This window comes from Chamaea fasciata, unplaced genomic scaffold (assembly GCF_029207755.1).
Source record: "Chamaea fasciata isolate MVZ Bird 193981 ecotype frontalis unplaced genomic scaffold, bChaFas1.0.hap1 SCAF_2, whole genome shotgun sequence".
Classification (NCBI taxonomy): domain Eukaryota; kingdom Metazoa; phylum Chordata; class Aves; order Passeriformes; family Sylviidae; genus Chamaea; species Chamaea fasciata.
Genome location: NW_027094087.1, coordinates 2,250,543 through 2,394,721, shown reverse-complemented (window position 1 = coordinate 2,394,721; position 144,179 = coordinate 2,250,543). Strand labels below are relative to the sequence as shown.

The following is a 144,179-nucleotide window of genomic DNA, read 5'->3' as shown; positions in this document are numbered from 1 at the left end:
AATCAGACACTCACAGGAGCTCACAGACCTCCTTGGGAGCTCTCAGCTCTCCTTGGGAGCTCTCAGCTCTCCTTGGGAGCTCTCAGCTCTCTGTGGTGTCATTTCCTGAATCACCAGACCCCTGCTCGTCTTTCCCCCTCACAGCCTCTTCCCAAAACCCGGATCTGCTCTGCCGACGGGTTGAATGTGGAGTCTTGTGGTGCATGGAGCACACAGAAAGTGTCCTCACACCTCCCCTGCCCTACAAATATGAACGGGTTTGGCTGCCTGGGGGTCCTTCCCAGCTTTTGGAATCATGAGGTGCTTTTCCTAGACCGAATGTTCCTACTGACACTGTTTCTGCAGCTCCTAGATGTTGTAAGAAGCCATGAGTCCAGCTTCTTGTGCCGCCCTGATTTAAGCCAGATAACATTTCCACTCACTTATGAGTTGGAATGACTTAAAGTTTTGTTTTCAGAGAGGGCGGTTCGTGGTTTTTTCCTTCTTGTTTTAAATATGGGTTGGGTCATCAAAAAACCCCCCCACACTCTCACTGAATGAAATTACTTGTGATTTAGGAAGAAGTGAACACACACAAGGAAAGACACACATCTGGAAAATACAGGAAATGCAATTCAAGTGCTCTGAGTAGGTGGTTCAAGTTTCTTTTCCCAGGTAATTATTCTCTTGCTCCCCTTCTGCTCACAGACGTTTGTTAACTGCAGCTTCAATGTCAAGCACTTCATAGACTTAGAACAGAAACAGAAGACTTTTCAGCCCGTAAAAATTGCAAACCTTCAATTTGCTCTGTATGCTGAGAAAGGATCTCTGCTTTCATTACAAAGGAAGGCAATTCTACCTGGTTTGCCTGAAAACAAATTTATGTCTTCTGGTGCTGTGAGTTACACGGAGCCCAGTTTGAACAATCTGTCTCCTAAGAGTTTTCAATTTGCCAGCTTTTCACAGCATTTTCATTGCCTTTGAATTTCTGCATCCTTAAGAAATTTCCCAAATCCTTTACAAATTTCACTTGGAATAGCTGCGCTACTGCAGAGAGAGTGGATACATGTGCATACCTTTGGCAATTTGCAGTGTAAATCGCCATTTTTCAGTAAATGCAAGTGCATTTTTGTACCACTGAAAATATCTGCAGTCGGATTTTCAGCCTCTGCATTTCCTGAAATACTGTGGATTAGTGATATCTCACCCTACAGAGCTCCCAGCTCCCAAGGCATGCATCGGGAAGACTCATGTTTGCCTTAAGCTTGAGTTAAATATTTCAGTTCACTCTTAAAAATGTCAAGTAATTAGAAAGTAATCCCAGAAATCAATCTGCACTTGAAAATAATTCAACAGCTGAGGTGTGGCACAGGCAAAATTCTGTACCATGGAGCTTTGTTCTGCCTCGTGACCTGAACCCTGAGCCTCAAACATATCCTAGAGCTGGATTGTGTGAATTTTATCCAGGCCCCTGCAAAGGGAGCTTGTCCCTGTTAAGGATGCCTTTCAAGCTTTCTCACAGTCACAATTCTTAAGATATGGTGATAACCCAGGGGTGAATTTTTGCCTTTGCTGGTTCATCTTGCATCGAGCACCAACAGAAAATGGGGTCCTCCACCCGATTCTGCTTCCCCCACAAATGTATCCCTAAATCTTCCCTTCCCAAAGGCAGGGATCTCTTTCCCCTTTTCAGCAGCCTGAGGATAGAAATCTCTGCCATTCCTTTGCCATTGGCAGGGAGTTGGCTCAGGAATTAGGCTGGAATTTGGCATTGCTCCCCTTTCCCCTCTGGGACCAAGCTGAATTGAGTTCCCGTGCTTCTGCAGGGAAGAGGGAAATCAAGAAGGGATTTTCTCTCAGTGTGCCAGATAAACATCAGACAGGGACTTCCAGTCTCAGCATCTGGCCTTCCCAAAAGGTCAAAAACCTTCCATAAGATAAAAAAGCCCAAAACCATCACTCTCAGCAGTGCCTTCCCTGAGTGCCAGCCAGAGTCACAAGTTTCACAAGCAAAGGGAAGAGACAGCTCAAGAATCCACCACAGTCTCAAATCCACATTCATCCTGAAGCCCCAGCTTCTCATTTCTTATCAGCCTCCTGGTTTCTGAATTTGAAGTCTTTTCAATCACAACAAACAACGTGACCCTAAATAATTCACTAGCAAGAACGAAGCTGCCTGAAAACAACAACATACCTGCAATTTCTTTGACACCTTGTCTCAAAACCATCATGTCTATTAGCAATAGCTGTATTTCAAGAGTTTTTATCCCTTTTTTTTTTTTTGTGGCTTCCTGAAGTTGCCATTGATTGAAATTCAAAGCCTAAACCAATGGTGGATATAACCATGCAGGATTCTTAGGATGTCATGGGAATGGGTTTTCTCTAAGCAATTTTTTTTAGGAGCTCACAGAACCCCAACAGCTCAACATCTGCTGGTCCTGCAGCTCCACAGAGGAAGTACCAACCTTATGCCAACAAAAATATCACTGCTGAATCAAATACCTGGTTTAATGTAATTCAATTCACCCCACCAAGAAACAGCAGAGCTCTGCATCTAAAATTATTTTCTTATGGTGAACAGGAGATTCTCAATGTATTTCATGCACATTTCACTCACCAGAATATTCACAGGCGGGTCAATTTTTAACTCACAGCTTCCTAAAAGAAAGTGGAGAACACTGTAATTGGTATTTGCTTTAGCACTCATGAATGACAGAACACACCCAATCTTCATTCCTAATATTTGGGAAACACCTTTGCAGATTCAGCCTGGATCTGTGCATTGGAAGCTTTGTATTGAAAATCCTGCATTTCTTGCTGTTTTAACACTGACCTCTGATTGTATATAAATGCAAGCATTAAAAAAAAAAATAAATTGAGAAATCTGAAAAATAAAAGCAGAAGTGTAATAACTTTTAAAAATAAATTATTGAAATTGTATTACCTTTCTCAAAATCAAATCTTATTGAATGTCTGTAAAAATAGCTGTGTTTAAAGCTGACTGTGCTGGCTGAGATATTCCTGAATGCAGAGCTGTTCTCCTGAAGACTCAATCTGATCCAATTCATGGCCACACAGAGGCCAACACTTGAAACCCCACTCACTTCACAGGGACTAGAACTCAACTTTGCTAAAATGTCCATGTGATCCCTTAAACTTTTTATACAAATATTTTTCCAGAAATTCCTTTTCACATTCAGCAGCAAGTGCCATAAGTTGTGCAAAAGCAATTAACTAGAATTTTAAGACTGATTTTTTAAATTTATTTTTTTATTTTACCTTTTCAGTGAAGGTAAGGTGCCAGATCAATTTTATCTGTCTTTCAACTCTGCTCGCCGTGCACTTGCACATTTTTCTTTTGGTTTGCTAACATCTGGAAACGAGCTGCAGGAGGCTGTTCTCCCCACATGAAGCAGCAGAAATTTCTTTCCCAGCCAAAGAATCTCCAGCCACTGCTGGTGGCACCTCGGAATCTGCTGCTCAGCCTGTGCATCTCCACAGGCAAGGGCTGACTGATGTCACCCTGGGAGAGCCGCACTTGTTGATGCCTTGGGAAGGCTGAGCTGAAACAGAGACTGCACAGAGCTAGAGAATAAAGCAGGTATTTACTGAAATTCCCCCAGGATCCACCTTGGGCAGGACAGGGCCTGACCAGGGCTACACCCAAGGTGGATCCAAAATGGTCATAACATCGCTGAGCGGTCACGAGGTCTCACACTTTTATAAGTTTTGGTCCATTTGCATATTGGGGTTTAATTGTCCAATTCCAGCTTCAGGTTGTCAGGTCCCATCCTTCTTGTTCCTCCTTTCAGCCCATCCTTGTTTGTGCTTTTGGGCTGAAAGTTGTCCTTGGTGTTCAGCAGGAAAAGGATTTGTTTTGTCTCCCTGCTCTGTGAAGAGCTGACTGGCGCTGAATGTGAGGCTCAGAGCTGCACCCCTGGGCAGCACAGAATGTGAAAAACAGGAAAGCTCAAACTTAGGGCATCATTGTCTTGCAGCAGCTCCTTATTCCCACCCTGACCTGCAGTCAGCCTTGTCCCCGTCCCACCAGGTGAGTTTGCCTGTCAACAACAAACTCGAGCTGGGCTTTTCCCAGCCCAGCTTTTCATCATCTGTCCCAGCCTCCCTTTAATTCCAGCTGCATCAGTAGTGGCCATTAAAAAATGTCACTTTGTGCTCCCTGGCTCTCTGCCAAGGACAGCTCCTGCTTTCTACCCTCAGCACAGATGATATTAAAGGTGCACTCTCTCATGACTCCCGTGAAAGCAATCCCTGCTGGAAACCCCCAGTTTCCTCAGAGCTGCCAACAACCCATAATGGGAGGCACGCTGAGAGAGGGAATACACAAAAACAAAGGGGCAGCCACTGCCAGCAATTAAAACACCACGGGGTGGGCATGGCTGGCAGGCCAAAATAAAGGCTGGCAGGCCAAAACAAAGGCTGGCTGCCACCGTGGTGCGGCCAGGCCTGGAAAGTGCCATCCCAGAGCACGGCTTGTTTCCCTCTGTGCTTTATCTTCTGAATGGAAACCACTGTGTCTCCATCTCTCATTTTAAGAATGGGAGAAAATTGCCCCTTCCGTGGCAGACCTACTGATCTAATTGCCATTTATAAGAGAGCCAAGAGACAGCCACTGATGCAGCATTAAGACATCCTGAATGTGTTCCTTCCCATAGCCAGCCAGGAAAGAACAACAGAAACAAAAAGTGCCAGCGAGATCATTTAATTTGCATCCCTGCTTATTGACATTTCCATAGCAACTTCATTAGGAAGTCATTCATTTTCATTCTCCTGCTTCTTTTGTTCACAAATTCCTGCTTCAGTCCTCTTTCCAGTGGTGGCAATTTGCAAGAAAGGGGTTTTTTTTTTTGGTACATGTCAAAGAAGCCACTCAGGAACAGACTGACAAGGTCTGGGGATCTACACTTTTCACTTAAAAAAAAAAAAAAATAGAAAATAAGGAATGTGTTTGGTTTACCTTGAGGGAGTATTATGCAGATCATGATTCATGGAGGCATTCAAACACATGCTTCATTCCATCCAAGGCAGGGCTTTAACTCACTTGACTTTTACCTGAATAGGCATCAACATGAGCCAAAAAACATTCTTGAATCAGGGCCTTAAAACATCTGTCAATCATCACTTACTCTACAGCTCTATGAAGTATTAATGCACCCAGGCCAACACAATAAATAAATGAAGCCAATAATGTACAAACTGTTAGGGGCAACTAAAGTAACTCAAAACATATGGGTTTCCTCATGATCATAAAGTCACTCTTGGTTTTTGTGCAGTGTACATACATCAAGGCCTTTCCTCTCTCCTGTTATTTGAGCATCTTGGTAATCATCCCACCTGAAAACGTCACATAAAATCCACAAGCCTTTTTTAAGCCCCTTGGGCTAAAGTCAACATTTGATCTTGGAAAGGAAATCTAAATCATCTTCTCTGGAAAGTCTTTCACTTGGATTTATAATTTTTTTTTTTTCATCATTGTTCCAGAGAGCTAAAAAGGTATAATGGAATCACTGAAAATTTCCTATAAAAAAGAAATCATAAGGACAGCTCTGCAGGGAAATAAACAGCAATGCAACCAATGAAGTTTCACTCTTTGAATTTCTCCTACAATCTAAGGTGAGGAAAGCCAAATTCTTTCCCCCAAATGATTTCGCTGGGAACAGACTCAAATTAACAGATGGCAAAAGCCAATCTCATTGCAGGATGAAACAGATAGAAGCACAAGTCCAGTACGGGAAGGATAAGGAGAAAACACAAATGAAGATATTGAAATGCCCCTGCCAACCACCTCCTGCATGCAGCCCGGAGAAATATATGCAGATACATATTTTAAATATAAACCAACAGACACCATTTTATAGCAAAGTCCCGTTTTCAGTCTGTCTGGCACATTTGAACATTGGCTCTCAAACCAGCTAAAAGGGAAAAGGAAATGTAAGACATCTATTGACCTAACACAGCATGAGGATACAGGATATTGTGACAGTTGTTGCTTTTGAGATATGCAATCAAGTAAAAAAATGTATTCAGGTGACTGCTATAAATGTGGAGTTTGGTGCTTACCTGTTTTTCCACACCTTGTGCTTTCTCAAGTAGAGCACTTAAACAGGATGAGTTCTTAACCTAAACCACCACAGTGCTGTAAATCAGAGACTTCTGAGGAGCTGCAGTCAGGTTTCTCCTGAATCAGAGATGGCTCCAAACTGGAGGATTCAAATCCAAACCCAAACAACATATTCACACTAAATAAAATCCCTCTACTTATACACAACCACTTAATTCCTCTTTCCTTTAGGTGCCGCTCCTACGAGAAAACCTTAGGAAAAGAGATTTCTCCCACTCCTAAGACGCACAGCACATGTTGCTTTGTACTGACTGTGTGAACATGGCACTGCTGAGCCCTTTCAAAGAGCACACGCTAACACCTGAGGATTTCTTGGAGCACAGCTTAACAGCTGACACACAGAAAACTCAGGAACACCGTTCCAGCAGTGTTCCCCACCTCCTCCACTTTCTCTGAAATGCTACTGTTAAAAGATTGCTTTAATATCTCTGCTTTGATTTATTTACACTCTCCCATCCCTCATAACTGCCTTGTTATGATTCATTCTGGCTTCCCAACATTTCATCACTCGCATCAGCTCAGGGTGCAGCTGTATTTCAAGCAGAGATTTGCACAGAGGGCACCAAATTTCTCAGCACCAGAATGGAGGATGTGTCCCACTCGCACATTCCACTCGTGCTGCAAGGTCATCCCGAGCAGGGGGGTTTGCATCTCTGACAAAGAGGGGGAAGAAATTAAAAATCCAGGCTGCCCTGGGACAAGGCCACTTGTTTTCTCCACTGTGACAGAGGCTGACATTTATGTGATGTCAGTATAAACTGCGTGACATTATTCTGTGACACACCACGGCACCCGGCAAGAATTTATGTCCTCGTCTGACATAATCTATGGGCACGGTTTTAAGATCAGAAAAATAGACACTGCTGATCCTTGTTCGGATGGGATGCCTCTGGAGAAGGCATTTTCCTGCCTTGTATCGCTTTTATCACTAATTATGACAGTTGCTGTTCAAAGGGCAGCTTGCATTCAGAAAAATCGTCACAGTCGTACCTCTGATACCACGTTTTGGTCGTTATCAACGAATGAAAGCTGATCTTTCTGTGGAAATCATTACCCTGGAAGAACAAGGAGAAAACAAAAAGATGTAAGATCAAATGAAAATTGAAAAGAGTTAATTTTGTCTCCAAGGAAGTGAAGGTGAATAAAGGCTTCCAAGAACAGCTTTTTATGTGGGTTTCAGAACTTTCTGTTGCACAACAGGAAAAAATGGCCAAACAAACAATTAAAAATCCACTTGGAATAAATAAAACTTTAGCTGTTATGAAATTAAAACTTCCTTATGAAAATTTTAAGCCTTAATAAAGCTACATACTATAAAAACAGTAAGAAAATATTGAAGAAAAGAAGCACTGTAGAAATATAAAAAAAAATCTTCAAGCTTACTGGTTTTAGCCATTCTCGTGCGGAAATAAAAAGATCTACCTTAGTTAAATTTTCTGCAAAATGTTCTGCTTTTCACAAGATTTCATTTCCTAGTAGAAGGCACTTCAAATAAAAAATTTTTAAGCACTGCTTGGAATTTGTAGGGTTTGACAAACAGCATTTGTCTTCTACTTCGGGTTTCTGTGTCATCAAGAGCCACCATGACACAGATGAGCAATAAAATAAACAGTGTTACTTCAGAATTGATCTTGGTTTTATAAAGATTTACAGATTGTTAGTAGTTTTCCAACAAATCCATCTTTCACAGAGAAGTTGGAAATGCTGAGACTTCTAAGTGGTGCCAGCTGCTTTGAAAAATACACTTTGTGAACCTTTAAATTTAAAGGCTAATAAAATACAGATCCTGGGAGAGGGAGAGCAGGCAGGGAGCTTCTGCCCTCTCTTAGCATGGATTATGGCAAAAAAAAAGTGTTGGGACGGGTCTCACAGAAGTGGGAAAGAGGAAAAAAAAGGGCAGACAAACCATTGGGACAGTGTTGGCTCAAAATCCTCGAGTGACAACCCGAAGGGACACGGTGGCATTTCCCTGTGAGCTTGGTGCAGGATGGTGCCCTGCTGAGCAGGATGATCATTAATTAATTACTTCAAAATTGAAGGAAAAATGATTAGTGAAGCCTATTGCAATTTTTTTTTTAAAAAAAAAAAAGAGGGTAATGGATAGGGAAAGAAAAGCTGCAACAAATTCTTTTATGGTGGTGATAATTCACAACCAGAATGAATTCCCAAAATCCAGGAGCAGATTTTTTCATTGTTAGAAATTTTCCCATTTGAACTTGATAATTTTTTGATCTGAAAATACTCTAATTTAAACAAGATTCATTGAAGCCATAAGACAGTTGATTTGTGAAACAACCAAACGAAAACAAGTAACGACACATTCTTAATGAGCTAAATTAGTATTTTCTTTTTACTTTGCCTTTCTTTCTTCCTGGACCTGGAGAACCCACGCCCTGGCCCATGTGTTTTCCCCAAGAGCACACTGTACCAAAGGTAAAACCTCCCAAATTCAATAATGTTGGGAAGAAAAGCTGAGTATTTATTTTGATTTTTCTGGCTCCTGCTCGTGTGTTCTCCACACTCAGGACCGGGAGGCAGCGCAGTCCATAGCACAGTGATGAGGTGATCCTTTATGTCATCCTGAGTGACAAGAATTTCTGTCCTGCAGGTTGGACCTTTTGATCTCACCACAGCTCTGTGTAAACCTCAGGACTTCCTTCACACAGACAAAATCAGAAAACCAAAATAAACCCCAGACCCATCTCTATTTTGTTTCCAGTGAACTCTATCTGTTTAAAGAAGAGATGACTGTTTTCCCAGAAAATAATAAATATTCTGCTTGGAATTTATTTACTTTTAGGTGATATTGGCAGGGAGATTTTGCCCTTCAACCGAAATTTCCATATGAAACATTGGAAAAATTAAAAGAGTTCTTTACCTTAACCTTACTTCCCCCTTGAAGTGAAGAAATGTGTCTGTAAAGACACATTCTCAGTAAAAACCTGAGTTAAGTGCTGGAAAGGCACCAAAATTACCCAAATACCCTCTCTTTAGATGTCTGTGCTCCTCAGACTCTTCAAGCTGTTTCCTTCTGTGTTTCCTGGCACGCCAAGGCAGAAATTAAATTGCCTCTCTTCCACTTGGAAAGCAAAAACCCACCAAGTTTTTATTTTAATAGAAACCTTGTCCCTGCTCTGCCCAAACTTCAATGAGACGCCCTGTGACACACGATCCAGCCGTGTTTAAACGCAACAGGGCAGGATGGCCCACGCCAGACCCTGAACTCACCACTGAGCCTCCAAAGGGAACCTGATTCCCTTTGTCCCTGGGTGCCACGGAGAGCTGATGTCATGGAATGCCTCTGAGGAGGAGTAACACCATCAGCGCTGTTTATTTAATTAGTAACGAGGGTAAAACCCTCCTAATGCAGCTCGATCAAGGGTCAGCTCGAGGGGTCTTGATCCGAGTATGGGCAGCCTTCAGTGGCTGAGGCTTAATAATAATCTCTAGACTTCAATTTCCTACTAATAAAGGGTAATATAATGTAGGGTAAGCCCTCTTATTTGTTCAGATCTTTTTAACCACTGAGGAGCTAATATGCAACAACTGAACAAACAGTGGCCACACAGGTTTCATTTTGAGAAGCACAGATGACCTCTGATGAAAGAAATGATCAGTCAAGCTCGGAGGCAAGGATGGAAAGCCAGCTAGAAGATGCATTCCTTTTTTTTTTTTTTTTCGTGCACCAAAAGAGGAGTTACTTTTAAATAATCATTTATGGTATCAAGTGAAAGTGCCTGGAGATAACTGTGTAATTATTACACTGCAAAAATATGACGGCTTTCAATGAATTTGTGCTCTAGGTTCTGATGAGCATTGCAAGTGCATTTTACTAACTAGAGTCTGTAAATATCCCTGCAGCTGTTTCACTTCATTTGTGATGCAGTTGCTGAAGTCGGAGCATTGTCACCGTACAATTTTAATACCACCGAAGCTCACTGTGCTGTTTACTGCCGCACACACTACCCCAGCTATCTGCTGAAGTTCAACCTGCCTCAGGAAACCCCTGCCTATGCACCTCAAACACAGAAGATCTTTCCCACTACGGAAAAGCATGACTAAAACATGACTTTGCCCCTTTAAAAAAAAAGAAAATTCCAAAGTCTAGATACTGCAGGAGCCTCCAGACGTCAGGGCCAATTTCAGCACAAATGCAAGACAGCACGGACATGCCCAACATGCCCACTTGATGGAGGCGGGAAATAATTCCCTTTAATCCAGGATTTTTAGGAACGTGTTACAATTTTTTTTTTTTCTTCTTGAAATTGTGGGGGTTTGTTTCCAGTATGCCCCCAGGGGTCTGAGTTTAGTTTGAAGTTCTTTGCCTGCCCACCATTCTCTGGATGCCACCTGCCCCACCTCTGCTCTTGATTTGGCACGTTCTAATTTACCTGGGTGGTTGCTCTGAGAGCACCTCCCTCAGGGACGACCCTGAGTTCCCACTTCAGAATTTTAATCCACTGAGTGATCGATGCTGAGAGTCAGATTTATGTCCCTCTAAATGTATTAGCTATGAAATAACCATTGTTATATTATCAGGAAAGAGGTGCAATAAAACCACTGCTATTATGTTTTTTATGCCTCTCTGACCAAAACTAATTTGAAAACTAAGTTGTTAAAATCAAATATTGAAAATACTTGTAAATACGCTGCAGTATTTTATCTGTGTGATTGTTTTTTACCTGAAAGAAAGAGAAGCAAATTAAAGAATATGGTCTCCAGTGAACAGGAAATGTAAATCCTATTAATGCTTATAGGAATTACACCTACACATTTAAAGGGCAGTATAGAAGACCTTTAAATTGATTACCTAGCAAATGGCAATAAAATGAGAATAACTTTTTTTTTTTTTCCCAAGCACTACACGACTCTATTTCAAACTCCACATTTCATGGATTTTACAGCCCCGGAAGCAGAGTTTGTAAAGGTCATAAAAAATGTGAACAATATAGAACAATGGAAAACAGCACAAAAGCTTAGTGTTTACCAAAATAATAATAATAATAATAATCACTAAGCACTATGGTTAATTCAACATCAATAAAATAGGTGACAATATGGTTGTAATCACCAGGCAGGGGCACTGTACTGGATAAAGAAGGAGGTTCTGGTGGTAGTAAAGTTACTTAAAAGGCCAAAGAAATTAAATAGCAGCAAGGCTCTGGAGCATGTCTGGGAAACCTGCACTGGGCCACTTTGAAAAGTCCAATATTGGCGTAAACAGCAAAAATCCTGCAGCATGTGAGAGTGAGGGAGAAGGGCACAAAGGCGTGAAACGATATCAAATCTCTTATTTAACAAAAACGTCATCTGAAGGAATCTGATGAAATTCAGTGACTCTGACAACCTCATGCTCAATTTTTCCTGCAAACATTCTCTAATGGTGCAAAATTCTCAGTATTTTTTTCTCATCCTCCCCTTGCAGCAACGTAAGAAAGATTATTTAAGATACTGGCAGGAAAAAATGCCTTGCCAGAAATGTTTGCTTCCAACAAATCCTGACACAGTGAGAATTTAGATTATTTCCGATAAGGTTACTGGGGAGGTGTTCGAGGGTGCATATTCTCTTCAAACCTTTTGATAGCGCAGCAGTTTGCTTTCTGTTCCTCCATTCCCCAAAAGTTTTTGGTTGTCAGCACCACCCTTCCCTCATCCCAACTCTCCTCTTTCACATCTTCTATTCCTCCATGCCGTGGATTTCTGCTCCTCATTCTGACTGGTTTCTACAAAGGCATTATCAATATTTTTTTCCTCTCATCTTCAGATTGACACAATTTCTGGTAAGTGACCTGTAGTTGGATTCCCACCCTCCAGTCCCCCACTGATGGCAAGCAGAAAACTTTCCCCAGACAGATCCTCAGCCACCAATGATAATAATCATAAAAAGAATATAAAGAATAAAACTGTAACATCATCTCCCATCCTTCCAGAGCTCCTGAGCCCTTTCTGCTTCATTTTTCACTGTCATTGGCCTGGCACAGACAGAGACTTGCTAGATTGGAAGAGGTTGCATTGCAAATTAATAATGGACTAACTTAAGTAATTAGCTAAGGACTGATTGCATCCTCTGCCCTCAAATGCTGTAATCAGCCTTCAAAAGCAGGCACAGTCAAACAACATCAAATCATAGTATTACTTGGGAAAAGAAAAAAAAAATCTCAAATAAAATAACCCAGCTAAAAGCCCCAGGCACTCTTTTCTCAATCTTGGTTAATAAAATAAGCTACAAAATTATTCCTTGACGAAAAAGCAAATTCTATGATCACATATAAAATGGGAGAATTACTATTTGCTTGCAACACAATACAGGATGTTTCTTACATGTAATATTTGTACATAAAAATATCATTATCGTTGAGTTGTGCAGGTCAAAGAGACGCCCAGGTTAAAAGGTCCTGTGCAATCTGGACTGCAAACCTCTGCTCTTCAAATTGTTGACTTTCTGCAACGCCAAATGAAATAAACATGAAGTCTTTATCCTGTATTGCTTGCACAATCAGATCATTAGATAATTAAAACAACAAAAGACACGCAGAAATATTGGCTATAGATGTAAATCAATTACTCCAGAAGCAATTACTTTGGATCTAAATTAGCCAGGGTTGTATGGGAGATATATAATATTTAATTTGCTGTATGACTCTGGCACGAATCCAGTCAGCAGCAGCAGCAAACAAAAGTCACCACTTCTCATTCAAGGTAAAGAACAACCCAATCACTCTCTGCTGGTGGCTCCAGCTCTTAGTGCAAAGATGTAATTAGTGCTGCAACAAGTTACGGCACGGGAAGAAAACTGTCCCGTCACAATTGGACTCAGAATGAAAAGAGCTGACCAGAAGGCAGAATGAGAGCTGGGATCACAAACCCTTCCAGGAGAGGACAAAGTAAGGAAGGGAAGATTTCTTTCACAAGTGTTTCCTCTAATTTGAAAAGCTCCACCAATTTGCTCATGGCAAATTTCACTGCAACATTCATGTCTCCTTTTTTTCCCAGTCTGAGCAAGTGCTACCTTCCTCTCACCTTTCTGGGATCTGCTGCCTGGCCCCCAAACACCTCAGGTCCTGCCCTGCTCAGGGAAAACCTCAGGGGCAGCTTGGATTAGGGATGCTCAGGTTCAGTACCTGGTGAGGTGCTTTGGGCAGTTTTTTTTCTTGTGAAGGAGGGCTTTACACAGGCTGTGCTCTGGAATTTTCAGAGGAAAGATTCGCATTTTCACCTGTTTACAAAAAAGAAAATTAAAATTTTAGTCCACAGCTATACAAAAATGTCTTTCCCTTCTCAGCCAGTCACCCGGATTTGGCTCTGGCTCACAGCCTGAGAGCACCAGGGAAAATCTTCACCACCATGTTCAAGTTCACTTTTCCTGGGCAGAACAGCATAATTATTGTTTTTTGTTCTCCAAAAGCCAAAAGTCCCTTGAAAAGAGCTGCAGCTCTAAGAGCTCTGAAGTTTGGTTGATGTTACTCCTGCCCCAGGAAAAGAAATCTCTGTAAGTGACTGCTGAGAACACAATCCTTAGCTTCATCTGACCATTATCAGGGCAGGTAAAATACATTCACATTAGTTGTAGGACATGAAGAATCTCTCAGACGTCTCAAAGCGCTTCAAAAAGCTGCCTAATTTCGGATAAATTAATTTTTGTGTCAGGCCAGTGCAAATCCAAAGTCACAGTCAAGCCTTTTCTTTCTGGTGGAAAGCCCAGTGGCGGCAATATGAAATTTCATTTTAATTCCCCTTCAGAGTGAGAGGAGGTGAGGAAAAGGGAAGAGTTGGGGTCTTTGGTCAGAGGGAAATAAGGTAATAAAATCCTACAAAAGGAGAAGGGTAATAGCTGCAGCTCATCAAAAAGAAAACTGCCCAAAATACCATAAGTAGTTCTAAGAAAACCTCAAATCCCCCTTAAGAACTTAAAATAGGACAAAAGTGGGGCTTGGTGCTGTTCGGAATATCTTTGTGCTGCTAAATCAACTCTCTTTCACTGCACATCTAATCTGCCCCTCTATAAACAAACATTTTGGGTGAGCAAAGTTCAAGGACAGGGTAGGGATGCAGGAAGGTTCAGTTTTGGCAGCTGATCTCTCCCAACCAGGAATTTCAAGACTGGCTTTGGAGAGCTAGTCCCTTTTAACACACTAAATGAAATAAACGATTAATCGGGGGGACAGAAGCTTTTGTCATGCCTGTGCCTCAGCCCCCAGCACCTCCTGATCGGGGAGTCTGAGCACAAAGCCCCCATCCCTGATCCTGTGCAACTACTGGGAAATAAAATTACCAAGCTAAGAATGTGAGAGAAAGAGCAATTAATTTTTTTCCCCCTTTTTTTTAAATCAAGGACTGTTTTGCCTCGGGGGCTTGGAGGGATAGGCAACCAGGCTTTTCAAGCTTCTGCAGACGACGCTTTGGAAAAAAATATCTGTAACAGACATCCTCGTCCTTTACAGATTGTGCTCTGCCCTTTTTCCTTTCCCTTATGGCACACGTGTGGGGGGAGATTTGTTAGATTTTAAACTCGTCACAAATGTAGTCGCTAACCATTTGCCCCAGCGTTCAGATGCTCTCGTGATTGCTTTCTCCAGTAATTACTCAGTGGGAATGTCAGAGCAAGCTCCGTAAGTTACAGCTAATCACTCTTAAGTGCTGGAAGCGGGACTGTATTTGTGCAAAGAAACAGCAATCAAATACGGTAAGCAGATGGCTGCTCCTTGTCCTGTTACCACACTGAGCACAACAGATTAAGCCATGATGGATTTATCAGCACTGATGGATGCATTAACACCATAAGCTTTTATGGAATAAATAGCTCCTGACATCTCGTCATAACTTCTGATGCCCCAGTTTTTCAAAATCTGGGTTGGTTTGGTTTTGGTGCTTTTTTGTGGCTTTTCTTTTTCTTTTTTAATGAAATCATAGATATTTCCAACAAAGCCTGTGGGTTTTTCTATGTTCTCCTTGAAAGCTGCATCTCAGCACCTTATATTATGAAAGACACGAATAAAACCTCGGAAACAGCTGAGGAAATCCATAGCATTTCTCTGAAGCATAAATTCAATATTCTACAAGCTTTGTGACAATCAATTCTTGTAATTGATAAGTGCCAGCATTTTAAACTGATGAAAGCATTAGCTCATTTGCCATATCTCGAGAATAACATGTAATATTATGCAAACAGCACTAAAACAAACCTAAGTATCCAAACCCTTTTTCTTTCTGATTTATAGGCTGACCTGTAGGCTGAGGGAATGCACTTGAAGGCTTAACTGCTGTTTTGCAATCCTAGCAGAAAACGTACCCTCAAGATTTTTCAAAAGCCCTCATCTTGTGAGATGAAGGAGGGATTAAAAAAAAAAAAAAAAAAAAAAAGGCAATTTTCGAGGAATGTGGGTGTCAGCTGCCCAGGCTGCTGCCAGTAAATGAGCAGTGAAATGTTTCATGGGTGCACGGGTGCACTGACACAGCAGGCACTTCAAACCAGGCCCTGAGCAGCCACTGCCACCCCACAAAGGCTGCAGCAGGCATTCATTTCCAGCCCTGCTGCCTCCAGAAACGCAGAGTGCTGGCTGCTTAAACTGCAGTCCAACTGCTAACAAACCCACGTGCTTCCCGGGGGCTGTAGGCACTTCGGGGCTCCTATTCAGGGGCTCACAGGAGTAGAAAACAGGCAGGAAAGCCCTTCAGTGTCATCAGTCAGAAGAAGCTGCCCACGTGTGTGCGCACTGCTGCGCCTTGTCCATCCCTCCCTTGGTGTACTTGAGCTCCTGTACAGGTCATCAGCCACTGGTTTGCTAATTGCTCGTCTGCAGTCTGGGTTTTAATCACCTGATCCATCAGAAGCCCTTCTCCCCCTGCCTATATTCATCTTGTCAGTCAGTGACATTTTTTGTAATGAAAGCAGCAGATCTATTGATAGCATCCCTCAACAGGGTGGAAGGCATCCTGCATTAGCTTTGTCTTCTAAACCAGCCCGTTCTATTACAATTGACCTTCTCCTCTTGATTACCACACAAATCATAGTCCTCTCCCCACTCCTCCCCCTGCTTCCCTTCCCTCCCACCCCCCAGCGTCTCAGATTATTTCTCCCGTAGCCCTTCAATTGCCTGACTGCAGCTGGTAATTGGATTCATGTTTGGAGCACAGCTTTCTATGTACAAGTCTGGAATAATTCAAGTAGGACCCTGGCCTAGGGCTGAGGCCATATGTTAAATTCAGATTTGAGCCTGTAAAATCTGGACTACCCTAACAGAGGTATAATCCACTTAGCAGCACAAAATCCTGTCCTGTTTGGAACCTGCACTTACCCTCTTCTCTGAAAGTGAAATTTCATTCCACTACTCTTTCAAGGTATTCAGGGCGAGGCAGTTTTATTGTGGCGACTTGGTGAAGTGTAAAAGTGATGTTACTTTGGCAGCTGTCTTGACTCACTCTAGGAAACAATTTGAGCAGTTTTCGTGATAACGCAATAATTAAGCACCATAAAACAATAATAACCCAACCTGACAGCGTTCTTTGTGCATACAGCAAACCACGGTGTCTCCAGAGTCTGAAACTCACCGCTGGGACCCAGCTCAGTGTAACCAAACTGTTACACTGAGAACCTTAAGTGCAGTTAGTGGTGTCAGCTTTCCTGCCACACATTTTGTATGATTTCAGCATCAATTTACTCACCTAAAGTTAAATAATAGGGAAATGAAATGCAGTCAGGTTCATCCTGCTGCAGCTCTGAGGGTGTGCAGTTTCTCCCGTTGTGTCTCCCAGCCCCTCCGAGAATCAGCCCTAGATTTTGTATTGACTACTAATTAAGCTTACAAAATGCAACTTACCAGCAATATTTAAGGCTCCTGAAACCTTACAAAAAGAAAAAATTGCCATAATCTCCCCTTTCACTGTTCCCATCAAGAGAAGGAAGTCGCTGTGGTTCTGTCCATGGTGTCAATTTCCTGCAACCCAGTTCTTCAAAACACCAGAGATTTCCTAATCTCTTCCTAATCAAGAGTTTAGAAATTAGGCTCGGGTGCTATTACATCCTCTCCATTAAAGTGTTTTCCTCTGAAATCAGTTCACGACTTGAGTTACTCAGTGTATTCCAGTTTTAGAGCGGGCTTCCACCTTTACACCTCTGGTTTTGCTGCCGGGGGAGCAGAGAGCGTTGAAAGCTCCTGTGCTGCCTCCCAGGTGTGTGGCTGCTCAAGGGGACACCAAAGGTGCCTTCACAGACTGTCAGTCAATGAAACAAACAGCCTGAAACAACTCATTTCGACCTCCACGTCTTCCTGAATATCAGAAAAGAAAGATGCCATCTTAAGAAAATATTTCAAAGTTTTGACATTTGACTGAGGGGTCATCTCATACCAACAGAGCAGCTTTTGATTTTCTGGTGATAAAGCACCTGCCTGTGCCATGGAGGATCTGGGTTAAGCTTCCAGCTGGTCTGGATTCAGAGCAAACTGGGAGCACAGGGGCCTCTGACATCCCTGGGAAACGTGTTCTTCCTGTCCTGCCAAAATCAGCTTCACTGCTCCATTCACTGTACAAAATACTCTCCCGTATTTTGCACTGTATTTACCACGTGCACCCTCTGCAATCCCTGGTGAGCTGCATGGAGTTCAAAGCAGCACCTTGAAACTCCGCTATGGAAAATTTAACTCTCCTTTGTTCCCTTTTCACTCCATGTCCGTTTCCAGGCCAAAATGAACTAAATTTTCTGGCTGAAAATATCACCCAAAGTGACAGATTCCTGCAACAACATTCCTCTGGACAACTTTTCCATTTCCAAATGGCTCTTCTCCAGGGAAGGGTGGCTCTGGAGCAGCACACCACCTCAGGAATCAGCCCAAATTAGCCAAAGTGCCACCAGAATAAGAGGAAAAATTAGTTAAAATTTTCTTCTCCTTCCCTCCTCCAAGGCTCCTGCATAAATTTCATCAATGCCACCTCTTCCATCACTAAAGCTCTGAAATTCAGGTTGGAAACGTTCACCTGAGCCCTTTGGCTCATGTTATCTATTTGCATCAGGAAAGAGAAATTAAACTATTTACTAAGCTTACAGAACTCAACTTATCAACAAACCTTAAGATTCCTGAAACTTAAAAAAAAAAAAATAAATAAATTGCCATAATCTCCACTTCCAGTGTTCCCATCATGAGAAGCAAGTAGCTGTTGGCTCCATCCATGGTGTCAGCTTTCTACAGCCCATCTCTTCAAAACACCAAATATTTCCTAATAATTTCTGAACTGCTGATTTCTGACTCTTTTTTTTTTCCCCCCTTCTTTACCTCTGGGACTTCATAACTAAAATCTATCTCTGAGGTTGAAATGCTGCTGATGGCCTGATTTCTTCAATTCTACAAACAGGAGTCAGCACTAAGGAGAATTTATCTTTTCACCTACATCTATCCCACAAATAAAACAGGCTCTCTTCTGCACCACCAGATTGAAAGTGTACTGAAACGAATTGAATCCATTGCTGACAGCACCAACACCCTTTGTGGCGGATCTTTACTTTCACTTTTTGTGGTGTCATTTACTTTCCCTAAAACTGCAGTTCCTAAAAGTTAGCAGTGAAGTAAAAACCCCATCTTCCTCTTTCTCGTTTTCACTTACCACTCACCCTGGGAATTCCTGCCTCTACCTCACCCTGTAGGCCTGAAAATGTTACACAAGTGAGCCTTAAAGCCATTAAAATAACAGGAAACAAACCTTTTTCTTCCCTTCCCTCAACTGTTATATAGCTTTAAACTCTTGGCAAGCTGAAATTCCCTCCAAATGAGGATGAAAAAGGCCCTTTCTGGCCATGCAGTGCTGGAGAGCCTCTTCACAGGCGCTGATCAACCTTCACCTCGCAGCAGGAGGTTGGAAAGGTCTGAAAAGGGACCAAAGAGCTCCTTCAGACTGCAGGGCGCGATTCACCTTCTCATTACAGGTAAAGTCACTTGGCCAGACATTTCCGTCAGGTTTTTGGACTGAAAGAGCTGAGATTCATTTCAGTGGGGAAGAAAAAACCCCCAAACAAACATAAAACCCAAACAAACAAGACAAAGCAAAACAAACAAAAAAAACCTCACCCGTGTAAAAGAACAAATTGACTTGTGACAGATTACTTCTCCCTTGGTGGTCATGCAAGCAATTGAAAAATAAAGAATACAGGTGCTACCATCTGTATGATCTTAGTTTATGAGATTTGCCTTAAATTTACATCACAGTGTCTCTGCTAATGTAACTAAACCATAATTGTGTCTGTGAGAAACAAAAAATATCAATGCACTTATCGAAAGTGCCTCACTGCACTTATCTCAGTCAACATTTATTCTGTGAAATGTAATCAGGATGTTAAATGTTTCTGGGAGGTTTGAGATGCCATATTTTGCCATCTGTTCTAATCATTTTTGAATAATTTGGCAGATCTTGCCTTTGTTGCTGAACTACAGAAGATTTCACCAGTCTGAATTGCACTTAAAAAGAAAAAAACCCACCAACAGCACAAAGAAAGAGATGGTATTTAGTTTAAAACGTCAACATTAAAGGGTTACATACCAGTAGGATGCAAGCAGAGGTCCCAAACATGCTGGAGAGAGATAACGTAGAGGTAAGTCTTCACAATTCTCTGTGGGGTGACATAAATGTGAGGAAAAAATAGCAGACAAAGACAGGTACTGCCATTATATTGTGCAGTATATTCTTCATTTCAGGGTTTATTTTCCTTGAAGAATTCTAAATGAATTTTTTTAGTTGCTCACCTCTCGATCAGAGCGTCTGAGGCCCTCAAAAGGAGAGAATCATCATTGCCCTTTTTTAGATACGGGGAAACAAGACAGGAGGCAATAAATGACTTCCCTGAGGTCCCACAGGACATCTGAGGGAAAGCTGAATGCAGCGCCCAGGGCTCTCCAGATCCAGACTGGAATGTCCGGAGTTATCATGGGATCTTTATTTGGAACAGTCACTACAAATGGAGCTGCAGTGTTCTAGGACATGGACAAGCCACTGAAAGGTTTGGATGCAAAGTCCTGTTGCAGCACAAAGACTAAATACACAATATTGGGCTACTGGAAAAAAATTAGGGAGCAGGATGACCCAATATGAATTGGTATTGAGTAGTGCACAGCAGATTGCCCAGTTATTTATTTTGAAGATAACCCAGTCACTTCAACCTCCCTCATCCAAAACCACTCTGATTTTGAAGGAGAGAAACAGAACAAACCAGAAACAAACTCCAAAACCCAGCTGGCATTTAAGAGCCATGAGCTCTGATGCAGTTTCTGACACTGCTGGGCACACGACCTTCAGCAGGTCCTTTACCACCCTGCCTCATTTCCCCATCTGTGAAAGAGACCAGAAATTCCTCCCTCTGGTTTCCAGCAGTGATGCTGTGAGAACCGGCGGATCTTTGCACAGATTTCCGAACGTAACAAAGGCCAGGAAGAGACTAAATATGATCTGAAGGCTGACCACGCCAGGGTTTGTGTTATGATGACTCCCACGTGTATTAAATTTTATGGGAAGAGCAAAGAGTAGCTCCAGTAACAGCATCAGTAAGGCTGCACTGACAGTTTGTGTGCGTAAACGTGCTTGATTCGGTGCTTGACCCAGAGATAGAAGAGTGCACAAGGTTGCTAGGTTTGGGGTTTTTTTCTTCAGAGTGTATCTCCGTGCCAGTGCTGGTTCATGATCAAATCGGCGCTTTATTTCATCCCTCAGGCTTAGCTAAGGCTCAGGTGCAGTGCGCTCTGGCTTAGATCTCCCTGCGCAGCCTGCAGCGGAGCGCTCACAGCCAGAGCTGTGATTTTAAATGCAATATTTTCGAAGGTTGCTCTTTATTTGGGGTGCACAGTGCGATGTCTGGCAGGGCCAACGAGTCGCTGTTAAAAGCAGAACTACAGGAGCAGGACATTATTTACATGGCTTTCTGTGACAAATTTCTTCAGGAAAACCAAAATCAGTCTGTGGTAAGCAAGACACACTACTCTCACTCATTGTGATAGCATATAATATAACACTGGTATCTAAATTGCAGTAACTTCTTTCAGCACCATAAAAATACATATACAAACAAGGTATTTTAGTGTATGAGACCACATTCATGTAACTTCTATAATTTAAAAAAAAAATCAGCTAATGTAGGTTTTTTTTATTCGTGCCAGTCTCAACAAAATGCTAAAAAAACCCCCAACATTTGCTTGCAGTCTTTCACGGAGGAAATGGGAACGTTCCTACAGCGTTCAATGGAAGCATTTTTAGAAGCTTGCTTTTTGTGAAACATTCCAAATGAAAAAATTTGATTTTCTAATCAGCTGTAATGGTAATTGCAGTGCTAAGGCAGAATTCACTCCAGACACAAAGAACATGCAGAAACAAGCAGCATATTTGGATCAGTCAGCAGATCAAATTCAGAGCTGTGGTGTAAGCAAGAGCTTATTAATTTTACTGAGAAAGAAACCAGAAGATAGCAGGGAAAGAAGGACAAATAAATGAGAACTCAGAAGGACATATCAGAGTGCCAGTAAGAGAGGGAGTATGAATTCAAGTTTACAAAAGGGAAAATGAATTAATGAAGATCAAAAGAAGAAACTTCCCCAAGCTGTCCTAAAGGTGAGATACTGAAAAGTTCTTCTTGTTTTAACAAAAAATAAAAACAACAACCACACTTTTCCTCTAGGAAGCACAAAACCAGCCATTAAGGAGCCCTGGGGGAAAACGGGAAAGGCTTAACATATTTCTTGATTTAGAACCTCATAAACCAAATGATAAAGAATGTAATTAAGATAATTTTGCTATTTCAGACCTCATGCTTACTAAGGTGCTGGGCCGAGTACATCTCCTGTGCAAGTGGGAGATCTTCAGTTCAAACTACACAGCTAAGATATATCTATAGAAATATAACTTACAGGGGGATCATGGCCATGAGGTGGCAGCTGGGGAAGGTGACTGCCTGGGAGAGCCTGGGGCATCTGTGTCCATCCCTGAGCCTCATGGAGGTCTCAGGCTGTGAGGGACTCCAGGCTCACCAGGCAGGTCCAAGCAACAGCCTGCAGCTTACAAATGACATTTGGTTCCTCTTCAATCCGAGTTCTCTTGGAGCATCCTCTCCCTGACGCCCAGCAGCCATTCAGCATGCTCAGTTTGTCAGCCAGATCTGGATTTGATACTTTGAAAAACGGGAACATTTTCTGTGAGGTGTGGCAATTCCTGCTCCCATCAAGCGCAGGTGCAGCTCAGCTCCCGCCACCCCTGGCCATTCAGAGGTCGGGAAGAGGCAACGTTTTTGTTTTGCTTTCCATCCACCTCAGTAAGGAAAGATTAGCAGCAGGATTGTTCCTTTGGGCTTAGAAGTCTACACAGAACAGTCCTGTATCCTGCACAGCAGTCAGGACCAAACTTCGAACACAAATACCAGCTGTCTCTGAAATGTCACCTCAACATCAAGTCCATCAATGTTCAAATACCTTGAGAGATTTCTATGTTTAGCATTTTGAAATCCAAGCCCTCTTAAACAAAAAGTATTCTTATCTACTCTTTATACCCCAGTCATCAGGGGAAAACTCAGCTGCGCATGTCTCTCTTCCTAAACAAGCAGCACTACATCAATTGAACTCTCATCTCAGAGATGTTTGAAGCCAAAATAACATCAAGAAAATATTACAACATGACATGGAAATGGATACAATTACATCATTGCTTTAAAATACGCCTACAGAGGAAGACTAAAACTCTCTAGCCTTGACTGTGGAAGAAACTCCAAGTAGGTCAATTTTTGTCTCTCAGATTCCAAGAATTACATGGCTTGAAAATTGTGTCTAATAAAATGTATAACTCAGCTAATTAATATCGTTGCTCATAAATTCTCTCAGAACTCACCCAGCAATCACGGTAAGTGCTGTAAGTGTAGGGTGAACAGTCTTTCTATAAATCCGTATCTGCCAAAGTGGGTTAAAATACTTTTAAGTGAAAATTTTAACTGAGGAACTATTGCATAGCTTCTATTAACACATGTAAAAAAATGTACTGCCAGAAGAATACTCTCATATTGCCTCGTCACAGACTGTAAAGTGCTGTGCTGCGTTTATTTGCAGGAGGGGAAACACAAAATGCCTACAGGAAATCCCACATCCAAGGGGGAAAAAAATGCATATTTAACAGAGGAATTCTGCATCTTCAAATTACAGCTGAATCCAGTACTATGAAACATCCTTCAAGAACCTTTTTTTTTTTTTTTTTTCAAGCAGCTGTACATAAAACCCTCAAATAGAATACTGGAAGGCCTGAGACTGCTCAAATTGTGTAGCACTGATTATTGTGAACACTTGCTGTTGACATTGTACCAAGCACACAGCCATGAAAGCTGAAATTGAGCATGTCTTGGCCTGCTCAGATTAGCTATTTATTTATTTTTATTTTTTTATAGTTTATATTTGAAGCCCCGCTTGAAATGGAGCTTGAGGAAGGATGCCTTTGTACAACCTTCAATAAAGAAATATCCACATCAGAGACAAAATTGTAATTGAGCTCCTTTCTAGTAATCTACACAAAGAGGCAGAGGTCTAAAGGAAAACACAGATCAAATGTCTTAGAAGTGGAAAATAACTGCAGAGAAAAACAAAATCAAAAGAGACTACAAAGTTAGGTGAACATAGAAGTGTAATAAAAATCTGCTATGAATATATGGTTTATGAATAAAATAATGATTTATTAGAGCTTGAATACTTCTTTAGTTTGTTTTTTTTAAAATAAGATTATATTGTGTTTTTCTAGGTCATCCACCCTTTCCTAATCTCATGCTCTGGATGTTATGTGGATTCAAATATTAACTGCCACATACACCAGAAAAGTTCTGAAGTTTTTTCTGTTTTGAAGAACAGGCCAAGAAGGAGAGTTCTTAAATAAACCCACATTTTACTGATGAGGTTCAGAGAGAGAGTGCCTTGAAATTTCTGTGGAAAGCGAGAAAAAATTAGATTTAATACGTAGTTGAGTACATTATTATAAGTAAAACAAAAATACCCAGCTCCAGGAGACAGATTAATCTGCTCCCACACTCCATCACCCCTAAGCAGAAGCACCACCCAGTCCCTGCTTTAGAGATGACCAGAAAAACCTTCTCCTTGTCCAGATCAACCTGCAAACCCAGTCTGAGCCTTGCAACTGAACCAGGCACGAAAAACTCCGTGGGGACAACTTCTGGTGGGAACCGAACCTGTTTAAAGACGTGAGTTGGCTTTGCATGGACATTTAATTTTGGGAAGGGTGGAGATGGGTGGCAAGAGCTCAGTGTCTGTCCCTGCACTCAGATGAGCTGGTGACACAGGAGAAATGGAGTGAGCAAGAGTAGTGGACAATGGAGCAATGGGTGGGAGCTTCCCCAGGCAAGCCTGAGCACCTCTGTGTCACATTTATGCTCTCCAGAGGGCTGTAGCAAACAGCAGGGCCCACAGCCAGCTCTTACTCCCACTAATGACATTTTTAGAGGGCGAAGACCTCATTGAATCCATTGATGTTGACCCACGGGGCTCCATTTTCTCTGTGCGGCTCAGTGAATTAGGCAGGCAAGTGCTATTAATGAGAAAAAGGAGATGTGTATATCCAGTTTCTGACTCTCAGGGTTGCTAACACACCCCATAATTTGAGAGAATTATGTCCTAAAGGCTCTGCTATGATGGGGAAATCACTCGTGATGAAACAATGTTCAGGTGGTGGAAAAAGCTTTGTTCTAGCATTGAATGAATTCCTCTAACCTGGACCTTCAAGCAAGTTTTGGATGAAAATCTCCCACTTGGAAATACCTAATTTAAAATAAGAGCTTGTATCTCAGGTGCTCTGGAATACAGAAATGAGGAGGCCCATTCCTGTGACGTGCCTGTCTCAATTCTTTTTGTCTGGAATGTGCTTTCCTAGTTAATTAAAAAAAAAATCAACCCTAAGACATGGACATTTAGGTTTTTTAAGTGATTATAATGATTAAGAGTGAGATTTCAGAGCTGCTTTTTGCCAGAAGCAGTGGGCACCCATAAAAATCCAAGTGGCCTACCACCAATGCCATTATTTTAACTGACATCTGTGAGCATATTTTCTTAGGTTGCATCAAGACAGATGAGGGCCCTTTGTGCCCTTCTGACAGTGATGGCAATCATTAAAGATTTACCAGGGTCATTAAAGTGAGAAACAGCAGTAATGCAGAGCTGGATATCACCATCCCATGTGGATTCCGCTAAAGTGCAAAGGAAGCCAGCACAGAATAAGCCGAGATCCTGTACTGCCACCTTAACCTCATTCTGCAGAATAAAAAGAAAAGGGGAAAAATAGAAATCACCAGCTTGTCTAGAACACATGAGAGAAGCACATTTCATTGGTAGGGAGGCATTGCCAGTAAAGGACACAACATTTCCCTCCTTGTTAGAGGAGATGGGAGCTGAGGGGGGGACCTGTGTCACTGCATTGGTGCCAGCCCAGGAAATGTCCCTGTCACATTCTCCTGGGCCACCACTCCTGCCTGGGAGACCTCGAGGTGGAGCTGTCAGGCACAGCCCACCCACCTTTGCTGGCTGAGAGTGAGCAAAACAATTCCTGAGTCAGGAGGTCGCACCTGAGAGCCCAGCCAAGCCTGGGGACTCTTCCCACAGCTCCTGCCTTCCTCTCACTGCTCTTTCCTCTGAGCACAAACCCGGGTTTTGCTGTTCATTACTGGCTGTTCAAATCCAGCGTTAAAGCTTCATCCCATCCTACCTTTGAAATTTAGTCCTGATGAAGGAAGGCACTGGGGTTATTTTTAGCGAAGATCAAAAGAATGCGAAGAAACAAACAGCTGCAGATTTAATCAGCTTTAACATGTTTAACTACAAGCCTGATGACTCAAAAGGCACACACCTTGCCAGAGCAGCTATATGTAAATTATTTAAGATTAAAAAAAAAGGAAATTTTCTAAAATTATCATCGCACATGTGTTCCATTATTATAATGCCTTGTGAACTGACATCACAAAAATTGCTGGGAAGAAAAGGTACACAGGGTTTCTAACCTTGCTTTGATTCTGCTGCTCATTCTATCAAATGAAACAGGAAAGCGATCTCCTACGGAAATCACTCACTGCTCTTGTTTTAATCCCCCCACCTTTGATTTCCTGAGCAGCTCAGATTAAAGATAGACCTTTCTCCTGCGTGTGATGTGGTGCCTGGCTGTGGGCAGGAGCAGCACAAAGCCCTTTGTCTGCCAGGGCTGTGCTGAGCAGCCAACCTTCATCCCAGGGACAGTGCCAGGCTGCTCTGTGCTGCTGGAAAAACGTTCCCTGTCAGTCACCTGAGAAATGAAACAGCTCACAGCACCGGGCAGGGGGCAAAAATAATCATGGGTTAAAAATAAACACCGTGGAGATCACTCTGGGCATGCAAACACACGCTCGTGCACACCTACATTTGTAAAAAAAAAAAAAAAGGAATAGCACACAGCAGCTCTGAATGCTCCACTTGAGCCAATTACATGTGAGCACTCTCCTGCATTATGGATGTTGGGTTTGCTGAAGCTGTGGCACTCTGGAGCTCACGTCCCTTTCGAGATAACTTTTGCCAGTCATGCATATCCCAGTGAAAACAAAACAAAAAAACCAAACCCAAACACTTCATGCTCCTATCTCCTCACACCTGATATATCGGTCCTTCGGAGGCAGACGTAATTATCACATGATGCACAAGGCTGAACATGTTTTAAACATATGTTTGACATGGTGCAATCAATCCCAGCGCAGCTGATAGTGCTGATAGCTGGTGTACGCTGGCAATGCCCCCCCAGGCTCGTGCAGTGCCGAGATAAATGCCTTTCCCAGGTCACTGGAGGCCCTCACTTCACCTCCCGCCTCATGATACTTCCAAGGAGCGTGTTATCTCGGGGTAACACATGTCTGCTGCTACCTGGCTCTTTAATTACTGTACACAAAATTCCAAATCAGAGTAATTGGCATCTCGAGGCGTCGCCGTGCGCCGCAGGGTCCTCCCGATGTAAGCGAGCAACTGACGCAGGAAACAGAATGACCTTGATGGAGATTTCTCCCCAAAACTGGTGGCATCTCACCACTTTAAAGCACAGCCTGATGAAGAGAACAATATAAACATTGTAATTAGGTTTTAAGCTCAAAAATTCACAGAGGTTTACGATTTTTTTTTTAACATGTGATTTCTCTATACAAAAGGTGGATTTTTTGGGAAATGCACATCTCTCAAAATAATTTTTTAAGTCATTTCTTAGCCACAGTGAATGTCTCATTCATTCTTAATCATAGCTTTGCACTTTATATAAACAAACACACACATTTACACTAGGCTTGGGGTAGGAGAGACCCAGTCCTGAGTCTGGGGTGGAACCAGCACACACAGGCACAAATTTGCACCTCAAGATCTGCCCTCTGGGTTTGAACTTTGGAAACACTGAGCATCTGCAGGAGAGCATCTTGCTACAGGCACTCAACTGGTTGTACATTTCTTTAAGGGGGAAACCTAGTCCTGGAGTTGAGGTGCATTTCCTCCTAACCAAACCCATTCTGACAAGGAATGGGATCCCTGGTCAGCTGCTGTTATCCATCACTCCAGAAAGAAGTAAGGAGCAATCACCCCATTATCCATGGGGTTCCAAGTAGCTCAAAAAAGAAAAAAAAAAAATCAGTAATTCAGCCATATCAGATTTTCACTGAGTTTTTTAAACACTCAAATATTGGGAAATATCCAGACACATTTATTTACTATAAATCAGGAACTTTGTGGGTTAATGAGGAGCTTCTTGGAAACAGAAGGTTTCATATAACCTCTTGTGCTGTTCTGAACCATGGCTGCACCACCAGTTCCATTCTGACCCCGAGAGCAATTGGTCCTGACTTGTCATGGGATGAAAATCCGTCACTTGAATTGCTTGATATTTGGGATGGCAATCCATTATCCAGGCTGCTTGATACACTGCACACCAGACAACCTCTTACCATAGCTCACTCAAGGAAGAGACGGAATTTTAAAATGTATAAATAAATAAAAAAAAAATAGAGAGAGAGAGCCCTACGGAATCAATAAAGGTGATTTTTGCAATCCCCACCCCAAGGGCAGGTTCATTAATACCTAACCCCATCCTGAGAGATGTTTGTGCAACCCATTCTTTTACACAATCAAAACTGCCTTAGCAAAAATGAGGAGCCAAGACAGAGTAACTTTTATAACTAGATAAAGGGATTAAAAGGTTTAGAAAGTGTCAACGACATCAATTAGCCCTTAGCAATAGTCACAATATTTTTTTCCCCCCCCTAGAATCAGGTTATCTTCTAGGGGCACATGAGCCCTTCTAATCAATCATTTATGAACACGTGCAACTTGAATTCTGATTTTTTGTACTTGGACAGCGTCTTTCAAGACATCTAAACCAACCAGCACTTCTCTAAAAATTGCTCTTCTGTTTAATCCTTCCCTTTGTTGTTGTTGATACCTCCCTATGTAATTAAAAGTAATTTATGAAGATACCAGTCTTACCAACTGGAATTTATTTAGCGTCTACCTACCTGCCTAAAAGGGAAAGATTTTTTGACAATCAGAGTTGAGACAAACTAAAGCGGCTGAATCAAAACTAAATTGCCTGCTCACAATTTTCTTGTTCAAACCAATGTTTCTGAGGTCCTCATATCTATGCTGAAGGCATTTTAGGACTTTTCCTTCGGCCTACAGTCTGCCTGCCTGAACATCCCCACTGTTCCCATGGCTCTGAGCTGCTTTAAAAAGACAATTACACTAATTACTAATTTCTGACTAGCAGTTAATTTCCCCCTTGAAAGGAAGGTAGTTCACACGTAATAAAGAGGCTGTTTGTAGGAGCACACTCACACACACACACAAAAAAACCCCACCCAACCCAACAGATAGCAAACACACAAGCAAAAAGCCGTCAAACCCACATCCTTTTCTCTCTTGGATGGATATTTTCCAGCTCGAAAAGGTGTTGCCACAACTCTCGCCCACCTGTGATTTTTCAGTGTCGCTTTCCATTATGATCCTTCTCAGCTGCAAGAAAGGAGAAGAATTATGAGCTCTTTCACAAAGGATTTAGTTTTATTTTACTCAGGATGAGAAATTAAGGATGCCCTGACTGACAGCATGTGGTTTCTATTTCTGTTTATAAGCAGCCTTACAATAGGAGGTCAAAAGGATTAGAGGAAGGTCAGTGTTACTGTTTCTGGAGGAAACCAGGAATTGCAGGTTCCCTTCAATGCTCTTGCTTTCCAAAGAAAGTGGAAATCTTTATATGACAGGGTTTTTCAAACACCTGCTCTTATTCACTTTTTCTTTAGTAATTGAAGTAAAGGAGAGAGCTGTGGGATTATTTACTTATTTTTTTCACTTTCATCTATTACAAAATAAGAATTGTACATAGAGGAAAAAAAGTTAATTTGCTGTCTGATACAGGCCTTGAATGTTTTTGTAACTAGAAAGGAAAGACACAACAATATCAGTACAACACAGATACTATTTAAGGCATGAAGAATCTATAAAACCTCTAAGCAACATCACAAATATCATAAAAGACCAGAAAGTTCTCTGCAGTTCAGTGTTTTCATTTTCCAGCCTCTCACAACAGCCTGACCTTGCTGTTCAGCAGCACCATAGGTGAAAAAACCTGCTCAATTCATGTGGTTTTACATCAGTTATTGATTTATTGACAATTTGCAAATAAATGCCAATCTTTGACCTGCCTGTGCAGATCGATTCCAGCAACAGAGCAGGTGAAACCAGTATTTTGGGCAATTGAGAAATGTTAATTTGTGCTCACAAACATCCAGGCTGCACGCTGCTCTGTCATTTCTTTTCAAGCTGAGGCCTTTTTCCAAAGTTCCCCTGCAATTCCCTGGTTTTTTTGTTTGTTTTTTTTTTAATTCAGCTGATGGTTGACTCCCTGTTTAGCATGATGGGTGTTGATGTGAGTGAAGAAAGTGCATCCTCTACGCAGCAGAGCAAATGGGGCCCATTTGAATTTTCTGAATTGCACAGTGCAAGCCTCACTCTATTAGAAGCTCTTTCTCCTTCCAGAAAAAAAAAAATATCTAAAAATACTGTAATGCTCCAGTTGCTTTTAATGGTTGAAAAATCAGGTTCCCCTGAGTGAGAAGATAAGCTGAGAGAATTTTTAATTAAAGCTTACTCTTCCTCATCTTTATCCCAAAAGTCTGTTTGGTGCTACAAGCCAATCATTCCCTGACACTCCAGATGTCTTGCAGGCTACCTGGGTGCTCTCTTTCATAAAAAACAAAGTTGCACACCCCAGACACCTCCTGAATTCAGCTAAACAAACACATTTATGCCAACCAACCTGCAAAATGACACTGCTCCTCTGCTGCATGAGATGGATGCAGCACATTACAGAGTCATCCAGCCAAAAAACCCTTCCAGCAGGGACATTCCAGCTGGGAAGGGCTCAAGTTAAGGGTGCCTCCAACGATGCCAAGCAGCAAAAATGCTTCCAGCAGGCTCCAAAATATCCTCTCGGCCCTGGGATGATTTGACCCTGGAAGTGCAGATTTGCAGAAGGGAGGGGTGAAATTAAAGAGGATAATGGAGTGGGAATAAATTTATAGATACATCATAGCAACGCAAACCACCTAAAGCATCAGGGCTTGTCCGGGCACTCCACTGACGTTGCTCAAGGCATGGAATTTATCCCAAAGGTCAGGAATATCACTGACCAGAACTAAGCCAAAATTAACAACTGGCGGGTAGAAACCAGCACCCATTAATCCAATACCCAAAACTCTGCTTCCAAAGGCAGAGGTGCCCTGCAGTGAAAGCTGCACTATCTTTTTCTGGCACAGATTCCATGGATGCATTTGGCTGTGCTCACAGCTGTAGCAAGAAAAAAAAAAGTGACCAAAATTCTTGAGAAAATCTAGAAACTCACTTATTGCTGCCTTTAATGGCAGTGTGCAGTATGTAAATAACCTACTTACGCAGGGTTTTTTTACAGGAAAATAACTGAAGAAGCAAAAAGAATATAAAAAGAACCACTTGCAGCCTAGACAGAGTAGAGCTGTGTAATTTAAGCAGAATACTTAAATATGGTGAACTGAGCTTTTTTTTTTATTTGCCTTTTCCTCAGTCTGTGTTTATATCATGGGGGTTTTGGAGGTGAGGAAGGTACTCACACTGGGGGGACAATTTTCACTGCTTTTCTCCCTCTCCCATTTTTAACATATGTTTTGTTTAGATAACGTTTTGTTTAAGTTGGCTGAGGTTTTTAATTATTGTTTTTACCACAACCTTGTTTATGCTGCAATTTTCATGATTTTGCCCTGAACTCCTTTGATTACTCATCATATTTTTATGACTTCCATTTGCAGCACTGTTATCTTTTGATCTTCTGCTGTTTTGCCCGTATGTTTAAAGATTTCCAAACTAATTAAGACAATTAACAACAAAAAAAAAAGACTAATTGCATTCATAAATGAGACGTGGCACTTCTGATTAGCAGGTGGCTCCTTTCTGGTTTGGATACATAAAAGCAGATGGAAATGTGGCAGACTTAGTTATATTTAATGTGCCCACTTCCTTCCAGACTGCTCCTCTTTCCAGTTAATGACAATAAAAACTATAAAATCTTCAGACTTTTTTTTTCTTTTTTTTTTCTTTTTTTTTTTTGCTTTTGCCATTCCTCATTTGAAATCCTGGCCATTTTTTGACTAAGAGTTTCCAAATTGTTTTTCATTAACGTTTTATCATTTCTATTTACAGGCTTTAAGGTGCCTGGAAGAGCAAGAGGATCAGAAATACTCAAAAATAAGAAATCTGCTCCTCAATTTGATGTGCAAATAATTTTTAGTGATTTTTTTTAAACAAAGTATGCTTAAAAAGACAGCTTCTGTTCTTATTTTTTACTATATTTCCATATAAAAGTAGACATTTATCTCTGCAGTTCCTATATCCAAGTTTTTTTATTATTATTTTCACATATTTTCTCCAGTGCCCCAAAATCACTTTTCATAATGCATAATTAATTCTTAACCAAATGCATTGAGGATATGAAGAAGCAATTTCTTTGTTGCCCTGACAATCCATGACAATTTTAGCACTGCACAAATGGAAAAATAAAAAAACAAACCCAACAAAAAAATGTACAGCCACATGGCAGCGTGGGAAATTACCAGTTATGGATGTGTGAGGAACGTTAGTAACTTTTAAATTTTAAATCTAAAATAAATACACTCCCTTGAAGTTCAGGAAAACAATTCCACAGTTTAAGTGTGTTTGGAGAGAAGAAGTTCAACATGAATCCAATGTTGACCGCTCTAAGTTTTAGCGCTTGTGTATAAAACTTTTTTCTCTACAATTATATGAGAAAAGCTCTGCAAAAGATTATCTGGGATTTTGCAAGTAAATTTTGCTTCTATTAGCACAAATTATCTACTTGACACTAACTTTTGGATGGTGCAGCACTTTTAAGCGGAGGTATTTCAGAGCTAGTGAGAGGAGCAAAAGAACCAAAAAAAAAATCAGGCCACAGAGGCTAAATTATGTTGGAGCAAAAAAACCTGAAGTTCTTCCCTACCAAATTCTGGCGCTGTGATTGTCTTCAATACATCTCATCACACAATTTTTATGTGAAAATATAAGAAAGCAGTGAAAATTTTATGATATCTGGATGCCTAGCAGCTTCATTTTTGTTATGTCATGCAACCAAAAGCTGGTTAGAGGATAGTACAGACAGAATGGGACACGACATCCGTTGTTTAGAGTAAAGTGAAAAAAAAAAAAAGAAAGAAAAAAAATCTTTTTTCTCATAAACATGACAGGGTGGTGATGGTGCAGATTGTCACCTGCATCCAAGAGCAAGAAGGATTGCCCTCCCTAACTCAGCGTCCCTTTTATCTGAGTTGTCCTCACACACATTAAACAATAGGGCTGAAGTGCAAAGATGCGCAGTTTTCAGATAGCAGTAATGAGAAAGTGTCCTAAGTCCCAACCACAAATTAAAAGGACTGCCACGGCATTCAAATTGGAAAAATGTGACACCAGGGGATTTCCTGAATTCAGAGCTTTTAATATACCCAGTAAATCGTTGCGAATTACAGTACGCTAGGATTCCAAAACAACTTCAGACTGCCTTGTCTGTAATTCTTATTCAAGATATCTGTCTTCAGCAAAATGTTTACATGCGTAAGGACTCGAGGATTTCGTGAGTGCAGCTCCATAAAAATACCTATTTGCTGTTCAATAAACAAAACCTGAAAAGTTATGCTGGCCAATAAATCTGAGTAAGTGCTCTTAGTGCAGATGCTATTGAGCACCAGCATCCTGCATCAGCTGTTTGGAGCCCCGCTGTAAGGATCAGGATGACTCAGGGAGTTGGTAATGGGATCCAGAGCCTTTCACCCCCGGGTCAATAGTTATAGTCTGCTCCAGGCCAGGAGTCAATGCCGTGTCAGCCCCCGCAGCCAAATCACTCCAGGCAATCCCTGCACAAGGAACACTGGAACCACAGCAGGCAGGAGAGAAACCCCTGGCACCGATACCTGGCACCAGCAAAAGAATGGGAAAGCCAAGATGCTGCCTGGGGAAATATGTGGTGCTTTCAAAATAAGTAAGGGGAAGTGTTTCAGTAAAGAAGGGAACATGGTTTGCAGCAACTTTTCATCGTTCTGTGGTGCTGGCAGCTCTTGTGGGCTTGAAATTACTTGAAATTTAAAGTGTTCACCACTCACACAGAGTATCAGACAATGCAAATTTTGTGTCCTATAAATACCGGCAGAATCCACAAGCTGCACACATCGATACACTCTGTAACTACACACAACCTTCAGCTGCTCTGACACAGCTCAAACCTGCGGAGAGATGTGTGTCACCATCACAATAACAGACATTCAGACTTATTTTCACATCTGTTAACAGCTTTTTTTGAGGGTTTCCAGGGATTTGCTCCACGTTCTGATCTCTGTGTGTCATTGTACAGCCTCAACCTGCTGCTCCATCACATCCACCTCCACTTCCAAGGCCACAAACTGCACTGCACAGTCTTTGCAGAGGTTCAATTCCAAAATACTGAACACCACAGCTCATGCAGCAAGAGACTTTCCTCCATGGAGAGGCTCACCATGAATAACTACCAAAAATATGAAGGGAAAAAGGAATAGCTCAGTCATTCTGTATGGATTTGAAACATGTTCAACTTCACCACCACCAAGGATATCAGAGAAAAAGACATCTGGATTACCTTTATTTGGGACACGGGGTACTGATGGGCAGCGGGTCTTTTCTGGAAAGAGGATCTCGATTAATTTATTCTGGTGTTTATTGTTTAATTCCAAGAACAAGCACTGGGGGCCCTGTTAATCTTTAACTGTGAGGACGCTGACAAATCTATAAACCTGAAAAATACTCCAGTGTCTCAGTTCATCATGCAAAATGTCCTTAATCACCTGAGGAAATGTATCAGATTGTCAGAAACTTCCCTGCAATCACATGGGCAAACTCTAATTATTATGCTTAACAGTAGTCTGAGTGAGCCAATACGATTTCTTTAGATGTTCTGTGCATTTTAAATCTATAAAAGTTCATATATGTTAAGCAGGAATCATGAATTTTTAAGAAAACTTATTTTCCTTTCATAAAACCTTCACTATTTACCTTGATTACCAAACGACAAAGCTCAGCTAACAGAAATTGAGCATGTTGGTCCCCTCTAACCTGCACAGCATTTTTATTTTTGAGTGCTCCTTTAAAGCAAGATGTTATTAGTAGTAACCATTGATAATATTTTTCTTCATGTCTATGGAAGTTTTTTCCACTCCTCAGTTGTGACTCATTTCTTGTGAATCATTTGTGTGAGTAAAACGTTTGGAAATGTGTTTGTTAAGTGGAGACAAATCTTTGACTATCTTTTCTTCACCCACTCTTTGAATATAAAAATACTCTTCTGGTGATGAAAAATAAAGTTAATTTCTTAATTTTCAATATTTTCTCCTAGTTTATGCTAATATCTATGCAGACTGGCAGTTTCTGTACCTAGAAACAGTTTCAACTAGAACAGTAAGAAAATTAATTTTTCTTTGGTTGACTAGTGGGATTTTTTAACATTCCCTTTAAAATGGAATTTAAATAAGAGAAGAAAATAACTCCAAAATGAAAAACATTCTACAAAAGTCTTAGGTGGGTTTCTTCTCCCCATCCCCACCATTTGTTTTGGAGTAGGCAAAGACAGAAAGATGTAAGGAACAAAAAAATACTTTGAAATTGGTCTGGCATCAGCCAGTGCCAGTCAGCTGAAGAGGCATTTGTCTTTCTTAAACTCTCTGGAGATTTTCGGTGCAGGCAGATTTACGAGGTCAATGACAGCATTTTGGCACCTGTTTTCCCACCAGTTTTTTAATGAGAGCAGAGCATCCAAATCCTCTTTGGACAGCTTTCAAAACAGCAGCCCCAGCTTCTTCATTAAGCCTTTTGGGGGACACAAAAGTGGCCAATTCCAGCTCTTAGGGCCACGGGGAGCTCTCATGGGTGGACAAGCAGAGGGGGGCTGTCCCTGAGCCCCCTGATCTGATGGGGGGGCCCTCACCCTCATAAGGATCCCCCAGCACCACTGGGAATTAGGAATGCCCATCCTGGCAGCAAGCTCTTGCTAGGCAAAACACACCCAAACACAGCCCCTCAAAAACCTCTTCCCAGCCCTGAATCACATTTTTACCTTCTGGAAACGCATCCCATTTCCCATGGCATTTACTTAGGTCACCCCTCTAACCCCACCCCTCTCTTCTATATTTTTTTTTTAATTTTCGAGAGGTACATATAGAGGAAAGTGATGCCCTGCTACTTCACGTGTTCGATTTTCTGAATTTGTCTGTTAATGTTTGATCTTTTGCTGTTGCACATACACCTTATACTTTTGTAAGTGCCTTTTCCTGGAGCTGCCATGCAAACAACTGTATATTTTAGGTGGCTGAGATCATTCCCAACTGGGTTGCCAAATCTGACTTCGATCTGGCCAAGAGGTGAGCTGAGTTTCCCCCACCAGCATTGCTGCTTCCTCAGCCTGTGAGCCTATTCCCTGGCCTGTGACAACGCGGGGAGAGGAAAAGGGGCAGAAAAGAGGAAATCAGACAAGTATCTGGATCCCTCCCACAACCAATGCATCCTTGCTGAGCTGAGGGACATCATTCCCAGAGACAGCACAAATATATTTGCCTAAACCAAATTATCAGCTGCTTGTTGGGTTGTTTTTTGTTTTTGTTTTTTTTTTTCTTAAGCAGAGTTTTTTGCTATTCACAATCTCCACGAAGATAATTCATGGCATTTCATCCAGCCTTTCCAGCTTGTGGAGCAGAGCTGGCTGAACTCCTCGCAGAGGGTGCTGGATTAAATGCAGGTAAGGGTTATGAATGGTGAGCTGTAATTTACTGACGGCAGCAGGGAGGAGACAGAGGGCATGGTGTGGTTTCCAAGGCATGAATTAGAGTTCTCTGGTGAAATGAGGGTGCTTTGAGCTGATTAAATTAGAAGAAATGTGCACCTGGGCCGCATAAAGATCTCATGTTCCTCTCCCTGGAGTTTGACTGATAATATAAGTGATGCACGTCATAATTTCTGCATCATCTGAAAGTTTAATACGTGTAATTGCGAGCTGCTTTTCTTCTCTGAAATGGCAAACGCAGCGAAATTGCAGGCTTGGTGCCACTGATGAGTCATTGTTGGCCTGCTGGATCTCTATTACAATGGCCAACACACAAAGAGAACCATGACACCCCAGTTTACCATCATTATCTGTTTCCTTTTCGGTTGTTTCCACAGCTGAGCAGCTCAGACTGGAGCCTGGGTCAAGTAGCAGGGGGAGGAGGAGGAGCTGAAATGGGTGGCTTTTAAGGGAGATGAGTTAGGTATGATCTCAGCCATCTAAAATATACAGCTATTTGCATGGCAGCTGCAGGAAAAGGCCCTTACAAATGGATATGGTGCATGTGCAGGAGCAAAAGATCCAGCATTAATAGAAAAAAAACCGCAGAAAGAATGAACATTTGCCTCTATATGTACCTCTTGAAATTCAGAATGCGGTATAGAAGAGAATTTATCCTGTTTTGCTAAAATGGCAGCTAAAGATACCTTAATACCCACTGAAAAAAAGTCGGCAGTTCAGTTGTCGAAGCACTCCACTGCCGATGATTTCTTCTTTAATCTTGTTTTCATCGCAGCTCCAGAGGTCTGGAATGTAAATGTGGACACATTATTCTTTTCAGACACTCCAAATCTGAATTTAAAAACCCCAAATGTTCCAAACCGGAGGTTAACAGCGCTTATTGAACAGTTGAAAGCAAATCAATTGCCAAAAGAATGTATTCTTTCTTTAGAATTGAAGCGTGCAGAGCTGAAGAAAAACATCCCAACTTAGTAGATCAAACAGAGTAATATTCATATTTTTTTTCCATTATAAAACAGAAATATTTTGGGGGGAAAAAAGCCTATGAAAGGATAATCTGCAGTGTATAATATATACTTGCATTAAAACTATATCAAACTTGATGGGCACTATCACCTTGGACAGAATGAACTCCTTGAATCAGGCTTGTACTCCCTTTATAATCTTGAAAAAACACATTTCTCCAAATCCAAGCCCTGTGGTAACCATCACACAGCATCCCTGGGATACACAGCCAGGCCTGGATTGCGTTGATTGGTTACACAGCCCCCAGACCTGGTCAGGGGAGTATTTCTCACAAGTTGTTGGGCATTGAAATATCACCTGGATAGATCTGGCATCCCTATTGCAAAGAGGAGATATCAGTAAAATGCATAATGGCAGACAAATTTTGATATTATTTTGTCTGACAATGGGCAACTGCTGTTCTTGGCTTCACAAAAGAAAAGAGAAAGCAGGCACAGATTTTTTTTTTTTTCCCAATTTTGCTGACGTAACAGTCAACCCTCTTTTGTTAAAAACAAAAATTTTCTTCTCTAACGTATGGAAACTTCAAAGTGAGAAATTTATTTTAACATAACTTCACCCTAATTAGAAAAGGAATCCAACCAGCCCCTGGTCCCGGGGCTTACCATAATTTCTTCTCCAAATAAAACTGAAAGGCATTATTTTCTCCATGAGACAAGGTGAAAATAAGGAAATCTGAGAACCTGTACAAGTTAGATTTAAGGTGCAACCAAGAGCAGCTCTTATACTGGAAACACTCATCATGTGTTTCTTTCGCCACTGATACAAAGGGAGAAGTCCAGTTTAGAGTAATCAGGTGGAAAATCCCATGGAAATTAAAATTATTTCTGGCAGAGGACACTTCCATGATCTAAAATAAGAAACTGAGGCTTAGCAATATTTGGTTGTGGCATAAAAAAAGAAAAAAATCCTTACTCTCACTCAGTAAATAAACATTTTCAGTCATCCCTAACAGTGACAGCAGTCTGGACAAAATCACTGCACTCCAGCTGGTGCTTTAGCAATTTATATATATACAGATTTTTTTTTTTCTTCCAGATTATGAGAAATAATCAGACAAAATAAGGCAAAGGAGCAAATGTACATGTAAAGTGTTGAAAGTAGGCTGGTCCTGGGAACAAATCATGAACTGGACACAAAGAACATTGAGCCATAAATGAACAAAGAAGGACACAACTGCTTATTTATTAAACAATGCTCTCACTTTCAGTCCACAGTATCTTAAAACAGCCTCGTTGGGACCATTACCAGAGCAAATTACTGCTCAACATGAATAAATGTGGAGAAGTCTGGGTCTAAGCTTTTAAGTGGTTTGGGTTTTGGTGGGGTTTTTTTAACGTTTTAATGCGTTTTAAATTGTTTTTATTATTATGCACAGCTACATCATAGGGGCAATTCTCTACAGATGAGGCTGAGCTGAGCTCTCTTTGGAAAGGTCAAGGCTTGCAAGTGTTACTAATTAGGGACACAGGCACAGAGTGAGTTATGTTTCCTCAGATAAGGAAAAGGAAAGAGAACCTGGCTGTTGTTTAACATTACATGAAATCATTCGTGCTTCTCCATGGCTAGAGTTTAAAATATCATGTAACAGACATCCTGGTTCTGAAGCTGCCCTACCCCATAGGTGCAGAATCACTAGAAAAAAAATAAAATTTAAAAAAGGCAGCTATACACAAGGCTATTTCAAACTTCAGAAGAAAGCTTATCTGTCACAAAGGCTTTGTCAGACTCCCAAGAAGAGGGGCTAATGTGGGATTTCTCTATCAGAATGCAGCTCAATGAATCAAATGTCAGCGCGGAGGAGGAGGAGGTGGTGAGAATGCGCCGGGTACAGAGAAAGCAGAAGGTGATACACAAGAGCTGAAAAGTCTATTTTGCGAGGTCAGAGAGGTGACAGCTGAGACCACTGAATCAGAATGATCTTTTCAGGCTGCAATTCTCATCAGGGTGAGGGATGCTCTCTTTGAAGGAAAAAATGTTACAACTATTACATGGTACAGCTGGTACTCAAGTGTAACTGGAAACGAGAGCAGAAGTTCACCACTGCTGGCACCAGCTTTCCTTACAATATCAGAAACACCCGTGAATATTTGGAATTTGGGAACTGATGGCCTCTGATGGCCATCCACAGCCTAGTTAGACAAAGGGGAATGCCTGCTGCTCAATTTTTAACATTTGCTATGGGCTCACACTTTCACTTTGTAGCCCTTTCAAGCAGATCAGTTACTAAAGAAGTGAAACAAAGCTTATTAAAAAAGGCGACGACTTATTAGAGAATGAAAGTTAATTGTTTCCTTCCAAATCACAAGTTAACCCGGCAGGTTACGATTCACCTCTAAGACAAACACCCACACCTGAGCTCCTGTTACTGAGGTGGTGGAGACTGTGGTCATTTACAGAAGTGAATGCAGAGGTTGCACTCCTGACAGCTTTAGATTGCTTTGCCTAAATTCACAACAACTCTGAATAAAAGCCATCGAGTCCAGCTGCACAGTCTCACACTTAACTTTTCCATTAGTGTCACTGGCCTCCCAGGGGTCTCTTGTTGTACTTCATATGTTTATGGACAAGACGTAAATGACCCTGAATGCATCGGCTGGTCTCAGCGAGCATCTCTCTCCCTCTGCTCCTCTGCTATCCATCAAAACTCTTCCCTGTGATTACACCACACGCCAGAAACACAGTCGTACCTTGAAATGCTAAATGGAAGGCCTACCAGCTAATCTGGGAATGCTTTTCCGAGCAGGCTCGGTGTGAAGCAGGGGCACTGCAGCTGATGAGGCCGCTGCACCTGCGTGTGTGAGTGGCACAAGAGCCTCTTGCAGACAGATCCCTCCCGCTTTCCACGCGCCTTTTCCTTTCTCCTGCTCAGCAGGCAGGGAGTTTATGAGAAATAGGGGGTGTGCCTGATGAAGGCACACACAGAATGTGTGAAACAATAAACCTCTCACCTCCACTCGAGGCACAGAAAGGCGCAGCTCCTGTCGTGAGGCTCTGGATGCGCCGCCGAGCTCCGGCTCAGGGAATCTTGCTCAGCCCGGGATGGGGTCACCAGGCTGCCTGGGGAACACTGGAATTAAAATCACCTCTGAGAACATCTCTTTTTTCTTATGGATTGATTTCTTTTGTCACTGCGACTCGAAAGATCAAATAATCAACAAGAGCTGCTGTCAAATGGGCGTTTCCCGAATATATTAAAATGCTCAGTTCTGGAGTTGCACTTGGATCCTTAAAGGAGTTTCAGGAAGGTCTCTGGGGAAAAAAAAAAAAAATTCCTTTTCAAGTGAGTCTGAAATTCGGGACCAACTGAGCTTGGCTGTTTTCAGTCACGGTTCTGCTGAGGGACAAGAATTACCCTTCACAGTACTGCCTGCTGACCCGGTGAGCAGCTTCTCTGTGGCATTTACTGTTAACTACATCATGTGGCCTGATGGCTTTCTGATGTGGACAGAGAAGCCCTAAAGAGTCAAACATGCCCGCAGAAACCCATTCCCAGGGTGACCCATGGCAGGATTAAAGCGAGGTCTCCAAAGGTGAAAGGGGAGCGTATCCATCACCTGCTCCTTGTAGGCACCCACAGAGCTCATATCCAATACAATTAATTGCCAAATCAGCTTGTGCACACAAGATAATGAAATGCTATTTATTGATTTGCATTTTCATTGAAAGGGAGGAAAAGAAGCCAATCAAGCTGGCTTGGTGTGGAAGTTTCAAGGCATTTGTCTGACATATAGATAATATATAGAGGTTTTATTGACGCTAAAATAAAATCTTGCAGCCCATAAATATTAGGCTTTCTCCTTTCTACAAAAGGAAAGAAATTTCAGCACAACAAAGCAGGTGTTATTGATTCTGAAATGATCTTCCCTGCACACTTATTCCAGATTTTAGAGTGCCTGTTCATTTTCTATCGCGGCACTTGCAAGGGGCTTAAGCTAAATTGAAATAAAAGACAATATCAATTTAAAATGAAACACACCCCATTATAACACTGAGTCAAAAATCCTCTCTGCACTGAAGGAAGCCTTTCAGGCAGAAAAATCCTCAGAGGAAAAGCTTTGGTGAAAGGCCTAACTATGGGTTAACTCTAAAGCAAACATTGGAAATAGACCAAAATTCAGCACTATTAAAATTCAGCTTATTAAAATTTCTTTATAAAAAGAAAACCTCAGAAAAAAAGCAAAACAAAAGCATATTATAAAACAGCTTAATGGTCCGTCCTCTAGTATAAATATAACTGTTTGTCAATATAATTATGCAAACAGACCTTGGCTTTTATTGAGAATTCGGCAGTAGCAGGAAAATGCCAGAAAGAGACAAACTCTCAGCACCAAACTCACAAAACTTTTTGCCACGCTCCTCATTCTGTTTGGAGGCATCAACAAACACTGCAAAAGTTTCTGGGAAAATCTCCCCTTGTGTAAAAGGAGTTTAAGAAGAAAGAAATTAAAGCACCCTCAGAATATTCAAGGCAGTAACGAAAACCAGGATGGGATTAGTCCAACAAAAATTTTCCAACATAACCAGGACAGCTCACTGTTTGTCGGGGATTTAACAATTAATTTTTTCCCCCCCCTAAATTCCGCAGTGCTTTTATCAGGCATAATTTTGCTTGATGCATTTTAGATTCATGGCTCATGCACTGATTCTGCAGAAGCTGTACAAATACCCTGAAGTCTAGAGACACCCTCAAGTCTCTGACTTCAATGCAAATTAAGCCCGTGTTTGAATGGGTACTGCATAAAACAGGTTATCGTCGCGAATATTTGGAATTCGAAACTCACTTCCCATTTTTGTCCCACAGAATTAGCATAACATTTATTGCTCCAGTGAATATTCCCTTTATATTCCTTAGAATATTCATGGAAATTAAATGGAAGAGAGGTACAATCGGCTTCATTGAAAATTCAAATGAATGTTTTCTATTTTTGGCAACACTCCTCACACATCATTAAAAACCAAAACAGTTATTCCGTGCAAAATGCAAATATAAATAAACAAACAAAAAAAATCACGCCCTGGGACTCCCTTCCCCTGCCATTGAAACTGTCCCCTCCTGCCACCCTCCCTCCTCATTCCCTGGTGACACAGGAGCCACATCCTTTCGGGGCTTGCTGCTCCCAAGAAATTCGGTTGATGTGGGCCTGCAGAAAAGAGGAAAAAAGGGTTGAGGATACAAAATGATTGCATAAAACAAGTTGATACCAGAAAGAACCACAACCTACTCCTCCCCTTATTCGTTTCCTTCTCCCCTGTCAGCTGCGTGTCATGTACAATGGGCAGGTGCCTAAAACAGCAAAAAGAAATTTTTAAAATAATAATTTTATGACGGGGTGATCTTCTCCAAAAGGAAAGTTGCAAAATAAGTGCTTGCATAAAGCCATTCAACAGCTTTGCAATTTCAGTTTTTCCAACTTCTGCTACTGAAAAACTGTCTTCAGACACCACTTTTCACACTATTATCAAAACTGCTTTTCACATTGGGGCTTGAAATCTCTGCCACTGTAAATAGACTGAACCCAAAAAAACGAGGTGCAAGGAAATGGCACGTTCAGGTTCCATGTATAAGGGAGGGGAAAAACTGTGCAGCACCTAATCCTGCCCAAAATCAGGCCAGAAACAGGAGGCAACAAGATCACCAGCACAGCCCATTAGACAGGCAACTGATGCCTTGGGAAGGCTGACCTGGAACAGAGACTGCACAGAGCTAGAGAGTAAAGCAGGAATTTATTTATTGAAAGGCCTCCAGGATCCACCTTGGGCAGGACAAGAGCCTGACCAGGGCTACACCCAAGGTGGACCCAAAATGGTCACAGAATGGCTGAGTGGTCCCGAGGTCTCACACTTTTATAAGTGAGAGGAGAACATGGCCTGGGGACATCTGAGTGTGTCACTGTGTGCAGCAGGGAGCTGCTCCCCTAAACCAGCAGGACATTCTCCACAGACAAATCACCTCCCTCTACCTTCAGCCCCACCTTTCCGAAACCTCACTGCACACGAATCACCTTTAATTACTTCTCCCCGAATATTTATTTTGGCTTAAAATATGAAATATTCGGAGAACACCTCGTACAACGACGTGTTTTTTACAAAGCAGCTCAGTGGAGGTCGCTCTGTCAAAACCCAGCTTGGCACCAGGAGCCACGAAAGGCTGCCAGTGATCCACCTGAAATGTCAATACATCATTTCAAAAGTTCCCACTCAGAGCTGCTTGAAGCATCCAAAGGCAGGGAAATCAAAAGGAATGCTCTCCCTTTTTCAGGAGAAAAAAAAAAAAAGGAGTGAAAATAGAAAGGCAATTAAGTTTTCCCCTAGAATCAGCCCCTTCACATTAAAAGGGTGATACTTCAAAAGAGAGTGAAGAGGAAGACAGTGTGTGTTTCAGACAAGCGAGGAATCCAGGACAGAGTGATAGGCCTGTCATGCAGGAAATCCAGCATTTCAACTAAGAGTTAGAAATCAGAAATGAGTTAGAAGCCAAATTAGTTCTCTATGCACAGTGCCCACCTCAGAGAAGAGCACCCAAAAAGCAGAGCACTGGCAAAGGCACTCTCATACTCCTCTCCTGAGGGATTATCTACAGAGCTTTGCTTTGGGTCTCATCAAAATATTGATTGTGAGAAAAAAAGGACACGCGGCTGATGCTGGCCTCAAAACCAGATTAAAAGTCAACAAAGTTCAGTGCTTGGGGATAGATTCCTTCAGGCATCTCTGCTGGCCCCAGGCAGAGAGCCAAGATCTTTTCTTGCATTTCCACCCTACCATGGTGGTACCATCATTACTGGTGGCACCCAGAGGCTGGCATGGGAGGAGCTCCATAATTCTGAGATATTCCCCTCATGCTCCCTTCCTCTCTTCCATGAGAGCCCCTCTTTTTCAGGCCTCTTTCATCTTTCTTTCTTTTTTTTTTTTTTCTCCCTAAAAAGCCAGTCAGGAGCACAGCTGGGATGCAGGGGCTGAGTCTCTTTGGGCTTTCCACCCTCTCTCTTTCTCTCTCTTTGAAAGCACCAGGGCTGTTATGATGCCAAACCGACAGAGACAAGGACAGGACATCTGTACCCTTCATCCAGGCCAGCCAGCTTCACTCTAAAGAGAAAGCCCCTGGGAAATAGAAAATTCTGCACAGAATAGATATCTAGAAAATCAAACAAAAGTTCCCTTTGGATATTCTTTTTCCCCCCCACTGGTTTCTATGTACTCGCACAAAGCCTGATACCACTGAAATTCATGTGGTGTTTGGGAAGGATGCAAAAATGAGCATAGAGGAACCAAATATCATGCGAAGTCTCCATTTCTGGTGAGACTGCTCTGAGTTTATGTTGCCTGTCATTTTTATCTGTGTAGGAAATTATCTCTGTCTTTAATGTGAAATTAATGGAGTTGAGCACATCTGGATCATTGGCACTGGCTACCGTGCTGCATAGATATTTTTGTACTGAAATCATATTAAATCAACAGTAAGGCCTCTATTTCTCATAAATTTCAGAAGCACTTCTGAAAAAAAAAAAAAAACAAGAAACACTTCATAGAATTAAATAAAAGTTCAATAATTTTTTAAAAAATAATTTGAGGAGTGGTAAAGAAAAAATCATTCCATTTGAATATATGTATCCATATGCTGAGCTTTTATATATATCCACATATAAAAGTATATATATTAATATACTTTGATGCTATTGAAGGCTTCTAATCTAGGAATAATATGACTTCGTTTAAACTTTATCCAACAGTTTTAGGCACAAAAGTACTTTTGTTCCTGCTTGTTCTGTTGGTCATTTTTACCCATCCTGAGCATGTCTATTATCCCACACCATTAAAAGTTTCTAATAGTTTTTTATTTTTCTTTTGAGTAGAGACTACCAGAAAATATGTGAGACTTTTCAAAAGTGGAGTTTTCACTCATTACTGACCATTTCTGAAAAATTTAATCATATTTCAATTACTCAAAAGAAAAAAAACCCCTTTTTATCAAATTCAATATTCTCTTAAAATAATACTTCCAAATGTTACTCAACACCTTCAACATTTTTGTTCCGTTTTCATAAGGTTTGAGGTAAGAATTGCCAGAGATGAATGGCATCTCGAGGTAAGAAGACAATGGCCCCAGAGCACACAGTGACTGAAAGGCAGGTGAATATCTAAGGGCTTTTATCGCAGCTTTATTTGCTGCTTTCATCCTCGGGCTTCTTTTCCAAAGTTCCCTCACAGCAAAAAAAGTGACAAAATTAAAAGGATGGTTCATTCTAAGTGATTTTCCTGTGAAGTGCTTTCCGTGGGCTGAGGACCCATCCTGAAACTGTCCCTACCCCTGCAAATGCAGGAATAAATGTAAACTGCTGGAATGGGGATATTGCAAGAATTTCAATACAGTGCAACACCACCACTGCACTGACACCAGTAGGAAACCTGATGAACTGCCGATGGATTTGAAAATTGACGGTCTTATTAAAGCTCCTGATGCTGGTGGGATCAGCCAATGGCGTTTAACTCAAAGGATATTTGAAAGATTTTCTTTTTAAGCTGCAAATTCACACAGCTTTCAGGCTTTTTTTCAAAGACTTATTGATGTCTTTTGGGTTTATTTTACATCTAGTTTTCTTTCTCTTTTATTTTCTTCTTTCTGCTACCAAATTCAACAATGATATCAAGACACATTTTGGTTTTCCCCTTTCTGAATTTTCTCTGCTTTTTTTTTTTTTCTGAAATACTCTTTCCTGCTATTTTATAAAAAGCAACTCGTACAGTCCATCATTTCTCACACTAAGGGACTAAGATGCCCATTTCATGAAAGTGGGATTTAAAAGGTGGCTCTTTTCCCCCAAAACTCCAGCAGTCATTTTTGTACTGCATCAGCTCCCTAGGCCCCAGTTGGGCTGGAGTTAAAATCTGTGCAAACACACAAATGCAGGGGCTTCATCTTTGAAGTGGTCACTCAGCATCACCCAATAAAGGACTATCAAAAAGGAAAAGTGCTCTTGAATATTTCCTCATTTCCATGTGGTGCAGAAGCACACCAGATTTTGCTTAATATTAAGACACCCTTCAAAGCTGCAAAAGTTAAAACATTCCTTAATGCTGTATACACTGAGACAATTGGACAATACTTCAAAGCTCTTGGGTTTAAAGCTTTTGGTATCACTACCATTCAAGCAAAAAAGTATTTATACAACACTGTCAAACAAAAGTTATTTTGCAGCTAATCTGACATAGTTTTGGAACAGAAGATAATAAAAATCTATTGCATCCTGTTTATTTTCTGCAAAGGGTGAAACGTGATCAGATGGGGCACTTTAGCTCTGAAAAACCTTTAAAAACGCTGACATGGTTTACATGATTTCAGCATCGAGTATTCATCAGCTGTAAACCAGGAAAGGTGCAGAATAAAATCCAACAAGCTTTCCTCCAAAAGAGTGCAGGAAAGGATCAGATAAGACCAGCTGGATATTTATCAAGCTCTGAGACTCACGAGCCACTCCTGATGGGGCATGTGAACCAGAAACACTAAGATGTACTCCCCTATAAATCCATATGATTGAGAAACACTCCAAAAAATTAAGATCATGTTCTGCCCAGCAGCCTCTTACTAATAGCAGAGAACTTATTGCTGCCTATTGCTTGGCTGGGAGCTGGAAATCCTTTTATTAATTCGTTCAGCAGCTACCGAGAAGTTTATGTGAGCCTTTTCCACGAGTTTGGGAAGAGTTTAATCATCAGCCTTTTTACATTCATTTCCTCCTAATTCAGCTGCTTTAGAACGAGAGGTGAATGCACCCATGCCCGTAAATGTTCAGCCTTTCCTTTCCTGCATCACCTCCCTCTCCTGTAACAGCCAAAGACTGATGGAATAGTCCACACAGCAGCCTGGAAAAATGAAATTAAACAAAACCCACCACCACCTACCTGTCCCTGCTGCTTGTGACGCTTGTAAATATCACTGCTCACTTCTATTTTTTTTTTTTAATTCCATAGGGTTTTTTCCAGTCCATGTTTTTGAAACCGAATAATTCAGCTTTTCTGGGGATATCATTACTTTTACAAAGTAAAATAATTCTCTTCACTCTATGTGATGTACTAGATATTTAAGTAAGCCATTAGGTAGATGAACCAGAGAAATGGGCAGGATATTGGGTGAATACACACAGAACTCAAAGACCTGAGTTTTCATTTCAATCAGCAACGAAAGCATTGCCCTCCAAAACAGCTTTTCAAGCCTTCCTTCAACAATCACTTCCCCACAAAAAGCAGAGAGATTTACCTTGAATCTGATGTGTTTGACACTGGAAATCCACCCAGAGAAAGAAGATTTTGGCACTATTTTTTAGAGCTGGATATTTACCCTCGGACAGAAGCACGCAGGTGCTGGAAGTCTTGACAGTTTACAACCCGCTGACCACCTCCAGCTGAGGAGGACAAGAACTTCTCAAGGCTGAGACTGGACCCCTGGGTTGGATATGGGGCCATGCAGCCCCCCAGGTCTCTGAACTCTTCCTCTCTGTGGCCAGCATCAGTCTAGGTCTCAGTAAGAGAGAATATTTATTTTGTTTGTAGTCAAAAGAGAAAGGTCAGGCACTGTGGGGTACCAGGCACCAGCACTGCTCAATGCTCCCCATCTTAGGTGAAACGAGAAATCAAATTCCCAGCTTAACTTAAAGGTGTGCATAAATTGAAGGCTCTCTGTAACTCTGAACAACCCATGGCATTGCAAAATTAATTTCAAAACTGAAAACCTGCCTCATCCTCAGCATGATTTTTCCTGAGTTTATAATTCATGGTTATTCCATAACAAAGGCTGTTTAACTCACATTCCTGAAATCAAAAAATCAAAATCATGAAAATTTGTTGCACATATTTGACCCAGTCTTGTTTGGATTGCAAGGAAGTACAATGAAAAACAACAAAAACATTACCACGACAGTTCAACACTTAGGTTCAGCCCGCACATCCAAACATATTCAATGTAATTTTATATGGGTACTTGGCAAGCATGCCTTTTTCAGAGCCACACAACTTCCACTGGACAGCAAGTACATTCCACAGTGGTCTAAACACTAATTCCTATTTTAATCTGTAATTTACTCCTTCTCATTTAGATTTCATAAACCAAACACAACACTAACAAACAAAGATACGGTTTTTCTCAGCAGAGACTGTAGAAGCAGCAAGGCAGCTTCTGCTTTTCAGTTCCATTTTCTGTTTCCCAAGTGAGTTAAGTAGATCCTGAGTGTCACTGAAAGTGACTTTTGAAACCCCTGCAAGAATGTCAGCAACTCTACTGCTTGTATATAATTTTCTACATCCTGAAAACAGTAATTTACGTGGAAGCAGGATTGAAATGTCATGACACAACAGAATTACAATTGCTTCGATGTTTAAACTGTGCTTTTCCTGTTTTGGAAAGTATTTTTGGTTCTCTTAAAGATGAGATTATATCCTAAATTCCTGAGGTTTTTTAAAATTACTTTCAGTAGAATTGCCAAAATTCTTGTAGTTTTTTGCAACAAGAGTTTAACAGTTACATTATCAATAAAAACAAAACAAGACAAACCTTAAGCTTAATTCCAGCTCCACTTCTGAAACAAAAGCAAACAGGTTTGATATTCCTTTCACTTATATATTGCAGGTGGGAATCAACAGAATCAGAGAATCATCAAGGTTGGAAGAGACCTTTGAGATCATCCAGTCCAATTGTTCACCCAGCACTGCCCCTGTAGCCCCACAATATCTGAACAGTGAAAAAAATTTGTCTAATATCTAATCTGAATTTCCCCTGTTTCATCTTAAGGCCCTTTTCCTCACATCCTCTCACTGCAGGCATGGCAAAAGAGAGGAAAATCTCCTTTAGTATAGTCAGTAAATAATTTAAAAACCTCAGCTCATCACAACCTGCATTTTAAAAGGGCAGAAGTAATCAAAAGAGCAAGAAGAGTAGCAAACTTTTCCAGATATTACTCTGGCTAATGAAGTGAGAGGTGAAACTAAACTGTCTGAAATACATTTTGCCATAAAATTTTGTGCTGGAACAATCTCCTGCCGAAGGAGAAGATAACAACAGAGGCCCTGAAGGATTTGTTACTGTGACTGAGTTTGTTTAACGGGTTCATACAAATTGTTTGGAAAAACGAAAGTGGCTGTAGCTTGTCAAAAACTGCAGATTTATTAAGAAGAGCAATAATAGATGGAACCCTATCGGGGTAGGAAATAAACACGAGGAATCTGAATAGGGTAGGACAATAGGGATTGAGAGATCATGTGCAGTGTCAGGAGATATGATATAACGCCTTTAGGGAGGCCCAGCAAAGGATTAAAAATAACTCAAGTTTGACAAGTCCCAGAGAAGATGAATCACGGCTAATGACAAAAAGAAACAGCACGCAGACAGGATCACACAATTTGTGTCACGCAGCAGTGAGGAAGTCAAAAGGTCAGTGAAGAATTGGGAAGTGAATCAGGCAGTTGTGCCGTGGATTCTCATCAAATAAACAGTTTTCAACTTTTATAAGAGCATTTATAGACATTGTGTGCTTCTTAAAGGGAGCGGAGACGCTCCCTTAAAAAAATAAAGATATATATAAAATATCATTATTATTATTTCCCTTCTCTTTTTAATTTTTTTTTTTTTTTAGAAAACTCATCTTCAGTCTAGCCAGAATTTTTCTCCTTTTTGTTATCAAGGCTGCATAATACAAGAAAACAACGGTTGGCATAAACACTTAAAACAAGAAATTGGCCAGTGATCGGTGTGATGTGTACCAGGGGCAAGGGAATTGCAGAGAAATTCCTCTTCTCTCTTTTGGCAGATTATCTATTGAAGGGATTTCTTCACAAAATGTTTGCTCTGCTGTAGTCAGTTTCTTTGGGAATGTTTTTATTATGGCAGGGAAAAGTGGGAAAGGAAGGGGGGAAAGCAATGCTCACAGATCTCTGAAAAGGGAAATAGGTCATTGCCGCAACAGGCAGAGCAACAAACAAGCTCTGAGAATTTCACAGTTAGACAACAAAAAATGCTCCATCCAGTGAGATTGTAGGACTCTCATGTTTTCAAACCCATGCATAAAACTAGATACTGACACCCTCTTCAAATCCAAATTTTCTTCAGAATTCTTCTTACCATTTTCTACACTGCTTACCCCCGTATTCCATTGTAATTCTTTTCAATAACCACATGTTGTGAAGTCATGTTTATGTCACGGATTGAACTATTTGTACTTACTGTACCAGTTAGAAATATCTCTAATGGTGAACCTATATTAAAAAAAATCTAAAAATCAGATTTCTCAACTGTCAAACCATGGCTCAAAGTAAATATATTTTCCTCAGAAGAGCAAGATTTTATTTTTTTCCCCTTAAAAAATACATGCACTAGCTATGTGAATTGCAGCGTTTTTAAGTAAAGCAACTTCTCTGTCTGAAGGCAGAAACATTAAATATCACTCTTGGAATAAAAGCTAATAAGTTGTATTTATGTCCCTTTGACATTAAATACATTAACTTTTTACTTTATTTCAAACTGGTGGGATTTACTGACATTTTGGGTGTTTTCAGAAAATGAAATCACAGTTCCAGGCTTGGTTCCAGGGCAGGCTACTTCAAAATCACAAAACCAACGATTAGTGATGGAAAAAAAGAGCTTTTGGTTTAATGTACACATAGACTCAATTCATGCAAGTCACACTTGAACCTGCATGTAAAAACGAGTGATCAGAAACAGATTTGCCAATAAAACCAAATTATTAGAAAAACCTCTAAATGCTTTTTTTAATTATTATTATTTCTTGTTTTACTGTGAAAGTGACCAGTCTATGTTGTATTATCAATTTTTTTTCTGGGCAAAATTGAGAGTAAAAAATAATTTCAATTAGAAAAAACCCCAAAACTTCAATTCTTCATCCTTATAGGTAGAGTGATAACCACTCAACACCTGCACATATTAAAGTAATTTATCATCTTTCCCAGAACTTCCAAGGACATTCCTGTGGTACAGAATATTTCTTTTTATTTTAATGATAAGTAATCATTTAAATCTTTCATGTAATTAAAAAAATTCTCACGATACTCCTAAGGACTGCAGTATTGTAAAATATGCTAAGGAAAAAAAAGTCAATTAATTTAAAAATAAAGCACTAGAGAGTGAGAGCAGAAGTTTTCTGCTGTGAGCTCTGCTTTCCAGTAGAACACCTTGATTCATTGGCAGAGCACTTTCCTGACAGAAACAAACATTAAGTGCCAAATAAACAGGAACAAAGCAGTAATTTCAAGTTCTGTTACTATTTCTAGAGAGCTACAGCTACAAACAATGAAATTAGAATTATAATTCAACTTCAAGTAAGGGAAAACCAGCCCGGGAGATGACCCTGCACACACTCTTTGGTCCATTCAGAGTTCCAAGTTCTTTGGTGATACAAAAATTATCAATAACTCCCTTATTCCTATGAATTTTATCTTGAACAGGGCTCAAGTAGATATTCCTTCTAAAGCTCCATCAAAAATAACATCTTTAATTCCTCTGCTCTGGAATTAAAGCTTGGATCTTTACCCAGAGTGAATAGACTTGTTGCAAAGTAGCTAAAAGCTATCATAATATTTCTCTAATGAATGCAAGCCTTATTGAAAACCAAAACACAATATGAATCAATTTGTGCCTGTTCTGACTGCGAATTTCAGCGTTAATGCTGTCCAGGATAAGCACAAGCAGTACTTGGGGATAATTTGTGCTTTTAATTTGGGTGTGTGGGGAGGGGTTTTGGCACAATCCAGGGGTCAGGTTTTATTTTTGTTTCAATTCACAGCACAGCAGACCTGCGTAACTCAATAATTTTTTTTTTAATGTATTTACTTATTTGGTTTCCAAATCTGGCAGAGGGCAGACCCTGGCTTCTCTTCACAGCAGTCTTTCCCCAGAACCTTTTCACCTATGCCCACTGTACCGGTCTAGATGTGACCCTATGAACCAAAAATGAGGAAAGTCAGCAAGGAAATAGGGGGAAGAAGTTGGTTTTTCAGACTTATCCTGCAGCTCCACCTCAGCTCTAAATGTAAAGCTGTCTCCTTGAGTCCCACCTGACTGGAAATTCTCATTAACACTCGGCAATTTGAACAACTGCAGTGGTAATTTCACGAGAAGATTTGCCATTAACAAGAGACCAAGGAATAAATAAAGAAAATTGAAAACTTTTTTTTTCATCCCTCCTTCTTTCAGGGTGGTTTTTTTTTTTTTTTCACTGTTTAATGCCACCTTCTATTGTACACATTCAATTGTCCCCCAGCCTTGCCCAGGATTGTTACAACTACCCAAGTGCCTGAAACTGAACACACACATCTGCTCATGGAACAACTGCCAGGAGCAGTTTCTGTACTTATGCAGAGCTTCTTATCGTCCTGAAAACTGGAAATTTTAGCCCTTTTGGAGAGCTATAATTATGGACCAGATTATGGCACAACGTTTAAACAATTTCTCCCAATTATCTAGAAAATTGTGTTTAGGAATTTATTGAAAGTACTGGGCAGGAGGGAAAGGCAACAGTTATGATTATTAAATTCTACTTCATATCAAGAGACTTAGGCTGCACAATCCTGTCATTTGTATAAACACGAAAGAGGATGGAACATGTGAAGCTAAAGACCAGTCCTGGGAGAATTACTGGAATGACCTTGAAGAGAACAAAACTGGCACCGGATGAAAGATGAGCCTCAACTTTAATGCTACATCTAAGGTATATTAAATATTGGTCCCATTTCACTGTCAGCATCCAAGCTGTTAAAAGAATTACCACTTAAGGTGCAGAGAATCAGGTGCCCTTTGGTCTCAGGGGATGCAGAGGAGAATTATTGAAATCTGATGACAACAAACAGATGAAGTGAGATGCTCTCAGCTCAACACTGGCTGTGACAGGCATCTGTACAAGAAATTGATGAAGGGTGAAATCAGCCTTACATACTTTCAGACGAGCCTCAGCCCCTACCAATACCAAATGCTCTTTCTGCTTTTTCTTCCCCCATTGTTTACTTGAAAAAAATTATTGCTTCTTATGCTAAAGTATCTTTATTATCTACTTTCTAACACTTTCGAGGAGTTGTTTCGCTCAGCTGTCGGACAAACCCTGTTCATGCAAAAAAAAAAAAAAAAAAGATATGTACTTTATAAAACTTTTTTTTTTTTAATCTACTGAATGGATATTTTAAAAGAGCTGCTGCCTCCCTTTCCCATTAGAGCTGGCCAAATTCTGTGCAACTGATTGCTTTATTGTGGAGTCCAACTTTTGGCTCCCTGGTGCCAAAAGGCATAATAGATAAACAGCTGGAGCATTCTCTTCACTTGGAGATTACATTTGCCAAGAATGCTTTTGACTGTGAAAGCAAACACACACACAGACACGCACAGACAGGCACACCAGGGAGAGGCTGAGAAAGTCATCTCTGCAAAGCTGTAAACAGTGCTCATTCCTTCTTTTGGGATGCTCTGTTATGATTAGGACCAGGCTGTGGAAGCAACTCACAGTGCAGGAGGAAAACCACGCACAGAGGTGGAAAATGAATTCCCTAAGATCATAAAGAGCGGCTACAACACGGACAAGAATGGAAGGCAACAACATCCATACTCTGATTTCCACACCATTCATTCATTCATTCTTTCCCTGTTCCTGGGAAATTTGGATTGAATATTTAACTCATTGTGGATTCTGCCTCTGGTTCAGTGGGTATTTACTACTATGTACGTCTCCACACATTTTGGCTATGAAAAAGGATTTATTTTAGAAAACATCCATGTGCTACAAGCTGAAATCCTTAAGAAAGGAGAAGCGATGATACGAAGAAGAGAGGGAGTTAATGCAACCCATGTGATGCAGGATTATTTTAACAATTCAAACCAGCCAAGCACAGTGGCAGCAATCAAGGAAAAGATGGGAAGATGTGACTGCTTGGATTTAGGATCCTGGGAGCAAGGTCTGGAGACCATTTCTGTGTAGTCAAAGATGAAATACAAGCCACGTGTCTCAGTCACCGGGAGGTGATCTCCAGCAGGAAAGGGTGGGGGAGAGATGGAGCCAAAATGAAGGTGCCACCCTAAAACCTGCACTGAGGAAACCTGCAGGGGTGGCAGGCAGGAGAATTCCAGGAAAGTATGTAGGAAAGGACGGTTTGGAGGGAATTTGAGGGGAACCTGAAGGGCAGGAGCTACAGACAACACACACGCAGAGACGTCATTAAGGAATTCAGAGGTGAGGAAGGAAGCGGATAGTTTTAAGAGATGGAAACATCAAGCTCAAGTTTAAAATTACTGTTGTTGGATGGGGCTCTGAGCAACCTGAGCTGGTTGCAAGATGCTCCCTGCAAGGGGCGTTCCACCCTCAAAAATCCCTTCCAACCCAAGCTATCCTGTCATTCCATGACAGATTTTGACAGAGTGGAAAAGAAGAAACTTGATTAGAAGGGGTTTGTTAGGATGTGCACAAGGGTGAGGGAGGTAGGCTCTTGGCTGAGTTTATTGGGAGGTTTAAGAGCATCTGCCCCAGAGAACTTACACTTTCCACAGCCCAAGTTCCTGCCCAGCCTGGGACTTCGCAGGGATGCAGCCTTTGTTAATGCGCGGATCAAACTCACACACGAGCTCCGAGTGTGAAATATCCCATCCGGCCTGCAGCTCTCACCAGCCCTGAGACAGAAATAATAATAATAATAATAATGTGGTGAAATGGGATATGGCACACACCATCTGGCAGCTGTGCAAACAAGAAGAAGAAGAACCCTATGAAGAACATTATTACACGTTTGGGGACCTGCTGATTACGTTGCATGTCTGAGGTTAGACATTCTGGTGTGTAAAACTTGAGAACACAGTCTAAATCGTGGATCATTTAATAGGTTGCACATGGACTTCACCTCCAGTTTATTAATTCTTTTTTTACTCAACAATACGTCCCTTTTTAAAAGACTTGCTTGCTTTCATGGTGAGCTGCTTAAGCTGTCGTTTCGAACACATGACGCTGAAAAAAAAGAATTAGTTTTCTGTAACAGTAGGAATATGTAAAATGGTCAGGTCTTATCAAAGTGTTCAGCATTGCCATAGAGCTGCAAGATCATATTTCAAGTTAATCTATCACCTGCACAGACAGCAAATCCTCTTCCCCTTAGACCAAAGGGCATTTTGTCCATACCTTTTCACCTTTTTCTTCCCCCCTCATGAAGGAGAACAACAGAAAGTGATTAAGCAGAGTGTGTTAATAAAAAAGCTCTTTAAATCAACAAGCTTATGGATTTTGAAGGACTGCCAGGAGAGTCATTAACAGAAAAATATTCAAAAGGCACTTAAAAGTGTTCTCTGACTTCAATAGATTTGTTTCTGTCACCTCACAAGAAAACAGAACAACAGAGAGCTCAGCCTCATCCCCTGGCTGGTTCTGTGTGCTCAGCAGCGCATTTCAATTACCCGCTCAAACCTGCCTGCGCTGCCAGAATTCCCTTCTCCATCCAAGAAACCCTCATCTTTCCTTCACCTGCCTCACGTGGACTACTTCTGCTGCTTGAAGCTCTGACTTCTCACTTCCTCAAGCCATCTCTATTTACCAGGGCAGCGTTATTCCATCGCACATGACTTGGACGTGGGCCCCTATGCATTCCTGCATTCTTTTTTACACTCCCCTCTCACTGCCTCATGCCAAATTCCTCATCTCTCTGAAATGCAGTGATGGGGCTTGAGAGAGGAGAGATCAAGTTCACAAATAAAACTGACCAATCTGAAATTGCAGATGATTAAGTTTTCCAGTTCTGGAGGAGTTGTTTGAATCAGATGCCACGGTAACTTGGAAGCAAACCTCAAGCACCTTGAACCCATGGTCCTACAAGTAACTACCCTTGGCATCATCAAGAAAAACATTTTTCCTCTCAGTTCCCCTATAAACGCAGGAACATTATCAGCTAATACTGATTCCCCTGTTCTTTCATGCTGTCTCAGGATTTAAAGGCATTGCTGCAGAATGTGGAGCTGTAGAAAAGCTGTTTTCAATGGAGTTCTGTTTCCTCAGGTCTTCTGTCACGCCCACCACAATACCTTTACACCTTTTATGTATCTCCTAGCCTAACCCTATGGTTTTCTGCCTCATCTCATCCTTTCTCTGATTGTCACAACCCCAGCTCCTTCCCTCCCGTTTTTTTCTCTTCAATACTCAGCTTCCTTTCCATTGCTGAATAAAATTTTGGGGTTTTTGTCTCCCTGGGCAAGGAGCAGAACGTGCTGTGGCCAGGCCAGCTCTGTGCATCCTGATGACCACTGCCTGGCATCAGCATTAACTTAGTCTCTCCTCTGATCCCCCATGCTGACTTCCACAGAATTCTGTCAAATTTGGCATGTGGAGTGACTGCTTAAGCCTCATTTCCTTAGGAAACCAGTTAAAACATTTCACTTCCTTTCTCTAAACTGGATTAAATAACTGCAAGCTGGATGGGGCGGCAGCAGGACAAACATGACCAGGTCAGGAACGGCGCCAGGGCTCACAGGTGCTTCTCTCCAGGCCTAAGGAAAACAGCTCACGGTGTGGACTCATCTTTCAGCCCTCAGATTCTCTTAATTGCTCGGTGAATTATTCACCCCAGCTTGCTCTTCCCTCCCTCAGCCCTCTCACACCTACGTTGCCCTGAATTTGCGTTCAACACCTTCCCTTGGAGCACCAAAAATTACAAAATCAAACAGTTGGCTCCCATTTCTGCAGCATCAAGGACGGACTCTTCTGGAGGCTGGCTACAACACCTGGAAGACACGGCAGAGAAACACTTTGAAGCCCTGGATGATGAGCGGACGCGTTGTAATAATCAGGGTCCAAGTGCAATTAATCAAATAGCCTGCAGGGGAAGGATGGGCCTGTTCTAATGCTGGAGAAGACCTGAAATTGTTCAATATTTGTAGCAAAATACAAAAGGAGGATGGACCACCAGGAAAGCACAAGCTGGGACAGCACTGTGCGCATCGGCCCTTAATTTAACTGGGAAAACCACTTTTTTTTTTGCTGTACAATACATTCCTTTAAAATACACAAATCGTGTAGTACCACAGCTTTTCTCCCACTGAATTCAGCAAAATAAATTGCATTTGAAATTATGTTTTCAGCAGCGCTCAATGCCTAACATAGTATCCAGTGAGAATATTGACATCAAGGATCTGAGCTGTTTGAACCACTCTAAAAGATGCAAGAAACGCTCAATTAAATGCTGGCTTTTAAACAGCAGAGTTTGTACATGCCAGGCTGGAAAAAACAGCAGCTCTGCTTCCCCAGATCCTGTCAGCGAAATATTTCGGAGAGGTTACAAATCTTAATTGAGCACAGAACCACATGTCAGGAAAGGTAAGTAGTGTCACTTGTGTGCCAAGGAGGAGGAAAGGAGGACAATGGGAAGGAGCAAGAGGTCAAGCCCAGGGAGCAGGACAGCCTGGATTAACAGCCAGGCACTGCTGGGTCTCAATCCAAGCTCAACAATCACAGCTTCGACAACAAACAAAAAAATTGGTGGTCGAATGTGATTGAATTTGAGCGACTGCTCCATAATCAATCATGACAAGGTTAATTCTCCTAAACTCTCACTGGCAGATGCGAATCTACCCTGGAGTACGTCCATGATTCCAGAACAATTATGAATGCAGGTCTCCAAAAGCAGTTTCTAAAAGCGAAGAACTGCGCACAGCTTTCTTTTTTTATTCCTTCGCTCTGCCTCCCAAAATAATCAGGGACACACAAACACGCAAACAAAACCTTTAGCAAACACCTCACAGTAAAACCAAAACATAAATAACAGCACTCCTAGGAGAGGTGATGACTACACAGATGGATTTAAAAAACAATTGAGCTCAACAAATTTTGAACAAACTTTTGTACTGCCAGAGGAAAAAAATAAAAACAAAACCAAGCAAATCCAAACACAAAAAAGGACGTCCCAGAAATCCAATCCACACACAAATAACATGTTCCCTATTAGGCTTCTACCAATGTTTGGAGAAACGATACTGTGAGTAGGCAGTCAAAATCCCAGCATCAAGGTCCTGCATGAAAGACAAATGAAAGAGGAAATTGATAGCGAAACTAGCAAGAATCTTAAGTTCTGGAAGGGAAAAAACCCCCGCAAAATTTAAATTATGGAATTAAATGAGAAGGGAAAACATGGAGTCACAAGCTGTTACCTCCTGCTGATGGACTGATGTCAGTGAAACACCTTTATAGGAGGAACAAGCCAGCTATTTTTTCTCCAGTTATTCTTAAAAGTATTTCGGGAAATTACAAGGAAAAGGGGAAAAAAAGCATGGAAAAACCCCACAACACCCAAACAAAATCCACCATTGCACAGTTATTCAGTCTTCAAACAGAGGCAAGACTCTCCAAAAGTCCCTGTGGTCTCACCTGTGCTTTCTCAAAAGCATTTTGAGCTTTCAGAGTGCTTTTTTTTTTTTTTTTTTTTTTTTTTTCAGAATTCAAGGGAAGAGAGAAAATGTCCACAGATACGGATTTGAGAGGCAGGAAAACAGGCAGAGAATGAAGAACTGAATCCCTGGAGATGACTAAAGCAGCATCTACCCAAGCATGGTTATAATATTGTTATTTCTGCAGTCAAACACACAACTGGTTGCCTGGCATCCAAGAGAACTGTTTGATGAATGGAGAGGTGCGAATTTGTTGAGATTTTTTTTCCAGAAGTTAAATAATTTCATTTCAATGGCAGTGAGGTCAGTAAAGCATAAATCCAAGAACACATCTCTAATTAAGTGATAAAGCTAATTGGATCTGAGTTTATTTCCTGATTAGAGCCTGCACTGCTGAGATAAATGCCAAGGAAAATCTGAGGGAAAGATTTCTCTTCTTTAAACTCCTGAGGGACAAACTATGATTTGATTTGATCACACCATTATTTTGAATGTTTAAGATGCCTTGAAACAACAGAGATGACATTACTTCCATCAGTTAAGGAGATGAAAAAAGCAAGGGGGCTGGTACATGACCATCACTTGATTCCTGAGCTCTGAGGTTTTTAGTGCTACAAAACTGGAATGAATGAGGGTCCAGTGAAATACAAAGAGATGCTGTGCTTGCTGTATATTCAAAAAATCGAACTTCCATTTTTCTGGTTAAAAATTTGGAAAAAAATTAATTAAAATCACCACAAAGAAACAAAGAAACAAAATCCCCACAACCCAAAATCCCCAAAACTTTCTGGTGTTAACTAGAGTCAAGCAAATAGCTTAAGTACATTTCTCAAACAGACACAGACTCTTGTGGAAAACCTGATTTGATTTTACTCAGGAAGAAAGAAGCAAGAAGCCAGTGAGGATGCTGATGCAGTTTGTAATTTGCTTAAGGACACTCTTCCCTTCAAGTGCTAAAACAGCGCCATTGACTTTGATATTAAAGCATCTCTCACTGGATTGCATCAAAGTGCTAAATCCATTGCAGAATCAATCCCTGAATCTCCAGGTGTGACAGCAGGAAAGGCAACATGGATGTGAAACCACAGAACTGCAGCAGAAATGCCTGCCCAAATTCTAAAGGATTGGCTCCGAGAAGCGGAATTTCCTCAGAGGCCTCAGGAAGGGGTTAACACTGATGCCGAGCAAATCTAATTTAGATGTCAACATTGTTAATTATTTAATTGCTCATAAAAGCACAATTGGTGCAGACTCAGCTATGAACGACATCTCATTTCCAAGGCATAGCTGGGGGGAAGGGAGGTTTGCTTTGGGAAATATCTCAGTTTGTGCTGCCCCCACATCTCCCCACTCCCACGGCTGCTGGAGGCAGCTTTCCCAAACCCCCAACAGGAGAAACTCTTTCCCACAAAACCCCTTGGAGATCCCGTGGATTCACCCACTCCCACAGAAGGGCTCAGGAGTGTGACAGGCTCTGCTTCTTGCCCACGAGGATTCCAAAGCCATCAACACCATTTCTGAGTTAAGTGTGATAAGGTCTGTTCAGCAACAATTAGACAATTGTTTGGAGTAATTTCTTGGAGTAGTTACTCTTCCTCACAGATCTACCACTCTGAATTTATCCTTCTGTATTCATACTGAATATATTGTTCTGTCCAACCTCTTGTTTGGTCTGATTTTTAACCACAACACCTCTAAGCAGAATTAAATAAATAAATAAATTTTTAAAACCCCAAAACATTCCACACTGGGGGAAACTCTTTCACAAATAATTTTGTTCTTAACTGAAACAGAAATTTTCACAAGAGAATTTCTTGGAAAAAAATATTTCCGTTAAAATGGCATCTGGACACGTATACATAAATATTTCATCTTCAGGAAAAGTGAAAGACAAAGTGAAAAACTGACTTCTTCTCTCCTGTGATATTCGTGACTCTTTCTCCCTTGGAAAATCCAGGCTGGGTATCTGCTAGAGCCATTGCCACACACACATAGCTCTGAAATTCGTTTTATTATGGAAATCGGACCTGGTTTTGTGCCACATCGTAGGACATCCTATAAATTTATTCCACACTTAACAGGACTTAATAATAGACTTGTCAAAGAAACCCGGACTAAACCACAGAACAACAAAACCTGTGGTTGTTAGGCTGATTTAAAATCATGTATGATTTCCAGCCGAAGTTTTTAAATTGCCACTTTGGAATGAAATCATTACTAATTTCAAAGTATATTTTTAAAATTTCAAGTGAAATGGCATAAAATCAGAAAAATACTGTAGAATAATGTTTAGTATGCTGAACAGATGAACTCTCTCTCCATATATTTCCGTATCACCAAGACCCTACAGGAATCAGATTTATATTCTGCTTTATACACCGTGTCCTAAAGAATGGAATTAGGCTTGAATAAAACATATCCAGCCCCTCCAAAAATCTCAGCAATTTCCTATTTAAATCACAGATTTACGATCTATTCGTATTTTTCCTCAAGAGACCAGGATTATTTCCAAATTCCCAGGTAGCCTGATAAAATTTGGGCATTACGGGTCAAAACCACATGGTCAAAAGTATTTTGGTGGAAGAATTTCTTTGAGGAGAAGGAAATTTTTACTGCAGATAAGCTTTTGTGAATACTTCCTATTATCCCATTAGCATGTTTTCTCACCTCTGGGTTTGGAAATCTCTTGCACAGTCTGGATTCCTAATCTCATTTAAACCCATATTTAATGCAGGATAACTGATTAGCCAACATCCTTCGTGCTACCCAACCACACGTTTTATACTTTTATAATTAAAATTGTCATCCGATGCTTTTTATTCCTCTAACCTTGCATTGAAAAAAGCCACAATGGGGTAATATTCTGTGTCTTTTTCCTGCAAATTCAAGGATTTGGGGTTTTTTTTTCACAAGTAAAACAGAATTAAAACCACACTTTCCTCCAAAGATATTTGCTGGGTTATAGAGTAACACTTCATAATTCTTTCATAGGTGAACTGTATTCAGAGTGTAAGTTTTGTCTATAAACCTAATTTCTTTAAATTATGATGCTTGCCAATGTGTACTGCGTGTATGGATTTCACAGGTCTTACAAAATGTTTTTAGGGAACACAGATATTACAAGATCACAAATCCATGTCTCTTTGTATCCTCTCTTGCTGTTCAAGTGAAATGAGATTCAGTCTCTACTTCGTATATTCTATTCACCGTAATTCAATAAAATGAGATCATCTGAGTTAGGAAATGTATTTTTCCCCCTCAAATCTCAGAAACGCTAAATATTTTATATTTCAAATTAGATCTTGCCACACAGCTTGAATATTGTGAGGGACTCGCAAAGTATTTCTAAAGTGAAAGATATTTGGAAAGACTTATGAATTGCTTCCATCACTCCCTACTTCTTTTGTTTCTTATTTTGAATTGTAGGACATACATTTCTCATTCTTTCAAAGCCACAAGCACATCATTCAAATTTTCATGGTGGGTGCAGTGCTGGGAGAGTGACATTAAAACCAGTTTCATACGGGAAACTATCAAAATTGGCTTTACCTACTCCCATTGCTTTACAGATCACTTGCTGCAAATACTATGACTTTTTTTTCAAGGAAAATGAAGCAGAGCTGCCTCTTATTCTTTAAACATAGTTTTTGTATTTTTTTTAAATTAGCAATTACATTTAAGAAAATTCTGTAATAATCCAAAAGTTTTTTCTAAAATGAAGCATTAAATGAAACTAATTTACTGTAAATTAGCATATCCATTAATAAATGAAAATATGTACGTATTTCTACTAAAACAGTATTTTTAATACTATAAACTACACCGTGGTGTAGATGTTAATTCAGAGCAGGCTTTGAGAAATGCAGCTGTTTATTTCACGCTGAGTTTCACCAGGGATATCCTTTAAAGGGTACATGCCGATTGTGTACTGCACAGGTTTATGATTCAATTTGTGACCTCCATGTCAGAATTAAAGCTGTGGACTGAGATAGCTCAATTAACCTCATCTGCAAATAATTTACAACACAGAACACCACGAGTGTGACACCAATCCCTAAATGTCTGGGTTTTTTCCTGTATCGAAGTACACATGCTATTAACTGCCATTAATGATGCTGGTATTTAAAATGGGATTAAGGATTTCACACTGGGGAGAAAAAGAAGACCAAAGACACTTTTTTTCTTCTAATTCCATTACATTCGTTTGAAAACGAAAATTAAGGTTATCTAAACTGAAAACAAGGGCCAAAGAGTCATCAGAAGGGGGAATCTCTTTTTTTATCCAACTTGAGGCTACACAATTTGAGTTGTGTAGCAGAATATTCCTGTTTCCTGACACATTTAGCTGATCCCTCATTCTCTTCTTCCCCTTCTAAGGCTTCTCTGGGGGGAGAAGATGGGAGCTACCATGGTTATGAAACAAAATAGGTACAGCACATTTTTAATTAATTATATAAGAGTTTGAATTTCATTAGAAACACAATTTAAGGAGCAGAGCAACAAATGTGCAACAAAGAGCTAATTAAGTGATGCCACGTATCACTCAGTGTAACTGTCATTTTTCCCAGCTTTCCTAGGAAAATAAATGTAGCTTTCAATTTTGTCAAACATAAACAACTGATGCCTCATAAGTCACTTGGTGATTGTGGTTTTGCTTGAATGTTAATTCTAGTTTTAATTCTTTTTTTCTTTGCCTGCTCCTGGCAGTGGTTCTCAGCACTGTTCTGACTTCCATGTGCCTGCCTTCGCAAAATTTCCTGGAGCGAAAAGGAACATTGTGCCTTTAAGCCCAACTCCCTGTGCGTGTTAGCAGGCAAATAATCCACAGGCACATGATTTATGAAATTGCACACCCAGCCCGGTAACTTTTCCTCCTCCCAAACGCAGGACATGTGACAAGCGAGATGATTTGGTGAAGAGAAAAAAATTCAAATAAGAAAAAAGAAAAAATTACAAGGGGAAGAGAGCCCCAGCCCTCTCTGGTTGCGTGGGCTGCTCTGCTCGGGTTGCGTGATGAGAACAGAAAGGAAAAGCACGACAGATAATCCCTGAATACCCAGCCTTTAAATATGCAGGAGCCTCAAGCACGCAGCAGCCCTAGTAGGTAAATGCACCATCCAAACTGGAGGTGTGCAGGCAGCAGACAGCAAACCCCCTCACCTCAGCCTCAGCCAACTTCCAGCTCCTTTGCTACAAACAAAAATTTAAGGGCGAGGGACGGCTCAGCAAAGTTGGTGTATGATTCGTGGTCGTAACAAAGCTGTCGCCTTTCATATTTATCTAAGGCGCAGCTGACTTGCAAAGACCACCAGGTACATGCTCATGTCCTCTGTTTGCACCCACCACCCTTGTGACAGCATTTTAGAGGCAGAAAAGAGAAAATAATCACCTTCTCATCTATATTAAACCAATGTTATTCAAACTCCCACAAAGAACTCATTTAATGTACATACTGCAGCTACTAAAATACTGTTACATCCAGGTAACGAAACTTGCAAAGAAATAAACTCCTCGCTTAAGTACAAAAGCCAAGGACGTCGTCAGAAGGGGATGCACCCTGCAAAACGCATGGAATAGGGAGCAGTATTTTCCAAACTCGTTCAGAGTTCAGCACACTGGGCTGAAAAACGGTTTCAGAGGTAGGGAAACCAGCACCATTCCAAGAGCAATCTCCCTGCAGAGCCTCTTGGAGCACCTGATAAGAAACACAACAAATTCAGCCTGGCTCCCATCTGCAGGACCAGAAATATGCTCGTACATGCAGGTAATTTGCTAAGCAAGGAGTATCAAAAGATTACTTTTCTCCTGCTGGATATCTCAAGGGAGCAGGTTAAAAACATGACTAAGGGCTCTCCAAGCTCCAGAACAGTGTCCCAGATTCCCTTCTCTTCTCCCCACGCCCTGCTGGAATCCCAGGTCAAATCCCACTCGTCCCTCCAGACCCTGCTTTGTCCATGCCAGACACTTAACTTTTTAAGAAGGAAGGAGTTTTAAACATTATATTGTGATGGAGAAAACTGCAAGTGTAAATACAAGAGCTACTAGACAATAGGGGGAAGCAAATATCATCAGCAAACAGCATCAAGATCGTACAAAGTGAAAAAGAAACATCAGCATAAAACAGATAAACAAGGTTATGCTTAATCAGAATGATTAAGTCGAGTTCATGATTTTCACAGTGGTTTGGCTGCCATTAACTAAAAATGACTTGTAAAGACATTTCCCATCACTCAAGGAAATAATCCTAGCTATGTTTCACAGCTACTACAGAGCAAATTCCCCTCAGTTCCTTAGCTAGCAGTAAAGCTAAATGAGCTACAAAGAACTCAGCTTCTAATTGTTAGTGAAGCGAATAAACCAGAGTTTAAAATACAGTCTCAGTCACAATATTTCATTTTATGGCGCTATAAAAGCCAGGTATACTAATCACCCCAGCAATTAGATGAAATCACACTAAAGTGAATAGTTAAATATAATGAAATTCACTCCCCTACCTGCCTCCCCAAACCAGGGAAAGAGAGAACGAACCTACTTCAGTGAGTTAACTGTGAAAAATAAATACCTATTTAAACATTTTGCCTATTAAAAATATAAAACCCACAAACGAACAAAATTTTAATGATAATTACAGAGCCCATGGATTTGGGGCAACCAAAGCAATACAAGGTATTTCCCTCCACGGCACCACAGAATAACATTTCTTTTCCTTCAACATTTGCACACAAAGCTGCAGAAGAAAGGCACCGGGGGACAAGCTCCACACCCTACTAAAACAAATTATCCTGATGTGCTGCTCCTAATCAGGACTAACACATCAAGAGAATACTCAGACTAGGGCTTAATGTAGCTTTGACCTTGGCAACCTCTCTTAGAGGGGTAAAAATTAGGGTTAGAACCAGAATTTCGCAAGAAAAACTGCAACTTTGTTCACGTTGTCCTAAATCCCGTTGAGGCTTTCATCCCAGCTTGGCAGCGTTACACATAATTTTTGTGAGATTGCTGCTGTTTGGGATTTTATTTTAGTGTTAATCATCCCTCTATTTGCATACAAAGGCTTTAAAAACGGGTAGCCATTCCACCCTCCCAGAGCCAGGAAAAATCCAGGAGATTACTAAAAAAAGGTATTATTCGAAACACAAGCAGCACTATTTTATCGTGGGCTGATAGATAAATTCTGATCTAATAAAGTGTAGTAAATGTTGAGCCACTTTAATTAACACTAGAAACAGAGAAGAAAATGCTTCCTTTAATTCTCTGCAAGTTTATTCCACTTATCAGCTGACACCCACAACCAAACTAAATCACACTTGTCAGTATTTTCTATTAAGTTTCTCACAAGCAGTTAATAAAACAGTTACTATTTCTATTTTCTCAACTATTTATATATTAAAAGAAATTAGTTTGAATTCTTAGATTTCTTCTCGTGCAAGTGCTTAATTCTTTTTAGAACAGGAGCAAACTATTGTTCCTGACCCTTCCATGCCTTATAATAGCATTAATCATGCTAAATTCTTTTGGTGCTCATGTGGATATAATGTAATTATAACAAATTCCTGAAGATAATTTCTTATTCCCCCTTGGTCTTCGGGACAAATCTAACATACATTGAATTTGTATAAAGGAAAGCGTGCCAGAAAATGATAAAAGAGAGGCTATACATTAAATAATAAACGGCAACAAGGAAGAGTAAAAAGTCTTAAAATAAAATGCTATATGATAAAGACAAATTTATTTCTAATGTATTTTCCAATTTTCATGCCACTATCCAAACCAAAGAATATTTGGAGAACCAGATTCTGTATCAGTAGTTTATAATTTTAAGAGTCCTCTTTTCCTTCTTTTTGTATAACACAAAACCCCCCACATGAGATAGGATCTCATTTAGGACATATTCCTTTTAAAACACAGGGAAAACAATCGGGCACTGAACCTTGACACTCTCAAATAACTAAATCTAGCAAATGCACAAATTTAAGATACAAATAAAAGAAAAAAAATTGCAAAAAAAGGGAAATATTAGTTGCTATTATGGAAGTTCAACATCGTGTATTTAGAACGCAAACCTGTAGTAAGACTTCAATATGAAAAGTGTACCAGTGAGATTTAAAATTTAAAAAAAAAACCATTACTGCAACATTTCTCAATAAAAATAAATACTCGATACCAGAATTTTTATAACATATCCTAATTATGTAAAATATATTTTAAAATATAGATCTAAACCAGTGTATTCTTTGAAATAAGTGTCATCTATGAGGAAAATTACGAAGTAATTGTGGTAGTTAATTCATAAAAGAAGAAAACTTAAAGAATTTTTATAGCTCAAAAAAAAATTAATTACAACTTGCAGAGTCAATTGGCCAGAAAAAGTAGATTTCGGAATTTAAAATAAAACAAAAAATGCTGCTCCTCTAGGTAGCTTTTAATATGATTCTCTTCCTCTTAAATATCAAATAAAGTTCTACTGGAGATCACCAGGAACAGAGGGAATTTTAGGACCAGAGCAAGAGAGATTTGAGAGCAGTGAAACACACAAATAAAATAATTCTCTGAGTACATTTCACACAGTGGATGTCCAGCATTGTCCTGCTAGCAATCTAACACAAATTATTTAATTTTTTACGTCTTGAAAAATGTCCATGAAAATGAAACATCGTTAAGTTCCTAAGCAGCATCTTTTCATGATGTTTTAAAATCCTGCCCCTGATCCCTTAATTTTGCACCCGTTCATATCGTCCCACACTATCTCATATCCCACAAAGAGGAACCCAATATTTTCAAACTTAACTGGCTGATGCAAAGCATGTATTTAGGTTTTCAGGAAAAGAAAAATCCTCTGCTGGAGAAAAGGCTGATTATTGCTTAGATATAGGATTTTTTTTAAAAGGGTTTAAAGAAAAAAAAAAAGGATTTAAGGCTATAAACTTCCCCAGTAGCCAGAAGTATGATTTCCTCTGTTTACACGACTCGAAGAAGAGAGGGTGCCCCTTCCTGCTCACACCCCGTGGATGTTGCTGCAGCAGAGTAAATAATTATAAACACTTCCCTTTGTACAGTCTGACTCTGTTGATAACAGCAACTCCAGCGAGCCCCTTGCTCAGAAATCAAATAGCGCGTGGCCCTCGAGTATTTATTTTTCCAAGGTGCAATTGGAAAAACTGTGGATGCAGGAGCAGCCTCTGATGTGTCAGTGCCACTTCATTTGCACCTTTGGGCACCACTAAAAGAGATGCTGCCCTCCAAGGTTTCCATAACATCGCGTGCAGTGCAGGGCAGGCTGAGGCCAAGTGACAGAACCCACCGCACGTGTTCTCCCAGACTAAAAACAAACTCAATCCAGGCATCTCCAAGGAAAAACCAGATACATACAAGCACAAGGAAACGGGGATGTGCTTAAGGCAAATCCCACCCACCCACTCCCTCAAAAAAATAAACCAAAATAAAAATCAGATTGTCTCTGTAGCGGGCAGTGAATCTGTGATCTGCTTTCCACAAGTCAGAGGTTTGCCCTTTGTAAAAAAAAAAACAAACAAAAAAAAATCTTTGTGAAGAAAAAGTAAGTGACAGGACGAGCCACTCAATAAACCCTTGCTTCCTTCCCAGCTCTCCACAGATCAGGCATGGGAATCCCCTCCACTGACCCCTTTATTTGTGAGAAGCTGAAGAACAAAATCCAGGAATGAAGCCTGGAGCTTCTCTACTCCCTGACCTCTCCAGCCCAGTTCCCCCTTCCGACACGTTTCCAGTCATTCCAAAAGGAAAGATGCACAAACCTCAGCAATGCATTCCCAACTCCTCATTCTACAATTAGGGGCCTTTACTCCTGCCTGGGTCCACATTTCTCTGCTATTTAGTTCAGCTCCTGGCTGTGGCTGTGGCTGGGGAGGCAGAGGAAGGTAACTCTGAGTTCCCAGACCTCCTTAAACTGCTCAGAGCAGCATGGCTAATCTGACCACGCAACGTTCAGAACAAGTGCTTGCACAGGGAACCTTCCCCTTTGTTTAAAAAGAGCAAAACAAACCAGAAAACCCTTCCCCCTCCCAGCCACCTCGCCTCTGCATTAAAAGCAATTTTTTTTTGTTTTTCCATACCGTGGCTTTTTCCTCCCCTCCACCCCCAACTCCATATGCCTCCCCAACAGCCTCTTTTGGGGGGCCTGAACAAGCTGGTGCTGTTGCTAATAAACAAATAACACCCCAAGCTTGTCATCTTCCTGCTTACAACAGGACTTTTCACGTGAGGAAGGTGCCTGAGGAACCCCTCATAAGGAGATTAAAAAGGAAAATTAAAAAAGCAAAAAAGCATCCTTTGGCTTTCAGATGCTTGCGGTTGAATCCATGGCCACGGCCGCGCTTGGTGTGGTGTTTTCTGCCTCTCCCAGCAAGCCCTCTCTCCTCTGCAGCAGATTTTGCTGCCATTCCATCAGCCTTCTCTCCTAAAGTGGCTTCCAAAACACCAAAAGCAGCAGCGCGAGAGAAACTCAGCTGCCACTGAGGGCAGCCCAGACCATGTGCTGCAGTTGCCTTTCCCTTTACGCTGAATGTCACGTTCTGTGCCACATTCTGGCTGCCTCAGAAAGGGAATATTTTAATATCACACCAAAAGTGAGCAGTTCACATAATTGTCACTATTTTTCCTTTCCTCCGAGTGATATTTAAATAAAAAAAATAAAAAAATAAATAAAAAAGGAGGAGGAGAGCATTGGTTCTTCACAAGGAATGAAAAGGAAGCGCCATTTCATTTCTGTCTGGGGGTTTTGCTTAACACCCGTTTGTTCACACAATCCCGCTTGCAAAAAAATATTTGTTTGATATAAAGGACATTGAATAATTTATGCAATATTTAATAATGCAGTAAACCAGGGAGAGTTCAGCAAGGCAGGCATGGCACTCTACATTATTTGCCTTGCCCGCCTTGCTTTTCCAAATAAACCCCCACCCTTAAACACCATTAGCACATGCAATATAAGAAAAAAAAATAGAAATACTGCCTAATTTGGAAATTAAACAAAGCATCTGCTATTAGTTCAGAGACTACAGCAGCAATTTTCCATGGCATGTATTTTTGATTTAAAAAAAAATAATTAAAAAAAAATAAAAAAGGGGCTACAAGAACAAGATCAGAATGAATGGAGCAGGATTTACATCAGCCTCCAGATCATTCCATGTGGGTCCAGAAGCCATAGGAGCAAAGTCACAGCGGAGCATTAGTGTGGTAATAAATGACTGATGGTTCTCCAGCCTGCGGCACGGGGTATCCTGAAAGCAAATACATTTCAGAACACCAATAATTGCATCAAGCCAAGTCCAAAGCTTTCACAGCGTATTAAGGGGCTCCTGACTTTTCATTCTTTAAACAGCCATAATATACATGAGCAATAGATCAACTTCCAGAGCAATTTACTTTGCTTTGTGGCTTTTTTAAAAGCATTTAATACACCTTTTACTCCTTCCTCAAATCCAAGTTGTTTTCCTGTTTTGGCATCTCCAATCCAGATGTTACTTTTCTGAGTAAGAACAGCAGGAAAAACTCCATCTATAGAAAAGATGTTTAGAATATTCTGTAACATTATAAAAAAGACCTCAATTTCTTCCTTCTGTTCTCACATTTCTTAAATATTTTGGCGAGCCATACACCAAGGCCTGATTTTTAAACAGTAGAGAGATTATTAGGGCTTAAAATATTTGGATGTTAAAAGGTAAATTATATAAGTCGAGGGTTTGAGTCCTTTTGTGACCTCCAAATTATTACTCAACGCTTACTTTGTTGAATTAACTCTACTGATTATAGATTTTCTTTTGGGACTGTCCGTTTTGCTGCCCAAGAATAAAATGTGGTTTACTGAAACTAACGTGACCTTGCAGTTGTCCTAAATTTATTATTAAGAGTTTGGGGGGTTTTTCCCTTAAAAAGAGCCAACAGTTCACATAATAAATGGGCTAGAGTCTTTAACTTGTATTATTTTGTACTGAATAAAAGGCAAATATTACTTATTTCCAACCAAAAAAAACATGTCACCATCTTTATATTCCATCTTTCTTTTTATAAACATTGACTTTAAGGATAAAAAAATACATACATTGGAAGTTTGCAACTTTGCATTCAGCACCAGCCTCAGGATCTAAAGGAGACAGTTTTTACTTGGACTGCACACATGTGAAAAAGTAAAAATTAAAATCAATCCTTATGATCTCTCACCTGAGCTAAAGCAAGTAGTTCTGTCTGTCACTGTTCTTGTTTGCCACGAGAATTCCTAATGCAAGTTACGTTTCATTGAAAACCACCAAACGCGTTGAATGCCCAGACGGCGCTTCAAACCAGAATTTTCTCATGGACAAATTTGTTTCCAAATTCGATTTTCCCTGTCAGATTTATTGTTTTAATCAGTTTGGAAAGAGTTCATTGCTTCAGTGACTTAAGTGTCCTCTCATGCCATGGGATGGTGACCTCAAGGAACTTTAAAATCTCCCTTCTGTTGAAGCAGGAGGTTTTGTCAGTCCCTATCTGAGCTCTTCCAGAATTTTTGTGGACTCTCTGAGCAAAGTAACAAGCTCACAACACTCGTAACAAGAGACCAATAATAACAATTAATAATAAGCTCCAGACTCCAGCAAAGATTAATCATTGTGGTAATTAATCCATTAGCCTTGTAGAAAGCACCAAAACAAAGGCAATGCCTTTTCATTATTGTATTTAAATATTTTATGCAGTTCATGTTCATCAACGTAGTCATAAGCCACTAAAGTGTAAGGGAGATGAAAGAGCACATCAAGTTTAATTCCTGCAAAATAAACAAGGATGTGCAGCTGTTTAATGATTGTGTTTGTATCTAGAAAAGCTTTGTCATTACAATACATGCTGCTATTTACAGAGGAGATAAATCCCACTGGTTCTCAGCTGAGAAAAGCCCAGTCATTAGGCTAAATTTCATCTTTGTCTATCTAGTTCCACATTTGCCATTCTGCAATCCACCCATTTAAAACCACACAGGACAAGCAGAGTAAAAAATAAAGGGCAGGAGGGCAGGGAAGGGTTTTTTCCAGGTCTGAAAGCAAGATCATTTTGCGGGAAGACAAGCACGTACATCGCCTTTTTTCCACCCCAGAATCCAAGCCTGAAAAGCAAGCTAAAACCTGCAGATGGCCTCTTCCATTTCCAGCAAGAGGCAGGGGAGGAGGGAGATGCAGAGTGGGCAGCTGCTGAGGCAGAGCTAATCCGAGAGGACAGTTCCTGCTTATTATAGAGGCACTGCTGATAATAAAACCCGAATCAAACCGCCGACCGCAGCCCAGCGGAGACTCCCCGCTTCTTTAATTTTTAAACTTATGGAAGCTCTTGACACTGAGGTGGATCAAATATCCCTAGTTAGCGTGCAAATACTTACTTAAGCAGCCCAGCAGGCCCCGATCTGGGCAAAAATTTCAGGTGAGCGCTGTGAAACAGCCCCTAATTATGATGTTCCATTACCCCCTTTTTTTTTTTTTTTTCCGAGCGCCACAATTGGCCCTAAGCGGTCACGGCCGATTTATTTCAATTAGTTTTTCACGGGCTCGGAGTTATGACAAATTCATGTTATGGCTGCACGAAATTGGTGGCAATCACGAAACCACCAAAACATCAAAACATCGGGGAGGTGGCTCAAATCCCTGGGCTGGCAGCAGGGAGGAGAGCCTGACAGAAGGTGGGGAGAGCATCACTCCAGCTTCTCCTGGGTGTTTCCTGCCCTTCTAAAGGCTGGGAAAAAATTTAAAAGTGCCTCCTCTAGATGGCACTGGGAAAAGAAGGTTGTGTTCCAGTGCTCCAGCAAAGAACAGCTCTTTGGATGCAGACTATTTTATGTTTTGTTGTCTTTTTGTCTCTGTCCATACAGCGGCTGGACGTAAAAAGCAGTTGTAGAAACTGCGCGCGGTTTATATCGGTTATATCTAAAATAATTCTATCAGAAATTGCATCTGAAGAAGCAGGAATTGGAAACGCAACCAACAAATTCCATTTATGTCAGTAAAAGAAAAAAAAAAAAACACTTTTAGTCTACCCACAGATTCAAGTGCAATGTCAAATTCAGATGTAAGCAGATTTCTTTCAGAAATCAAAGGAGCTGGATTTGACTCCTTGTCTTTTTAAATAACACCTCTGTTGTAAAAAAAAAGGCATCAGCTTCACACTCTTTAATGTAAGCATTAATTTTAACAGCCTGAAATGTTTGCATGGAGTCATTAATTTCAACAGCCTGTCAGGTAAATTCTAGTGATTGAAATTCACCGATCTTTTACAGATCAAAATACCTCACTTCTTTCCCAAAGTTGACTTAAATCCATAACTCTAGCAATTCTTTCCTTTCTTATCTTTCCCTTTCTATACCACAGAGGAAAAAAAAAAACCTGACACCGCTAAAGAAAAATGTTGTGATATTAAATGGTAGTAATCTATGACATCTATTATGATGCAGTCTCATGGCATGATTATATTGATTTTCTGTGGGATATGCAAGTGCCTGCACCATAAACATTGCCATAAATTAAGCGACAGGAGGATAATTTCCATAGTAGTACAAGGAAATTAAAGCTATGTGGAAACTTTGCTATATCCAGGAAAACTGCAGGTAAAAGCGCGGTTTGGTTTTTAAACACTAGGGGCAAAAAAGTACCCACATACCTCAAATTACTTCAACAGCTCGCTGTTTCAGTTTACCTTCCAGAAGAATATTTGTTTTCTCAAAATATTGGATTTGCGTCTGCTAGAAGAGCTGGTTGGACATCTTCTGGAAAAAAAAAAAAAACAAACAGTTTTCCATTTTAAAAACATGAGCTCTTCATACAAATGAAGCGGTTAGGATAGTCAGGAGCGTGACTATTCTGAAGAAATTTTTCACTGAAAGAATAAAAATACCTTTATTTCTTTATATTTCTTAATCCTTTGTTGAGAGATATACGTGTATACGGGAAGAGCATGAAAACAAATGTTTTATTTCCAGATTAGAAAGCATGAAAATCACTGTTCCACTACCAAAAAAAAAAAAAAAAAAACCAACCCCACATGTTTCAGAAATTAGTAATGTTCTTCGTTAGTCTTGGTTCTCACAGAAAAGCAGTTCTTAGCCCTCCCTAAGTCTGTTTGTAGTAACATTGGAATAAAAAACTAAATCTGTGGAGAAAAAAATTACACCTATAGTGTCAAAATATTTAAGTAAAAAAAATCCCTGAAATAAAACGACCGCATGTCTTTGATTTTCAATAAACATATCCTTAATTTTGCCAGGTTTAGTCAATACTTTTTTAATCCTTCTTCAACTGCAACTGAAGTAATATTAGTAATAAAATATCAGTAATAAACTTGATCTGAAGTTACTAGAAGTGCCAGCACCCCAAGATTAGAACTGTGGCAGAAGTGGTAACTCTAAAACCATACTCAATTTTTTTTCCAGCAAGATTTGCCAATGGAAAGACAGAGAGTCTGATACAGTTTGAGATGAAATAATTAGTGATTTTTTCATTTCCAGTCAAACCCTTAATCCATCAGCTCCATGAGAAAGAGTTACAGATTTCCACAATGGTCATGTGCGACACTTTAGTTTGGGAGTTGTTGAAAAATATTTCAGCTTAAGAATACATTTTCTTCTGAGAAGGAATATTTCCCAAGAGTTTTAAGAAACTGACAGGAAAATGCTTGAGCCTAGAACACTAAATAGTTTCATTTTCTAATGATCTAAAGGAGTTGCCTGGCTCCACAGCAGCACAAGAGGGAGGTTCCTCATACCAAAAGTGCAGATTCACACTACAGAATTCCTCTATTTCTAAAGCAGTGTAATTGCTTTGTAATTTTTTGTTCTGCCTTTAACTGCAAATTAAACATTTGGCAAAAAGGTACTTCTGATAAATATTTCCTGTAACTTAACCCTTCAAGAAGATACAGGCACTCAGGAAGAAATACATCATGCTGCCCAAATTTGAAGAGCATCACAAAAACACATTGTTTAGGTGTCAAAGAAACTTTTTTTTTAAGTACTTTGTCAATGAAAATACATCTATAAAATTTAAATCACTTCCATTCTAAAGAATGTTAAAATATAACTGGGTAGAGTTTCTCAGAGCAGGAAAACATTTCAAGATCTTCTGGCATGCAGGCACATGAAATAACTGCCTTGTGAGGGCACACCTCAGCATTTTCACGTATTGAAAGTTGACAGAATAACATTTTCTGTTATATAAGAACTGTTTTTGTGGGTGAGGAAAAAAAAATATTGAAAACTTTCATTACACAGCCTTGAAATCAAGTGCTGACTTATACGTAGTAAGTAAACTTTTGAGCACGTGTGACATACGAATCAGGCAATTAGCTGAAAGTAGATGCCCCTTTCCATTAAATAAAAATATCAATTAATTGATTAATTAATAAAATAAATAATAATTAAAAAATTTAAAACCAGAAAACACCCAGCTGAGTTCCAGTATGCAGATAGCTAAAATGAGAAATTTCATTTGGAAGGGATCTTCCAGGTGAACCTGGCTAGAAGTCACCTAGTTTCTCGTCACAGGCAAGTGCTGCTCAGGAATGGCTTTAAACAGAGTGTTTACTGGGCTACTGCTGCAGCAGCCCTTTTGTCAGGCTCTGTATTTTGACAGAGGATTCCCATTACAGTCACCGCCCTGATTACTGTGAGGGTACAGTTCAATCAACTTCAGATCCATCAGCGATAACTGGAAAACCCTGAGTACATGTAATCTGCATGTGCTCCCTGTTCAGCAGAAGCCAAAGACATGGAAACAGGATTTCACCTTTAAGCAGAAGCCCAAAACATCACCTTTGAACACCAAAACTTGAGGAAAAGAGCAATTTTTTTAAAAAATTGTTTGGTTATTCAGGGTTTTTTCAGAAGTGGCTCTTTTAGATACACCAGATTGTTGTGTGCACACATCTTCATGTCATTTTGTGTTCCATTGGTTGTGGAAGTTGCTTCTAAGGAAATTAAAGATGCTTTGGTTTTTAGGAGCGCTGCATGCATGCAGATCGCTGTTCTGGCTCAGGGACATAAAACAGCCTGCAGCAAAAAAATGTCCAGCCCAGTCCCTCAGCAATCCGCTGAGAAAATGGGTACTCACAATATTTTTCTATTGTTCCTTGTTTTTTCTCTGTTCTGGCCTGCTCTCTTCAAACTTTGAGTAGTTTCAGTACAAGATCTAAAAAGCATCCAACTCTCTCAGGTTTTCATTTTTTGGTTGTTGCTATTTGAGTCTTCAGCTTTCAGAATTCACTTTCAGAATTTCCAAGCAAACCTCCTCTATTCTTTTCTCCAGTGTTACTGTTCTTTTACAGCCTCTTCCCCAGCTCAGCTCTTACCTTAAGCAGGGAACAGCATAAGCCCACAGAGAATGGAATTTTCTGCTTTTATGGGCTGTTGGTCTTCAATGAAAATTTCTAATATGATCTGTTAAAGTTTCTGCTGAAGAACTTCTGCCAGAACCTGACCTACCTCCATGTTTGAAAAGCTTTTGCAGCACACATTCCTTCCTCAATCTTTGCAATAAAACATTCTGCTCCCTTTATGGCTTTTTTCTTTTTTTTTTTTTTTTTAACTCTGTTTGCACAATCATTAATGACCCTTCCTAGACACTTGATCCATTTTCCATATGACCCATTTGCTCATCTGTTTCTCCAACTGCAAAACCAGAGGTCAGGAATATAATATGCTTGAACAGGAAGTCTCTAACTTTCCAGTCCCAAACATTAGCAAAGTTACACCCAGGATTTTTAATTCGATGCAGCCTTACCAAAACACTAAAGTGAAATAATTTAAGGCAGTCTTTGGAAAATAAAAAAAAAAAAAAAATGGAAACAAATAGAGCAATGCCATGAGTTTTATTAAAATACTGGGTTTCTTCAGGCTGAGTTCTAAACTGAAACCACAGCTTTAATCAACCCTTAATTACATAACCTAATGCACGCCAGAAGTTAAATTCAGCCATCCAATTAAGAGGAAGTATAAGTAAACATGGATTCATTTCTAAGAAGGAAAACATCACAGGGAGGCCATCACTCAATTCAATCGCCTCCCAGGCCTCATGAAAATGAAAATATTTTGCCAGGGTTGTTTTGCTTTCTGGTAAGAGAACTAAGCTTTGAGTTTCAACATTGTTACCTGTGACTGTGGTGCCAGGTCTATCTGGAGGAGAGAAAATTCATAAAAGGTCAGATAAACAACCCAAGAAGATCCTCTGCATGAAATGAGGATAAACCTGTACGATATCAATTCAGCACAAAATACTGAAGTGTTCTTGTAGAAGAGGTTTTGAATGATAGGATCTATTAAGTCCAAAGAACACCCTGAAAAGGCATGTCCTGTCACTGAGTAGATCAGCAAACTTCTGGGTGGATTTCACACGTTGATTTCAAGAGGGAAGAAAGTCCAGAAATAGTGAAATCGGTGGTTTTCTTTGACATCTTTTTCAAGAAGGAAAGATAAACTTTGACTTTTCGGACGAGTGCAAGATATCCAAGGTATTCCAAATACAAATCCAATAATCATTAAAAGTCAGATTGAGGTCTCAGAAAGTCTTTCCAGAAGTTCTCAGTTCACTTTTATTACAGAGTGAGACATCAGTGTAAATAGTCACTCCCAGGAGCCCTTCAACACTTACACTATCACTGGAAACTCTCTTTACTCTACAAGTGCTGAGTAAAGAATTGAAAATTATTCATTCTGCTTTCCAGAGAGTGGGAGCAGGGGAGGGAGAGAAAGATCAGCAGGCTGATGAGGGACTGAGGGAGCTGGGTTGCTCCCTGCAAGGAGGTCGGTATCTTCTCCCAGGTAACAAACAACAGGATGAAAGGAAATGTCCTCACGTTGTGACAGGGGAGGTTTAGATTGCATATTAGGGGGAAAAAAGCCATTTCATGAAAAGGGTGGTCAAGGCCTGGCACAGACTGCCCAGGGAAGTGATGGAGTCAAAACTTCTTTCCCTTCGGGGAATCTCTATGAAGAGTATAAATAAAAAGAGTGAAATTTTGTCTGAAGATGACATCTTTTCCATCTCAGATAGTTTTTTGGGAGGTCTAGAATACCATTCCAACCCACGTAAATTTGTGAGAATAAGAGAAAAAGTGGTTTATCATTACCTGAAGGTTCCTCTGGGCATTTCAGTTTGGTAGAGAAAGATATATTTTTAATTTCTCCACCACCTCCATTCTAAGGAAACCACCTGAGTATTTTTCCTAGGGAAGCATATCTTTGAAAAGTTGGAATTCAATTGACACAGGGCATCTCACAGTAATTCATCCATAGCAGACTCTTATTTAATTACCACAAGTAAAAGCAATAAAATTGTAAATCTGAGGTAGGAAACTACCATAAAGCAGCAACTTATTAATTTTGTAACAATGAATTCCCATCATAGCTTGTTACACAGTTGGGTGTGTGGGGCAGAATCTGTCATTGTGGTGTCTCGGTTGGGATTGTGAGATACCTGGGGCTGGAAGGGACCTCACGAGGTCTTTAAGTCCAACCACTGGGTCCTGAAAGCCTCTAGGGCTGGAGAATTCTCTGAGAAACTGCTCCACTGCCTCAGTGTGCCAATGGGAGAAAAAACTATTCCTTATATGCAACACAAGCAGGTTTATTTCAATTTCTGCCTGCTGTATCTCATCCTTCCAGTGTGTACCACTATGAAATGCCTGGTTTCAAACCATTGTTACTGTATTTTCCATATATCCTGACATGGACAGGATTTAGATCAATTCCTGCTTTCTAAATAGGAGTTAACATCACTCATAAACAATGCAAGCAACTAACTAAATAATATAATCTTCCCAAAATCCTCAGGGCTTTAAAAAAAACCCTTAGAATCATTTTACCCTCAGAACAATGTTTGAACCCAGATTTTTTCTGAAGGGCCAGTGAAATGCCCACACTCCCAGGGTATGAAGGCAGCATGCACAAAGCATAACTGTGAAATATTTACAAAGCTTATAGGTACACAGGCTAGGGAGAATGAATGATTCATGGTAGAAGACATCATCAAACAATAGAAAATCAAGGTAAAAGCAGCAAAAAATCCGTTTTTAAGTCACAATACAACTTTCTGAGTCTGTTCCAGCACGAGACTGGCAGCTCTTTATTTGCTGCCTCCGTCTCTAGCTGACACTTGCTCAAACCTCTCAAACAATATTCTCCTCTAGCTGGGAGAATTATTTGGTTTATTGCTTCCATTATCACACAGTCTGGCCATGAGATTTCAGGCTGTTCATTTCTGCCAGGGCACTGCACAGCACATACAAGAAAACACAGAGACTTCAGATGCTCTCCAAGTCACAGAAGAGCAGGAAAGCTCTAGGCAGTATTGAGACCACCAAAAAAATTAATCCTTCTGGTCAGGAGCAGCTGAAAAAAAGGAAATTCCTCCCTCTCCTCACAGGACCAATAATTTGGAGCACACGCAGGCTGTCCCTTGAGACCCTGGACGCTCTTTGTTTTCAGAAACATCCCTGAAGCTCCTACAGGAATAAATATTTGGGGGGAAGCCTATGCTGCAAAGATGAACCAGAAATCATCGCAAAACTGGAGAAGAAAAGGCTGAGGAAGTCCATATAATTCTGTCTGGCAGTAATCTGTATCCACTTTCAGTAATAAGAAAAATTAAAGCTGTGCAGAACAAGTTATTCTACAAATCATGAGCTCATGTTAACGGCTAAACCTGACCACACAGCCACCAGCAAGACAGTTGTGGAAACCCCTGAAACATACGATCCTGTTTAGCTGCAAATTAAGAGCATCAATGCGGGAATTCCTAGGTGAAGTTTCATCACCTAAATTACATGAGGAAATCAAACTGGGCCCCAGCACTGCCTTTCTGCCCTACGAAAATCCAGCTATGTTCAGCCATTACTGATCAATAGCATTAATTCTGTAGCAGTGACTGCAGCACTTGTCTTTGCTGAGAGATGCAGCACAGTCTGAGACCAATAATCCCATGATACAGTACACGAGCCTTCCAATAAAACACAAGGAAAACCCGTCTGTAAATGAAGGAAATAAATTGTCATTTAGAAAACTAAGTGCCCTAAAATAATCGTGTGGTGCGAGCCCGGGCTCACCAGTGAGCATTCAGAGGTGATTCTCTCTCTGATCAAATTACAGAGCTTTTCAATAATGGTTTTACGACTTCCATTACATTAAATGCCACGGTGCCTTTATCAACAAGAAAAACGGTACCTGCGGTGCCAAGTGCAAAATTTATCAGCCAGCGCCCCTGAATGACGAGGGCACTGCTGGGTGCTGATGCTTTTCCAAACACAGGAATAAATTAGGGCTACTGGGTTGTAAGTAGATCATGAAACGGTTGACTCGAGGCATTATTCACCGTCCTGTGTCTCGTGTCCCTGGGGGTGCAGTATGGCACAGAGCTGCTTTTAGGGAGGGTCCTCCCAGGGTTAATCCCGTGAGGCTGAGGACAATCACTGAGCACGCCATCCTGCCACACAGGGCAGCAGCCTTCCTGAGCAGCCTGGGACAAATCTGGGGGCACATGTTTGAGGACGGACACGGCCTTAGGACGGACAGACACCCTGTCAGGCAACACGTAGATTAAACCACCATCCATAAGTTCGTCAAAAGCCTGGAGCTAAATAAAAGGCTCGTACGCCGAGCTCCAGATCAAACCTACTTTAAAATAAGACATAAATACGCCTCAATCTTTTAACCAAATTGCTGCATCCACTTAAGCATGTGTAGAACAGGAGCAATGATAATGATCTCCTTGTAAGATAAGCGATGACTGCAGAGTATTTTAAAAACCTTTTGATGTTGCTCTACTACAACAAGATGATATCATTCCTATTGTCAGCCTGGGACACTCGAGGCTCTCTAAAAATTATATACAGCTCTGACAAATGAAGGAAGCAGACTGAAATCAGCCAAAGGACAAAAGCTGAGATGCGAAAGCACTAACAAGCAAGGAGCTGAATAAACTCGATTTTTGGCTGAAAAGACTGTTTGAGCCTAGAAGTGAGAATTGTCAGCATTGCCCCTATTGGCAAAATCATCTTGGGATTTCATCTCAGAACACATTGACAAATTTCCTCAAGATGGCTGGGAGGAATTTAAGTAGTTGATTTTGGAAACATAACCTCTAGCATCAAACTTTTCAAGCAGAATTTGATGGTGTGAATAGGGCATCCAAAATTGTGACAATTTTAACTATGATGGACAGATTCTTGGGTAGAATACCAAAAAAGTCCTTAAGGAGGTAGGGACTACAATTTCGGCATCTTACATTTAAGGGATCTAAACTTCTTTGTGTGAAGATAATTTAAATTTTAAGATGTCCTGAAACAGTCCCAAGTAGACAGATGTAAATAATTTATTTTTCTAGTGATGAAATGACCTGAACAGCAACAAGTTTACCCAGAATTAAATATTTTGCTTCATCTGAAACAATGTTTTTCTGATGCTTAAGCTTTCAGTTTCAACCCATTTTGAAAAGCAAACAACAATTGAAACAAGATCAAAAGCACTTGTTTGCAAAGATGACAGTTCTTTAAAAAAGTTATTTCTTGAATTAGGTAGAAAATGAAGGGGTCTGTCTTTTTTTCCCCTCTCAGCATTAAACTACATGGTAGAAAATGAACAGACCAGGATCTTGGGAGCGTCTGTGAGTGCGTCAAAGCTGGAACATGTTGTGTTCATCTACATCTTACCACATTAACCAGCACTGGATGGTTAAAACCTCACCCTACGTGTTCTTTCCTTGTTACAATTCCTACAGCAGGAATTTTAATGGACAGAGGAACATCTGCTAGCTTGAGATCTGGACATCTGTTTTTGCATGAAGTCAGACTAACACAGCAGGGAGGCTTTGGCCAATATTTGCCAAAACAGGATTTTTCATCTCAAACAAACACACACTGACCAGATTTCTGGTAGGACTGGGGGGAGAGGCACTTGGGGAATCTTCTTCCTCGATTTCTTTTTGGTTTTTTTCCATTTCATTTTACTTTCTTTTTCCTCCCTCCTTTCTCTGATGCCCTGTTCCAGAAAAGCATCACCTAGGGAAAAAAAAATCTACATTATTTGATTCCTATTTCAACTAAGTAGAACTCGGTCCCATGCCATCATTTGGACATTGTAGTTTCACATATAATTAAGAAGAGCTTCTACTCCATGCCTAGGGGTGACACAGGGGCCAGGGAGCCACAGGGTCACTTTTATCTGCCCTGAAAAGTTCTTCGGACTGGGCACCCTGAACCACAGAACTTTGCCAGCATAACAAAAAAGGACAAAACACAAATTAATCTCACCTTTTTTTCTGTGGGACAGAAAATTTTACTTTCCTCTTCCCTCCCAAGTCTTAAATCCCTCTGATGAAGTAGAACCAAGGCAGCTGTTTCCTCCCTGCCAGGCTGCAGAGGTGACTGAGTGCTTGGGGACATGATGGGATTGCCCATTTGGCCAAAAAGAGGAACAACCAGATTTTGAACATAAACCAGAAAATAAATGATAACAGCACCTCCCCACATCTGTTAGGCTTTTCCAAATCCTGATATATGATCCCTTAAATTTCAGGGGTATTTAATCCCAAAAGGAGTTGAAATAAAATTACTTTTATTGTCATCTGCTTTACTGTTTATTAAATTAAAGATACCCCCTGCAGGTGCTGCTAGGACTTGATTCATGCCTTCAAAACGTCACAGAGAAGGTGCAAGACTTTCTTCTTGCACAGTTCCTCCTATTTTAGGGTTTAAAAATGCTTTAAGCTATCACATCTCTGCCGAGCAACGTTACCTCAGCTGTGGATGTAAATTGGTGAATAAAGCACTGAAACTACCTGGGCAGAGTAACTCAAAAGAAGAGTTTAGAGTCGTGGTTTCCAGGTGCCCCATGACAATCCTCCTCTTACAAACCCAATTCATTTTTTTTAGTTGGAAAATCAGACAGCATTAGCATGTTTTCCTTGAGAAACAGAAGCCAACAGATTTTGTACGTGCTGCTTAAACACTCACAAAATCAACTGCACCGGAGCACCATGATTGCAGTTTATTAAGGCATAAGGGCAGGTAGAATCAGAGAATATCCTGAGTTGGAAGAGACCTACAAGAATTGAGTCCAACTCCTGACTCTGGGTGGGAAAACCCAAAAATCACACCAGGCGGTGCATAAGGGCATTGCCCAAACACTTTTTGAACTCTGTCAGGCTGGTGCTGTGCCCATTCCCTGGGCAGCCTGGTCAATGCCCCTCCACCTTTTCCTGATACCCAACCCAAGCCTCCCCTGACACATTTAATCATTTAAAGTGAAGAGAAAGGACACAGGTATCTTTTCATTATGGTTTGGAACTCTTTCCTCTGCCACGGCCTCCAGTTAAAACTTGTTTCCTTGCAGTTGTGACCAAAGAAGCTGGCACTCGATGAGAAATGTTCAGAATTTCAGCCTCTCCAGAGTTTTAAGAGACAGATATTGACCTCTCCAGAGATAATTGAAACTTGTCTTCCCTTTTTAAAATGAGTCATATATCCCTTTTTAGCCTTCAAATCCATCAGAAGAAGCAACCGAATTTCTCAGAGGCAGGACATGAACCATCATCAAAAAACTTGAAAGCTGATGCTAAATCACTAAGTGCCAAGTGCCTTCCTTGCTCTGATTCAATAAACCAATCCCACAGTGAAAACAAGTGCAAGGACCATCCATTTCAGCATTCCTTAGAGAGTGGAGAAACAGGAAATTAGGAGTGTATCTTTCTGCCTGCCAGCTGGAGACAAAAACTGAAGAAAAGATCTACTAATGAGGTAAAAAGGAGTTGAACATGTTCTGGTTCCAGAGTAGGTAGCATCCTCAAAAAACGCCACTGAAAAGCTTTTTTTTTTTTTTTTTCATTTTCTCACTCTTGAGAATTGAGAACTGCAGTAAAAATACACACAGGGCCCCTGTGCATCAACTACCCACAGGCTGATGTAACTTAATAGTGATTTGGCACCTGCATTCAAAATCTAACTTTTAAAATTTGGAGATCACTAGGGCAAAAATAAATGGCAGGTCTGGAAGACAACTATCTATTAAAATAAGGCATGGAAACAAAAAAACCCCACATTTCTGGGAGATAAAACCACCTGCATTGACCAGTTTTGTGACACCAAGGTATTTCAGAACTTTTCCTGTAGGTATTTAATCAAATGTCGAAGTGAACTGGCACCCTACTTAATCATATTGATTAAATGGAGTCAAAATGTATCTATTCTAAAATATGTGTTTTTTTTCACATATGAATCAAAGTTCCTTTGAGCTTTATCCAAAAGTAATTCAAGGGTCTTTTCCTTAGCTCTTGTTCTAAGGGTGACACAGGAGATTGTGTTGTTCCCAAGAAGTTCAGTTTGGAAAAATGGTAAGGACACAAATTAACAGCTAACAACCAATGAAATAAACCTAAACAAAGCAAACAAATGGGAAAAAAAAACCCAAACCAACCCAGAAAGAAAAGCCCATGCAGAACTAAACCAGAACACCAACCACCCCTACATTAAAAAAAAAAATTTCCAACCATGCGCAAAAAAATGTCTTGCTTCAAAACATACAGAACAAAACAAACAAAAACCCAGCGCCCAGAAAAACTACCCATGCAGGGTAAGAAAGAAAATCCCAGATCCTTTCAGCCCTACAGAAGCTCAGATCCACAACATAACTAATACACAAGAGCGGTAACTATCACAAACACATTTTTCTGTGGGTTAAAAAAAATGCATTTTGCATTGACCTGTCTACCAAATGTAAGCAAATCCTTAGTTTTATAATTGAACTCCTAATTTCAGCTTACAACAGGCAGGTAGCAAACAGATTCCTGAATGGAGAGATCTGGGTTTTTTTGCTGACAGGCCCTCATTTATCAGTCAAATGATAAAGGCCAAAAGAGCTGTGCCAGTTTTGCCCTTTACACTCCGCAGAGTCCCACGGAAGAAACATTTTCTCACACCGCACATGTGGATATACTTATTATACACACACGTAATGCTTCTATATTAACTTTTAATCCGAACTTTTTTGTTTCCATGGAAACAGCAGCAAGCAACTCTGTGTCAAAGTCCTGATGATTTCTTCATGAGCATGAAATGGATGAGCATCTGCTGGAAACACAGATTAAAAAGGACTGACAATGGGAAAGCAAATACTTTCCCTAACTTCAGGTTTTGATACCCTTTCTTTCAAGAAATATCTATGGAAAAGTCCAAACGAATTTCTGGATTAAACTAAAATCCATCCAGGCACACTTTTTTTTTGAGAAATGAGAATCTGGAGATGAAGGGTTAGCTAAGAAGTGCTTACCCAAAATTATTTTGCACAGATCTACAATGCAGAGCAGCAATAAGAATCTAAAAACTCCAGTTTCCAAGTGCGGACTGTTGCATTTTGGATACATTTTGGGTATTCCCAATCAGCGGCATCGCTGGCAGGATCAGAACTGGGAGCTAAACAGGTCTCCACCAAAAGTGCCAAACAAAAATCCTTTGATAAACACTGAAACACTTTCCACATCAGAAGGACCTTCAACATAACTGTTTTTCTCAGTAGGGACCAATAAACACACCTCAATACTTTGTCAGATTTCTGGTACAAGTCAACAATTAGTAGAAGAGGAATGAAGATATTTTCCAAAAATTTAGCCTAAAAACCAGAGTGAAACATATCCAAGCTGGATGTTTCACCCTTCAAACGCTTCTCATGCAAACATTGGTACCTACCACCAACACTCCCAAGTGTTAGCAAGAGTTTCGTGGGGAAGGCAGCAGGAGCACTTGGCATTTATAAAGCTCTCCCAAAGTCTACACATTCCTTTTTTAATATTTCTATATTTACACACTCTGTAACCTAATATGCAGAACTTTAGTAGCTTCAAGCACCATCCAAAGGCAACGTGTTTGGAAGAAAGAGCCCACCTAACACGTTCCCTGAACTTATTAGCACACAGAACATCATGTTTCAAACAGGAAAAGGGATGTTAAAAAATTACTCAGGTCAAATCCAAGTAATTAATACAGATTAAAAAAAAAAGTCAGCAGATCTGGGAAAACACTTGAAAATAATTATTTTATCATCTTACAGACTATTTCTGCTCTATGCCAGCCTTTTAAATAATAATAATAATAATGTTACATGAGAAGCAGCCTTTAATCCAAAGCTCTGCATGTGTGAACTGCAGACTTTGAACACTTGCACTCTTTTTGTGGATATGAAAGGGTGATATGTGGGCTTTGATCCTTTAATAACTCCGCTAAGAGGGTTTAGCCGTACGAATTAATCGTCGGGGCTTCTGAAAAGCATTAATTAATTCCACTCTGGAAATTATTATTATTATTATTATATAACCACATTACATAAGCCAGGGCATCCCAACTTTTGCATTCATCCGGTGACTTCTGTGGAAATCTTGAGAGCTGCTCTGCATGACAAGGAGCAGAGAGCCCTGCACAATACGCTTGGACACTTAACAAGTGGAACGCTCAAATCGCATTACGGCAAAAGTAACAATTTAGGGGGACGCCCTCAAAAATTCGGTGGGAATAATTAAAGGCAACTGAAATATGACTCGTTTTCATTTTCTTTGAACTAAGTGAGTTAGCACGATATCCTTTGTGTTTTTCAGACAGTATTAATTTTCAGGACTGTGAGGGGGGGGAAGGCCTGCAGGGCAAACTTGAAAAAGATTAGTCTAATTCAAGTCCTGCGTACAGAAGAGAGAGTTTTATCTGTCAGTTTGAAAGAGAACTTTAAAGAGGTTGTGATATGGAGTGGAATTATCACCACTATTAATTGCACAGGCATATTAAAAAGACCCTGGAAAGTGACCTCCTCTAATACAGAGAATGCACGGAGAAAAATATGTCTTAATCTTCTTTTCTGCGCCGAGATAAATGTCAAGTGTATCTATCACCTCAATTAACCATAGGAAAAAAGCTGTCAAAATCTAATTCTTTTTTTGACAAGGCGTTTATTCTGAAACCAGCAGAGGGAGAAACAGGCACTTGTATTAGAAAGAGATGAGTGTCAAAGGGTTCTGAAACACATGGTGAGTTTTCCATGTGCGAAATGCTGATTAGAACCATGGTAAATCAGTGCTAGTGTGTTCTGGGTTTGTTGCCTGAGCTACAGGGAAACCGAGGGCTTTGTGGCACGGTTTACTTCAGCACTGAGGTTACACTAACAAAGGAATGCTTTTCAGCTACAGCACCATGCAAAATGCAAAAGACCTGATGAAATGAAAGGACCTGAACTTCAGGAACATTTAAGGCTGTTTTACAGGATATTGTAAAACATATTTGTTGTGATAGTTTATTTGCTCTTTGATTTGTTTTTTTTTTTTCCTTTAAATGGAAATGAAACCTTTTTGTGCCTTTTCCTGTTACATCCATGTGATCTCCTCGGGGTATTAGGATGGATTCACCTCTCATTAGCTTGAGTCGCACACCAAGTTTTCTTCTGCTACCCTTGAATTTTGCAGAAGACCAATAAGAGGCGTTGCAGGAAAAAAAAATTATATTTACACGTCTTTCATAACTGAGCTCGGAAAGCAAAAGGAGTGACCTACTAATAAAACTTTCATATTAACAGCAGCTTGAAAGAATTCTGCCACGTGATTGGTACAACCAAACGTTGCTTCAGTGAGAAACCATGCAGAAGAGGAAAGCTGCCTATTTAAAGCAGTGCATTTAGAAAGAGCAATTTGGGATCGTGAGACTGCCTGAAAACCATCCAGATTTCTTTATTTTCAGAATTTGATGTGTGCCTGCGTATCTGTGTGTGCATTCAGGTGTTTGAGACTCCTGCCTATAAGAAGAGAGCTGTTTTTAGAGTTACAGTAAAGCTTCTTGTGCAAAGCATTAATTTTAAGGAAAGAGAGGGATGACTGTAAGAATTGAGATGGAAACGCAGTAAAGCTCTGGGATTTTCCAGCCTCCGGTGCTAAACCATACCACATTTACCAGGAGGAGATGAGTCTCAGGGCAGTGTATGATGTCCTTTGCCACCACCCTTTTTCCAGGAACAAACGACGCCCAGAAAAGCCGGATGTGCGCACTGGAAACGTACGTGACCTACGGTGTCTGTCAGAAGATGGAGGTGCACTCAAGGATTAAATCAATTGCATCTCACAAAAAGGACAGGCTTCCCTAGGGAAAGCTCTGGGATTGCTTGTCAGCTGTAGCACAACTGAAAAACAACAGATCAGTCCTCTGCTTGTTTATGTTGTCACATGCTTCTGAATTCAGTGGCACTTTGTCATCTCGTGTCACAACTGGCTCCCTCTTTCCACACGAGTCATGCAAATAACAGATCATAAAAGTGTAATAATACAAACAGGAGTCCTCAAGCAGGTGCCTGCTCCACTTTTTTTTTTTTTTTCTTTTTGCCCCTGTTTTAAATATCACTCCAAAACAAAACTTGGCCAAGTCAGAACCATGTAAAGTATGTACCTGTTCCAAAAATTCTGTTAATATGAGCAGTGCATAAGCCACATAGTCCTGCTGGCCACGATGACAGCATGTGTATGTCTGCTAATATAAAATTATTCAAAAATAAAAGCAACGCAAATATTTCTCAAAATATAGATCCTGCAACTTGAATTATTTTTAGAAAGTACAACAAAGCGAACAACCCTTGTGCAAATATTAATTGTAAAATAGAGCGTTTTAGGCAATAAACAGACTTTGAGAACTGAGAAATTTTCCTGTTGTTCTTTTTTAAACCCAGCCAAAGGAATTTAGATTTAAAAAGTCTTGGTATAATGGATGATGATATGAATAAAGTATAAGATGATCAAGAATGTATAAAAGTGTGTTTACTCTTAATTAATCATTCAATTCAACATTCTCTCCTATTTCTTAAGGTGCAAACACCCAGGAGCCCTCAGTTAAAACGGGTAACAGCAGAGATTCACTTTCCCATTTCCCACACACTGCATCAGCTGTGCCAAGAATAAAACAAAATAAAACCCAACCAAACCAGCCCAAGAACCTGGAAGTCTCCTTGGATTCCAAGAAAGAAAAGTGCTAGGCAATGAAGCTTTAATAACACATTTTAAATTAGATCTAAACACACAGAAAAGGTCCAGGGCACCCACTGAGCCTCAGCAGCAAAGTGAGATAGTTCAAACTTGTTCAGTCCTGCTTTGGACTGCAGACTAACCTTCCTTAAAATGTAGATCTTGTGAGGTCAGAATGTGCACTGAGTTCACCTGGCTCACCCAATGCCCCACAGTTCCTGGCTCACAGCATTTCTGTGCGTGTCAGGACAGGGGGCTTGTCCTTCAGGGACAGCAGAGGCTGCAGGAGGCATTTGGGTGTTGCTAAAAGTAAAACCATTGAGGTGTTTTAGCAGGGCACAGACAGGACACAGCTGGTGGAGATACAGCACAGATTCCTGCCATGAGAGGAGGAGATGAATGAGAAATACAGAAATACAATCCCACCAGGACTGCTGGCATAAGCCAAAGTCCTCCATACTCAAGAGGCCTCGTGTGACCTGGCACGTGCTGGTGCAGAAGCAGGGCTGGGGCACACAGCAGAGAGGTTCCCCTGCAGATCTGGCAAGGCAGCTCGTGTCTGGCCAATATATTCTGCACCAGCAACAAGAACCTGAACCACTGCTGCTCTTTGGTTCTGATGCAGGTGCTGAGAATTCATCAAAAACAGTTCAAGATCCCATCCAGCCAGAAGAAAATACGACTTTGAACCAGCTAGGGTCCTGATCCTCTCTGATTCCTGCTACTGTGTTCTCCTTTGCCCTTTTTACCCCTCTTTTCCTGGATCTACACTTGCACTGAAGGGCATTCTTAGGAAAGAAGCTTCCATTATCGAATCAGGGCACATGCTCAGCTCCGCTCACTGCTCACCATATCACAGATCATCATGTAACAGCTCCACTGGTGCTGGCACTCATTTTAAGGCAGCAAGAGAGACACTGGACAGTTCAGTCACTGCTCCTGTGTCCCTGCCTGAGCTACAGCCCCTGTCTGGCAGGCCACCAAACAGCTTGTCTCGAGCTGTAATTTCTCACCCACTCAATCACCCAATTTTGCTGAAGTTAATACTCCTTCCTGACACAGGCTTTACCCAGCTAGCCCGTGCCTGAGCAGGAACACAGCAAAACCTCTGTATTCTGTCTGTTTTGAGGCACCTGAGGCACTGACAGGATTTAATTCACATGTGGATAGTGGCATCATGATACAGGACTGACCCATTCCGAGCTCTTTTGAGCAGAATTTCATAAAACTCACTTGCATTTAAATCCTGAAGCTTTCCTCTTGTCTGAAAAAAAAAAATTTACTCTTAAAGAGAATTTCATAAGGTCGTGGTGTTTGGACCCCTCCATCCTGGGAAAGAGACAAGATCTCAGATTTTAAGAACAGTATCCATATGACTTAATGAGTTCAGGGAGCTGGAACAGATATGAGGGCACTCTGAGGGGATTCTTTAGGGGAGAGATTATTAAGAAGCAGTGTTTTTGCTTTAATCACAACTGTAAAAGCCTGCTCAAAGCACTTGGTTACTTCATACACGTTAAAATTGTGAGAACAAGGGCCCTTAACTGCAAGGGCCAGAGCAGAGTGTGCATTTCTGCAACCTGACTCAGACCCTGCCATCCAAATACTCTGAAGAGTGTTCACTGTGGAGGGGCCTGAGCACTACAGTGAACAACTCTTAGCTAGAAAAACCTGGTTGAACTGCCACCAGCACACTTCTGTCATAGACCAAGCCTAATATAACACAGAAATAAAAATATTTAACTAGACATTTTGGTTCAAATACCTCTAATCAGTTTCCAGTTAAAACTAGTAAATATTAGGCAACTGTTTTCTTTCACTGAGGATAAAATAAAAATCCTATCTGAAATGTGCAGTGTTTGCCTTCCCCATTTTTGTTTTTGTGTCCCAAATTGGAAAATTTAAGAGGGTTATAGAGATAGAAGCAGGATTAGCAACCCAATAAAATTTTACAGTGAACAGGAAAGCATGAAGATTTGTATAAATATTTGCAGAAACTGAAAAGAGCAGATGCACAATCAAATAAACCAGAGCATGTGTACACGCTTGCTTTTAAAAGAAAACATTTCTATCCCAACCTCAAAAAATAATGAGACAAAGAGAATGCTTTCATCAGCTGGACAGCTCCACAATCTTTCAGCAGTCTGAGTTTGTTGCCAAAATAAAAATTATTAGGGAAAAATATCTTTATGGAAAGAAGCTTCAAAGCGTATCCTTGTCAGTGAAGACTTGAAGGTTGGTTTGTCTAAAGAGACAATATACCCTGCATTGATAAATACCTATGTAACACAGCCCTAAAAGTAACTGTATTGAACCCAAAAAGCAGAAAAAATCAGGTGAAATTACACTGGCATCATGTCAAGTGTCCACACCGACACCAGCTCTGTTCCCTGAGAGGCTGGGCCCCTCTTTCGAGCAGATATCCCCAATTCACGTGTCTGCATCGCTCCTGTCCTCCCTCTAATATGGTTTTGCAGAGCCGTGCCAGTTCCTACTGAGTGTGAGAAGATTCACAGAGTGTGAAATCTTGCAAACTAAATGAGCCATAGGGGCAGCTTGCACAAATCCCATACGATCAGAGTGGTAACCCAGTCCTCCCAGTATGTTATTTCCATTATTGGCAATAGCAATTATTCAGGCAAAGCAATGACAGAGTAAACCCCTCGCTCCGAGTGTTTGCCCAGCGCCGGCTCTGAAAAAAAAAAAGGATTATTATGTTTTTCCAGGCACAAAGGACAACTGTATGCTAATGTCCCTCCCTTCCCTTCGCTAAGCTGCAGGGAAAGAGGCTTGTCAGGCTCCTGGACGGCTCACACTAATGCAAGGAGGCTCTCTCAGGCAGGCAGGCTGCAGAAAATGAGCTGAGGCATCTCGAGTGCCACGGAGTTTTGATGGCAGCTGGAAGGGAGGGACCTGCCAGTCAGGGGGAGCCCCAGGCTGGGGCACAGTGCTGGGGAAAGGGGTTTAGTGGGAGCTTTCTGCCACTCCTTACTGCCCAAGGAGGGTCCAAATTTGCTGTCCAGCATGGGGAATCTTGGAACCGTGCCCCCACTTTCCCCCCCTAAAATGCACCAGAGCAACCAGAAAATTTCAATTTAGAAATTTTCAATTTCTAGCTGTGCTAGAAAGGAAAGCAGTATTTCCAAGTGATGACCACACAGAAAACCTCACAGCAGACACTCATTAAAATGCACAGCATAATAGAAGAATTTACCTCGAGGAAGACAAAAGAATGGAAGGACAGTTAATAAAAAAGTGTCTTATTTCCGAAGGAACTAACAGGTGAGAAATTGCATTTTCACAAATGAGGTGACTGTTCCTTGACAAACATGTTGAAACAGGTTTTAGTTCTACTTCATTTATAGCTACCTTCAAATAGAGTACTGTGTGTAGTTAACATGCACAAGTTGCTTTGAAGGCTTTGCTTTTGGATTCTGGTTTTTTAAGGGGTTGGGTGAGTTTCTGAATTCGGGATTTTGAAGGCTCATCTTTGTGACATTCTTCGAAGAGCTGTAGTTTGGATTTGTTTTCTCTCTCTTTTTTTTTTTTTTTAATTAAGCGAAACATTATGTCCTGTTAAATTTTTTCCAATAAATTTAGGAGCGGAAGAAAGGAAAACCACACCCCAACATAACATTGAAACATTTGTCTGCCCAAATATAGGCATGCATTTGGCTAAGGAAAGATGTCCTGTTTGCAATCAAAATCAGAGATGACAATGACAAGAGAAGTGGAAGGTGTAGGACAGGAAACCTTTGACAATCCGTCACCATCTGCTCAAATTTCACCACAAAAAAAAAAATGAATCTGTGCAACTGAACCTTGAGGAGACAGTACGAGAAGATTTTCAGATGCTTTAGAACAAAGATAAAAAACACTGATTAAAATTCATTTTGAGTCCCAGTACGCTCATTTTCAACCCACCAGTTTGAGCAAGTTTTGCAGAAACACTTGGCACAAAAACCTTTTAACCTGTTACAGATCAAGCGTGAGAAAAACTGTGGGCTTATCCCCGAAGCTGAGAATTCAAGTAGTTCCACACCAGGTGAGTGCAGTAACACTATTTAAAATGAGCTTCATCAAGATAGCCTCAAGATTTACTTCTCTTAAGGTAGCATCGAAATATTAAAAGAAAGTAAGCAGTGCTGCAACCATGATTATTTTGGGGTTCCTTCCCTGCCTGTGAGTAACACGCCTTCCATATTTAATTACGGATACACTACTGCAGACACACCACAGATTAATGACTGGGGAGGAGTCCTTGTGAATCATGCCACGTACAACTGAGTTCCTCCTTCTTCCACTCTCAAGGCCTACCTCTAATGCTTGCTCAATTAGGTTTCCCTGTCAATACCCTAAGAAAATATGATGCACAGAATGAAGGTGATCTCAGTGATGGCATCAATACTTTCAGTGTAATGAACATGAGCAATGAACTGCTCTAAAATTAATGTCAGTTTTCTGGGAGTTTCTCTTTTTTTTTTTTTTTTTTTTTCCAACTTTCTCCTCTCTTTTTGTATGCATAAGGTTTGGGGGCCAGCAGTTCTTTCTTTCTTTTCTGGTTTATGCAAGGCTCGGCTGGGACAGGGCAGGGTTACAGGGCTGGCACAGAGGACCTGAACCAAGAAGGACCAAGCACATACACAGAGATCTGAGGGGAAATCCCACAGCTCCATTCAGTCTGGGGAGATCATTCCCTGCCCCCAGCTCTGGCTGCATCCAAAGACCCACATTCACCTCTGGGAGGAGAAAGAATCAAGCTGCAGACCCCACCACCCCAAAACAGCCTCGAAACCACAGCTGTGACACAAGTCCCTTTGCTGCATCATTCAGTTTTATAGGATCTTGAGCACTGCTTCATTACATGTCCTAAATAGAGCTCTAATATTGAGACGTCTTGATTCATCTTTTCTATCTGGAGATGACCACACATTGCTTTAACCAGCCTTGCAAACTAGCCCCAACCTAAATAACGAGCATCAGAGAGATAAAAGACTAGAGCTTTTTGGTGGTTGAAAAAGAAATAGACAAATAACATGCTTCTAAACATTTTGGAAAAGGCTCAAGCTTTGCCGTATTTCAAAACCAGTAATTATACAGACATTGTTCAAGAGAGATAAAAATTATCTTTCAACAGGAGATTCTTAATCAAGACTGCAAGATTTAACTTTCTCCCTAAAAGAGGTGCTGTGCTGCAGTCATCTTTCACTGGGCCTGGTAAAAAAAGTTATCAAATCCATCTGCATTTTAGGTCAAGATGAAGTAAAACAGCTGAAAGTGATCCTTTCCTGCTTTCATATCCATGTCTCCAAAATCTAGAAGCTTTTACTTAGTTCACTTGGAATCAAATCATCAGGAAGCAATTAGCCTTCTTAAAATGGAAAAAAGCTACATCATGCTCACTTATTTTTTAATACCTCTTATCACATACAACAGGGAATAGTCAGGATAACGGGAGAAAAAGATCACTGCTCACAATGAAAAGCATTCATTAGGCAGATACACAATACACCTCAGAGAAACCCACTGCTACTGCCACCTCATATTGCTGAGCTCTGAATTTATACACACTGTTTAAAGGGGTTTTTTTGGAAATTGGTGCCCTGTTAGTCTCATTACAGCCTCGAGGTCTCTCAGAGCACAAAGGACTATAACTGGATTACTCTACATCTTATTTTAGATTGCTGTGCCTTTGCAAGGCAGGACCTCTTCGTCCTCGGCATTACAGAAACACAAACTAAAGGAGACACGCACAGATACTCAGAGATGGGACAACTAACACTGGCCTCTGGTGGCCTGTGCAGAAACTGGCCGGGCTCTGGAAATGGAAATTTCTGAGGCAGGACCATGCCTTCCTTTGGGAAGACACCCAGGCAGAGTGCCTGGGGCTGTGGTGGTAATTAACCACCTGGCACCCAGGACTGAACAGCCCCAGAAACCCTGAGCTGGGGCTGGTTTTCCCAGGCGCTGTTCAACCTCTGAAACCTTTCCCAGCCCCTCTCCCCGCTCTGGTTTGCTGCAGGAACAGCCGGCTCCCCCAGCTCTAAGGTATCAGGGGTACTTTTGCTCACAGAGTTGAGACACCTCACTCTGAATCAGGCAGTTCTGCGACAAACCTTATAGGGTTGGGCTTTTGGGTGAAATCTGCCATTTTCCTCTGCGATCTGAAATGTAGGGATGCAGCCAGCGGGGATCCCGAGTGTCCCTGCTCCCAGTACTTGGATCCCTTTTCCAGGTGCCTCCCTGCCAGCTCACAAGGACGCCCCTCCTTCCCCAGGGGACTGGGAATAGTATTGCCATCCCCTGTAGCACCAGGACAGCCTCAGAGAACAAACGCAATTGCTTACTCATCGTTAACACCTAATTTTAGGGGGAGGGAGATTTCGCACCAGCAGTTCATCTGTAGAACACTGGGAAAAGTTTTTGGAACTCATCCGAGTGTGCTCTGGAGAAACTGCTGGGGACGCTCCCTGTTATCTGACACTTCTGAATGGAAACGTCTTGGTCCTGTGCATCGCTTTCGACTCCCCTTTGCTACTCCCAGATAAGCAGGCTTGCCCTGATATTTTCATTGGGTCCATGCGGTGCAGTTGCAGATACCCCCTATTTTATCACGGGAACAAGAATTCCCCTAAGCTGCCTCCTGCTAACCAGAGAGGAAGAAATTAGCCAAGGGCCCTGGTAAGCAATGCCCCAGGTAATTCATGCCGCCCAGAGCTTTGCAGGAGGTGGGATCTACTGAATCTTTTGTGCGCAGCAATGGCAAATGCCCTTGCTCAGCTTCCCAACAGCTGGGGTAGAATTAGTCTCACAATTTCCTGTTTATTTCAGCCGTGCATCCCTTTAAAATAAGAGGCAGGTTCCTCTTTTGCACAGATTAGGTGAGAACGCAGTCAGACAGCGGGAGCTGGCTGGGACAGAGCTCCAGACCACCAGAGTGGTTCTCCTGGGGCATCTCTCGGCCCAGCCGCATTTCCCTCGCCCCTCACTGCTGCAGGCACGGCTCAGCACCAGCACAGCCACCTGGCAGCCCACAGGAGACGAGCTGGGAGGGCCAGGTCCAGCACATGGGCTTCCCAGGCGCAGCTTGGATCAGGGGCATTCATCCTTCTGCTGCGCTGACAACACCCGACCGGCAGCCACACAACATCCCCACTGTTCACCGCGGAGAGAAAACAACCTCGGAAAGGAAAAAAATACGCACGGGCACTCACGGCCCGACACGCGCTTTGTCTGCTCAGCGAAAGCGCCGGGAAAGACGTGGCACTGGGGCCAGAAAGGCCCAGCACAGCCACAGGACACGCTGAAAGCTCAGCTGGGAGGTGGTGGAGCCGGTCACGGGCGTTAGCGGCGGTGGGAGGGAACGCGGCGATGGATGCGCAGGAACGCGGCGATGGATGCGCAGGAACGCGGCGATGGATGCGCACGGAGCCGCGCAGGAACGGCTCTTTTCATCTGTCAGGACCTGGGGACATGGCTGGGTGACAGGCAGGGCTGGCCAGCGTGACAGAGCACGCTTTCAGCACTTGATCGGAGCCGCTCGCAAAGCGCTGCCGAACAACTGTCAAAGCGGCACCGCCGCTCCGTAGGAGTTATAAAGACGTTTTCAAAGGACAACAATGAAGTGGCTCCGTGGATTGTTAGGAAGAGCTCCACTCGAGCATGAGGGACTTGGCAGGGAACAAAGCATGGAGGCGAAAATATAAGAAGCAGGTGATGAGGATAAATCCCTTCCTTCTCCTACCAAGGAGATCTCATCCTGAATTTTCAAGGAGATACCAAGGGAGGGGCTGCTGGCAGCAGAGGAACTGTACATGGGGCACGCAATAACCACAGAGCTCTTGGGCTATGGGATTTATTTAGGTCACTGGGAGTGCCCATATGGTGCTCCCAGGAAAACCACTGGATTTTAACGCTTCTGTTAGCACTTAATATCAAAGGATGAACCCTGGACTGATGGGAGAAGTTCAGCCTGCACGGGTGCCTCAAGTTTTTGGGCTACTAAAGTTGTCTTTACGAAAAGACCCAAAGGCTTTGTTCTCCCGCATTTCAAAACCTTCCTCAAACAGCATTTGGAGATATTCCCATCCTTCCTCATTCCCCTTTCCTCGCATTCCCAGTGAGTGAGCCCTGATCTTTGCCTGAGCTACACCACAGGCAAGTCTGTGCCTAGGCAGGTCCTGTGCCTTTCTCATCCTGACTCGCTGCATCTGCTGCATTTTTTGGGATGGTCTGGAAGAGGCACAACTATCCACCAAAGCAGCTCAGTGTCACCGCAGCCATGCCAGCACCTCACTGTGTCCCGCAGGTCTGTGCCCAGTGACAGCACTGCCATGCCTGCACCCTGGCCAGGTTCCCCTCTGACAGCACAGCAAAATCCACGGGGTTTTGGTCCCATGGATGGGCACTGGATGAGGAACAAAATCATGCTAGTGCCCCAGGAATGCTCACAGTACAACCAAATAGAATAATAATTAAAATTAAAAAGTCAAGCCACAAGCCACTATTTTCTGTACTGTCTAGGAAGGCAAATGCAGTGGCTGCAGCCATAAACCCCTTCCCTGCGCTCCCCGTGAGGAATGGGCTGGCACAGCTGACACTTCATTAGTCATCCATTAAATACTTTCTACTGTTACAGCCCAAGGTGAGCCAGAGCCAGTGATCTAGAGTTTAGCAGATTAAAAGCACTCTCAGTTCCTGTAACCATTCTGTCCTGCAGTAGTTTAATTTCTCTAGGCTATCATCAACACATAAACCATTTTTCTAATCGGTTTTGGTTCTTCTACTTTCTATATGCAAGCTTTCATTTAAGTCTTGCTTTCACTCTCTTGACCATATCTTTTTCAACTATGTTTTTTTTCTTTTTGCTACATATTCTGAAGGAAAAGCCTTATGCAGGTGTATAACCAACAACCCATAAATTTTCTATACAAATGCACTTTATAATGTGAGCAATAAAAAAACAGCCCAGTCACGTCAAGCTGCTTTAGAGTTGTAAATGGATCAAAGTATTAAAACACTTACATGAACCTGAATATGTAAGGCTAGCCAAAATATCCAGTGAAAGAAAGCTTTTTCTGATAAATATTACTTTGATGGAAATCTTACAGCAGTTTCAGCTGGGATTATAGGTTGGGGCTTTTTTTCCTACAAGTCTTGTCAAGAAGTGCCTGCCTAACTGTCTCTTCTGATTGAGGTTTTAATCCTCTTGAAATTCATGATCTGCTTCTGAAGGTAATTCAGCACCTGAGACCGCTCCACTGCTTCTCAGGGGAAAACAGGAGTCAGTCAGTCCATGACACCTTTCACAAAAAAGGTAATATTTACTTGCAGCAAAAAGATTGCAAAGTAAACATCTGTGTGTTCGTGTGTGTACACGCACTATGGATATAAATATATGTGTACATGTACCAAATATTAAAAAAACCCACCTCATTAATAACTTGAAAGTCGAAACTAAATGTCGCCCTAAGAGCCTTGGTAGCTGAGGTTTGAGATATTCTTCTCTCAGATCCTGAGTACATCACATAGTCCTAAAGGGTTTGTTCTTCCTGGCTGCAAAAAGTTGAGCTTTCAGACATTTTGAATAAAAAAATAACTGCATATGTGAGGAAAAAAGTGCTCCAGAGCAGCCACTCACTGTAAGGACATGCTTAGAGGAGTTAATATGCAGGAACACTGAGAGGTGAAGCCAGGAATGCACTGCCTTGCCAGCCCATCACAATAGTTTTAACCACACAAAAAACCTGGTAGTTTTGGACATCACCTTAGCCATGGGATGAGTGCCCTCCTAGTGAGGAAACCCAGAGCAGTTCAAGTTCCTGCATGAGAACTGCAATGACAGACACAGTGATATGCAGTCCCTGGACTCCTTCCACCCACGTTTCACCCCATTCCAAAATAAGTCTTCAACCAGTCTGTCTCTGGGAGAGGAAAGACAGGCAGGAAACAGAAGATCACTTTGGACCTAAAAGGAAACCTAAAATAAAGATGGGGAAGAGAGCAGAGTGCACAAATCCACCTTACAGAAAGGAAATTAAATGAGAGTGAGGAGCACTTAAGGGACCTGCCCCATCAGCAGAACTTGTCTATGAATGACCTGTGAATTAAATCACACGTTCAATCCTGTAAGCCACAAGCCATTCTCTTATTGAGACAGGCAGAATTCCTCTTAAGGAGAATGATGGATTTTCTGAACAGAAGCAGAACTCAGACATTTCTATGGATTAGGTTAGTTCTGAATACCAGGGCCACGTGATTAGATCCTTCCTAATGAGAATTTAACTGTTTAGAAAAGCAAACCAAGTTTTCTGGAAAAGTATGGTGGTATTCAACTCAAAGCAGATACAAAGAAAGAATCTTTTAGACGTCTAAAGCTCCCCTTGTGATGGGCACTGGTAAGGCTTTGCCTTCCTTTTATTTTTCATAAGTATTTGTGGAGTCTTTATCAAGCTGGACAAGGTTCCTAACCTCAAAACTGACTGGATTTTGTGCATTTGAACTGATCAACAAATGTTGACTGCAATTTTTTTTTTTTTTGGGGGGGGGGGGGAGGGGGACAGCATGCCACACAATTGAAAAATTTTGTTGTTGTATAAGCACCCACATTATTTAAAGAAAAACGTTGTTATTATTTTGTATCTCATACAAACCTTAATTAGATTTCGTTTTTTCAGTTTTATCACGTAACTCCAAAATTAGTAGAGAATTCCCCAATGTGGTTTTCATATGAACTAGTAAGGGGAAAATAAACTTTACAACAGCATTTAAAAGATAATCCAATTTTACGCATTAACTCGGCCAATCTATCATATAAATTTTAGATTAATTGATACCAATTTACGTATTAGTGTTTAATTCTGGCTTGATGGCCTCCAGGGATGTTTCAGAATCTTGCCATGCCTCATTGATCATACACTGATATCAGTGAATGTAATCAGAATGAGTGTATAAACTCACAATAGCAAAGCAGTGGCGTGGCAGGCAAACAGGAGTTGTTATAGACAGTTTGTACCAATTAAAAAAGTTCAGCCAGTTAACTAAATACCTGAGGCAATCTTTCAGCCTTCAAAGTTGGGGAAAAGGTCTGTTCCAGCACCAAAGAGTAATTATATCCAGCCTGTGACTGGCAGTTGAGTTTACAGAAAGGTTAAGAAAGCCCTATAGGTCAGCATAGCCAAATAACACCAAGGTGCCTGCGCTGAGATAGCTTAGGAGAAAACAGTAATTGAGGAGCAGAAATGTCAACACTTCATCATAGTCCTGACCATTTTTACTGAGTTGGAAGAAAACATCTGATGCCCAGCTCCCAAACAGCCCTTGCAAAACAGTACCAACTGCTTGGAAGTGATCTGGATGTTCCATTTTCCTGGGGAGTCTGCTTTTCCCAGCCTTCCGACTGCAGCAGTTACAGCACAAATTACTGAGGATGGAAAACTTGTGCAGCAAAGAGTTATCTCCCTGAATCCTCTCCATTTCTTCAGGCTCTAATAACAGCTAAAAGCAGTTCTTGAGAGTCCTTAAGAAAATGGTGGAGACCTTAAGAAAGATATGGCTGGAGGCCATATGAATACTATTTATTACTTTAGATCAAGCCTTAGATATTGTCATATCATTGTCCCCTAGTTTTATACCAAAGGAAAAGGCCATGCACTCAGGTAAGATTTCAGAAAGAAGAGCTGTCCCATTGAGCAGGTGATAAAACCACAATTCCAGCCCCAGGATATTGTTGCCATCCCATCCAAGAGAAAGCAGTGGCTGGAGAAGAGAGGCAGTCACAGTAACTTAGACAAAATTTGTCCTGATGTTGCTCAGTAAGTGAATCACAGCATGAAATACTCCCTCTCCCCTCTCATTACTTTTCTGTTCACAAAAGGGGACAAGTCTTGCTAGATAACCCTGCTGTCCCACATGGGGCAAAAGGGGAGAAGCGTGGAGTGACTTAGAGCTTATGGCAGAATAAAAATGAAGAAACAGCCTCTTTTGACTCAAACAGCAGCAGTTAATCTAAAAAATCTTCAACGTGCTCTCTGCACCAAGATGGCCACAGAATCACAGCTTCTTTCTGAGCTCATGGGATACTTTCAGCCTCAGAGGGAAAAAAAAAAACAAACCCAAACCAAAAAGGAAAGGAAAATGTTACCATATCACTCTGAGAATTTAAGGACCTCTGCAGCATTGTCTGGAATAGAGAACTCAACTGATTTACTGCTCTCAAAGCAGGCAGGGGAGAAGGCACCCTCGTGTTAGATGAAGACATTAAGTGAGGAAATTACTCTTATAGGAGTGAATTAATTTTCATTGATCTAATTTCCTGACAGACATACCAGCAGTGAAGCATTTACTAACTGTGGGTTCCTCCTTTGTCAGGTATCCCCTCCTTATGCTTTTACTGCAGAAGCAGAAAAATAGAACTAAGGCGTGGAGGAAATGCTTAACATTTCTCTCAAATCACCAATTAGTGTTCCTCTGGGGTAAAAGCTGTCTCATGCTGTTCAGCCTTTAAAAAAAGATTTGCTGAATGCAAGTACAAGCATGGCATAATACAGAAATGCTGCTGGATTAAATTCCTTTGACAAAATATTGCATTTCTTTCTCTTTTATTTGTTGGCCTTTTTCACATGCTTTGTGGGTAGGCCAATGAGTTTTACTTTAATAGTTAGTTGCAAAAGACTTCATGATCTTTACCACTTCTTACCTAAGGAAAATTTGTATCACCTTTTTGCCCAAATGACAGAAATAGTTCTTTCCTGGCCATAAATCCAGATGTGAAAAACTGGAGCTTGGGCAGAAACCAGCAGCTTTATTTAATAGATATAAACTTCACATGTCACATCTTGACCAAAAATAGGGTTGATATTCAATAGCAAATTTCTTAATTGCATTTCCAACTAGGATCAGGTCTCCAACTAGAGTATAGCAGAATTTGAGTGGTGAATAGAAATATTTGAAGTAAAAGTTCAGCTCTCCTAACAAAAAACCTTCACATATAGCACAAACTCACTGTGCACAAGAAAAAAAAAATTTAAAAAAAAATCCTTCAATTTTAGGTTTTATACACATTGCTGCTGACACACAACATCAGAGGTTTATTTTAATTCCATGGTCTTGGTAGTTAAAAATAAATAAAATAAAATAATCAGATGACTGGTTTGTTTATTTATGTATCGTATTTTTAGCTACCTTTTTTAAAAAAAAATATGTAAAATCTAGCTCAGGTACACACTCAATATTAAGATACTAAAGGTTAATAAAATGCCATCCTAGATTCTATTTTATATCACCATTTTTGAACTGCCATCCTTCTAGCGGAGGCACAAGGCTTGATCTTGGGTCTTGCTGAGCTTTCATTTTTGTTCCAGCCCTCTATAAATTTTTGGTATGAAATTTTAATTGACTTAATTTCACAGAGTCATGGAATCGTTTGGGTTTGGAAAGACTTCTGAGATCATCGAGTGCAAACGTTAACCTCACACTGCCCAGGCCAGCACTAAACCATTCGCTGAGCATCACATCCAAAACTCCTTTAAATCCCTCCAGCTTGGGGACTCAGACACTGCCCTGGGCAGCCCCTCCCACGGCTTGGTGAGCTTTTCAGTGATGGAGTTTTTTCTAATCACCAATCTGAACATCCCCTGGAGCAACCCCGAGGCCATTTCCTCTTGTCCTGTAGTTTGCTAATTTGGAGAAGAGACCAACATACACCTCACCACAATTTGCTCCCAGGTAGTCATGAGGCTCTTCTAAGCCTACTTTGCCTCAAAGAACAACACAAAAGCAGCAGCTTGTTTTGGCATTGTGAGGTATATTAAATACGTCAGATGCAATTTTTTTTGTTTAAATGAGACCTATGAAATGCAGCCACGGAGCTCATTTATTCATGTGGATGCATGATGGTGACAACAATAATTTAGCATCACCGTGGCTAGATGAAAATTGTTAAAAATAACTTGCACTGTGTGTGAGGAACTGATGGAAACATCTGCATTAGCTGAAATGGGAACTCTTGTACTTTCTGCCCTTCCTCTCTGTGAGGCTGAACACTCCTGGTAAGGCATTATTCCCTTCAGCCCTGGCACAAGCAGTGCTGTCTGTCATAAATTCCCATTTATCCACACGCCCAGATGGAATTTGGTCCCTACAAGTCCATTTCTAATTGTAACAATGGTCAAAATAAAGGTGCAAAGCTTTAGCAGCTCTGCCATCCACTGTCTTCTGCTCACAGAATACGCAAGGACAAGAAATTCCCTGTCTATATTGGCAGTTCTGCTGCTGCAGTGAAACAGGGTCACCAGGAAATTTCAGAAAAGAAAGGAGAGAGTATTCCAGTGAGGAAAAATTCATGCCTCGCATAAATAATACCTGAACTTTCTACCATTTGAGAAGTAGCTAAAGAATTACGGTTATTTACAAAACAGAGCAGTGTGTTGCCAGGGCACAAAAGGGCTTTGGAGGCTCTGGTTACTATCACAATTTAAATCTGCATGCTCACAGGTCAGCTGAAGGGAGCCCTGCACCACAAATGCAAATACAAGAGATTCAGCACTGAAAAGGATTCAAATACACGCCCACCGTGGCAGTTGGCTATCCATGAAAAAGAAACCATTCTTTTCTAATTTATTCCTGTGATACAACAATTAAAAGTTCATCTCTCTTCCCCACAGCACATGGATCTGACAATAATTTATTCATGCTGTTTTGTATATGAGTGTGCAAGACATTTTAAATACTGTCAGATCACTTTCTATTCCCAATATTAGATGAACTGATGATATTTATTCTGCTCCCTCTTCCTAGCTGTGACATTTAAATCAAATCAGGACCTCTCTATTAGCCAGCAGCCCCAAGTCAGCCAACCACAGAACAGGAGTGACCCTTGAGGCACAGCTCCCTTCTCATTAACTCCCAATCACTGCAAATATCAAATTGCAGCACATGGTGGGAAACAGAGGCTTTCTTTTCAGTACATCCTTACACCAGGAAATCCAGGTAGTGTGGAATGGTATGTGGGAAAATTGAGTCTTGTAAACCTCTATCCCTTGAAAAGAAGGACACGGTGTGTCTTGGGCTCCAGGACACATCACCTCCACATATCAAATCATTCCTGAGATACAGACATCAACAAGGCTGACGACAACTGCAAGAAGAAAGCTTGGAAGAAGCAAAAAGAAAGAAAAAAGAGAAGCAAAGGCGTTGTCGGGTCCAGAGGGAGACAAGAGGGTCTTTTAGGGGCTGAAGAACTTGGATATTCATTTAAATTTTAGTAGGATGGGTAAAGAGCTATCTCACTGCTTTTCTTTGCATTTACTTCAGGTACCAAGGCAAAGTTCGAAGTGACCCATACAAGTTATGTGGGGTTTGTTCATTAGTGGGGTTATATTTGCAATTCAGTCACTGACATTCCACATGAACTGGAAAAACAGATAACACTTTTCCATAACTAAGCATATTATACGTAGGGACTTGCTGAAATTCCACACATTTTCCTCTATATTATTCTAAAAAGGAAAGTTTTCCCTCATGAATACTTCTGAAAGCAACTTGCTGTCTGAAAAAATAATTAATGGAAACCCAAGTCTCCAAGAAGTGTGGAAAGATGTTCACAGAGCTCAGCACTGGAAAATCTTCCCGAGGCTGCTCCACATTTTCACCTCTCTAACAACAGCAAACAAAGAATACTTGACTGGCCAGAAGGAAATCAGGAGTGTTGAATTATCCCCTACTAACACATCATGTTGTACAGCAACAAAACAAACTGGGGTTGGTAAACAAAGACTCCTGTGAGCACAACAATCAACTCAATAAATTGTTTCATTCAGCATTAACTGGGACTCCATCCCTACACCAGAAAATACACATGTACCTGAAGAATGTCTTTATTTCTGTGTCCTAAGAACCCTTCATAACAAATTGGCTGAAATGGCCACATCTATCTTTACTACGAGATGCATGAGGAATTTGTTTTACTGCTTTAACACTTCTCAAAACACAGAAAACAAACAAGAAATAAAAATAATGGGCATGCCATGTAGCAGATTAACTTGGGCATTAGCTGCAGCCCACTGAGAAGAGAATGAGTAATTATACTTAACTCATTGGTGATAACTCCGGTCTCCAGCTCTCCGCTGCCCTCAATCAAGAGCAATTCTGCTCCAGTCAGTCAAATGGACTGAGCAGAGATTGGTGTGAGATCAATAACGAGTTCAAGAGCTAATGAATCTTGAGAGAGAGTTTTTGAACAGACTTCTGTTTCCAAGGAAGAAGGCCATAGGGAGAGAGGGAGCGGCTTATTGTCAACATTTAAAACTTGGGTCAGGTTCAGTCCTTCTTTCCCCATAAAATACCAATGGGAAAATTGAAGTCTCGAGGTACCACCGGTTTGCCAGTGTTGTTATGGGGTCCTTGCTGAAATTTTGATTTTGTTTTTGTTTGTGGTTTTGTGTTTGTTTGTTTGTTTTTTGTTAGGGGGAAATGGCTGTGCAGTTATTTTCAGTAGAAACTCCAGAATGTCCCATTTTAGAATTAAAAAGAAGACATTTTAAGAAAATGTTGTCTAGCCTGAGGATTTAAACACAGTATTGACGAAGCTTTTATTGCATAGCATTGTCTTTAAGATTTACTTCACTTCTCATTATCCCACTCTGGTTTTTTAGTGAGAAATTCAATTAACATCCCCAGGTTGGGTCTGTTTTGCCTGTGATGGTGTTTGGTGAATGATGTCTCTCTGTCCTTAAACCATGAGGTTATATTTTGTTATATTTTCTTTCCCTTGTCCAGAGGGGAGGGATAGAGTGTATTGTTTCTCTTTTTTTTTTTTTTTTTTTTTTTTTGGTGGGGGGGGGTGTATTTTTCTTGTTGTTTTGTTGGGGTTTTTTTTAAGTCAATAGCTTACTACAATAGACACCTGAATTTTAAAACTCTACAGGAGCAGACATTTACTCCTCAAAATCCTGACACCTGCTAACAAATTTCCAGGCTGACATTTTCAGAGAATACTTGTGCATGTTAAAGCCAGCCCTTGAAGAACCTGAAATTTCAAACAGGCTAGGAAGTTTTTGTTTGCTTTTTAAATAAAATTCAATTTTAGCAAAAACATGTTTGCACTCAACACAGAGGTATCACACCAATTTTACCCTTTGCCCACAAACATTATGGGCTCCACTGTCCTCCTCTGCATGGAACTGTAATTTAGTGTACAAATTACAATGATATTTAAAACACTAACATTTATGCTAAGTGTATGTATAATCTCTTGGAAAAGTATATACTGATATAGACAGCAAAAAGCAAATTAAAATGTTTTAGTTTTGTCTTTTAAAACACTTGAAAATATGGATGAAATCACACTCTGCCTGAAATCATCAAGCAGCCATATAGAAAAATCCTTCCAAAGGTGATCTGTGGTGATCACTGCACACCTTTCTGAGAAAGCTCACTTCCCCCAGCACGAGCCTGCTGTTTCACGTTCCAGCTTTGAAAGGACACACACACATCTGAAAGCTGAATTTGCTCTGGTAAACCAACAGCCAAACCACAAAAAAGCCTCCCCCACCGAAAAAACCCAAACCGAAAATACCACAAACCAAAACCTTATACCAAACTCAGCGTGAAGAAGATAGAGATGTACATGTCAGCATGGAAATGTTATTTGTTTGAGCAGTCCTGGGGATAGTCACATGCTTACAATCATGCTCACTGATGTGGTTTGACAAACCAGGCAGTGCTTCCAGCATGGGAAGTCTGACATGGTAGTGCTTATGGAGACAATTGCTGGCATGTGCAGAAATTCATCCTGGCTGCTAGGCAGAGTCCTGTCGTCCTTGCAGTGGTGTCTCTGAAATATCCAGAGATTATCAGAGTAAGCTGGCATTTATCCTTACAGAGCTGTTATTAAGTCCTGGTTTGCATGTCTTGCCTCTGCACAGAGTGGGATCAACAGAGGTTTGTTTTTTTTTTTACTTTCAAGGAAATTATCATCCTATGAAAGATCTTGGAGAAACACAGGCACACACAACTTCTTTGCAGTGCACATACATAGTTATTTTCACATTCATACACATGATACCTAAAAAAAAAAAAAAAATTCAAAATGCTTGTTCCTGGCTTCCCCATAAAAGAAAACACTGTACTCTCAACATCATGATTTCTCATATGGGAACTTTTTTTTTTTACTGGGCTCCTACTTCCAATGGTGCCTGTACTAAGGTGTATTCTTCAGAACTAGGAGGCAACACTGGGCCAAGAAGGCAGAGAACAAAACTGCTCGTCTATGGAACCACTCCTGCATTCTTTTTGGTGTTCACAAGTCATGAAAGCCATCATAACATTTTGTCCAAAAGTTTCTCAACGAACAGGTATGCAAAAACTGATTTTTTTTTTAAATGTGTATTATTTCTGTGTTTTATTGGCATTTCAAACAGAAAGAGAAGTGGAATTCTTTTCTCCTGTAATAGCAATAGGAGGTTTTACTTGTTCTTAATGGGAAACATTATCTTACCAGAGAGCTGAGTCTTCTCATTTTCATTTATACAGGAGATTGATTAACACTTAGCTAATTGGCACATGCAAATAAGGATTAGCTGGATTTGTTTTTCTTCACAGCTCAACGACTATAATTTAGATACTTATTTAGATTAAGATCTGTTATTTTTTGAAGGTAATTATCTGCCTGTTGTCAAAAATAACGCGGTAAAGTATATTAGTAACTGTATTTTACATGTGTTTCAGAAAATAGTTAATTAACTTTACTAAAAAAGTAAGCACAAAAAAAGAGCAAAGCTTCACAATATTGGAACCAGGTCTTCTAATGAGGGAATAAAGAGAATTTTTTTCAAGTGAAGTGAGGTCAAATAAGTGGAGGATAACTTCAGGTCACATCTGAAACCATGAAGATTTCCAGCAGAAAACATCTGCAATATAACTAGAAATAGGTGAGAATGCAGACTGACTTTTGAATCCCCACTCTAAATAAAAGATTATTTTTCCAGCACTGATTTATAAGGAAGAAAGGTCTCCAGGCTGTTTGACCCCCCTACTCAGCTGCCCTTCCATATTATTCACTGCAGGGCTTATTTTAGAGATCAGCTTGAGGATGACTGCGTGGTTGGACGGGACAGGGCAGTTGTTTCTGAGGCATTTTTTGTGGTTAGAATTTCGTTTTTGGATGTTTTGGGCTGAGTGAGAACAGGTGGTCAGAGGTGGGTGCTGGGCACAGCAGCAGTACGAGAGCAGAGACCTCACAGCAGCAACTGTGTGTGGCTCAGCTCGTTTTATGGCACAGGAAACAATGCAGCCTGAACACAGAAATTCTTCCCAAAAATAACCCTCTCTTTGCTCTCTTCCTGCACTGCTACTGGAGGAGTTCATAGGGATGAAAGTAGTTAGCTTTAATACCTATTATCTCACACAACCAAAGCAGCTAAATCATGTACATGACACTACAAAGGCTTGAAGTTCTATTATCATCTCCCAAGGTTTATCCTGTCATATATATTAAAACATTTCAGTGGAGCTTCTCACGAAGCACCGAGCAATAGGCCAAAGCCAAGAGCTTACAAGACAATCTTTAGAATTCAGAACAAGCACAGTGAAACTACAGTGACCCATAGGGCAGCAGCTGGAGCTGTGAAATGCAGCCTCTGGTGTATGATTTGAATGTTTCTGTGAGGTGTAGTTACTATCTCTCCAATTTTTCTTACAGCAAGTTCAGTGTACTGCAGCCCCAAAATTTATTAAGGTGGTTGAGTTTATCCACCAGACATTGAGGGGTGACCATAATGAAACAATTATGGAACTCCACTCAGCTGATTTCCTTCACACTTAATTCAACCCTCCACTCCAGCCTCAAATCCTAGGAAGCAGTATATCCTCTAAAATTCATCTCCACAGATTTCCTCCTTGGGCAGCAGGATCCAGGTCCCAGGAAGCTGCCATGGGCACGTTTCTGTCACAGGCACAGCTGCCAGAAGTGCATTCTCTGTCATCAGTGCTCACACTCTGCACATCACCCAACAGACCCGTCCCCACACAAAGCAGCAACACCTTCATCTCTCCAGGGTTTATTTCTCACCCTCGCTGCCTCAAGCTCCTCAGAAAGCTCAGAGGGAGAAAGGACTCTGTGGATGCTCTCTGGGATGTTCCTCTGCTTTGGAACAAATCTGGCTAGCTTGGTTATTTTTCTCTTTAACGGATAAGGGAAAGAACTGAATTATCATGTCCCACTTCATGTGGAATAGCCCATCCAGAGCTAGTTAGAGCATCCCTCTCTCCTTTCTTACCCTCTGAAGAGAGGGATGATATCACGTTGTCCCCTGCCTGGTGGCATGCTGGATACCAGGAATATGTGCACAGGGATGTCTGAGGTGCATCAAGGAGGAACCAGCCCGGCTGTAGCCACACAGATTTTACTGACAACTGTCTCTCTAGTCCATGCAGAGTCTCTGTTTCATAAACCCTGCATTTAGTGCACATATTTTTGGTATTCCATTGGGATACTCCAGGTACCTTTCCAACACCCTGCTAAAATCAGGTCTAAGCAAGACAGCACCAAGATGTCCAGCTTGAAGTTCCTCTCAGGTCCAAGCACATCACTGACATCTTGCATCTGACTGAAAAAACTTAATTGTGCTTCCTGAAACAGCTTCTGTATTTCCCTCAGAGCTCAGCATAATCATTCCTACACTGATATTCCCACAGTTGAAAGGAACTCTGATCATGTCACAAGATGGTGTTACCTCCAAACACCTTCCCACAACAGAACATTAAAACTGGGGGGCACACACTCTAGAGCAGAGAACTTCCCACTCAACCTCCGCACAGAATCAACAACTGCCCAAGTTAAATTTAAAACTTCAAAGTTACAAGCGTACAGGGCAGATCAGAAAAATCAAGAAAGCTCCCCACCAAACAACTTGAAAGGTTTGCCAGGAATGCAGAAAAAAATATGCACATTCTCCTTAAAGTCTAAAATAATTTAGACGCTTTAACTAAAATGTCAGCATGTGTCAAGAAATATTAACTTATATAATACTGCACCATTTTGGTTGCCAGATAATATTATAGAAACTTGGCACTCCAAGTGCTTCACGCTTTTCTAAGTGTTCTTACATGGCTACAATAACTCAGCGTGATTGAAACAGCAGTAAATTTCCCCTGTTTCATTTTCACTTTCCATTTTATTCCACGACTACTACGAGCACAGTTGTGTTTGGTTACAATACCAAAACTATAATGACTCAGATTACGGGTTTCTTGTTTTCAAATACCCAGGCTAAACCGGTCTTTAAGGAGTTGGACACTTCAGCACCCCTTTAATCAAATAGCTCATAATTCTACACCACTAACTTCTATGTACATAATCTTATATAAACCTCTGCATCCCTGTATGCCTTGAAAAATAAACATTGGCTCAAACGCCTTTTTGAGGGTCTGAGCCCACAAGGACTTCACTTTGACAAACACCTATTAGCACATCTAAGTTTTCAAAGGAGCCAACCCCAAGGCCCTACAACATTTTTGGTGATTACTACAAGAATATTAAGACAGATTAGCATCCAGCACAAATTGAAGCCTGAGCCATCTGGACCTTAAAACCTGGCAAAGAGTGGACAGAATTATATTTAGATTTAAGAAAGATGTTCCATGACACTAAGAATTTGTGAACCAGCTTTGATCTAGGTGAATGGAATATAACAAAGCTGTTTGTTTGGGTTTTTGTTTTTTTTTATTTAATACCACATAGAGGTGCCTGCAGTTCTATACCAGACAGTAAGAATGCCATACAGAATTCCCCCACCCATTTGCAAACATCCTCTGCAATTTTAAGTGCAGTTCATATGCTCCTCTCAATGCCAGCTTTGAAATCTTTCCCCGTCTTGGAGATGAGTGGGAGCTGGCAGGGCAGCAATGAAGACTAAAAGAAAGCTCTGTCCTAGAAGGCAGAACTGGATTACCACAAATGTCTGTGGTACAGACACCAAACTCCTGCTGGCTCACCCGGATGATCACTTGACACATCATTCTCTTTAAGCTTAGTCATAATTTATGTCTGGTTTTTCCTGGGATCCTGAGTCCTGTGCCTGCATTTAACTCTCATTAACCACTATAAGTTAAATTAATACATGAAGAGTTAAATAACTTGCTGGAAAACCCTTAGGACCACTAACCAGATATCAGGGTTTGTAACCTTTTCCTAAGCCACTGGGAACAGAATACTAAACAACATTTTTATTATCTCTTGGTTGCTAGATATGTATTCAGCTTTAAAACGGTGACATGCTAAAGAGTGATGGCAAGCCAAAAAAGCACAGCCAGAGACAGCTGCATTCAATCCACCTTTCAAAAATATACAGACTTAAATTCAATTGATTTCTTTAAAGTATTTTTAATCTTCCTTCCAAAACGTTTCACATAATTAGATATTGTATATTTGGGGTTTTAATAGGAAACACAGGGAACTGATAGATAGCCTGACACAGAAATCAATATATTGTTATCTGAATTTTGCTTTCAAACTACCAACCAACAAGGGAAGACTGGAGATTGGAAAGGCAGGATTTCTTGGTGGCAGTGTTTTATTTACTGGTGGAGGCCAGGACAAGAAATTAGGGCTGGATATTCCAGGAATGGGGGTAGATAGGGCTGGGCAGGCTGCTCCAAACCTCTGGAAGCATCCTACATCCAGCACAGGATTTGATTCTACCAGAATCAAATGGAATTAGATGTTCTCTAAGCTCCCTTCCAACCCACACCATTATAAAATAAACAACCATTAACCAGAAATGACATGGGATGGTGAAAAAGCCTGATGAAAACGGAGCTTTTTTCACCCTCCTTTTCTCTAGTTAAAAAATGCACTTTTGTATGGTCCTGTAACTTTTCAATTCAAAAACAACAAAAAAAAAAAAGGTTTTGGAGCCAATGTGTTACAAATGTCACACCTTGCTTTTTGCTACATGCACCGCCAGAAGAGTCTAACTCATCAGCCCAGGTGTGAGCGCAGGCAAAACATGCCTCAGCCACACTGGGTAATCCCAGGGATTCAAACCCCATCCCATAAACATTCCTGACATCAGCTGTAAAGAGAGATAACCCTCACCTGGCACAACCAGCACATATTCACCAACGTGAGCTCTCATTTTAAAGATTCCACACGATCACCCAGAATGAAAACATCACCTGATGTGAACAACTTCAGGAAAAATCCACTCGTCTAGAATGTGACATTTTAGGTCACTTACTGACCAGGTAAGTAGATCACACTGTATTGGAACGTCTGCCTGAAAACATGAGCACGTTTTAGAAGCATATTTGTTTCAAATTTGCTCTGGATGAAGATATCTGTGCCGAATTTCAATTCAGAAAAAGCTTCCAAAGCTATCACCTAGGTAGGAAGAGTGGAAGGGAATAAACCACCTACTGTTACAAAAATCTAAACTTGAATTTAAAATGCACACATACAAAAAAAAACCCAAACAAACAAAAAAACCACTAAACCTAAAAAACTAACCACACACAAAATCCCCACCTCACACATGGGAAGAAAAAATAAAGACAAGATGGTCGCACAAAGATTTAATGCTCTCCCATAACCAGACACCACACAAGTCCAGAGCAGAGGCTGAAGATGCTGGAGTATAGATTTCTCCCTGTGAGACTTGCATGTGAGTTCTGAATTTGAAAGCCAAGCTGAATTCTCTTCACAGAAAATCCTGTGTTCAAATAATATCAGCCCTCTGTACTTTTTAGTGTTAATGCACAAGGAAAAGTAAAATATTTCCTACCAGAACCACAAGAAGGAAAACTTGGGACGGAACCCTCAAAAAATAGCCGCCCATATGTAATTTTGGTTTGTCTCTTAAGTAAAAGTCAGATAGAAATAAGGAAAAATGCAAGTAGCTTGCTAGAACACAATCACAAGAAAGGAGAGGCGTGAATATAAAATGAATGTTGCAAGAAAAGAAAAGAAATCACAGGGGAAAAACCAGACACGTTTTATATTCACGATTTTGAGAGGTCCCAGCTACATCCCTTTGTGCAGAGATCAGGAAGAAGAACCAAGCGTGACAAAGCAACATCTCAGCAAACTTCTCTGTTGTTTTCAAATATGAAAGGAAGATGAATTTGGATCCTGCACTCAATTGAAAATGCAATTTCTTTTCTTTTTCATTTCTCTTGATTGTGTTGTTTCCAGGGAAAAATCTGAAAAACATGATCTGGAACTGTGCTAGAAACCTACTCAAAAGATAAACAGAAATTCAAGAATCTCTTGTAGCTCCTGGACTCCAAACCCAGAATTGCTGAACCAGACTTCTGTTTCCTTACATCTGCTCAGGGTTTATTTCATTTTTACATTTTACTCTACTTCATTTCTTAGCATCTTAAATTAAACATTCTCCTGAAAAGAGTGAAAACTACAGCAGCAGCCCGGGAGGGTGCACGTGTGAGGCTGACACAGCTGCAAAGCTGAGCAAACACTGCTTGTGAGAGCTGCTGAAGAGATGCTCAAGCAGTTCTCAGGAGCAGCAATCTGGTGAACCTGCACCCTTACAAGCCATGAGACGTTTTCCTGTGCCAGTAGAATTCCATACAAGGCAGATGTGTGTATGAAAATACTTAATAGATCATTATCTACCATTGTACCTTTTATAAAGGCAGCCCATGTGACAACAGTGAACAAAACCGTGCAAACAGAGCACATGAGAAAATGCCTGAAGATGGCCCAATTTACATTAAAGACAGATGTTCTGACCCTGAGCATATTGCCTTCCTAAGGATCTTTTTTTTCTGTTCTAGTCTGTCAAGCATATCTGTGCATTTCACACAAAGTAAAAAAAAAAAAAAAAAAAAAAAAAAAAAAAAAAAAAAAAAAAAAAAAAAAAAAAAAAAAAAAAATTTAAAAAACCCCTAGAATTAATTTCATTTCTTGGGCATGAAAGAGAAGGTGACTCTAAGAAGCTCAACAGACTTCAGCTGAAGTTGGATGCTTCGAAGTTGTTGTTTTGAATGTAAAGACAATGACAGCACTGCCACAAAGACAAATTTTACTCATTTTAATGGGGAATTTTATTCTACTTTTTTTTTATTACCCACTTCTTTCACCCAAATCAAGGGTTTGATTTTCAAAACCATTCAAATTCAAACATTTAGTTCCAGACATATCTGGGGTGCCAGAGGGCAGGAAATAGGTCATTGGTTTTGCGAGACCTTTATTTACATTTTAGCCAAATAACATGTTTGGTTGGGGTTTCTTTTGGTCCAGTATCGTCATTTCTCATCATCCCAGCCAAGACACCACACAGAGGGGAGGGAGGGGAGGGAGCATTGCTGTGTTCCCACGAAGGGCAGCTTGGGGCAGGCACTGAAACCGGGAACGTGGCAGATGTTGGATGCTGCCCCTTCCCCTCCCCTGGCGGGGATCAGCTGCTCCTGGTGGCATCATTCCCAGGTGGGAGCTCCCTCTCCTGCTCCTTTCCCTTCCTCACAGCCCTTCACTCAAACCTGGATTTTGGGCAGCATGGATTTTGGGCAACCTGCTGCTGGAGCCCTCTGCTCTATCTGTCTTCCTAGGAAGACGGATTTCCTACAAAACTTTCCCCCACACTTTCTTTAAGTCTCTGTGGATCCTCTCTTGCCCCTTTCCCACTCACAGCACTCTGTAGCTCCAAGTGGAATGTGCCCTCACACAGCAAAACCAGTCTCTGTTCACTACCTCCCCAACAATACAAAACAAAACAGAAAACAAAATAAAACAAAACAAAACAACCTCCAGATATTTAATAATAAAATAAATGTGTTTTCAGGCCAAAAGTGTGTCACAGCCCTCTGCACACAGAAGCTACGCTTTGGGCCCTAGCACAACCAAAGGCTGGATATATCTGGTCTGAAGTTTTGTTTTTGGGGGGGAAAAAAGAAAAGGGTTTTTATCCCCCTGAGGGTACAGCATAGCCCATATGCCCTTGGGAGGCAGCCCCAAGGAAATGCATGGTCCCAAAGAGAGATCCAGTGAGTCCTGTAGACATCAATCCTATTTTGCCCCCATATTAAGTAAGCTGACTGCAAAGAAACTCAGCTCTGGTATGCCAGGTATCCTTCATGCACTGCAATTTTAATTCCTGCATGGATTAGCAGACAAAGTTTCCTCCAAAGTTATTTTTCCTTACAGAAAGACGAAGAATATCATAAAAAGTTTCAACTTTCACTCCTTAAAACGGGTTAGCAGAAATTAATGTTATCTGGCTATGTTTTGTGATTAAGTCTCCAGCATGTTTTCAGATAAAAGGAGTTTATCACTTCACACTTTAATAACAGCTGAGAGCACAAGCCTAAAGCTAAAAAAGTCGTCATCATGCCAACAAGAAAATGATCCAGAACCATCTTAGACAAATATCTTAATAAGGAAAGCAAAACTTTTGCCCTCTCTCTTCAGAAACAGAGATACACTAAATTACTCAGATCCTCATTAAAGATTTACTCAGGAGGAAGGAGGGGAAGAAAAGAACCAAGGCAAAAAGTTGCAGTAATTTTTCAAAGAAACTTCCAGCAGCAGATTAAAGCCCAAGGAACATCAGCCTTCTCTGCCATCTATAGCACAGAAGTGCTGGTTCTGGGCTTGGACTTCACAGCTGATAGAAGACCACACACAATTTCACAGGCATTATGGAATTCACCTAAGCCTAAACACTCCTGGAAGGCGACAAGCACTCCTTATCCCGACCTAAACCAGGAGTAAGTCTTAAATTTGCTGTAAATATGCACAACAAATTTAGATGTGCTAAGTACTTTAAAAGTTCTTTAGGCGGGGGAATGTGTAGATTAAAACAGAGGGGCGAACTCTGAGATCTGCAGGTGATGGTTGTCTGAAGCACAAGAACATCAGCAATCTGTGGTAGCACTACAGAGTTTGCTTGGCTAGGAGCCTGTCAGTGGAGAGGAAGCAAAAATATTTCAGCCATTACTTCGTTCCCGGTAAACTTGTTTCCATGAGCTGAAATGCTGCTAATTGCAGCTGTGGAATCCCTCACCCAAAAACATCCCTGCAGCCCATTTCCAGCTTTGTTTAATGAACCAGTTTTACAGACCGTATAGAAAGTGTTCCTAATGCCATTCATGTTCAAGTCCTTTTTTTTTTTTTTCTTTTTTAATCCCTGCTGAAGCCCTGTGTCATATTTTTCATAGGCCGAGGAGAAATCCATATGAAACATATGCAGTTACATAAATTGTGGTCAAAGACTTCCTGACATGGAGATCTATGAGCCTGTGGGATATTCCCCCAAAGGAAGTGGGGGAGACTCTAATGAGTGAGACCCTTAAAACATGTCCTAGCAGGAGAATGGCAGATATTAACTCTGTAGTAACTGCAGGAATATTGCTTAGAGTAGCTACTCCCAGGATTTCAAGTTTGTCATGGTTACTCTCAATAGAAAGGCCAATTAAACACTGTAAAATGCAACAAAAGACCATATAAATCTATTTGCATGGTTTCCTCCAATCTTTAATAGGTTTTTGCAGCACAGGAACCAGATGTACTTTTATTGAACTGGGACCTTAAATATGGTGTAATCCATATGGCCAAAATAACTAGGTAATAACAGTGCATTTACTAGGGGACCATAATAATTATAGGTTATTTCTCTTTATGACGTATAAGCAAAAGTTGACCACAAATGTAATTTATAAACTATTAATTTCATATATGAAATAAGCTACGGAGTAAGTGGCAGTGGGACTGCACTAAAAAAAAAAAAAAAAAAGAAAGAAAGACAATTCAGGAAGAAAAGACATTGAGTATGACCATAGCTGGATCCTGTTCACCTCCCAGTTGAATAGTAAGGAAGAGACCCCCCTCCAAGCACAGATCCCCTTCCCATCCAGAGGGAGGAGAAGAAATCCTCACCTCCCAACATCATCCCTCCCCAAGGCTGCACCTACAGGAACCACTGGCGGAGATCTGGAGCCCAAGTGCTTCCAGGTTTGAGCTCGAGGACTGGGAACTCCTGACCACATCCAGGAAAGCCACACGCAGAGCTGCAGCCCTGGGCTGTTTTAACATAATCCTGAGAACTTCCCCTCACTCTCACATCATCAGTGCAGGCTGGAGCCTTGCAGGCAGTTGGGGCTTGGCCTTCCATTCCTTCACGTATTTAATAAAAAATATTCCCAGCCACTCTTGCCTTGCTCCTCCCCGGACTCTTTTCCTTGCAGCTGCCCCAAATAGATGTCTCCAGAAAAAGGAAAAAAAAAAATTAAATATCCCAACCCTGACTGCCATCCACTGCTCTCCATTATTTGTTGTGCAAAGGACTGGTTGGGTAAGCAGCACCCATGATTCTCTCGATTGCTCCAGCAAACATGACCCTTCAAGAAAACTGTTCTAATACAAAATTCCTAATTCAAAAGGAACAGGGCAAGGTTTAAGCCTAGTTGCTCTATTATTTTGTTTTGATGTAACCAGAGCAGTTATTAGTAAAAAGTAAAATTTTTTTACTAAAGTTTTACCCTAGAATAAGGGCACAAAGTGCTGGGACAGAGTTTTAACATTTCCAAATTTAACATCTTTCTTCTTGGGATAACCTTACACTCAGCATGGATTGTCTCATGCTTCCCAGGATCCACACCAATTCACCAAGTTTTTCTGTTTGCTTCTCAAATTATCACTAAATGCTTTTAGGGTTGGGGCTGTTCTGTTGCTGTGGGGTTTTTTTATTTTTTGTTTTTCATAAAATTCAGCAGCGGGATATGTACATTTCTAGCACCAGATAGTTTTCTTCAAGTTCCATTCAGAAAAGTACACCTGAAAAATCCTTTGATGACTTTCAATGAATTCATATTGTAATAATAAAACCAACAAGTTTCTCATCTGCACTTGAAACAAGATCTTGGAAATATCTCAAGCTCTTTATCCCAAGAGTTCAGGCGGCCAAATTAGCCCAACAACCACAGCAAGACAAACCTTCTTGTGAGTGTTTAATCTATGCAAAAACGGTATTAAATTGTTTTTGATGCTTCCAGGTGTAGTGGTAGCCTAAAATGTTTTACTCTTCACAGAGAGAAACATTAACAGGAAACAAAGATTTTTGCATTGTAGAGGGAAGAATAAGCGGAAGCATTTTTTATTATTTCACTTCAGTTTCCTTAACTCAAATCATTGAATGAATGATTACAAAAATCCTTTGTAGTACTGACAACTTCTCAGATGATCAGCTTCTAACAAGTCTCTTTCAGTGAATTATGACTATTCCCCTCTGAAGAGCTCAATTTAAAGCAAAAATAGCTGTCATAAAAGGGGGTAAATTATGTTCACTCCTCAATTAACCCCAGAGCAGAGGAGGTGTCACAGAGATCAGCTCAAAAACCTTGTGGCAAAGTGTCTGTCCAGCCCCTGAGGCAAAACTGAGAGCCCAAGCAGAGTGCAGCTGTGCTCCACCACAACTTTTAGGACAAGAGCTCCACACCCACCATGCAGGAGCTGTGCTGGCTCCCAACAAGTCCATCAGCAGCAGCTCCGTGGCCTCAACAACTTCTCTGACTTTGCTGGAACCCTGGGCACTGAGAATTTCAGGCTTTCTGTGCTGACAGGCACTGACCCTCAAGCAAACTCTGCATTTGACCTGAGGCCGTGGAAAAGGTTTCCAAAATTGAGTGACAGCACTGGGATTGTGGGTGTGGGGTTTGGATAGAGGAGTGTGATATCACATGGTGGAAAACTTAGGGTTTAAGGTTTTAGTATATAGTAATATATATAAAGCAAGATGGAGGATTTAGGATGTAGGCTGAGTTCTTCTTTCACCTTCTTCTTCATGGGTTTGGGTGATCTTTTGTAATTGGGTAGAAAAATCCTCATTGTGGACCACGGACGGTTTGTTATCGGGTTAAAAGTAAAAATAATATAGGTGTCATCTCATTATTGGATAATTCGTGCATAAAAGACCTTGGGAAGAGTTAGAGACAGAGCCACTTTCTATCTTGTTGGCTAGAGCTCACAACTTGTGAGACAGTAACATAGATAAGAACTAATAAACATCTGAGTTTGAACACGAAACTGCGTCTCCTGAGCATTTAATCCCAGCTCTAACAGAAGAAAAGAAGATAACAAACCCACATGACTTCAGCCTGAGCAAGTGGCTGCAGGTGAAAGGCTCTGTGCTCCATCACCCATCACACACCTGATCCTGCCAGCATCCAGATATTCACTGTGCAGCATTCCAAACAAGAGCCTGCTTCTCTGTCACCGTTCAAAATCAATCCTGCGAGGAGCAACCAGACCTCATAAAGAACAGCTAATAATTAATTACACTCCAATGGTCTTCCAGCTAGCTCCATACATCACAGGCTGCTGGATGCTTTTAATCAAAGTGCTTCATTATCATATAGCCATGTATCACTTTATTTATTTTTTTTTAATAAAGGATGACATTTTTATAGCAGTAACCTTAAACTTTCCAGCCACACGTCTTCCTAGCAAAGAAATGCCAAGAACAACTACAAATACTACAGCAAAATATTCTTCCCTTTAGTAAATGGCACCTTGGGGATGTGGAGGGGGGAAGAAACAATGGGTACAACATCATTTCAACAGAACAAATGTGCATGGAAGCAACTTTAAAATAATTTTCCTCCTGCCCCCAGCCAGCCAGGTCAGATCACTGTTCTATCAGCAGAGGGAGGTGCTGCTGAAGCCCCTGGTGCATGGCTACAAACCAGTTGCTATTTGGCATCACTCCACATTCACCAGTCTCATTCAATCCTGGACAAAAGTGGTCAAAGTTTTCACATTCCTGCAAAGTGCTTTGCTGAGGGGACGCAGCACAGTGGAGAACACGAGACAGGAAACACAACTTGCAAATTCGGGTTATGAGACAGCCACCAGTCATGACGTAAGGATCCTGCCTGCTCACCTGAGCCATTCAGTTCTCCATTTTTTGTCTGTGAAATAACCCAGAGTCCTTCCCCCACGTGTTCGTTATGGGTACCAACAACCCTCTGAAATAAATGATGTTTGAAAAAAGTCCCTCCTAAACAATTCCCAACAGTGGGCTTTCACCCTTCCCTGCCTCCACAAATATTTGTCTCTTATCAAAGAGCTGACCTCAAAAAATGTATCAGAAAAAAATTAGGTAGGAAAATACCTCCAAGATCCTTCCTTGGACACACTCCAGCCCCTCAATGCCAGTTGCTGTGAGGGGCCCAGAAATGGACACAGGATTTGAGGTGTGGCCTCATCAGCGCTCAACACAGGTGACAACCACTGCCCTGGTCTTGCTGGCCACCCTATTCCTGATCCAGGGCTGGTGCCCTTGGCCTTCTTGGCCACCAGCACCCCCAGCTCCTTTTCCTCTGGGCAATTTTGCATAAAAATCTTTGTGGTGAACGTTTGTTGGGTTTTTTTCCCATTTATTTCTCCCCTGCTGTTAATCTATGGGTAGTTAATACATATTTTCATGGGAATTACACATATTATGGAAACTTCATTTGTCTTGAAGCATAGCAAGAATCTGCTAACAGTCTCCTGGAAAATTAATCACCCACAAGCAAATACCTCTAGCCTCTCTCTGTTCAGAAGTCAAGGGTAAATGGCAAGCAAAATTCATATTCCAAGGCCACGCCGCCAGTTTCATGTTCATCACACGCTTCCAAATCTGTTTGGGCTCCTAATGACAAAAATTTCTCACTGGGAAAATCATATGGAATACAGCTTTAAAGATCCCAAACACTGTGGGAAGTAAAATAGATCTCAGTCTAGACAGATACAATTTATTAAAATAAAGTAAGTGAGGTAGAAATCACTCAACTGTTGTGCCATAGGACCTCCCCCCATTTCTTTTCCATGGAGACAGAAGGCACACACCATTTTTCTGCACAGGACACTGCATGGTTTAAAAGCTATGCTCTGAAGGTCAGTCTTTACCAAAGTGATGCACGGCTTCAAACCTTTCTCTAGGGCACATGGCTTTTGTGGCATGGTCAGTGACTGCTCCTGCAACAAGGGCTGCTCAGAGCTGCTGAGGAACAGAAAATTGAGATACTGTCTCTGTCAGTTCCCATAATTTCACATATGTTAGACCAAATCAAGGAGAAACACTTCCACCACATATTTGCATGGAAATGGATGGTTTCCTTCAATGAGCAACGCCTCACGAAGGAAAAACAAACAATTCTCAGCTCCAAAGTACTTTAAATAGTGTAAATTAACATGCCTTCCCTCACATAATGCTCCTCTGGGGCTGAGCACAACTGTATGACAAAGCAGCTGGCAAGAGATGGCTCCTGTGAAGAAGGACTCCCATGAAAGGCTAAAGCCCCAAGTTTTGGTTCCTGGAAGCCACCTCCAGACATGCTTCACGTCTCCCAGCTCACACAGTCGATGCCCGCCGCCTGATCCACAGACTGTGCCCATGCAAGAGGCTCCACACTTGGGGTTTAACTCCTTGTCATGGTTACTTCGCTGACAGCCCTGAAAAACCTGGATTTCGAGCAGCACCTGGCAACCCTTGAAACACCATAGGCACCTTCAGGTCCCTCTCATTACAAATATTTAAAAGCCAAAAAAAATGTTTAGACAGTGTCCTGGGGCACGCTCAGGGTGAAATGCCAGCCTGGGCAGTTCCAAGAGTGCTCACAGCAGCCCAGGTGCATTTGCTGACAGGCTCTCAGACTTTTCCACCCCAGGCAGAAGTGTGTCCGTGGGGTATAACTCACCTCCTGAAAATTCCTTCCTTCAGATCTGCTGTCTGCCAGTTGAGAGATGTCATTATTCGAAACAACAAGCCTAAAGAGGTAGAAGGCAGGGGAATAATTCTGAATCAGGAGTATGAAGTTGCTGCCACAAAAGAAAGGTCATTTCACCAATTATCTCCTGCACATATTTTGTATTAAATTTTGCATTATTAGGTTCACCAGGCTTTCTTCTGATTGCTATAAGGAGAACTGAATATTTATGTAGAGCAAAAGGTTAAATTAGAAGTCATTGAAAAACTACGATGATGGATTTTAGTTTAATAAGCAGTGACATAGGGAATAAAATATATATGCATATATATAAAGTAAATATACTGTGCTTAATTGATTGAAATAACCTGCTTTCCTACTCTAGGTGATCTCCCACCCACGCAAGGAAAGCAGCATCAGGAAGGGTTTCAGGTTAAGCACTATCCCCTGCAGTGATCACGCACTCCACGGCAAGGCAGTCTAAAAGAGTTTAATTTCCTTTATGATTTAACATTCTGATTGATAAGCCTTTTCTAATTCCACCGCGTTAACGTAAAACCACCTCCATTTCCAAATTTTGATACGGAACAGAAGCCACGTTTAAAAGCAAGCTTTTGTTTGATGTTTTTCCCCTCCCCTCGCCCATTTCTTTCAGAGCAGGTCGCTGATTTTGGGAGGAGCTGGAGGGCACCAAGTCCCCTCTCACCTGTGACTGATGGGGCTGGGAGGGGGCCAGGCTGGAGCCCAGGCACAAAACCCGTGGGCTGGCAGTGACAGGGACAGATGCCTCTCTGTAGCTGTGCAGATGGCACCAGCAAGGCATCTCTGGCTCCTCCAACTCGGGGATGTTATCCCACGAAGAAAGTGTCTCTGAGCAGAGATAAGAGGAGCAGGGGGGAAGGCATCAGCTTGCCTATCAGGTGGGAGAGATCTGGAGGCAGACTGAGTAGCAGAGGATAACAGAATTCGAGTGTTCCAAAAGCAACGATCTGGCCCAGGGGGCTGAAATCTGGAGAAGTGATAAGGAGCTGTAAGAGAGTCTATCAGAAGGAGCAGCAGCCTGACACTCAGGGAAATTCACTTGGATGTCTATAGAGCAACCAAGAGATTTTCCTGGGTAAACTCTACAGCTGAGCATCACTCACTCTGTAGGAAGAGCACACGAATTTATTACATGAAATTCCAAGTGTAATTCAATGTGAAATGAGGAAAAAAGACAAAAAAAGGAAAAATAAAACCCCAAGGGTGATGTCACCGTTTACTATCACCAGACCTAAAGCAGTCCAGAAAAGAAGCCACTGATGCATAGGGCAGAGAACTTCATCTAAGGATGTTGATAAAGCAGTACAGAGGCACACTGACCACTTGGAATTTAATGGGATTATCTCTGGATAAACTCCCCTAACCATCTTGAGTTACCAAAAAAAAAAAAATTAGTGAAAGTACTAGAGGGGAGTTATTTCTGCTCCAGTCCTGACTAACAGGAGAATAGAAGAGAAGCAATTGAGGATTTGACATATGGGAGTAATAAATAACACTGTGGATTAAAGCAGTCCAAAAAAAAAAAAAAAAGGCATGTGTATATACATACATAATTATTTTAAGCAAAACAGCTTTTCTTCTGATAGAGAGGAACAGAATGCATAGCAAGACCATCACGGCTGTGCCAGAAAGAGGCACTTGAAAACAGAAAGAAACATAAATCATATGTCAAAAACAAGTTTACATGGCTGAGGAATACAAAAGAACCAACATTAATCACAGTGCATTAAAGACAAGACACAAAGCTAACTAGAAAGGGACAAAACGCATCAGGAACAAATTGGTTCACGTATAACAAGAGGAAACAAAGGAAAGCAAGACTTTGTTCCTAAAGAGATGATGCATTTACTCCCTCGTGCCAAGGAGTTCACCAAGAGGGGAAGTGCCCCCCATCCTCCTGGGGTAACTAATGGGAGAGCATCCCAAGGGCTTGCTTTTCCTCCCTTAGAAGGTCTTTGAAAGGATAAATAGACAGGTACTTCTCTGCAGTTCTTCAGCGCCTCCTTGATCTCCATGGGAAGTTCTCCATTGATAGGGGATAATTAGGGAATTGCACACTGCTAGGATCAGTGGGAGCGCGCAGCTCTGTGTGCAGTGGCTACAAAGTGGGAGGTTGGCTCCAATGAAACCTAAATTAGGGCAGCATTCCCCTATCGTTATCTTTGACTTCTCTGGGAAACCAAACAGCAGACAGGGAACAACGTTGAGCTGTCCTCTCCAATCCAGCTGTGTTTGCACAACTGACAAGGACACAGAGCCCAAACCCTGCTCGCCTCACAAACACAGAGAACGGGCACATCTGGAAAAGAAGGAAATTTTAAACAGGGCTGGGAGATACAGTGCAACCAGTAACAGATCTTGAAAACAAGCTGGTCCTACAGGACATGTGAGAGATCACATTTTGAGACAGCAGAAGCTGCTTTTAATCTTGTATCTCACTGACGGGTTGTGTGGGTACACTGTTGTGTTGATATTACAAAATTACAGGAAGATTTCTGAAAATCCTCCTTAAATTTTAAACAAACTCTTTGGAAAATGAGGCTGATGGAGGATTTCCCTATATTAGCCCTGGCTTAAATCAGTTTTCACAGGAGAAGTAGACTAGGAAATACTAAATTGAGTTCATGTTTTCAGAATGCTTAGCAGTACTCACTGCATTTGAAGTTTTGAACCATTCACAGTGTAATAAATGCTACATTTTAAATGACTGTTGTTGAAATGGTACCTACAGTCTTCACGTTGAATCAATTTTCCATTTTGTTGGGGGGGAGAAAGCTACTTCATTAGAGCTGTATCTCGTAGAGCCCAACTCCAAAAGCTTACAACTGAAAATGGCCTAACACCATCTGATCCGACGTAGTCGTGCGAGGAGAGGACTTTGGCTCAATGAAAGAGGCTGGAGACATGAGCCAGACGATTTCTACCTCGCTGTAGGGCAATTGGTCTACACATTAAAGGGCAGAGAAGCTTTCATTTGCATCAAAAAACACAGGAAAACACATCTTGGGAAGGAACAGCACAGAAAACCAAGCAGCAGCCAAGGATCAGATCAGTCAGACATCCATCACAGATGACTTTAGTGCACTTGATGGCTCTCTGGTGCATTACTTTTTTTTCAAGTTTCCTCTGCCTTTGTAGTTTGATAAAATCCGTGTAGTTTGATAAATGATAAGATCTCAAGATCTCCTAGAAATCAAGCACGAGATGCTGCTTCTGTAAACCACAATCAGGCACCAGAGTGGTGACGTGGGGGGATTTGCTGTCATTATTTGACCTCCAATGATCTTCAATGCTGCTTTGCTGTGGCAATAATTTGCATTCTTATTAAGACGAATTGAGATCATCATGTTGGATCATAACATACCCCACCAACGTAAAGCAGCTTTGGAGCTTTATCAGAGATATTAATTTTCCCCAAAGGCCCAACATCCTTGCACTAAAAAGCTTTTAATGTTGGTACCTTTCTACTGCATGAACACAACAAACCCTTTCTATGGCTTCCCTACGTATTATAAAGCATTTCATGTTCATTTTGCTCAGCATATATTGGAAACACAAGGGTTGTGTCAATACTGCCCTTGTGCTGTTCCTGGCTTTCATGTCCAGAGATAACACGGTGCATTAACACACTCCACTGGATTTAGTTTTACAGCTGAGCAATGAAAAGATCACCATTTATAAAAGCTGATTCGACGCTGGATCCATTTGAAGCAGGACCAGGCATAGATGCTTTGTGTGATGGGGAACAGGAGACTTTGCCTCTACCCCCACACACTCTTATTTTGACTTGGGAACATGATATACTTTTAAATACACTCTCTTCAAGTAGAGTGGTGGAGAAATTTCCTCTCTAAAAAGCAGGAAGCTATTTTTCAAAGGCTACCTTTTAATTTTGAAAGGGACTGCATTCAAGCCAGAAGATCAGCTACCAATATTTTTTAAGTGATCTAAAGCATGACAAGCTTAGCCAGCAATAGAAAACCCATACAATCTATCCACTATTGTCTGAGGGTTAATATAGTTATACCAAGCCTATTACTTCTGAGCCCCCTAATGAAAAATGTTCTATTTAACAAAGTGAACATCAACATCCTGAAGAGGTTCTTCTGCTATCTGTCTTCTACCTTTAATTTTAATTAAGAAAACAAATGGACACTAAATTTGAAGCAAAGAATCAACATTAATCTCTAAATCAAAACGATTTATATTGAGATTACAATTAATCATATGCATGAAATATCTTATTTAATAGGGTGATGCCCTCAGTTACTTTGTTTAATCACTAAAACAATTCAATTTCCAAAATTAGAATTTGGAACCATTCCAAACATAACCCATTAAGATTATCAATCCAGCAAGAGCAGTGACACTGAACCTCTGAAAAATAAACTCTTCAAAACTTTTTTATTCCTGCATTTAAGACTGTAAAGTGGGCCCAGAAAGAGCAAACCTCAATTAAAAACAGGGAGGGGTAATGCAACATCTAAACAAGGAGATGACCCCAGGGCCTTTGCCCTTGAACTTGTAGGTGACATTACTCAATCCCCATCCAAATAAAGGCCACTAGGCCAGATTTTAAGCTTGAATAAACAAAACAACTTCACAAAATTACTGGATTTACCTCCACTTACAGTAGGCATGGGTTTGGTTAATTAATAAAGGCAAGATCTTGCCAGCACCCTTAATGAACAGCAGAGAGGACACAACCTTAGTTTTGCAGTTGGGATCAGCAGCTTTCCCAAGGGACACCGCACAGAGATCAGGTTTCGGCCCAGGTGCACACACAGGCTGTCACCAAAATGTGCCAGGGTGCACCAGTGATGGCTTCTGCTGCCGGCTAAGCCTTTTATTCAGGTTCAACATTTTAAAATGTCTCTTTAGCCACCTTATTCAGTGCTACCACAGTCGTGGTTCACACCCTCCCGTTGTTACAGGGAATCACAGGTCCCTCACAACAATCTCCTGCTGTCCTCAACAACAGGTGGAGGCAGGATTTGAACAGGCAAACCAAAGCAGCCAGCTTTGATTTAGCCTGGCCATAATATTTCAGCCAGCACATCAAAACATGGCTGGAACACTTCATGGAAACATGAATTTACACACACACACACACATCTTTTCTTCCAGCCAAACGCCATAAGTCTTGAGACGCTGCCTCAGCAAGATTAACACACGACTATTCATTATGGGATCAATAAGCCTGTCCTCTCAGGGGCTCTTTTCCTCTTGCCCCACTTAGCTTTCAACTCTGTGGCAGGGTGGATTTATTTAAAGGATAAAACTCTCCTTAACCGAAGACTGCCCAACGATTTCTGTTCACATTTTGTATTCTAGCACTATGTCTCCAAAATTTAAAAAAAAAAAAAAAAGAAAAAAAAAAGAGAGAAAAAAGGAGCAGGGAAGGTAAGGTAATCAAGGAGAAACTGGGTCATGGTGCTCTGGACACCACAAAGTGTGTTTGTATGTCTCCATGTCACATCTTAATAGAGAAGAGCAGTCACGTTCTGCTTTCTTACTTAAATGACACTTCTCATCTAAAAATTCATTTTTCAAGTAGATTTTCCTCGCTTCAAGTGCTCAGAGTCACCCTGCCAGCAGAGGAGAACAAGCCCTTCTGGCTCCCTGCCCCCTCCACGTGCCAAATCTCCTCTGGTGGCACCTCAGACTCCTTCTCCTTTTCTGCCTCACGTGGCTCCAGCCTCTCCCTGCTCTGCAAATCCACCAGAAGAGCCAGCAAAGCAAAAAGTCCCCCCAGCTCCGAAGGCAGAGCTGGCACTGAGACCCACCCCGGCACATCCCCACCTTCACAAAGGCCACCAAGACCTCTGCTAAGAGACACCGATCCACCTCGGCCAGGGACAACCCCAATCGTCACAAAAGACCATAACATTTGTTGTTACTCTTCAAACCATCCGCCCAGAAGGGGTGAGCAATGTCCCTCCATCTTCTCACCCTCAGGAAAACACAATTTGCCCATCAGAGCAAGGCTCTTCCTCCTAAAAGCTTCTTGAGATAAAAAATGTACTTCTATGTCACACAACTCTCTCTGGCAGCTCTTTTTGGGAAGATGACACATGCCACATGGCTGGTTAGGGAACAGTCCCAACTCCAACCCTTATTTCTCACTCACTGAAAAACATTATTTTGCTGCCTCCAGGACACTGTAGGCTTGCATCTGCCTGGATTGCTGATTTGTGTGGAGGAAGTACCTGCAGTTAATGCTAAAATGGGACAAGCTACTGGAGGGGGCACTATTTTATTTCATAAATATATTAACCAACAAATCAAGTAAACACATTTTGAGTGCTGCTTTCGGAGTGCAACCTGACAATGGGTTTCCTAAATAATTCTCCCTTTTGCCTGTGCCAAACCAAAAGAAGGATAAAAACAGCAGCAGCCCAGCTCACCTCTTCTGAGCATGCACAGGGATTGAAAGGGAGCCAGGAGCGAAGTGTGGACTGCTCTGTTCCATAAAACCCGGGGTGAAAATTTCGGCAAGACAACACAAACGCCTGAAACCAAGGGTCGTGACAACAAGGTGACACCTCGTGATCCTGGCTGTTGCTCCAGCAGGAGCGCTTGTCCTTCCCAGAAGTCCTCGTCCCCCTGGAAGCTGTGCCAGCTGCAGCTCCTCAGGGTAAGGACGAGGCGCTGCCACCAAGCCCGTGCTCAGCTGGAGGGGACCCAGCCAGCCACGGCCACCCCACACAGCCTCCCCACACCCGTGGGGCAGGGGAGGCCCCACTGACCCCATTAATGGGGAAACGGAACACCTCGAGCTGGGGGAACCCGATCCTCCTCGCCGGCCCACGCCGAGGAGAGAGTGATGGATGGAGAAGAATTGATCCTCCCAGTCCTTGTCAGGCAGCCAACTGCTGCCCCAGACAAAGAGGTCTATGTGGAACGCTACCAGGCAGCCACTCAAATCATGCCACAGCTTATAATGCCTCCCCATACCTTCCCCCTTCTTTTTTCACAGCTACTTACGCGCTAAACAACCTCTTTTTCTACACGTTTTGAAGACCGACAGCGGAAAAGCATCCCTGAGGTACGGCGGCCTTATCCACCCAGCTGCCCCCGGATCACGGCCCCCTTTCTCTCAGAAACAAGGCCATGAAAAGTTTTCAGAAAAATTCAGAGACCAGGCCAAAGAAACTCCTCCAAAGAATAGAGACAGATGGGGGGACATTTTGTGGAGCTTCCTTGTCGAGACAGCCAACAGGTAAGGAAGGAACAGGATGTGCAGAGGTTTCAGGCCTGAAGCGTGCTCTGTCAAAACCCAGCTTGGACTAGACACAATGAAGTATTATCACTGCCTTTTGGCAGTATGCCTCACAGCCCTCACTTTTTTTTTTTTTTCCTCCCAATCTTGACACGTTTTTTTTTTCCCCCCGAATTAACTCGGTGGCATGGTGAGGCAGGAGAGCGGCATCAGTCCCTGCGTGAAGGGCAGGAGCACGCCTCTCCTTCAGGTTCGACCCTCAAATCTCATTAATTGCAGCAGCCTCCTCAGGGCCCGATGTTTGCACGCGGCATTCCCGAAAGGAGAAGGGAGGGAGAGGAGATGAGCGCACCCCACAGGAACAGACGGCTGGCTGCTCGCTCTGGCTCCCTTCCACCCTCTCCCTCGGAGTCCCCAGGGCAAAGCTCCGCTAACAAAAAGGGGGCTCCGCAAATACCACGCGAGATAAGCACGGCAGCACACGCAGCTCTTGGCATCTGTTCATCATTAAAGATAACCTCACCTGGATGGCTGGGGAAACGGCCCACCTGCTCTTTAAAGATAGGTTTCATCTCTCCTCTCACAGCAATCTGCCTGTGCTGAGTGATGCTTTAAAAATATACCAAGACATGGTGCTAACACTGAAGCATTTCCTTACCCAGCCGGGCAGGGATAAGATCTGCATCTCACAAAAGGCCAACATATGGTGCTGATAGCTCCCTGATCATGTCAACATTTATTAGTTAAGTAAAAATCACCAGCCTTCTTTAAAGGAAGGAGCCCAGATGCCTGCAATTAATATTTCTCCACTCCGCCGAAGAAACTGTAACGCAACTCCTAATGTCTCCACTCGAGAAGGCTCAAAACTCACAAATTATGTCATTAGAAACTGCAACGGGGTAACGAGAGGTTCGGCATAATGTATTTTCATTAGCCGAGGCTAATTGGAGCCAAATGAGTAAAACAATGCGGGGAGGGCGAAGCAACAGAAATCCTCGGGTCTTTAGGAGCCGAAATAAATGAGGGTAATCAGCGGTGTGTGCAGAATACAGCATGTTCAATTAATATAAATGGGAGAGCAGTCACCTGCTGGTGGGCAGCAAACACCAGCAGGATGGCAGCCTGGGACAGGGAGGATGCTCGGCTCTGAGGGACACCCAAAAGAACAGGATTAGGGGATGGAAACCCCCACAAGGGGGAAATCTGAGCAGGGAAAACTGACCTGGGGAGGAGATAGCTGCCTGTTTGTGGGGACGCCTGAGAAAACAGAGCTAGGGTTGAAAACCCCCACAAATTGCCACAAGAGGGATATATATCTGAGCAGGGAAAGCAGCACGGACCTCAGGAGGAGGTGGAAAACAGGAGGAGGCAGATGCCTGTTCAAGGGACACCCAAGAAAAAACAGAATTGGGGGTTAAAACCCCAAAGATTGCCAGAGGAGGGGAAGCCGAGCAGATAAACCAGCATGGACCGCAGGAGGAGATGGCAAAAGGAGAGGAGATGGCAAAAGGAGAGGAGATGGCAAAAGGAGAGGAGATGGCAAAAGGAGAGGAGATGGCTGCCGAAGTGAGTGACACCCAAAAATCAGAACAACGGGGTAAAATGCCCCAAAAATCACCACAGGAGGGAAATGTGAGCAGGGAAAGCAGCGCAGACCTTGGGAGGAGACAGAAAAGGGGAGGAGATGGCCGCCTGTCACATCAGAGGAAAGGCAGTCGTGGCAGCTCTACCCTTGGCAGCTCCAACACTTGCCACCTGCGCACACAGATATTTTGTGGGGGTGGATGCTCTGAGCCATCCTCCTCTTCCATCTTTTCATCACGTCAGTTTAATTGTTACAGTAACCACAGTAAATTGATTTTGCAATTTAGCTTTCAGACCCTTCTGAAGCGAGAACAAGCAACCTTGTCTTTCGTTTCAATCTTCTTCTCAATAAGATCAAGGCTGCTGTCCTTCAATTTTCTCTTCTTTTAGAAGAGAGAATAATGATGAGCTCCCTCTTCAGCATTTGCTTCTGGTCCAATATGTGGCAGAGGAAGAATTTTTTTTTTTTTTTTTCAGTTCCCGTTAGTCAAATCCCCTTTTTTAATATTATGCCTTGGGACTTAAGGGTTTAGAGATGGTGTTATTTTGTAGCTCAGAAGTCACAAAATGCCTGTGCTTTTTCAAGTTACTGGCATTTTTATGCCATTGTTGATACACTTTTCTTTTACCTTTCCCAAAGAGGAATTGCCAATAAATTTATTATTGTTCTCCAGGTACAAAGCTAGGAGGCTCACATACCTGTAAACACTGAATTTTGCTGTACACATCCTACTGAAATTAAGCAAATTAAATGAAAGCGTAGTGAGCTATCCATCACTCACAGCCACAGATACCCCGCCTCTTTTTCATATTCTGGAAAACAATAATAAGGATCTGCATCCATTAATAAAATTGCAATTTCATGATCAAGACTGCACTGACTAACCTTGTCTTTCATCACTTCCCATCAATAAATGATGCTCTGTGACTTAAGCACTGTATGATAAACGTGTTTTCAGTCAAAGACCAATTTTATCTTAAAGCAATTAATTCGTTTTTGTTTTAGCATTTGGTACATGGCTTTAGATGGGGGGGTTGGTTTTAATTCCAAGATTCCCTCCCTCCTTTTTCTCTCCCAGAAAAAATTAGCTTTCACACTAAAAACATCTGAGGGAAAAGACAAGTTAAATACTAAGAAGGTCAAAAAGCTTTATCATTGTGGAAGCGAAGATGAGGCAGCATTTCCTTTTGTGCCCCACTACACAGATTGTGTCTGAAGATTAGGACAGACAGCACATTACACAGGAGCTGTCCATGCAATACAGCCAGATATTAAAAAATAGCCAAACATACAAGATGGCACACCAGAAGTGGTTTAGGAAATAACTAATTAGAGAAGCAAATAGTTAAAGCTATTGTGGGTCCTAAGTCCTGCAAAATTACTGATGAGCAGCTGAACATTCATATCCAGGAGCTGTTAAAATATGTTCCAAGTTCCTGAAGTTTGCCTGGACATTTTTCTCTCAGCTTGGCTTGTGGGTCCCAGGAATCCATCTATGAATATCAAATTAAAAAAAAACCAAAGAGTTCCTACTGCAAAATCAAACAGCCCTGATCCTGCAGCAGATTTTTGAAAGAGGCCTGAGGCTGCATCATCCTTTAAAACCCAAGTAGAGGCCAACTTCAGACCCTGCTAATGCTGAATCCAGAATAAGTACGTGAAATTCACTGGAAAAAAAAAAAAAAATTCATCCAAGTAATCCTAGTTTAACAGGCAGCGATTACTGGTATTATTTTACTTATTCTGCACCAGCCCAATTGTGCTGAAAGACATTAAATTTTTGCTGTCCTGTGTAATTGAAATAGAAGGAGTTATAAGGTAGACCATGCAAATAACCTGAAATAAGCGAAACTGCAGGTCTGGGCTGAGCAAGATTGTTGGCAGTACAGACAGACAATGATCAGCTCCTGGGATCCCTTACAGATTCTACAAAAGAAGTTTAACTTAGGTTAAATTATATTTTTCAGGGAAAAATGCATTCCAGGGATATTTCCCTGTAAAATACTGGAGGGAAAACAAACAAACAAACAAACAAACAAGCTGCAGACTACTGGTGTGCATCTAATTTTTTTAAGCCTTAAAATTCTGCTCCAAAATAATTCTGCTCCCTTCTTCCCTCAGTGATATATGACAAGAAGAAAGGAAGAATATACAGATCCAAGAGAAGTTTCAATAACTGGTTTTAAACATAGAGAAGAATCTGTGAGGATACAACAAAACCCACAACACTTAAACTTGAGATTAAATCCTGGTCTCTATTAAGACAGTGAGGAAACCTGCAAGAAGTTTATAGATTTGCCTCTTCTGCTTTAATATATTCCTCCCTCCATTTTCATGTAATTAAACATTAAAAAGGTTAAAAGAAAAAAAAAAAATCCTGAATCATTCCTGTAAAACAGCCCTCCCCAAAAGAAAAAAAAAACCTCAAACTCATACTCAATTAAAATAGTATTTCCTCCAAAATAGCATAAATATGTAAAGCAACGGTTAAAAATAACTGTGTGAACACTTTGATGTGGAGAAACTCCGGTGACATTTATTTCCATTTTAGAATTTAATCAGGAGGAGTATTTCTGTTAATAAATACATATTTTGAGGTAAGAATAATTTTCTAGAAGATGGCAGGAAAAATACAAGTCTCAAGGTGTTGTTCCCAAGCACAGCATCCAAAACCATCTTCCAAGTCAAATCCCACACATTTTGCTATTTTTGCAATATTTTGCTTCCATATAAAAGAGTGGGAGAAAGGACAGGGGGATGGTCAGCGTGAATAAGCTGCACATTTTTCAGCACATGTTTGTAAACACATGATATTCAAATATCTCAGTTAAGCCCCTGCTAGGAAAGTCCTAAAAGATCTGCTGGAGGTCAGGAGCCAGGTAGATTTCAGCTCCAGGAAGCCACAGAAGCAACTGACAACAAACAGAACACAAACACTTCAGGTTTTCCAGACAAACAGAACTTGGTGAGGAATCTGTTTCCCCACACGACAGGGCGAAGTGTGTTCTGTGTAAAACCTGGTTCAGCTCTCGCTATGTAGGTCAGAGTATGTAGGGCAGGCAACCTGTGGGACACCAGAGGTGCCACTACAAGGTCTACCTGCAGCAACTCATTTTTCCAGCAGCCAGCCCATCCCAAAGGTTTCTCTGATAGATTGCTTAGGTTAAGCTCCTGCACCCCAACTCATCTGAATGTTCGTGTTTGGGCATCAGTGCCCAAATGTTCCCTGTTTCCCACCAGCCCAGCATCCTTGGTTTTGTCCTTGCACTATTTTATCTTTGGTATGGAGGGAAAAGGAAACAGTGGCTTTCAAAGACAATAACAGGAGAAGGCACAGCAATTGAAAATTACTCTCTCAGGCTTGGATATCAGCCATAGGAACAAGAGCTAATCCAGTGACCTGCCCATCAATAGTAGCTAGAATAGGGGTCTTGTATTATTATTTTTGTGCCTTGGAAAAATAAAGTTCAAAACACTCCTGCTAAACCCACAGAGCCTTGTGTCACTGTATAACAGAAGAGTATTTTACGTCGCATTTTACGACATCAGCACTTCAAGGGGACAAAGCCATCCGTGAGCGTTTCCACTACACCACAGACAGAGTAAAGCCCTGGACACTTCCCAGTTTTATCTCACAGCCAAATAGAATGAAGATTGTTCAGCTGATGTTTATTTGTCAGGCTCGCAGCTGAGGGTTCCCCTGTGCAGTGAGCAGATTAGCAGGACACCAGTGTTTCTCTGCAGATGCTCTTTATTTGCTGAGCAGGACCTACAGCAGGGGAAGGCCTTTCTGCCATGGCAGGATAGCTCAGCCTTTTGGGACTCCTCACATGCCCTTCTTTGCCAGTGGACACAGAGACCTGAGGGCTGTTCCCTAGCAAGGAGGCTCCCAATATCCTTGTCCTGGTCATCACTCAAGAGTCCTGCATCTGCTATTTCCAAAAAGGAATATTTATTCTCTCTCTCCACTCCCTAAAACCCATGTCAGTCTTTCACCTTTACACACCCCAAAAGAAAAAAGCTCTGCCCCATCCCTTCTGAAAACTATATTATCAACAGTTCATTGCTTTGCTTTGACATATTGAGGATTTTCCCTGGAGAACCAAGTTTTCTTCAGGGGGCGGGAAGAGAACCTCAATCACCAGGATATCCCAAACACACATCTTTCCTTTCACACTCCCTGGCATCAGACAAGGAAGCAGTGCTGCTGGCATCACAGGCGTGAAGAAAGCCTGAACAGAAAGTCCCAGACAGGAGCAAAGGTTGGGGTTTTGTCTCCCCTCGTTGCCACTGAAGTGCTGACGAAGCTGCACATCATTCCTGTGCTTTAAACATGAAAGCAGCAGGTGAAGGTCAGCATGGCTCCTAACTGCCCTGCTAGCATGCAAGTTTCAACTCTGGTTTCTCTTTTAAAACACGAAGTGATTCTCTGTCCTGCCTGTGTTTAAAAAAGGAGATTGATTTGCTCTTGAGCAATACCACTTGTAATTACAGTTACACCGAGAGTAGATAAACCAGGGTATGGGTGCAGGAGAGAGAAGAGAGCACCAGGACTTTTTGAAGACACTTCTCAGACACCAGACAGGAGGCACTGAGGTTTTCCAGAAGGGTCACCACCTGCATTAAAGCACTAACACAAACAGAGGCTATATTCATTTCCAGAAAAAAGGCAGATAACCAAAAAAATGCCTCACACTCACCTACACCAAATAATTTCAGAATACCTTAGGCCCATGAGCTTCCCAGAGACACAGGGAGAACAAAAGCTGCTACAGCTGTTGATTGTCAGGTCCCTTCTGAGAGACCTTTCACCATGACCATGAAGACCATGCCAGCAAGGAGTAACTCCATTCCTCCCTCCAACACCAGCACCAGCTTTGAATTTCTGCTCCAATACCCCACCACACACAAACTCTAGTTCTAAAAATGACCAAACAGGCTCCTTCTAGCAATAATCTCTCTCTCCCTGGCCATCACTGCTATTATCATGCCAATTCTGGATACTGGACACATGAAAGAGCAGCTCACACAGACTGTGGGGGTGGTGTGAGTGTGAGAACACAAAAATAGTCCCATCACCTGCTGCTTTCTCCCAGTCTCCATATCCAATTCACACAAACCACGTGGGATGAGATTTTTACACCACCTGAAGTAAGACACGTGCCACAAGACAGGCTTGTCTGAGGGCTCTTGCAATGCTATTTTTCTTTGTTATTCCATCTGATATTGCTATAAAACGTTACAGAAATGAGAGAGGAACTTTCACCAACCTTCTCTGCACCGGGCCAGGGTCAGCCAGGGGGGTCCTTCTGCTGGGGGAAGGGCTCACTCCACTCAAACTTGGAATCTTCTACAAATTCCTCAAAGTAAAATCCCTCTCTGCTCCAGGAAAGAGGGAGAGCCTAACCCGCCTCGCTGCCTAATTTTTATATTACGCTCCCACCAGCCCTTGCTATTGAGAAGTCAGCTGTGATTAGTCACCCGGCATTCATGGACCAGGACACTCCACAAAACACCCATTAGTAGATTTGCATATGCAGATGACTTTGCCACCTCAGCAGCACTTTACAAACATTAACTGATCAGGGTTTCTTGAACTCCCTTCACTGACTCTCACCTGGCTCCCTCCTCTCTTTCCCTTCCTCTTGCTTGCTTGCAGGAAAGCTCCTTCCTCTCCCAGCTGTGAAAAATCTGTATTCTACCCTACCCACACCTTACTTGCTCCCTCATCTTCTCTTTTCCTCTTTTCACCCTCAGGCATCCTTGTTCCAATTAAAAACCTCAGATGGAGCAGCTGGAAGATGCCTAAATATCCTAATGAGCAGTGAGATGCAGCAAAAGAGATCTTTAAGACTTCACAAGGAGGTGAGCGGCACAGAGGGAAGGAAATGTGAGTGACAGAAATAGGGTAAGGCATGTTTGCCTAAAAATGAGGATAGCAGAAAGCTCCAAAAAGCAGAGAATAAGCAGAAAAGAGGAAAGGAACCAAGCCCATCAACATTTGTCTTTCCTTATCAAGAAGGTTTCAGGTGTGGTGAGTTCTCCTGTTGCAAGCTGCCCGTGGAGACACAGCACCATGTACGCCTGTAGGAAAGAGCAGAAGCTGATGCTGACAGATATTTAAAATGCACTGAAATTCAATAGCTCTGGGTTTCATTCCCCATAAATTGCCAGATATCCACAGAATTGAAGTGAGATGTGAATAAAATCCACTTTGTATTCCAGAAAGAAGAAAGGAAAATTATACAACAAATACCAAAGTTTCAGAATAAGTCTTCTTCTTTTTGTTCAGGATGACTTAAAAAAAATAAAATTACAATAGAAATTTCAAGCAGAGAACAAATAATTTCATTTGAAGTCAATGTGTGAACAAAACCACATTGCAATAACTTAATGGAAACATGAAATGGTTTGAGTGAACCTTAAATTTCACTCAGTTCCACCCCTGCCACAGGCAGGGTCACCTTCCACTATCCCAGGGTGCTCCAAGCCCCATCCAACCTGGCCTTGGACACTTCTCTGGGTACCCTGTGCCAGGGCCTCCCCACCCTCACAGTCAAGAATTTCTTTCTAACAACCCACCTAAATATCTCCTATTTTAATTTAAAACCATTTCCCCTTGTGCTATCACTGTCTGCCCATGCAAAAGTCAATGTCCCTTTTTGATATAAGCCCCCTTTAGGCACTGCTAGGGGCTCCCAGTTCCTCATGTCTGCAATTTCCAAAGCTCAGATGCAGCACCTTGGAACTTCTTTATCACCTCCACTAATTCATGGATAAATTTTAAAACAACCATTTGAAAGTTCCTAAGAAAACAGAAGTTCTCAAAAGGCCTTTCAAGCAAGATGATGATGAAACTGTGCTGCAAGAGCTCCAGCTGATGGACCTGGCTGTACAACAAAACACAGAGCTCCATAAAGAAAGAGAAGTTCAGCTGGTGATACCAGACCCCCAGGATCTCTGAGCAGGTTCAGAAGGGGTGAATCACTCTCAGTTTCACCCTTGCTCATGCTGCAATAGTTCTGCACTGTCAGGTGTATTATTAGAGTTCACCACGGGCTGCATTTCTTCCCTTGAGACACAACTTGCCTTCTCCAAGGAAATTTCAAGGTCCCTGTGAGATGCTGCAGACACCTCAGGTGGGAATTTGCAATATGCTTTTGGTACTCAGTGCCCGATTGTCTGGTTTGGGGTAGGAAAGCTGAGACCATGTGGTGCCTTTCTGTCTTTAACTTTCTTTCACAAAAGTATGATTTTATTTCCTAGAAAAATCTGGGAATTTCCCAGAGACCAACCTTCAAAGACAGTCACAATGCAGACAGGGACTGCTGTACCACAGAGCAGCACCTGCCTTGTTTGCACAGTGCAATGCTGATTAAAAACCAACCTGTAGGATGGCCATGCTGGGGGTTTTACTCTTGTTTTGGAAGTGATGGGGAACAAAAAAAAAGCATTGTGGTAAAAGTGGCTCAATAAATTACGTGCAGCAGAGTTAATGCAGGTGTGCTTTCTTGGCCACGGAGCAGACAAGGGACTCAAGAAGTGACTCCGAGGCAGGGAAATTTGAGACCAGTGGTGCTGCCTTCAGCAGAAAACTGATTATTTGGAATTAATGTCAATAAATCTAGCTCTCTTTTCCTATACCCACTCCCCTTTCTCCCAGCCCTGTCACAAAGCCCCCTTGCACGCTGCTGGCCGATTACAGTATCCAGCACAAACCAATCCCCTTCCCCTGCCTTTGTGTCACGTATTTCCACTGATACAGAACCTTTGTGTCTCCTGCCGTGGCTGACATGCCAGCCAGAGCCAGCAATCTTCACTTGGCAGGAATTTCCATGTGAAAGGGATATTTTGAAGAAAGCCTGTGGGCTGGAGCCAAGGTGAAAGCTCCTCGCTCTCTCCAGCAAATGCTGCTTTTCCAGTGTGAAAGTATTGAGCCACTGCCCTCCAAACCACTGTTCCCATGGATTTGTCCCAGGTTGGAGCCTGTCATCGTCACAGCAGGAGTAGGAAGAGGGTTTTTCAGAGGGATGGGCATCGCCAGCAGCATAGACATTGTTTCTTCACAAAGGAAACAAACTTGAGCCCGAGGTTTTGGCCGGCCACACATCCCTAATGCAAACAGCCCCCGGTTCTATGGCTCTAGGAAGGGTGACTGGGCCTGGCAGGGAGAGGAATAACCCCGGGCAGGGGTTGACAGCTAAATTCAGGTCACTGAAAATGAGAAGCAAAGCACACATTTTTCACAGCTACCCCCCGAAATGAACCGCCAGGGGGTGAAGCTGGGCGGTTCGGGTTTTGTTTAAACTTTTCAGATCAAGATGAGGGTGCCCTCCATGCATCACGTGTTATCGCAGATCTGAGCAAAACTTATTGAGCTGCAAGCACCCTTGCACGGAGCAAGCGCTGCAAAAGAATGAAGCTTGGTAGATAACCAGGGTTTCAGCGAGAATGAAACGAGCGATATTGGAGCTGCTGCTCTTCCAGCTCTAGCCATGAGCTGGATTTGGTCTTGCCCACAGGGTCCCTCAGGAGGAGAGGCGGGCATTGGTGTCGGGAATGTCTTCACACTGCATCTTTCCCGGCGATCCCAAGCCTTTCCCAGTCACCTCAGCATCAGAACTCCTCTCCTGGCTTTCATCGCAGCGTGCCGCGAGCGTCACCATCAGCTTTCCTGCCGCCTCCTCAGCGCGCCCGAGACCTGCTGCTCGAGGAACGACGGCTGTGCCCCAGGGAAATCGCAGCCAGGAGTTTGCCCCCCGACTCTGGGCCAAAACGGTGGGCTTTGAGTCAGGAAATCCGACTGTTGTAGCCACCGCTCCTGGCAGGACCGCAGTGGCTTCCTGCTTTACGTGAAGCGGGGCGGGAAAGGAGGGCAGTGCCCTCCCCGGCTCCCGCAGCTCCGCGATGCTAAAAACCAGCCCGGCGCAGCTACAGAGCCGCGGGGACAGGGACACAGCGCCAGGTGCCACCCGGCCGGCCCGGGGGCTGGCTCCCGCGCGGGAGATGCGCACGGGATGCTGCGCCGGGATCCCTCCCGTGCGGGCGGAGGAGAGCACGGTATCCGCCACTGATCCCGTGGCGCTTGCCTGTGGAGATCGAACCCTCTCGCCGCGGCGCCGGGCGGGCTCTCTTCCCTGCCTTTCCTGCCTTTTTCCCGTCTTTTTCCCGCGGACGCCACCGCGGGGCAAGAGCTCCTCGACGCGGCGGCTGCGCGCACTGCGGATGGAGCGGGGCGGGGGCTCTGCCCGCTCCTCCCGAGCCCTCCCGGGGGACTCGCACCTCTGACCGCCTTTGCGGCTCAGGTTTTATGGCTCGGGTCACTAAATCCCGGGTAAGCATCACCCTGGGCGGAGGGGAGCGCCTCCCTTCTGCATCCCGTTCTCTCCGAGCCACCCCTCGCCTTCTCATTCCCGCAGAAGTTTCTTATCCCAGCTTTAAGGCTGTCACTGAGGTTTTGGAGTCCTGCTCGTTCTACTTCAATTGAACTAGAAGACTTTCCTCCGGAGACTCCTGACTGTAAAAGAAATTACTGTCTCAAGCGTTCTGCGGGCGGTTACTTTTCCTGTCCTCCAAGCCTGTCATTGTTCTGTGCTAGTGGTCATGAACTACGGGTGGCAGTGCACTTGGCCCTGAAGAAGTTTCTCAGTTATCTGTAATATGTGTGATTTTGAGCTGTCTCCCTGCTGTCTCCATAACTGCAGGAAAAACCCTCCCACAACATTTCTAGTGTTAGAGAGTCGAGGCATCACTTTATGTTCTGGACAGGATGTGCAACAGGAATCATTTCAGCCACTCCGGGCCCGGGCTGTGCAGAGGAAATCATTCCATCACACATCAATTTTACTAGATTTTTCGCATACTTACAGAGTCAAAACTCATAGAAATTCATTGGTTCAGTGTTCATCGGCCCCAAGTTACACAGTATTTGGCTTCCTATTGGCTTCTCTTCGCCTTCGATGTTAATTAGCTTCTCATTCCTTAGTTCTCTGATCAGGTTTTGCCAGACCAGGTGTCTCCGACCGTGCCAGGGGCGTTATTTGGAGCTGATGGTCGTTGATGGTTGTTATCCATTGTGCATCTTCTGTGCTACTCCCAGTCTGTTGAGAAGTTCAGCTCATCAGGCCTAGAGTGCTGAAACAGCCCTTTGAAAAGAAACTTAAATTTCCCTTCCCCCGGGACAAAGGCGAACAAAACGCCTGCCTAAAGTTATATAAAAATATTTTCAACACGTTATCATTCCCAACACTACCCCTTAATACTAAGGGCCTTCTGCTTGCAGGGTTTTTCCCTACTGACAGGCTGGAGCACAGAGAGCATCCCACATGGAAACACCGCTAGTGCATCACACACACGGGGGTTTCCACCGGCATTAAATCTGCCAGGTGGGGGGCAACCCCACGAATACTCTGCACGACGCTCAGGGACAACACATTCCATGGAGAAGGGCAAATCTCCCCAGCGTGACCCCTGGAAGCCCGTGCCTATTCCTGCTCTGCAACCCTCTACCTCCACCCTCCTCCCCCAGCCCCTCAGTTCCTCTGCACCCTGTCCCCTTCACCCCATCAGCCCTCTGGCAATCACCAGAGGACCCCTTATCTCTGCGATGATCTCTGGAAATGCCTTTTGTCTCCAACAGCTCATCGCCCTGCCCCTCACCTGCTGAGATCAGCTGCTTTCCTACTGGGAAAAAAAAAGAATAAAAAATGAACCCTGGGAATAACGAGGAGTTCTGAGAGCTTTCAAGTTCCAAAAATAAAAAATAAAGGGAAGGAGGAAGGGAGAACTGCGTGCTTCTTTTGATTAATTCCTTTTCTTCCCAGCCCCAAAGACCATGCAGTAAATAAAACGAAGTCCAGTCCTGACAGACACAAACCTTGACTGTCTGTTTATAGATGGTGTGAGTGCCGATATTCCAGTGGGACTGTGCAGAACGGGTCTGTCAGGGAATCAGAGCACATGTTACAGAGTGTGAAGGTACATGCTTCACATTAAAAACAAATCCTTCAGAAAGCGCGGAATACCCTAAATCTACATCTGCCGCGCCGGTTATTCCTGTTGCGTTCTTAAAATTCATCCTGAATTTTATTTTCCACATCTTGCAAGTGTTAGATCTGAAAAACAGCATTATAAGTGCAGCTGTTGTGAAGTTCAGCTCTGAATAGCTCTGTAGCTGAAGGCTGGCTGGAATTCTGATTTTTACCTCTGAATATTTTCCCACCTTTTGGAAGCTGCTCAGTTTGAGAAAACCATCTCCTGCGCCTATGATCACTGCCACCATCACGTTTCAGGGTGATGTGAGGGTGCCATCTCTTCACATCTGACTCAACCCAGCTCTAGCACCACCTTTTCCTATTCGCCTCAATTCCTCAGCACCAACTCCCTGTGCAGCTGCTTTTGCTTCTGTATTGCCATTACTGTGTCCCCAAGAGCCACATTCAGTGCCACTGATGTCACTGAAAATAATGTCAAGGAGCAGAAAGAAGCCTAGTAAATGACTGATTTAATTTTTTTTAATCCTTTGTCACCATCACCACCTCCTGACAAAGGAAGCAGGCTTGAGGAGGGCCTGTGCTGTACAGCGATTTGCAGTGTAAATTTTGAGCAAGGTCTTTGATCACACAGGAATTCAGTCATGTGTATTACCAGACAAATACAGAAACCTGCCCAGTTCTGAGACATGGTTTAGTATCAGCTGATGACCCTATTGATTTATTTTGTATTTTTCATAATGAGTTATAACTACATTATAGAGCTGCCGGCGTCGGATTGCAGTTTGTTTTTCCAAGCGCCATTCCTCAGACGTGAGGGTTTTATAAAAGCTTTCCTCACAACAAAAGCCACTCGCTTATCATCTTAACAGAAGAGTGTTGCAAGTTTGTACCTACAGTTCAACAACAAATAAAAACCTTTTTATTTTCATCTACACAGCCATGAGCAGAGGTTGGAGCACAGCAGCACGGGCCAGTGTGCTCCCTTTGATCCCATTTTTCCTCGGAGGTGGAGGAGAAGAACACTGACTATTTCTCCTCTGCTCCTACACATCAAGACTGCTGGAAGCTATCACCTTTCTCTGGCTGGACTTTGTCAATGAAAATAGAATAAAGCACTTTAGCTCAGCGTTCCTAACTCACAGCTCTTCCTACAGGACTTTGCCTGAAAAATCTGTTTCCTCAGCACAAACAGCTCATCCCCTTCCCATCCTTCTGCTGGAGCTAACACCAGCCAAAGGCACCAGCACGAATTTGCCAGGTCTGAGTTGTGTCTCTGCAGACTGTACAATGTCCTGACACAAAACAAAGCTCCAAAAATGTGGGGGAAAAAGAAAAAAAAAAAAAAAAAAAAAAAAAAAAAAAACCCAAGAAGAAAAAAAACCTTACCATGTTCCTCCAACACATTATGGATTCCAAACCTTGGCTCACGTGTCAATTCCAAAGTAGGAAAAAAGCCACAGGGAAGGAAGAGCTCGAAAATATTTTTTTCTCTGATTTCTCAAAATCAAGGTCCCAAATGCTTGCTGGAGATTTGATAAGGTTGCATGTTCTCCTCATGTGTCCATCTGTCACCAGCAGACCAAACTCCCTGGCCTCTGCATTTCCCCAGGGCTCAGAGCAGAGGGGACATCCCCTTGCCCTCAGGTGGGTCACTGTCCTCTCACAGTTATTCTGCCACTTTGCTTCCTTCAGGACATTCAGAGTGACCAACACACTGAACGAGCAACCTGTCCTGGGTGCAAACAGAAAACATTCCTTCTTCTGCTCGGGAATAGGAACAGAGTTTCTTGTTTCATCCCAAATCCTTCCTTCAAGGGAACACAGAGTCAGTGGTGCTGCCAGAGATGAATCACCAGCCCCCGGACAAAGTTTTGTGAATAACTCTTCGGGGATGGCACAAAATTAGAAAGTGACCTGATCAATGTGAAATGTTTTTTTCAGCTGAGAAGGAAAAGGGACACTTCTCTCTGTACATTAAATAGGAGAGCAAATGCATACAGGTGCAACATTTGCCACAAGCAAGGCAACACTTCCCAGCTCCAAGAGACAGCTTCCTTCCCCTTCTACTCACCTCAGGTTTGGGGATACCCAACAGCATTTAAAATGGGGGGGGAAAAAAAAAAGAGAGAGAGAGAGGAAAACAAAAAGAAGGAAATAATGAAAGAAGGACCCTAATGAGCTTGCAGTATTTAACCTGGCATTGTTCGTTGAGGATATTTCCTAGTGTGCACTCAGTAGTTGAGAAAATACTGGCAAGATAGTCTCTCAAGAGCTGAAAACAGCTTTACTGGCACTTTAGAAAACTCCAGGAAGTTTGGCAAAGGTCTACCGCAACATGCAGTCTACATAAAACCCTTCTCAGAGCATTAACCTGGCCCATTCAACTTAGCAAACTTTAAGGCCATTTGATGTTAAGTTACCCAAAATGCTCCAAGAAGGGCGAATTGTAAGAGGAAGAAAGAGAGAGAGAGACAGGAACACAGGAAAGACACAGAAAAGCACACAGTCCACATACACATTCAGAGAAATGCAAGAATTTGAAATTTAAACATCCTGAATACCATTCAGGAGCACACAATTCATCAGGTAACGTTTACCTGCAGAGCTCAAACTCTGCATGATAAAAAAAGTAGTTACAAATAGAAATCCAGTCCTGCAGCCCTTCACTTTTGGCCT

The 144,179-nt window shown here is 41.7% G+C and overlaps 1 long non-coding RNA gene across 1 annotated transcript; it reads right to left on the bottom strand.

Annotated features, from left to right (window-relative positions):
• Positions 1-25,881: 25,881 nt before the first annotated feature.
• LOC136304049 (uncharacterized) lies at positions 25,882-136,248 on the bottom strand. The gene is made up of 9 exons (XR_010724349.1): positions 135,780-136,248; positions 73,599-73,704; positions 55,063-55,193; positions 40,495-40,603; positions 37,216-37,302; positions 34,325-34,366; positions 30,434-30,628; positions 29,089-29,130; positions 25,882-27,185 (listed from the first exon to the last, which is right to left on the bottom strand). It is a non-coding gene; the product is annotated as an uncharacterized lncRNA (long non-coding RNA).
• Between the last annotated feature and the right edge of the window lie 7,931 nt (positions 136,249-144,179).